Genomic DNA, 127370 nt, shown 5'->3' on the forward strand with positions numbered 1-127370 from the left:
AGAGCTCATAATGTCAAAGCCAACCATCTGAGAAGGGATGTCCATGCCTCTTACCAGAGTTCTGGTGGGTCCCTTGTCACTTCTCTTGATTTATATCTGGGAATCTTTGAGTATTATAGGATAGGGAATTAGGACCCTCTCTCTGTGGCAGTGCATTTTCCTAGGCACTTTGTCTTATCCAGACATTCTTCCTATGGATGCTGTACCCCAGAAACTCAGTGTGAGGTGCCACATTACTGCTACAGTACAGAAACTGTTGATGAACAACAGTACTTGTTTCGCATTTAGTTCTGATGATCAACATAAGACAGTAAATGGCTCTCAGGTGGAAAGGTATTTCTTCTAGCCAGTATCATTTTTACCATGGGCTGGCTTGGTGTTTACCCTAGTACTGGGATTGAATGAAGATCTCTTCTTGGAAGTCATCATTGGTGCACTGGAGCAGAGACAAGGGCTTAAAGCTTTGTTAAAAACCTGAAATGGACTGAATGATAAGGGATGGCATTCTGGTGTGAAATTTGGCTTGGAAGTTTAGTACAGTATGGAAAACAGAGAGAAGGTGGCGAGAACAAGGCAAAGTCAAGCTTGTTGTTGCTAAACTTCTTCCCTTACCATATGCAATCCCACCAAACTGAAGCCTTTGATGCATTACTCTCCTGTTAATTCAAGGGACAACCACTAGCTCTTGATAACTTGGACCCATGAGACCATTTGCTCCTAGCCCCAGGCCTGTCCCTAAACAGAGTCCTCTCCAAGGCTTGTAGGATGGGATGGGATGTTCTCATCGCTCTTCCTTGTGTTACACCTTGCATTTTTATTGCCAGCTATTTCTTCAGACAATATGCACCAGTCGCTCTTCATGTCTGCCCTGTCTGCCCATCCTGACCGCTCTCTGTCACTCTGCTGGGAACAGCATTGCAAACTCCTGCCAGGGGTGGCTGGCATCACAGCAACCACAGTGGCCAAGTGGACCATCGATGAGGTAAGGCAGTTTTGGAGGTTGTGTGCTGGCATCTAAACCACTGGCATGACTGGGAACACTCCAGCTGGCTGTGCAGTGCCATGGTACATGTACCAGGCACAGAAGGGCTTTAGTGGCCTCTTCCCTAGGCTATCAAGAAAGTGCCCCTTGTGGCATACAGTGTGGACAGCTGCCAGTCACCTGCCCTTAAGGCAGCTGCGGGGAGCACATGCACAACTACCAGATTCTAGCTTGACTTGGATGTGACATTAGCAGGGCAGGCAGGTGAAGGTAAACAGTAGTCTCTTCATTTAGCATGATGCAGTTTTACAAAGAAGTCAGTTTCATCTTTTCTAAGTAAAACAGCAACAATGCAAAACTGTAGACTGCAAATAAGGAGTCACTTTCCTGTGTCTCCTCTGAAGAAATCTTTACATCTGATTTTTCCTTGTCACCTTCATTCACTTTCTTTGGCATCTGTAACAGCTGTTCTTGAGGCCTGTGTAGCTGGCCTCTGGCATTGGAGAGGCAGCCCCAGCAGACAGCCCTGCCTGATTTCCATTGTAACCTTCTGTGTGCACCACTCCTTCCCCAGCCCCTCTGTTGGAATCATCTTGCTGTGCTAAAGATGACTTACTGGAGATAAAACGGCTGTAGCATTTGCTACTCTGGGGCTGGAGAAGGCTGACACCCGTGCCTTGCTCCAAGAGGGATCTCTAGGCATGGGAGAGTGCTGCAACTGCAGCACTTTGCCCTAACAGGCACATGTTACCTTACAGGAGCCAAAAATGCTTCTGTGGAAATGAGGATGTGGGCTTGTAGGGTGTCTGCAGCCAGAAACATTGCTTCCATCTTGACATTTCTCTCTGTTTATTCCAGGTTTTTAGCTTTGTTCAGACTCTGACGGGTTGCGAGGACCAAGCCAAACTCTTCAAGGATGAGGTGAGAAGGGCTGGAGGATGAGTGAAGGCAGCCAAGGACAGCTGTTTGCCAACAGGGGAGGGAAGAACTGGCCAGTGCTGTTTCCTTCAGCAGCTCTGCCACTAGATGCTTAGAGCATGTCCCCCACCTGGCAGTGATTCCCATGCTGCGTTCCAGTGTGTAGCTGTCTGCTTGTGCAGAGGGTAACAGGAAGGAGATTCTGACCCCTAACTCATGCTGCCTTGTTCTGTGCTGCATGGGTGAGGAATGAACCCTCTGAGGAGGCTGGGATGGGGTAGTAGGGAGCATGGTGCTGCAGTCTCGGTAGCATCATTGCCTCCTGAGGGAAACTGCTTAATCCACATCCATTCATCTTTCCCCTCCTGCATCCTCTCACCAACACATCAGTTTGGCAACACTGCTGTCCATCAAGGAGGTTCATGATTTTTAGACCCCTCTGTGGACAGACACGCAAAGGGAACGGCTTTCTAGCATGTGCAATACACCCAGGGCAGGCTGATCACAGACACGCTGGGTACAGCAAGTGTCCCAGCCTGTTAAAAAATGGTCCCTGTGCTTTAAGGGTGCTCAGCATGCAAAGCCAAGCTGGGGGCAGCCTCCATCCATGCTGGTGCCTGGAGCAGGGAATGGCTTGGTGTTTGCCCAGAGTGGCTTGCCTGTTGGCTGTCCTGTTCCCAGAGCCTGGGCCAGCTCCAATGGGACCGCCTGGGCCAGCCCCTGGATGGGCCTTTCCCTATCCCTGCCCCGATTCCGGGTGCATGAGTTCCCAGCTCTGGCTTATCTGGGGCAGTGTGGGAGCACCGTGGGTGGCCCCTGCCTTGCTTCATGTGAACAGGAATGCTGCTGTGGCAGCCCACCAAGGGCTGTGAATGTAGCTGTGCATGTCCCCAGAGAGTAACTGAGCTGTCTGTCTCTGGGAGGTCACAGCCTGGGTTGTTGGTGAATGCCTCTGTCCCTGCTCTCCTCTCCAGATGATTGATGGTGAAGCATTCCTCTTGCTGACTCAGGCTGACATCGTCAAGATTATGAGTGTTAAGCTGGGCCCAGCACTCAAGATCTACAATGCCATCCTCATGTTCAAGAACGCTGATGACACCTTAAAGTGACTTTTCTTGGCCCCGTTGGGACCGTCCTTCAGCACTGGTGCTGCCAAACTGTCTGGCCAGGACAGAGATTCCCCCGACCGCCCGCAGCTTGTCGTGTCCTGCAGCATCTCTGCTCTCCCACCAGTCCATCTCCTGTCCTCTCCCTCACTCTCTCTCCATGCTGCCTCTCTGCTCCAGCGCTGGGTACAGGCTGACCACGAGCCTTGGGGGTGGCTACACAGGCAGCAGGTGGATGTGGGACTAGCCTGCCTCAGTGCGAAAGCTGCCCCGATGTCCTGCTATGACTGCACCTATTCGGGTGTGTTCAGGGATGGCGGAGCAGTGCAGAGGTTGTAGCAGCTGGGCACTGGCACCACAGCTTAAGCCACCAAGATAAGGCTACATACTCACAGGCTGGTCTTGCCTTTGCTCAGCAGCTGAGAGAGATTTTTTTTTTTTCTCAGTGTGTTCCTCTCAGAGGGCTTGGATGCTCCCAAGGAGCTTTTGCTCACTTTGCCTTTTCCTATCTGAAATCTTGTGACTCGAGACTAGATGATAACTTTGCTTTGCCCCTTCACCGCACTGGGAACCAGTGGCCCATCTTTCCCCCACTGGGAGCAGTGTTTCCTGGCTGCAGCTCTGCCCATGACCAGCATCTCTGTTTTATTCCTCTTTACTGTAATGCAGCAAATCCATGGGGTCAGAGCTGGGTGGATGCAGAACAAGCTGCATTTCCACTTGCACTTCAGGCTGTCTTCGACAACATGTCTCTGGGAGAAACAATGCTTGGTTAGTTTGTTCCCTCCTGCAGCAATTAAAAAATCTTCTGTGAAGGAGAGTCAGGTCTGCTTTGGCCCACTTGGGGCCTTGGCGAACCTGATCTCGTGGGTGGCAGCCCTGCCTATGGCAGGGAGTATGGAGTTAGATGATCTTTAAAAGTCCCTTCCAACCCGAGCCATTCTGTGATTCTGTGATTAGGAGCAAGGCCCTTTCTAGAGTTGAGACCGCTGCCAAGGGCAAAAATTATCTGTAGGCAGAATCAGGGCTTGGTTCCTAAAGCATTCCTGACTTGACTGACTTGATCCTGTCAAGCTGCCTTCTACCCCTTTTTTGCCCTTGAGAGGCCCCCAGACTTTCCTGTGTGAAGAGCAGGATCCTCTGCTGTCTTCTAGATTCCTTCCCTTCAAACCAAAAGAAAGCCAGCAGCTAACTGTTTTTCCTTCCTTCCTTCCTTCCTTCCTTCCTTCCTTCCTTCCTTCCTTCCGTCCTTTTAGTAACATGCCACCTTTCCAACAAGGGTGCAAGCACTTTGGAAATGCCCACGTAACTCTCCCTTGCAATGGGGGAGGTTCCTGGCGCAGTCAGATATTCCGTGTGTTCCCAGGTACCAGGGATGAGCCCTGTAGCACCCACACTGCACTTGCTGTACTTTGTCATCCTGCGGGTGCTGCTGGAGCAGTGGTATGGCAGTGCAGTGCTGGAGGGCAGCCACCCAACCCAAGGGCTCTCCATAGCGTGCCGTGATGTTATCCAAGTCCCACATCCACTTTCTTTCTCGTTCCCAAGAATGACATGCCAGAGCAAAACATTTTTTTCCCCTTTTCCAGTGTCCAAAGACAGAGATTAAGGGTCTTGGTAAGTGCCCTAGCAATGTCTTTTGGAGCAGAACTGCCTTGGAAGCCACTGTTACACTTGGGTCAATCTGTTCTAGGATTCCCATGGAAATGTAGCATTTTGACTCTTTGTTACTGAATATTTGGGGTCACATTTGACCTGCTCTTGAAATGTCTGCTGCTTGCTCTTTATGCAGGACTTGAAACTAGTCCGTGTATTTATTTTGTCAATGCTTGGGTTTGAGTGAGCTCTCCCTCTCCTTTCCCTATTCACTTTCTTTCACCTTTTCAAGCACTGTGGTGTGGCCAGCTGTGGCGAGAGGGTGAGTAGGAAAGAAAAACTGGGTCCCACAGTTACTCCTAGTCACCTTTGATTCATGGTAAATGGTCCTGAAGGTGGTCTCTTCAGCTAATGGGGAGTGTCTTCCTGGGCCACTGCGTGCTAGGGGAGAGGAGGAGCAGGCCTAGGACCTTCAGCTGTGGGACTCTTCATGCAAGCCCTGCTGAGACATCTTCAGGTGTGATCTGGAATGGTTCCTGCTTGGCTCTTGTTACCCTTGCATAGGGTGTGGTTATTGGGCTCGTAAGGAAACAACTTATGAACGTCCTGTTCTCGTCTACTCCCTTCCCTTATGCAAAGCCATTCCTCCTGCTGGAGAAGGGACTAAGCAGTGTCACTGGGTGCTAGGAGAGGAGTGTCAGATTAGGAACCCGTGTGAGTGATGGAGTGCCTTGTTTCTCACAGGGCTGCCCTGGGAAGCAGAGGTAGTGGTGAGTTCAGAAGATCCCTGCTGAAGGGGAAGAGGAGCCATAAAGCTTTCAAGACCAGGCACATCCAATGCCATCAGCTCTTGCTCTGTTGCATGTAGTTGAGCCATGCTCTGCCTAGGCAGCAGGCAAACAGGCAGAGGTGTGTGCTCTGTACTGTGCCAGCCTTCAGCATCAGCAGGAAGCTATGCCAATGGCATAATGCCACACCTGGGCTCTTCTGACCTCCCTTTAAGCAAGCAGCCCCAAACCGGACAGGACTGCAGAGGTGCTTTCCCTTGGCTGTGAGGTCTGGCTGCAGAGCTGGATCCCAGCCTCTGCAGGATCTGAGCTCTGCCCAGGGAGCAGCTGTGAGGAAAACCAGCCCCACTTGAAAGGGGAGGGTCTCTGCTGCACACACTTGTCTGCTGCTTGAACACCAGTTCTTCAGCCTCTTAGGCTGTCTCTCAGCCCTTTGGGTACAAATCTTCTGGGTTGTTTTAGGTGAAGGAGTTATAGGGTTTGTAGATGGTCAAGGGCTAGTTGCTGTTAAAACTTATAAGGCTTTTTGTTTCCTTTAAAAAGGAAACCAAACCCAAAGTATTGTGTGTACATGTGGATGGGTGTTTGTGGGTACCAGTGTGGAAAAAAAAAAAAAATCACAATATCATGTCCTCCACTGTTGGTGTGATGCTGTTTTATTGTGATGGTCTCTGAAGCCATGGAGGTGGCAGACCCCAGCCCAGGGTCTCAGGCAACACATTCTCCATGAGCAGAAGTTGTCTCTGGTCCCAAGAAGGAAGCCAGGAGAAGGAAGGTTCGCTTGCACCCCTGGCCTTGGCAAGTCCTCTGTCTTCAAAGAGCATTGACCAAGAGGCCCTCTTCAGGGAGCATCAAGGGCAGCTGTGACCAAGGCAGAAGGACCAAAGTTTCCTTTCCTTTTCACCCAATGAGACTCCTTGCAGGAACATCCACTGCCGTGTCACCGAGAAGCTGGAGTCAACACAGGGACTGAATTGGGCCCACAGGTCTGGGGCCTTCCTGAGAGCTGTGACGACAGCGAAAGCTTCTAAGTCAATGAAGGGTTTTTGAAGTCAAATGTATTTGTGAGTAGAGGCTCCCCACGCCTGTGCTCCCGTTGTTCCTGTTCCTGCTGGAGCCATGTGGGATGTCCCACCAAACACTGGCTTCGGGCACAAGGCATCTTCTGGGGTGGCAGTTCCACAGGTGGGTCTGGGTGTGTGGGGACTGTTGGAGTCTCTTGAGAAGGGATTTTTCCTTGTGGAAACACGCAGCGTGATGGTGCGAGGCTGAGGTCTCCATTTCTGAAAGTAGCCAGTCTGAAGCTCAGCAAGGAGGGTGACAGTTTTCTGTCTTGCCAGAGACCAAGTTTGTCTGGGTGTGTTTATGGCTTAGGGCAGGTGCCTCCTGCAGAGGCAGTCGGGGGACTTGAGTGCAATGAAAGGAGTTGGAGAAGAGGAGGGAGCCTTGAGAGAAACACAACTTGGATGCTTCTGCTCTTCTGTTCCTCAGTCCTCAACCTCTTTGGGGTAACCCCTTGGTGTACAGGAGAGGGAAATAGCCAACCGCTGCAGCACAGCTCTGTCCCTCCAATCCACCCCTTCCTTCTTGGGAGGAGAAAAAGAGGGGTATGTTTTGGAAAGATTATGATAAAGCCTTTTTGCACTTTCATTCATTTTGCACTCGTTTTTATTTTTATTTTTATTTTTATTTTTCAGTGTTTTTGATATTTGCACCTCCCCTTTTTGTGTTTTCATAGCAAAAATACTTTTGTTGTAGCCAGTGAAGCTATCCCAAACTTTGTGTCCTGAGTATACAGAAGTTTAAAGGTCTTATATATATAAATTTATAACTGTATAAAAATAAATTTATATATATAGATCACGATGTGATGTGTTTTGTCAGTGTTTTAAAATAATAAATGAATGTGAGCAATGGAAGTCAGCACAGCTGGAGACTGTTTATTAAGACACATCCCAGGACGCCCCCACCTCCTGCCATTGGGGCACCCCGGCCCCTGCCCATCCCACGGGAGGCAGCGGGATGGGGAGGGGCTGATTTATTTACTTCAACATAAAGAACTTGAAGGGAAATCCCAGTATCAATCCTAGTGTTACTGGCCCTAGCTGGGAGGACACCAGTTAAAAGGGTCTCTCTGTGCTGGGTGCACGCTGGCCCCTCCACTCCAGGCGGCCTCTCCTTGAGGTTTGGGGGGAGTGTGTCCCACCCCGGGGTGGGGGCAGCAGTCCTGGGGTGTGCCTGTGGCCCTGCATGGCCTCAGTCACGACCAGCCCCAGCAGGATCAGGACCACATCTCCCAGGGCCAGGTGAGCTGGGTGTAAGCTACAGGGCGCAGGGAGGCACCGGCACTGGGGTCCCAGTATAAAAAGGGGGGGCCTCTGGGAGGAGCCAGGGGAGTTCCCAGAGCAAAGGACTCCCACGGAGGCAACAGGGGACCAAAGAGGACAAAAGGGATATGCAAGGGGCTCCCAGGGCAAACAGATGTGGACAATGGGACGTGCTGGGGAACTCCTGTGCTAAAGAGGGATAAAAAGTTTACAGGGAACAAAGGGAACCCCCAAGGGCTCCTATCTGCCTCCACTTCCCATGCCCCTGCTTGCTGGGAAATCCTCCTACTCACAGTTTCTGACCTGCCACCCAACCCAGTGTGTCCTGGCACTGAGGATGAGGAAGATGCCAGGAATGTGGAACTGACCCTCAGCCAGATGCTGCTGGACTGTGCTGAGGTGTATGACCATGCCAGGGATGGTAGGTGCCTCCATGCTGCCTCATCACATGGGCTGGCACAAACGTGGCCACACTGCCTCCTGGCTCTACAACCCCTACCAGCTCCCAGTCCCTCCAGAAGTAAAACTGAATGCTCTGGATGTGGTGGTTTTACTCAGGTGGGCAGCTGAGCTCCACCACAGCTGCTCTCTCACTCCCCCTCCTCAAAGGAAAAGGGGAAAAAAATACAATGAAAAGGGCTCAAGGGTTGAGATAAGGATGGGGAAATCACTCAACAATTATAATCACAGGCAAAACAGACTCAGTATAGGGAGATTAGAGAAACTTATTGCCTATTGCTAACACACCTCCTGACCTGCTGGGGGTCAGATTTATTCCCATAGCAGCAGGCATAGGCACCCCCATCTTCTTGGGCTACCTGGCTGATGGTGAACATTGCCACATCCACAGCCAGCTGGGCTCTCTGCTTGACACTGATATTCCCAGATGTGGACAGCAGCATGACTGCCCTGTGGCATTGACACTTGCCGTGGTTGTGTCCCAGGATGGCTCCATCGCACGGTGTCACAGAGATGGAGGGGCTGGGGAGCTGTGACACAGGCACAGGTAGCAGCCATCAGAGCTGGATCAGCCCACACAGCCCCTCCGGCCCAACACCAAACCCTTTTCCTGACACCCACCCTGCACCTGGTGGCCCAGCAACATAAGGGCACCCTTGTGGCCCTTGCCACATAAACCTGGGGCAGCTGGGTCGTCACTGGCCCATAAAGTATCAGGGCTTAAATTAACTAATGAAACTCTAAAGGTGACGGGGGTAGCAGGGACTGGAATAACAGTGCTATTCTGTGGGGGCACCATGCTGAGACTAGGGGATTAAACAATCACAGGGCAATTATTGTATGTACCCAAGGCAGGGACTAACTTGTTGGGAAGGGATTTGATGATGAGATTGGGCATTGGAATAGTAAATTTTTAGACTGGAATAACAGTGTTATTAACGGAGCGCTCTCAGACCCTGAGAGCAAAGATATATTTGCCTTTGAGTGGAAAGACCCTGAAATGGGGTGGAGACAACAATACAAATGGACAGTTTTACCTCCAGGGTTTACAGAGTCACTGAACTTATTTGGGCAATTTCTAGAACAGATTTTGGAGCAATTCCAGCCTCTGGAGTGGGTGTATATGTTACAATATGTAGGTAATCTTTTATTGTCAGAACAGGAGAAAACAGTTGTGAAGGAAGCCAATAACAAACCACTACACTTTCTGGGAAAACAGGGCTTGAGAGTATTGAAAAATACATTACAATATGTGGAAAAAGAAGACAAGTATTTAGGGCATCTAAGTGTCTGAGGGAAAACGAAGAATAAATCCAGAGAGGTTTCAGGAAATTGTTGAGCTACCCCTACCCTAAAACTAAGAAAGAACTAAGAAAGTTTTGGGGGTTAATGGGATATTGTCGATTATGGATAGAAGCATATGCTCAGAAAACAAAAGGGTTGTATCTTTAATTATTAGAGGGGGAGCCTTATATACATGAATGGACAGAAGAGGAAAAGGACTTAATAGAAAAATTGAAGCAGAGCTTAATGAGAGCACCAGTCTTAGCTCTTCCCGCATTAAAGAAGCATTTTTATCTCTTCGCTACTGTGGATCGGGGAGCAGCATTGGGAGTATTGACCCAGGAGTGGGGGATAAGCAGCAACCAGGGGCTTATTTGTTTAAACTGCTGGGCCCAGTTTCCAGAGGATGGCCTGAATGCGTTCAAGCTGTAGCAGCAACTGCTAGTCTGGTGGAAGAAAGCAGGAAATTAACCTTTGGGGTTAATTAAGAGTCAAAGGGAATCACAGAATGCCAGTATCACAGAGTTTCATTAGCATCCCAGAGTGTCACAGTGCCATAAAGTTGTGGAGATTGTCATAGAGAGCCTTGGAGAACCCAAAAGAGACATAGAGCGTGACAGTGATATGGGTTGTCATAGATTCTCATAGATGTTCACAGGGTCAGTCATATATGTCTTAGCGTGTCTTAGTGAGTCACAGTGTGATAAAGTGGCAAACCATTGCAGTGTCAGCGATTGTAATAGGCACATAGACAGCCACAGTCACAGTCTCAACATCTGGTAGAGACTCACAGTGTCCTCAAGTGTCTCAGAGTGACATAGTTATCAAGCGTCACAGACACATAGGAGGTTATAGAATGTCACAGAGTCTCACAGAGGAATACTGCCAAAGATTCTTGGATTCAAAGAGTTTCATAGTGTCGTAGTGTCATGTCAGAGATTTTCACAGCGCATCACAGTGTGATAGAAGATTACAGTGTCACACAGTATCATAAGTCACAGTGTCATAGTGTCACAGAATGTCACAGAGCCTTCTAAGGTGTCCTTGGGATTCTTATACTGTCACAGAGAGCCACAGAGAACCACGGAGTGTCACTGAGCGTCCTCAAGAGTTATCAAGTGTCGCAGAGCAACCTAGAGCATCACAGAGTGATTTTCAGTGTCTTTGAAAGTTCAGGAATCATTGAATGTCCTTGTGTCCTGGAGAGTCTTTGAGGGTAACAGAGGGCCAAAGAGGCCCATAGTGGCCCAAAGAGTGCCAAAGAGGTTCATTGACCAGTTAGAGCGAGTCCAGAGGAAGGCTACAAAGATGATCAGAGGGCTGGAGCACCTCTCCTATGGAGAAAGGCTGAGAGAGCTGGGGATGTTCAGCCTGGAGAGGAGAAGTTCTTATAAGAAGGAGGGTTCTTATAAAAAGATGAAAAGATAAAAAGATAAAAAGATGGAGGACTCTCTACTCGTGTAAATAATGATAGGACAAGGGGGAATGGTTTTAAACTAAAAGAGGGGAGATTTAGACTAGAGGTTAGGAGGAAATTCTTCACTCAGAGGGTGGTGAGGCCCTGGCTCAGGCTGCCCAGAGAAGATGTGGATGCCCCATCCCTGGAGGTGTTCAAGGCCAGGTTGGATAAGGCCCTGGGCAACCTGATCTAGCAGGTGGCATCCCTATGGCAAGGGGTTGGAACTAGATGGGATTTGGGGTCCCTTCCAACCCAAACCATGCTGTGATTCTATGACTGAACATATTCTGAGAAATCAGCACTCAGGATGTAAATTCTCTATGACTGAATGCATGTAAATTCTCTGTGACTGAACCATGCTGTGATTCTATGACTGAACTTGTACCCCGGTAAAAGACATGGGGGAAAGTGTTTTAATTGCTTTGTCATCATCCAAATCTGTTTTAATTGACAATAAATTTAAGTTGGTTTTCCCCAGGTTAAGGCTGTGTTGTGTGTCAGGTTAACTGGCATTTATCTCCTTGTCTTTATCTTGACCTGCGATTTTTTCACCTTGTGTTCTCCAAGTGTTTCTGAGGAGGGGGAGTGACAGGTTGGCTGGGTGGGTTTCTGGCAGCTAGCCAAGGCCAACACACCATCTGTGTTATGAGTGCACGTTTGTGAGGCTACCATTGCTGGTAGGGCACCCAAGGAGTGCCTCCCTTAGCTCTCTGCAGGCTTTCTCCTCATCCTTCCTTCGCAACACTGGGGTTTCGTTAGCAATAGGAGCTGCTGTTGTGCAGCTGGGGCTGGCTGTTTCTGAGCTGGTCCATGCATCCTTGGAGCGGGTGGGACAGGTCACAGCAGCAGATACAGATGGGGAGGGGGATGGTGAACATGCTCTCCTAAGTAACGTGATTTAAAAGAACCTCATGAGGTTTTAAGTTATGCACATTTCTCCATTTCTCCTAACTGGAGATTGTCCTTATTTAAACCATTTAGAAAATCAGCCAAGCCATTTTCACTGTGCTTAGGGGAGAAAGAGGAGTTTCTCAGGCTGTTGTCTTCCAGCTCTTCTTCCTTCTCTGCCCCTGTGAGTCAGTGGGCACATAAGACCTGCTGCTGTCAGCATTTTTACAACTTTGGTTCTGGGTGAATGGCTCAGTCTCATGGTGATGGAATCGCTCCAAATGTCCCCGTACCACTCATGCCAGCTTTTATGTTTTCTAGACGTTTTCCCATTTTCAAACTCATGCTCTGGATGTTACATTAACACCTCAGATTTCCACTTTCTAGCCTTTTGTTCTACTCTCACATCTGTAACTCACTCTAGTTGGGCAGAATGCTACTGGTTTAGTGGAGCTTGAGACACCCAGAACTCTACTTGCACGCATTGTTTCCTGTGACTCCTTTGCCTTGTACTCTCACACCTTTTGGCAAAGAAGCATCCCTATTGCACAGTGTCCTGTCTTTTTTTTTTTTTTAAACCATATGGCGGCCACCACTTTCACAGCTTTATGAATTCCTGTCTGAGTTTTCCTATTTTTTAAGCTCATGTGGATTGTATTTTTCCATTACTCGATATGGCCATAGCTCATCAACTCAGGGTATTATTTGTTAAACAAGAACAGGGGTTCCCTGGGTTGTAACTCTCAGCATTATAGGTTGTGATTGTACAAAAAGGCAGTGGGTTGCCTACCAAATCATCAGCTGCAGTCTACATTGTTAGCAGTCACCACATCATCTGTACCAATCCTATGGGTGGGTTTGCTCATGGGTCAAAGGTAACATTCAGAAGATTGCAGCACTGGGGTTTATCTTAAAATGTTGTACTAACGATGGTCTAGTGCAAAGACTCACACCAGCGTGTTAATCTAGAGATGGAACAGACATTAAGACACACATCTGTGATAAGGCAGATGACATAAAAGGGGACTGAAAGCGTCCTCTAAAACTGTCATGATCATCTCTGGGTTTTCACCCCCCTTTTGTATCATGAGCAAACCAACCAGCATTGTATCTTTGCTGGGTGCCTTACCCCAGCCTCACACTGCCTCCAGAGAAAATTCTCCTTCCTCCTACCCTGATGGTTTGCTAATTTGCTGTCAGCCAGCACCTGCAGAGCTCTGTGCTGCAAACTCTGCCTTGGTTCATTGACTCAGCTCTGGGTCAGGCTGGCTGGCTAGGCCTGTTCTGGTCAGCCCTTTAGCCAGTCTCTCATGAGGAACATTATTCACTATTCAAGCAATGCCTAAAGGCATCAGACTATGTAAAGCCCATGCAGTTCCTCATGCACAAGCAGTTGCTTGCATCAAACATGCAGATTTTCCTGAATTTTACTAGTGAAAGGGTTGCAGAAAGGCAAGGCAAGGATCTGCTTTCATGTCCAACATAAGGAGGAGGTTGCCCTGTGGGACATGGGGAAGGCAGTGGCATTTCCAGAGACCTGTGAGAAGCTGAAGTTATTAGAAGCCAGGCCAGCACTGACCCCAGCGGAGTGCATAGGATAACGTCAGTGCGTGAATGAACAGGGCAGTCCTGTGCTCCCAGAGCTATGAGGATGATCTCAAATTGTTACTTACCATTATTTCAGAGTCACAAGGAATTAAGGGCAGTGTGGGGGAAAGAAGAACAGCTAAGAACTGCCTGAAAAAGAGGAGAGACCCTGGAAGTGGTTGAACCTTGAAGGCAATAATATTATGTGGGAGGCAAAAGGGAGAGAGAGTAGTAACAGCTCCAGGCTATCCTAAAGGGGAGCCACCCCAACAGTAACCTTTCTTCCCCTTTTAATACAGTCAAGTGCACTAAAATCATTCAAGACCTGCTGACACCGGCAGTGCTGTTTTATCTCTTCCATAGCTTTGTCTTCTGAAATCATACTTTCCCTGTCACTTGCAGCAGAGAGCCACAGCTGTGAAGGGAATCAGCACATCTCCAGGTGACTGTTCGTGGTGGACACGGTGAGACAGCTGAGCTCCACTGCTCTACCCCACCAAGGGCTCCAGCCCACTGTGTCTAACCATGTCTGCTACTCCTTTACCAGTTCCCAGAGGGAAAAAACCTCACCTGAAACTACTCTGCTGTGGGGATGCTGAAGCAAGGCACAGCCCCCCTCACCTGCAGGAGCGCATCCCACAGGGAAATGGGTGGGAGAGGGCTTCAGCTTTGGCACCAGAGTTTAAAGACCTGAGTTTGACGGTTAACAAGGGGCAAGCTCCCATTGCTGCTCCAGCTGCCAGGAGCAGTGGGCAACTGTTCTCATCTATACTGTGCTGGGTGCAGTGCTTCAAGCTGGCTTCCCACAGTCTGTCTTCAGCATTTACCCACGTGTGTGAGCTCTTCTGAGTCTGTCCCTTACACTGGGACCTTCCCTGGACAGAAAATTCCCTTTAGGCAAAAGACATGAACAAAACAACTGTCAGCTGCAACTCAGGGAAACTCTTCTCTGCTAGGCAGTGCAAAGGAAGGAAAACACACTGAAATGCTAAATGCCCTTCAGTTCCTGCCTTTGGCTGGAAAATGGTTTTGACTGAGTACTCAGGGAGGTTTCCAGCACTGCTCAGCTTCCTTTAAAAGCACAGAGACCATGCAAATCCCTCCATATCCATTTTTTCCCCAGATGAGTAAACTCAGTCACTTACTTAACACTTTGTCACAAACAGGTTAAAGATGTTTCCCGCATCACTATCCAGTGCCCTGTCCTCCAGACCAAGCTTCTACCTTTGCCCTAGTCCACCAACCCAAGCCAGCAACTCTTGCCATAGCTTGGACTGACTAACCAGCTCCAAGGACTGGGCATACAACGCAGTAGCAAACGTGGGGAGCATGCACTCTTACTTGATAGGAGGGACAGATTAACATAGACAAATGAGATGGAAACAGAACATTCCTACAAGACACAACTTGGATTTATATTTATTTTATATATATATATATATTTATATATGTACCTTTGTATAGGTTAAACTGGGTGGAATTTTATCATATACATTTTTTGGTATAATACATGAAAAACAGGAATGGGAAGGTAGCAAATACAAATCATTACATTCCTTGAACAAACTCTTTGCCACACTGAGACTGAAAAATTGCATGCAATGGGGAGACATAGAGAAGGGAAATAAGTTCTATTAAAAAAAAAAAGCAAATACAATCTAGGTACAACTGTCAACAGAGGAGCAGCACTATATATAGCAAACCTGTATAAATTAAAAGTAAATTTCACTCTGACATCTACTATGACTTAAAGTGCAACAAAGCCTGATTTACCTACAGAAAACAGGAAAAATTACCCCCTCTCCCCCTTCCAACCTATCCCTCAAAAAAAAAAAACAAACACCTAAAGAATATACATTATCCACAGTCCTATAGAGACGCCTACATCTACTCAGTAGCACCAAGAATCTGATACGGGTATAATTAAAATCAATTAAAACTCAGGAGCAACGATAACATTTGTTTGCTGCTTTTGCAGACTTCCTGCCCTTTATTAGTGTCTGGGAGAAGGAGGCAGCTCTCCCTGTGCTGAAAGCGAAGGTGACAGTGTCCTCTTCAGTGTCCCAGGACACCTCTCTCCACCACTGGCCAAACCATTCTGGCAGTAGGCTAGAAACACGCACACACACACACAGTGAGAGCAGCAGGGGTTACGCCAAGGGGATGGGATGGGAAGCTGAGGCCCAATTTGTGTGCCTGGGTGTCTGTAGGTCTACATGCACACGTGTGCATGCGCATGGAGGGAACGGAACTATCTACACGGAGGTGAAGGGTTGTGTGAGTCCAATACACGCCACGAGCCTCTTTGGTGAGAGGGTGAAAGGAAGGGGAGGGAGGGAGAGGAAGGGAGTCAGCACAGGTCCCCTCTTGCAAGCCCCTGGTTGTGTGGTTTCCCAAGGCCAGGGGCCTGCGCACCACAGTTCATCCGTCTCCACATGCCGCCTCTCAGCAGGCCTCAGTAGCCAAAGGTCTCCTGGGAAGCATAGACCATGTAGAGGAAGCCATCCTCATCCTTCTCCTGCTCGTAGATCTCTGAGATGGGGGTGGACACGCTCACCATGCTGTGCTGGTTCACCAGCAGGAAGAAAGCCTGGGTGGGATTCAGCTGCAAGCGGCGCCTGGAGGGGCAAGGGCAGGAGGACCTGGGTCAACTCACTGTGAGAGCAAGTTCTGCCTCCCCCCACGACGCCGTTCACATAGGACTGGGCCAGCACAACCAGGACCTCCTCCCATATGCTCAGGACATGCTTCTGGTGAGCCACGCTGAGCTGCTAGGGGCTCTAAGTCCTCAGGAGTTGGGGCTCTGCAAAGCTCCTTTCCCCAAACACTGCTGCCTTGGGCAAAGCAGAGGGGACTCTTCCATCTGAGCTGAAGGATACGGGAAGGGAACTGGAGTACCCCCTGTCAGCTCATGAAGTGTCCTGCGAGGGAGAGGTCATAGTCCTTCATCAGGTGCTGGGCATCCCTCACACAAACAACTGGTCCATACTACAACAAAATGTTGCTGTGGTTTTTCTGTCCTTCATCCTCACCCTCAGCAGCTGCCTTTGCCTCACCCTCGCCCCACCTCTCTGTGTTCACAGCATGTCAGTCAGGGCCACCCTACTCACCGGATTATTTTGACCAATTCACTCATGTTGACATGGTCTGGGACAAGGAACTTGGTCTTGTCCAGCACTGGCAGCTGTTTCTCCCCTTTATAGCGTTCAATGATGACCTGGGGAGAAAGTCAACAGCAGGGTTAGCCTCAGTTTACAGTGCCCCAAGCCATAGCCTCAAGGTCATACAAGTGGAGATGTTGAGGTAAGGCCCCACCTTGTTTGTCCCTGCAGAGAAACAAAAAAGGACACAAGCAGTGACCACCAGGTTGGCTGCAGACAGCTCTTCAGCAAAGAGTCATGCCCGAGCCTGTCTGCCAGAGCCAGACGGTGGAGAGCATCCAAGATAAGTGAACTAAAACATCAACTGCTCTGGCTGACTGAGAAACAGTATGCGCTAGTGGACTGATGCCTCCCCTAACACGCAGGAGATCTGTAATAGCAGCAAAGTGTATTTTAACATCACTTTCAGACTTACCAAAAACTGAGCTAAGGGCCCAACTCCCTGTACACATGGCGGAGAGGACGGGGGGAGAGAAAGAGGAGCTTGCTCAACCTGATCAGTCCTGACCAGACAACCTCTGCATAGCAGGAGACATTTTCCATCCCTTCTGTGCTATGAAGCAGAGCTGCGGCAGCTCAGCATCACTCTGCTTGTTTAGGAAAAGCTGTGCATATTCCCAAACAAGCAAAGTTTTTATAAATAACTGCAAAGTCACCCAAGGCATTCCTTCAGAAAGGCGAGGTTGGATTTTGCCAGTTCCATTCCTCATGGTAACAGTCAGCCACACTGACTCCAAAATGCATCAGAACCCATGGCCACTTCTCCGGTGGCAGGGAGCTTCCATGGCACTTCAGCACAGTGCCACCAAGGGAACAGCCCAGCCTGTCCTCCTTGTCTTTCAAGAGATCTTGCTTGGCAAAGTTCTTACCACACCTACGCTCTGAAAAGACAAAGCAAGGATTTCTATTCAGTTTTCCCACCAATAATTAATGAATTTCTTCTGTTAAGGAGTGTCTGCTGACAGCTACAATTGCTATTCTAAACCAACCTGGAAATGTACTATTTGTATACCAAGAAAGAAGGAGGTAGGTATTTACAGTAATTAATGATATTTCTTATAAAGCTCAATACGTTCCCATTACCGTGACACTGACTCCCACATCTCTCCAGTCCCTAGCTATTTTCTCCACAGAAGGACACTTGTATACTAATCAGTTCATTGTCTTCTCCAAGTTGAGACTGAACATTATTTTTCACTACTGAACATTACTTTTCACTATAAGGTAATTCCCGTGAACCATTTTCCCAGCTCCTTTCCAAAAAAAATAGATGGGAGACCAAAAACGCCTTTGGCAGCAGGGGCACGGAGCAGCATGAGGAGATCATGCTGCCCAGAATATGGCTCCATGGATCCAGAAGGAACAGGGAACACTGGGATTTGCCTTTGGGAACACTGCTTGATTTGCCTTTCTCTTAACCATTTGGTGACACACTGGCTTCTGTCAGCAGTGGCAAGGCAGCTCCTGCTGCCTGACCACAAATAAAAGCACTAAGCATCTCTGGGGTCCCTGCAGACCCAGTCAGAAGTGCAGTGGAAGAACACCCAGATCCCTTCCCAGTGCAGAAGGTCTCCTGCCCACCCCATTCCCACTCCTACTCTCTCCCTCTGCAGCAGAGGCTGTCCTGGAGAAGGGTCCCCTCACCAGCGCTCGTCTTGCTGGGAAGGAGAGCTGTTCCCAGACAGCCAGGAGAGTCCTCAACACCTACAAGACGGGAAGGAATCACAGGACAACACGCCATTTGTGTGGCTGCACCTCCATCAGGAGCAGCCCCGCATATGCAGTGCATGCAATGCCATATGCCCCGTGCAGAGCTGTGGGGAACAGTGGGGCCGAGGACACGGATGCCAACTGGGACTTGCCTGTGGCCCTTCACTGCCCCTCAGCCCCTGCTGTGGCAGAAGGGATTGCAGAGGTGAAGCTAAACACAAGCAGAAGCAGCAAGGGAAAAGTCTGGAGTGAGAACAAGGTGGTGTTCCCAGACACCACCACCGAGCTGCCACCCTGCAAGACAGAGAAAGCTGAGGGCACTGCAGCCTTTATTTACCACTGGCTACTGAGACTCATTTCTCCCTTGGAGAGAGGAATCTCCAAGGGTGTTGGCCTGGAACAGATTGAAGCCCAGCTGGTAACAGTGCTGGAGAGAGGCGCCTTGCCAGTCACAGCAGCCAGCAGAAGGCAGGGGACTGCAGGACATTGCACTCAAGCCAAGCTTGGTCCCCCCAGCAGACAGCACTGAGAGGTGGCTCAGCTCCTTCCACAGCCTGCTCACCACTTGCAGAGCTTCCTCCTCTGGCGTAACAGGACACTCGCCTAGCACAGAGCCTGCACCCCAGGCAGTGCCCAGACATGGGAGTGGTACAAGGCACCTTGGTGGGAGCTCTGCACCTAAACACTGCCTGAAGAGCCCATCCCCAAAGATCACACAAGGGAAACCCAGGAGCCAAAGAAACCGGACAACCAATGTATGAAGGGTCCCTCAATCCACCCACGTACTCACACTGGCCATGTGTCTCCTCTTTTACCAGAGCAAAAGACCATGAAAAAACAGGTATTGCTCCCTTTTGCCATATAGGGTCCTGCTGAAAGAGTGATTTTATGTACTTACCTACCTCCTAACTTCCCTTACTCCCTGCAGGAGGGGAGGCAAGTACAAACAAAGCTATCCTATTCTGTTTAATATGAGTTTCACTTTCACAAATGAGTATTTTGGCTACAGGTAGATGAACAGTCTCAAGGGGCTGGACTCTCGCAACAGCCACAGACAGGGATGCAGCTCTGGCCACTGGGAGATACAGAGGCAACGCCTGGAGCTCAGGATTTTAACAGGAGTGTGCACAAAGGGACAGCTACACAGCAACTGCTTGCACACACACCTTCAGCTGTAGAGGGCCCTGTACACCTGGGCTGTGCCTCATTTCTCACTTGTGTCTAACAAAGACAGAGGTAGCTATCTCTAATTACCGGACAGTTCCATCCCACCAAGAAAAGCCTTTCAATTAATCCAAGAATGGGCTGAGGAGGATGTCCCAGCTGTTAAAGCAACAGCTGCATCGTGCCTTGAGCAGACACAGGGTCTGTCATGTAGAACAGCTCCAAGAGTTTCTATTTCCAGAGCATGAGCTGCTATTTGGGTAACGGCTAAAGGAACAGGTGGCCAATGGATAAGAAGTTCTTGTGTAGCTCTGGAGGTAAATGCACGATCAAATGTTAATATTACATCCCTGAAGCCACTGGGCTTGTATACAGAACTACCTCTCCCAAGCTGCTGCCCCAGCCCAGGGGTTCCTCAGCATGGGACACCCCCTCTCGTGGTGGGAACCCTCTGCAGACATAAAGCGAGCTCGGCACAAGTGGGAAGGCTTAGGGCAGAGCCTGGGGAGACACGGTCCCACTGCAGCAGGGGCCTGGGCAGCATTCACAAACTCAACTCTTGTTGTGGGGCCCAGACTGAAGAGATGGAAGGGATTATGTTAGGGAATGGGACCAGATGTGACAACCTGACATAGGCAAGGCTGCTGTGGCTCCATGTCCCCAGGTCCAATCATCAGCAAGGCTAAGGATGTATTCCCAGGAGGCATGTGCACACACAGCAATGCATGTATGTAACACATATGGACCTCCATACACAGCCAGCCACACAGATCAACACTCCTGTGAATGCTACCATCATCAACAGCCTCCCCCTGTCCAGCTGAGCTGGGTGGAAGTCCCTCAGTGGGAATAGGTACAGTGTCCCCTCAGTCCCAAAGGCGCTCCGGCATTTACTCATATCGATGTCTGTTGGCCTTGGACACTGGAGCTGAGGGTCCCTGGCACAGCCCTGGCAGGAGCCCAGGGAAGGCTGTCCCTTCCTCTGAGTACATAACTCAAGTTTCCACCCACCGCTGTCCTGAGACAGGGTATTATTTTGGGTCCCCTAACTGACACTGCATCTCTGTGTTCCTCTGTGAGTGTGCAGACGTGTTTGTTTGTTTAACCCTGTAACCTGGCAGATATTTCTTTGCACAGCACAAACACAGCCTTGGCTTTCCCTCTGCAGCACCACTGCTCATGAGTCACCAGATCTCATTTAGCTGAGAATTAAAGTGCTCTGGGCTTGCTCCTGTTGCTACCCCCAGTGCAGGCTGGGTTGAACAGAATTGTTCCTCTTTGATTTTAGACCCTTCAACTCAACAGAGTTGATTGGAAGCTTGCAGCTGCTCTTCAAAGGCCCAACTTCAATGGGCTCCAGAAGGAGAGTGCTGGAGCTGATAGCTGGTGAGGGCAATGGGCAGACATAAGCTCAGCCCATCCTAATGGGACAGAAGATGGGTTTCTAAAGCATCTGCTGCAGGCTGTGGCTAGAGCTCCCAGCGAGGAGGCATGAACCTGAGGCACAGTCACCCCTCAGCTGCCTGCCAGCCTCAGCTGGAGGTTCCTTCCCAGCAGAACCAAGTGGAAGCAGCACCCCCCGACACACACCCACAGCCTCCTCAGTAGGAGCTGTGTGTTCCTGCAGTCAGCATTTCTTGCCATGGAAATGTAGCCAGCTTCAGGAAATGCGGAGACAGAAAGCTAGGCCCCGGCATAAGGTGGGTAGGGAAACACAAGACAGCCCCCAGCTTCTGCCTACCTCTTTATGAGATGTGCCAGAAAATCTTAAGCACAGCGAGGCATCATCCTAGGATGTGATTTTCCTTCAAACACAAGCAGAAACTCCTTCTTTCAGGCAGAGTTCAGGTTATCTACTCCTTTGTCTCTAGTGGGCTGAGACAAACACACCAAAAGTGCTCTTCCCAGGCAGTCCCCCACACCTGCACATGGCACAGCCCCTTCCTCACTCCCTCAGGAAGCACTCTCATGTGAGGAGGAGAGATTTGTCTTTCCCTGGGCACAAAGCCAAGCCACGCACTCTGCAAATCCTCCAGGTCCTCTGTCAAAGCAAAAGGGGACTCACCCAAAGGCCTGGAGTAGAAACTGGAGATGCAGGAAGAGGGCAGCAGCTGCAACACAGCTCGCTGCAAGTCCTGCCAGCAGGAAGGGTGTGATGTGAGCCCTCTCCATCTGGGCCATCTTCTCCCAATCTCACAGAGCTGCAGGCTCAAACCCTTTTGCTTATTCCAATGCATAGGAAGCCCCAGCAACACAGGTGAAGTTACTTTAACAGTTGATTACGAGAAGAGCAAGAATCAGCACTTACTGGGATTTTGTTTGGATGCTGCTCTCGGATCTGCTGTACTTCTTTACAACGATCCGCTGGAAGGAGAAAAGTAAAACAAGGAAGTTAGGAACATCTGGCTGTGGTAATTCAAGTCAAAACGAAGCAACCACCCTACAAGCTACAAACTGACAGGAGGGACATGGCAAAAGAAATGCAAATTCTGTACTCTGGGCCAGTGCTTCGTATTTTGCAGCAGTGAGATTGTCAGCTTCAGTGAGCAGACCTCTATGGCTTCTCACCACCCCAGTCACCCCCCAAAGACAGGAAGTGCCACCCTGCCTGGTAAAACTGGCCAAAACACGTGGAAACAAAGTGACTGAAATAAGACTGTAAGGATTATAAAGCTGTATTCCTAAATCCACATGAGCAAACAGAGTTCATAACCATCAGTGCCAGGCAGCAGCAGCAGCTTTAGGGTCTCAACTCTGGAAGCTCAGGCTCCTCGTGTCTCCTGGCTGCTTCCCCAGATGATTCTCCATCTGGGACTGGGTTTTAGCCATTTCCTTCTGCCTGCTGTGCACTTGCAAGCACTACTTGGCAGAGTGCCTCAGTCCTAAAGAGATATGCCTTGTCAAGTAGGACTCCTTCACCATCACAGATCTGCAGCTACAACAGCTCCTGGCCTGAGAGAAAGTATTTCTAGACCTGCTGTGGAAACAGGGAAACAAAGTTAAGCAAGGAGAAGGACCCACACGCTGTAAGATTTTTTTCCTGCAGTTACTCCCAGCCATTCTAACACATCTTCCTCCAGAGTTCACACTCACTGACACATACAGCAGGCAGCACGTAAAAGCGTGCATACTTTTCGAGCTGACAGGAGAATTTCAATTCCCCTCTCCCCCACTGCTCTGCCAGAGGAGCCTCCACTCTCCACCCCAATTCAAAACTGGAGGGTGGGGAAGCCGAGCAGGGTGCCAGCGGGCTGTGCGTCCTGCACAGGGACATGGCGGCCCTCAGCCTCCTCCTGGGACACTGCAGCCCTGGGAGGCACCGCGGAACCTGCAGAGACTTTGTCGGAAATGCACTGGGGAATCAGTGTCACGGATCGCAGTGTGTGAGCCAGGGGTGATGGCCGATAACTACGGGCTGCACAGACATGCAAACATCTCGTAGAAGACCTTGGTACCACAGGACCTGTCCTGGATCACCCTGCCCACAGCACCTGCCCCAAGCCTGGCTGCCTGCCTCAGGCAGCCCAAGTGCCTCCTGACCTGCCAGTGCTGAGGTAAGAGCAAGTGCAGGTGACTGTATTGTATTTTCTCCCCATAAGTTTTGAGCATTTCTCCTCTAACTACTCAATAAAACCTCGTTGCTTATAGATTTGGCTAGATACTCCTTTGGGAACAGCCTGGAACTCTTCAGAGGCCACAAGGCTACAAAATCACTATATCACAGAAGTTTTTGAGCATTATTTTTGCCTCCCCTGAGAGGAAAACATCCCTCTGCTAGGAACAGCTAGACCTTCCTTCTATAGGGCTTCATGGGCTAGCAAGGCAGCAAGATTATTTGGACTGAATGAAAAATTTGCGCATACTCGTTTCGGCTTTCATGATTGGAGGTGTGTTTCCTCATGCTTCCGTTTCACCCTACCCGATGATCCAGGGCATCCAGAGTTATCCCATGAAGGAGCCAACTCTCCCGAGGTCTCAGTCACTGAGGAGTTACACAGAAATCAGCACGGGTGATGCTGGTACGACGGCACCCCATTGGGAGTGCAGGGCACCCAGAGGGAGCAGCCAGCCTGTGGCACAGGCCTGCCTCCCTGCAGAGCCCTGCTCCCACTGCTCGTTGCACTCCACAGCACGTCCCAAAGCCTGCAAGCCCGCAGCAGGAGCGGACAGCACACTGGCACACATACTTAGACAACCTGACTGCTGTTGACTCAGATCTGCTGGGGACTAACATAGCCTGCAGAATGCTTTGTGTTTTTCCAGCTTCAGTATCCACGCTGTCCTGCACCTCTCTGCGTACTACAGGGATGTTGCCATGTGGATGAGCTTCCTCAAAGCCAGCAGGAATTCAGGGCATGAGCCATCAGCTCTGAAGTTCTCGCTAGTCGGAGCTACAGCTGCCTATTCACACCCTCCGAGACCTGCCACACACCCAGGACCTGGTCCTTCTGCTCACAGGGGTTGGAGCTTTTGCAGCCTCTCTCATCCCAGAGGACCCTGCGGGACCCAGCAGATTGGCGTTATCACAATGCAATGGCAGAATGTGCTGCTTTGCTCCAGGGGCCGTCCGTTTCAGAGTCTACCTTCAGGAAAGCAGTTCAGGGCAACCCCACCTAAGCTGTCCAGGTGCCTGAAGATGCAGGCAGAAGTCTCCAGGACACGCAAAGATCTCCTAAGGAGCACATGCAGTCCCCTCTTAGTCTTAGTGCACCAATTACTTCCACGACTATCTCCTGCCCAAGTAGGGCTGGGAATCGGGAGAAGCCATCCTGCACCAAGCCCTGCACAACGGGGTCATTTCTATGTGCACAACAGAGGTGGATGTGGATCCTCTGCCTCAAGAAAGCATCCTCAACATCCTGCAGCAAAGAATAGCTATATACTACTATCTTTAATTTAGCTCACATGTGGTCCAATTAAGTAAATCACAGGAATAAAGAGAAAACAGTAAGAAAGGATGGAGCACGGATCAGGAGCGTGCAGCGGCCATTGACAGGGGACAGCCCAGCCCCAGGCCATGCAGGGCACTGCCAGCGGGCAGCTTCCCTCGCAGCCTCCCTCCCCTTCTGCCAGCAGTGTCTGCAGTCACACTTCACATGCTGCAGGTCTGATCTTACAAGCCTTGTTCTTCTCCTGAATTACAGTCGTGCTAGCTGAGGTTAAGACTTTCCCCTTTGCTGCAGCATCTGGCTACAGTCAAGCCTTGGCTGATAGGTGAACGAGAGTTGTTTACAGGACCCAGCCCATACCCTCATTTCTCCTCTGGTCTCTCCCTGCCACAAGGACAAGCCAAACACCTCCCCGCACTTTGGCAGCTCAGGGACTCCAGCTGGGGGGGGAGCTGGGACGACAAAGGAAATAAGGCCAGTATTTCAAAAGGGCTGAGCAAAGGCGAATAACCTGCAGACACCCACCAAAGGGAGGGAGAAGCACTGCCTCTGCTCCCAGGTGCAGGCACCGTTCATCAGCCACGAGGGGAGCCAGGCTTCTACTGCCAGGATGCAAAAGCTCAAAATGGCAGTAAGATAAAAAACACGCTTTTTATTGGCTGTTCCTGAAAAAAAAAGTTCACTGCTAGGGCCTATTGAAAGACGAGAGTATTTTTGTAGCAGTGCATATGCCAGGAAAATCGCCTCTCTCTCCTCCAACTGCTGTTTCAGCTGTTAAGCACAAACAGCAAAGCTTGCAAGTTGTCCCAAGCACAGGAATCTCTGCTGTTTTCTTGACTGAGGTCCTTCCCAAGCTGTTCTCCCAAAGATGTGGACATACAACATCTCCCATGGCAATACAGGATGAGATCATTATGCCAGTTAAGGACAGCAGTGGAAAATTTTACAACTTTCAGAGCATGAACCTGTTTGCCAGAAGTGCCCAGGAACTCCGGCTACGGGACACGGGGCTCAGCTGTGCCGAACACCATGCAGACACAGGATGAAAGGACAGCCCTGGGTGCGCAAGAGCTTAATCAGACAAAATATACAGATGGTGGAACATAAGGAGAACACATGGCAAATTCTCTAACAGTGCAGTTGCATAAGGGGCAGCATTTTTCAGGGGACAGCAGACGAACGCTGGTCAGGCACTGGTACTGCCCTGGGGAAGCAGACGGACTCGGTGACCAGCTCTGCTGCCTGTGACCAACAGCAACGCTGCGGCTTGCATTTGAAAACACCACCTGCACATGCTATCAACATGCTGCAAGGTCAACAGCACCCAAGCTGAGCAGGAGCACTCAGGAAGCCCCGGGGCTGCCTCTGCCACCTGCGAGGTGCTCTGCCAGCCAGCGTGGGGCTGGATCTGCCTCATATCCGAAGCAGATGCAGAAAACCAGCACGTTTCCCCAAGAAGCTGCTGTGCTCAGTCCCAGGGCAGAGTGTTGCTAGAGCATGGTCGTCCCGCCTAGAGATCTTCTGCAAGGAGGGAGGAATTGGATAGTCTGAAATAAGGATGCATCTGGGATGAGCTGGCAACTGCCAAAGACACGGGCAAGTTATGCAGGTCATTCCAGATGAACGTCAATAAATATTTATGTAACATGCTGCCCTAAGGCCTGACACCTCTACCTACCAGGAAATACACCCGTTTATCTGCACGGCTCACACCACAGCTAACCTGCCCTGTCCCTGCCTGGTGCTGGAGAGCTCAGTCTCAGGCCCATGGCACTGCAGGAGGAACAAGGGGAGACTCCCACATCCAGGACAGGAGGATGAAGCTGGTGAGGCCAGCCCTGCCCGGGGAAGGCAGTCCTCGCTGCTGAGAAAGGGCCATTGTCCTAGGCCATGTGGGACAGCAGCATTACAGCAACTTGGCAACGATTGTGATCACTGTTCCTAGCTTTCTTCTTTTGTCTGCAAAGCTGGGGGCCTCTGGACAGGTGGGAGGACTCCGGACAAAACCCGCTGTTTTGAACTTGCTGTCCAATACAAAGTGCGTCTCTGCGACATGGTGCAGGTAGAGGGTTATGCTCCACTGTCACAGAAAGGTATCAGAGGTAGAGCTTACAAATAGATTAAACAGGAATCACACTCCATTTTCTTAGTGGTTTCACAATGTGAGCATGATTTTGAGCCTACCTCCAGGGAGGAGTATTTGTACCTGACACATCTGTGGTTAAGGGCTCAGCTCGTCGCCAAGCAGAGCCACGCAGCAGCTGCTAAATCTAAACTCCCGCCAAGAGACTTGATCCCTGGTCACACAGCTCTGTGTCCCCCTGCCGTGGAACACACCAGGGGAGCGCCGGGCCTCCATCATTCAGACGGGGCAATTCAGGGCTTCTCCGCTCTGCACCTGCCCGGGGACATCCCCAACGCAGCGGTGCAGGTGCTGTGTGCTCCAGCACACACAGCGAAACGAGGAGAGCCAGAGAAGTCTGGAGTCACATTGTCGTGATGTGATGGGGGCGTTATGAAGAAGATACAGCTCTGCTCCACACACACTGACAGCCTCGTAGCAGGCCTGGCACAGGGGACCAGCGGAAGATGCTCCTGTGGGTTTGTGGAGCCCACCCTTGAGAAGCTACGTGCGGGCCAAGAGAAGGGGCCCTGCTACACTGAACGGCACTGCAGGGGTTTGGGCCCTCGACCTCCCCTCTTCACTTACAGCCCAGGGGCAGCTGGAAGCATCAGCCTGGATGCCACAGAGAGGATGGATGTAGTGTACTCAGACAGGAGAAGAAATCACTGTCTTGTTACATCAGACCAGATGTTTTCTCTTCCCGTCAGATGAAGTTAACCAAGTAAAGGCTGTTGTTTCTCAACAAGCTTTAGTGCACCCTTGCTACAAAATGGCACTGAGGAGCCAACAGCTCTGCTTCCAGGGACAGGGACTGTGTAAAAAGCACGAGAAACAGAGAAGGAGAAAGCAGATGTTGAAGGCTTCTCCCCTGAGCATGGGGGACAAACAAGTCATACCTTCTGTGCCATGTTTGGATTGTACACACGGTGTTTACATCAGTGCTCCAGATAAAGAACTGGCTTTTTCGCTCAGTGTTTAGTCACAGTTTCACTAGCCCTGGAAAAAGAACAACAAGTTCCTTTCTTATGAGCAGCCAGAAGGCTGTCCTCTGCAAGGGCTTCCCTCTGCCTTTTGTTTGTTCTCCGCACTCCCGAGCCTCCAGGATAGCAGGAATGTACTCCCATTTCTCAGAACCACTCAGGACGCTTCAAGTTGCTCAAGCAAAGGACTGGCGCTCCCGACAACCACAAGGCAGAACACATCTGTGCATGTACAGAGAGAGTTAGCAGAGGCCGGGTCATTGCTGTTTGCACACAAGCATGCCTGAACATGCAGAGATTTGCAGGGCCTATTTGGGGAGATTTTGCCAGGCACGAGAGACTCGGATATATTCCTTTGTTTTCCCTCAAAGCCTATTCCCAAACCGCCTTCAAGACAAAAGGCATCAAACACGGCCCCAACCACAGTTAGTGGTGTGTACACACAGCAGGTCGGCTGCAGGTGGTGGCACAAGCAGGGGAATGTCCCGGGAGACCTCCTGCAGGGCTCTGGTGGCAGCGGTCCCCCCACAACTGGCAGCGGAAGGCAGGCTGAGGCCGAGGGCGATGACCAGGCCGTGGCCACAGCTCAGCAGTGGCAGAGGCGAATTCACCGGTCCAGAACTCACTGGAACCTCTGCCCTTCTGGTTCGAGGGGTTATCTTCAGTTTTTGTAGTGAAGAAAGTATGAAGTAAGGACCAAGAGACACACAGGCCTTATTATTCCTGGCTGCCAGTTGGGAGCTTTCATTATATATATATATATATATATATAATATATATATATATATAAGATAAATATTTGCAGTCTGTACATCTCACTGGCATTTGTTTTCAACATGTTAACTCCTCTTGTACGAATATTTTTGTCAATGCTGTTAATCAACCCCACATCAAATCACGTCACAGAACATCCTCAGTGATTAATACAAGCAGGTAGAGGCCACCAGGCATCGAGGTGAAACAGCAAACCTCACTTCAAGGAGCCCCGTCTGTTAAAAGCACAGCTGCGAGAGCGTGAACGCTCAAAGCACAGCGCGTGGGGACAAGCTGACCCTGCAACCAACCTCAGAGCAAGACCAGGATGTTTTTCCAAGTGACCATTACACAAAACAGGTATGACAAGCACAGGATGGCACGTGGCAGAGACAGTTTGTCCACTGGTGGTCTTTCAACTGATACAAGCTTGGCCAGCTTATACTAGGTGAGTCCCCAGAGAAGGCAATGCTTTATTTTTCCCTGGAGCCAAGGAGAGAGGGAATTCGGTTCTACGCGCTACTCTCATCTATGGCTGCCTTTTCTGTAAAGAGAAGTGCGTTCCCAGACCTGAAGGCAAGTCTCCCAGGGAACTGAATCCAGGATGGGAATATTCAGCGTGTAGAGGCTGAGGTCAAACCTCAGTCTGTCACCTTGCCAGGGGCTCCAGGACACACATGTACGTGTCTCCTTGCAAAGCGCCCCAATTTCAACAGGACGCCAGGGCATGAGGCTGGCTCGCTACGAGACCTGAGCTCGGCTGACCGGCCAGTGAGGTGGAAGGTCCACATCCATACTCACACCAGTTACACACCGCAGCGAAAACAAGGCCTGAAGCTTACTGGCAGTCTCTCAACAGCAGGGCAGCCGCTGCGAAACAATCCCTCTGAGAGCAGTGGGAGGCATCATTGCCACCTAACCCGCTGGAGGACTCACGCTCCTCACAGGATGTGCGATGGTGTCATCGGGCAGCGGCACATGCGGCTGCAGCCAGGACACCCTGTTCCTTTGCTACAGACCACAGCTTTATTCTGGAAACTGTTTTAGACTCCTGCAATGGGCCTGACTAAGCAGAACACAGCAGCCTCAGCATCCCCAGAAAGGATTAGCGTGGGGGAGCTGAGGGTCACCACCAGATTTTACCCCCATGCATCTAGACCAAAGATGCCCTGCTGCAGATGTGCCACGGGCTGGAGCAGATCACGGCACCTCACTCTCTCTCTGTGCTTCGGATCACAGGGGAAGCCAGCCTCTGTGCACTCAGCATGCCTCGTCTCCAACCTTTGGTGTTTCTCATCCAGTTCCTTTTTCAAGTCCTCAACCACGATGAGCAGGAATCCGGAAAATTTATTCAGAATAGACGCAAGACAAAGCAGATGAACAAACAGAAGAAACTCAATGGAAAAACAAATCTCGACATCAAAACTACAAGGGGAAAATGGGCACTGAGAAAAGCAGAATCTTCACTAAGAGGTGGTAGACCAAGACCTAAGCAAGCCACTTGCTGTGAAAGCAAGCAAACCAGAGCCTGGGCAGCTTTTGTAAACAGCTATATTCCTGACTCTCCCTTTTCTGTTTTTTTGGAACTGTTCCACTTCTCTAAAGTTTTGAAGCCTTAAAAATTAAGCCATTCTGAGGGTACAGTGTCCCTGGAAATATTTTCCATCAGCCCTTTCCAACTGCATTGTAAACAATCACTTCCTGCTCCTGTTGTGTAATGATTTGAAGATGAAAACAAGCTGTATTTACTTTCTCCAACCGAGCAATTCCAGCCCTAACCCAAAGCAACTGCGTGGGCTGCCAGGCCTCCTCCTCCTTCCCCTCCTCCTGGCCGAGCTCTGCAAAGCAGTCAGCTGAGGGAGCAAAAGGGCAGAGGAAAGTACACAGAAACAAGCGGCACAGGCGGTTGCCAGTACCAAACTCCCTCACCCCCCTCTTTCCCTCCCGGGCTATTTTAATCCTGCTTTCTTTTAACTGCCCTGAGCCTCGGATTTTGTTTTCCTTCGGGTTTGCGCAAAGTCTGAGCAATGTGGAAAGGCAGAAGCCAGACTCCTCCTGACTGTAATAAGCTGATTCTCACCAGTTCGGCAATAGGTAGTTACTAAGGGTTTGATTTAGGACTTTATTGCTTTTAACAAATAGCTTAGGAGAGTAGAGAATAAGACAACAGTGAGCAAAGCAAGCATCCCCCGGGCACCCAGACCTGATTTTTGTTGGTGCACGTTTACTTGGATGGGTCGCTGCAGCCTGAGGAGGCTGGGTAAGCGTTCAAGGCTGGAAGGGTTGCAGCAATAAATTGCCAAACAGTTACAGTTTCCAAGAGGGCAGCGAGGGGCTGGCTCAGCACTGTGGGAGGAAAAAGCTCCAGTTTTAAAGCCTCGCGTAGGAAACATGCCCTAACCAGTGCCTGGCCAGCACCTGACACCCAAGCTCCTGTTTGGCACCAGTAGCCCTCGTTCGGGCATCACCTGGCGGTAACGCCCAGCCGATCCCTCCCTGCTCGGGACGTAACCGCCAGAAACACGCGCGTTCCCCAGCGTCAGCTGGCAGAGGTCAGGAGAAGCAGCAGCTGGCGTTCCGCCCGGTTTCGCCGGCGGTTCGGCAACCAGGCCCGGCGCCTTCCACAGCAGCCGTCGCCTGCCCCTGCACTACGCCGCGCGCTTGAGCCAACAGCGCCCGGGAGGCGAGGGAGGAACCTGCGGGGCTCGGAGCTCCAGGGGGCGCAGCGGGGCCCGCAGCAGGAGCTGCCCCCGCGCCGGCCGGCCGGGGCGAAAAGCGGCTCCCCGGGGGGCAGCGGGGCGCGGTGCGGCGCGGGTCTTCCCCTCCCCACCCTTCCCCTCCCCAGGTCCCGGAGCCCCAGGCCAGCCTCCCCCCGCCCTGCTCGCCCCCCGGGGCCAGCCCGGAGGCCCTGTGGCCGCGGGTCCCCTGAGCTCAGCCCCAGCCCCAGCCCCAGCCCCAGCCCCGCTCCCCAGGCGGCCGCCTCCCACCACCCGTGACCGGGCACCGCGGCCGGCCGCCGCCCGGCCGCCCCCCGCGGAGCCGTCCCCGCGGCTCAGGGCCCGGGCGGGGCTCACCGAAGGCGCGGCGCTGCTTGAAGGGCCGCTCCGAGGGCATGGCGGGGCCGGGCCGGAGCGCGGCTGCCGGCGGCGGCTCCGTGCGGCGGGGGCTGCGGCGGAGCGGGGCGGTGACGTCACCGCGGGGCGGGGCCGGGCGGGGCCTCTGCGCCTGCGGGGGCGGGGCCGAGGCCGGGGCCGGGGCCGGCCGCGTGCGGCGCTGCCGCGAGCGAACGGGAAGCGGAAGGAAACGGAGCGTTTGCCGGGGGAGCGTCGCTCCAGGCACCTCCCAAACGCACGCGGCACCGCCAGCAGTGCTCCGCCCGGAGCGCTTCATTGTCTGCGGTGGGAGACACGGGCGGACGCCGAAGGGTAAAGGAGGGAGCACATCCTCCCTTGAAAAAAAAAAAAAAAAGACACAAAAGCACGGTTTTTTTAGTTTTTTAATGCGGATCGCTGTCACCTATTTAGACAAACATATTTAACTAAAACCTAACAAAGTATTTCCTCCTTGCAGGGTTTACCCAACAAAGGAAACAAATTACTTACAGGGCTAAGATGATGGGTACGTCCTGCTCACACAAAAGTTATTGGATCTTGATGAACAGATGTAAAGCCTTCAGTTTCACTGCTGTAAGTAAGATACAGGTAAAGACGTTCATTTCCAAAATACACCCAATCTAACCAAAAATATATAAGCAGAAGTAGTGATGTTGACTTAGGGCAAGCCGATTAACTTTACATACTGCGTGCTCAGGTGAAGGATTTATTACTATTGTTATAAAGTGCTAACCCCTTCTTGAAGGCACTAGGAACACTTTGTTTTAGTGATTCTATCTCTGATTTTATCCACGCAGACCAGGTTACAGGACTGGGGCCATAATTCCACAAAACATTATTTGTACACCTTGAGTGGGAGAAGACACCGATGCACGGAAGCTCTGGAGCTTCTCAGCACATTATTGCACTTACATAAATGGGACATGGTTGAAGGAGGGTTTTTATTGCCTCCAGCCTCAGCTTTCCTGAAAAATCTTGCACACAACTTGTCTGAAGATCCACAGAAGATTAATTTCTGCAAGTCTAGCTTTTGTGGTCCTAAAGTGTTACCGCCTCCATTCCTCTACTAGAGGCCTCAAGTGCTGCTCTTCACAGCCCAGAGCCATACCTCAGGCTTCCCAAACTTCTTTTCATTGACTTGTTTATGCATTAGTTGTTTTTTTTTTTCTTCTGTCTTCACAGCAGGTGCTTCCTCTGCCTTCAGATAGGGACCCATGAAAACTCACTTCTCAAAGACAGCAAATTAGGCCAGTCTCCAACCGTAACACAAAGCACCTCAAAAGCACAGAGCACAAAAGTTATTCAAGCCCTCCTCTGAATCACCACTTCTGGCTAGGAAAAAAAGACTAGAACTGCTTATTCTTCTGTTCTTCCTCAATTTGCTGTTGTCAGTACTTTTACTGTAAGAATGACTAAGCCCAGACTTAGCAAATACAGGACAAGCAAAACATCACACAATCTCCTTCTCTGACCTCATTAAGGTGACTTAGGAAAAGCGAAGTCCACCTCTAACTTGCATGCAGAGGAACTGCTTCCAGCCAGACCGTTTTGTCTTTGATGCTCCTGATCCAAGTAAGACACTTTTTCTCCATAATAACTATCTAAATGGGGATAGTTGCTGTTCAGCTTGATCCACAACCTCTCATTTAAAAAATGAAATAGAATGAATGAACTTGGAATGCTAGGTGGCACTAGCAAGGCCCTGCCCTCACCAGTTGGATATGACACACCTCCAGAGAGTCCAAAATGAGCTTCAAGACTTTTTACTCAAGTCCCTGAGTATATTTTAGTCAGATTGCTACCAGTCCTTGGAGAGGAAAAAAAAAAATCAGCATATGGCAGGAACTCTGTAATTTCACTGGAAGTTTATTATCTCAATGCAATGCAGAAAGTGTGCATCTTTGTTTTGTAATAGGGTTATTTATTACAGATTGTTAAAAGAAAAGGGGGGGGGGAGCAAAAACCCAACACTCTATCCTTAACTCAGATGTGATATGGAACCATTAGGAGGATAGTTACCCTTAAGGAAGCGTCCAAAAGAATGCAGGACACTGCAGAAATTCTCCCATTTTGAAAAGAGCAACATTGCCACCTGCCAGGGGAAGTCAAAGCACATCAGCAGGTCACTACCTCCAGGGAAACATTTCTCTGGCTATGAACAACAGAAGATAAAGGAGACAACTGAAGTCACATTCTTCTTCTGCATTGCTTCACTATTCAATTATTATCCCAAGATTTCAGCTTGGTGGAGATCATTTTTTGGAGACAACATTCAATTAAATCATAGCAGATAACATGCTTTACACAAGCTGCTGTATATCAGGAACTACTCCAAATGCAGAGTGTGATTTCAGACCCTATTCACCGATTTGATGATACGGCTCAAACCATGATTCAGTAATAGAAGTGCCAGTAAATATGTGCTATGTGAGTTATCTGTCAGATTTCTAGGACTAGGAGATGGTTATTTACATTAGTCACTTCTTGGCATAAAATGTGATTGCAGGGCTACACCAATTTAGTGTGGTCAGACATCTGCTGATGGGAGAAACAGTTCATGAACAGAGCAACAGCCGACACTGAATCACTATGATGACAGCTGAGATGCCCAAAATACTGACAAGTGCCCACAACCAGGTGCTGCAGGACTGACCACTTTACATAATTATAAGTTAAAAACGTGGTTCTCTTCCAAAAAGCATTTCTGGACGTCATGGTCATAAACACTAACTTAAAAAAAATAGAAGCAGTTTATAAATTAATGGCCAAGTCTGAAAACACACAGAAAAATGCAGAACACTCAGGTTACCTTAGCTGTTTGAGTCACCACATACACACCCCATACTTTGTGCTCTGAAATCCAGAAAAACATCCAAGTCAACACCAACATTTTTACTAGTCTCCAAAACCACACTGCAGCCAATCGCCTGGAATATTCCCCAACCTGCTGAGATCAGCCATAAATTCCAAGTTTGTTCCTTTGTGTAGAATTGGACAGTTATCACACATTCCCAAGTACTGTTCACAATTTTCAGAAAGCAGGGGTAAACCCAGGATACACACTTTTGCTAACACAGATACATCAGTCAGGAGTGATCCCTCACCAGCTCAAGCAATAGCATAGGTTCTCTCCCTAATTGTACAGCATGTTTCACACGTGTAGGCTGTCCCTCTTTGCTCAGGTACACCTTAGGAGAAATTACTTTTCACGCTGACAAAACCTCCCATCCCATCACTTCTGGTTGCGGCCACGTGTGCGAGGAGGCTGCTGCCCAAGCAGGCAGAAGAGCTCGCTGAAAGCCCCTCCTGCTCCCATGGGATGAAGGAGCCTCAGGAACGAGGGGGCTGTCTGGGCACTGCTCCCTGCTGAAGCAGTTCCCGGTAATGAGCTACTCGAGGACACAGGAAAAAGAAAAAGCAGCACAATACAATATGCATGATTTTTTAATCTGGGCTATGATGTTCTGCACATCACTAAGACAATTTCAGTACAAGGCGGGGTTGCGTCTGTCACACGTGGCATACATCTTCAATGTACACATTTTGCACAAATCCTTGAGCTCTGCGTGCAAATACAAGACTTTTTCAAGGCTACAAAAAATAACCCCTTTATTATTTTGGAGGAACCAGATGAGCATTTTTGTCCTTAACAGCCATTAACAAAAAAATTACAAAAGCGAGATACCAGATTGAATCAGCTACTGAAATGTGATAGCCCAAGAGCTCCCACAGGCAGCGTTAATGGCCTCACTCAGTCACAGCACATCTCTGTTCTGAGACAAAAAAGGAAGTGACGGGAAAATGCTCCAACATATCAGGCGATTATAAGTACATAGCCCATGTACTTAAAATAAATCACTGCTCAGAGAAAGCAACAGACTGGTAAAAATAGTCCTAGGAAGGTTCTACTTTTTGAAGAAAAATCTCAGTCAATCATGACAATTAAAATCCTTACAAGAAAAGGGAAAAAAGACAAAAACAAATCACTGATGACACTTTTTATTTTAATACGACCAGTAACTTTTCCAAAGTAACTTGCAAAACCAACAGAGAGAACAAGAGGATAGGCAGGTTTCATATTTACAGTAATTCAAAAGTAATAGTGTAAAAGTTTAACTCAAATAGTTGTGACAGGAACATGGAAATGTACAAAGAATAATTTTTAGAACATTATTAGATTTTTTTTTATATTATCTTCTTAACTATTAAAAGAATCTGTTGCATTTTTTACTGCTTAAGTCACCTGATTCTAATTCACCAACTCATTCTCAAAATGACTTGTGATAACAAAAGAAGCCACTTTTTTCTGTTTGTAAACAACGGAAACATTTGCTTTTGCTTTTCCAGATATTACTGAAGTGGCACAGCCAAGTTAACACTAATGCTGTACTCTTTACCATTAAATTAAAAAAAAGTTGGGCAAAGGGGGGAAAAAACAGACCAAGTTAGTGTAATCATTCAGTAGGATTCTGGATGACAATCAGGAAGTAGTCCTTATCTGGAACAGAAAAGAAAAAGAATATTCCTTCATTGTTGATATTTGTTCACAGCCAAAGAAAAACATTCCTGCATTTAGCAAAAGTAACTTTGAGCATTTTTACACATCCCACCGATATGCTGTTGGAACTACTGAGTCCTGACATTTATTCTCAATAAGCAGAACAGGTTTGACATGTCAGAGCACTCATTTCAACTCTTAGCAAGGAGAAGTCTCAACTTCGGAAACTTCATGCTCACAAGCCGTTTCAATGTAACTTAACGTGTGCCTAAGAAATAATCGTAACTGGCAAATAAAATAATTTAGCTAAATTAGGTGGTGCAAGACAATGATTTCCCATACCTCACAGGCAGACTGCTAGGCTGAAGCAGCTATAGATGTATTTGTTCTGGAGCAATGGTTATTCCTCTTCTCTTCTTCCATATGGAAAGCTGCATATTGGAAGCTGCACCAGCATAAACCCCACAGCCTCTCATTCTCAAGCTCTGCCTTCTCCAGTCCCCACGGAGCAGCCTGCTGGAGCTGCAGTCCTCTTCTGTGCCCCCCCATCAGCACAATCCCACGACAGAGCAGATGCAGTATGAAAGGAACAAAGCTGCATTCTTGCCATATTAATGAGCCACACTCGTTTCATTGCTTCCCATTTCATAATCTGATGAAATACTGAGGGCACCTCCTGAAGAGAAGGCGGCTATACTCCACAGCTCAGGAGTACACCTGTCCCACGCTACCTTCCCTCTTTTAAGCCAAAGAGGCGGGATGCGTCCCACAGCCAGCGTGCTGGGATAGGGTGTGCTCGGCTGTTTGGGAGCGACAGGCAGGGCAGGGGTGTTGCACCATACATACAGGAGAGGTGAGACCCAGCCCTTGCTGCTGGGGATAACGCGGCAGAGAACCTCTGGTTGAGGATTAAGAGGATGAACGGCAAAGCAGATGTCATCAGGGGGTTCTACTACTGACTGCCCATCCAGGCATGGATGAGCCCTATAGGCAATAGGGGGAAATCCTGCGATTGACCTTGTCCTTATGGGAGACTTTAACTTCCCACACAAACCGGGAATTACTGCTGCAACAAGCAAGTCTGGGACATTACTAAAGCATGTTAAACATAACTTCCTGCCACAAGTACTGTGTGAGCCAAGTGGGAAAGGACAACAGGGAAGGCCTTATGGGAACTGTGACAGTACGTGGGCTGTCTTTGCCATAGTGTTCATGAATTAGGTGAATCCAAAATTTTTGCTGTAATGAAGTAAAAGGTCGGCAGAGTTGCCACCCTGGACTTTAAGAGAGCAGACCTGAAGTTCCTCCAGGAGCTAGTTAGTAACATCCCCAGGAATGTGCTTCAGTGGGTTTAGGGGTCCATGAGAGCTGGTCACTTTTTAAGAACCACCTTTTAGAAGCCCAGGAGCACACAATCCCATCGTGTCACAAGTCAAGTAAGGGGGGCAGAAGACTTGGCTGAACAGGGAACTCCTCTTGGAAGTTGGGCAGAAAAAGAAAATACATGATCACTGGGAGCATAGTTGGGCTTCACAGGGAGATGACAAAGCTGCAGTTCACAACCACAGGGAGAAAAATGAGAAAAGCCAAAGCTCAACCTGAGTTGATGCTGGACAGCGCGGAGCGAGACAACAAAAAAGGCTTTTTTTAAGAACATCAACAGCAAGAGGAGTCTAAGGAAAACATTGTACTAATACTTGATGATGATGGTCACCTAACTAATAAGAATGATGGAAAAGGCAGAGGCATCTAATGCCTTTTTTGCTTCTGTCTTTGATAGTAATGATACATCTTAGACTTACCAGCTGATACAACTGGTCCCTTACAGTTTCAGTACTCGAGTCCATGGGGCTTGACAGGATTCACCCCACAATGCTGAAGGAATTAGTGGACATCATAGCTGGACCCCTTCCAACAATTTACCAAAGCCTGTGGGAACCTGAGGAGATGCCTGCTGACTGGAAAGTAGCCAACGTCATACACATCTACAAGGGCACAAGAGAAGACCCAGGAAGCAACAGCCCGTCAGTGTAACTGGTGTTCCCCAGGGCTCGTTTCTAGGGCCAGGCCTGTTCAACATCTTTATCAGCGATCTGCCGGCAGGAGTGGGACGGTCCTCAGCAAGTCTGCCGATGGCACTGAACTGGGAGGTGCTGCTGACTCCCTGCAGAGGCCTCGCAGGGGGATCTGGAGAGATGGGAGCACTGGGCAGTCAACAAAGGGAAAGGGCGGGTGCTGCCCCTGGGACGGAGCAGTGCCGGACACGGGCACAGCCTGGGAGACGCGTGGCTGGAGAGCAGCTCAGCTGGATGGGGCCTGGGGGTGCTGGGGACAGCAGCTCAGCACAAGCCAGCAGCGAGTCCTGGCAGCCAAGGGGGAGAAAAAAATGCATTTTGGGGTGCATTAAACACAGCCCAGCCAGCCGGTCAAATGAGGCGATTGTCCCTCTGTTTTCTGCTGGTGGGGCCTCGCCTGGAATACTGTGTGCAGCTCTGGGCCCCACAGTACGAAAAAGATGTTAAGGTCCTTGAAAGAGGAGGGCAACAAAGCTGGAAAAGGGGCTGGAAGGCCTGTCCTGTGAGGAGAGGCTGAGGGCACCTGGGTGGTCCAGTCTGGAGAAAAGGAGGCCAAGAGGCGACCTCGCTGCTCTCTGCGGCTTCCCGAGGAGGTGCCGGTCTCTGTCCCCTGGGGACCGATGGCAGGATGTGCGGGAAGGGCACAAAGCTGTGCCAGGGGAGGGTCAGACCGGGCATCGGGAAAATATTCTGGACTGTGAGGGTGGCCAAAGGTTGGAAGAGGCTTTCTAGCAAGGTGGTTGATGCCCGGTGCCTGTCAGTATTCAAGAGGCATTTGGATAATGTCCTCGATAACTTGCTTTAGTTTTTGGATAGCCCTAAAGAAGTCAGGCAGTTGGACTCAAAGATCTTTGTAGGTTCCTTCCAGCTGAACAATTCTAATTCAGAATTCTTGATCAGAATATCTATTAGGCTGGTTTGTTTTATCGCTTAGTCAACTGCTGAACTGAAATTGCTCTCAAAACATATTCCTTTCTGGTTCTCGTGGTTTCATATTGAAAAACACAAAGCATGAGAAGCTGCAAGCTCTTTTGCATGCCCCCAAATGCTATTTAATCCTTTCTACTGTTATGAAAATGAAATGAAAACTGATTTCCCACATCAAAATATTAAACAGCAAACTTAAGGTCAATGACAAGAGTCTTCAACTGAAGAAAGTAAACAATGACAAACTCTTTGGAACAGAATAGACTATACATTATAAAGAACAGCAGCATGCAGAACTCATTTCTCAGGCTCAGTCTATACACCACAAAACAAGCAACACCCAGCTATGGCAAATCTCACAAGAAAAGCATTCTGCTGGATTCTCTGATGCCTGAGTTCACCCCACTCCCTCTTACCTGGTGCAACCATGATTTCATTTTTCTTGGAGCGGATCCGCAGGAATGTGAGGTCATTTTGGGGATCAATGTCTCGCACAGTGCTCCTTGCCTTCATGATGAAACTGTGCATTAGGCCCGCATATTGGATCGTTGTGGAGTTGTCCATAGTACTTTTGATAGGAATACCTGAAAGAAGCCACCACAGGGACAGCAAGGGTCAGTAACAAAACTCCAGAACTACCTCTCCTTTGGGTATCACCACGTCCAATTGTTGTGGCCATTGAACCTATGCAAGTGTTATAGCTGTAACAAGGGAACGGGATTAAGAGCGTTCTTTTTAAGGCTTAAAAGAAGAATGTGAACAGAAATAAGATGTGCAGAGGCTACATTCTGTAACCACGGCTGCAGATGAAAAGTACGGTTTACCTCTAGTCGTATCAGTGATTTACTTTTGCTTTTTCAGTTATTCACCTGAGGTGTAAAATTAGAAATAAATAAAAACAAACCCAAATATTTTAGGGGGAGAGTGGAAATATCAACATTTCAGGTTTGCTTCCTGATGGGGGACAGCTCATCTTTTCAGACAGATTCCTGAATATCACAGCTAAACAACAGTCACGTAAGCTAGGCTGGGATCGGTGTTGAGTCTAGAGGCCGTCAGTAGCTGCATCCCACAGATACAAAGCTGAAGCTTTTAGGCACAGCCGTAACAGCTCATGCAGTCCTGCAAGGTTCAACTCCTGTGCACCAGCCAAGAATGCAGACACAATGCATGCTGTTTGGCCAGAGCCTTCCCTCCTTTATACTGCTGCCACCCATCAGATGCATTTCCTCATAAAAAGCCAGCCAAAATTCAGCTCACATATCAAAAGGTTGATGCAATAGCCTACTACCAAATACTATCATGGCAGAAAAACCGCAGCAGGTGTATGTTCAAGGAAGCATACTTCAGCCTGGAGAGCACAAACCATTATTAACAATCATGAAAAAGCAGCAAGCAGGAACACAAACTGCATAACCAAGGGCTAAGTATGCACTGATCCAATCTTTGGTATATTCACATATAGCTGCTACTTGTCATTTTTTCTAAGGATTACTTCTAAGAAACATTCATTTTAAATTGATAATCACACAATTTTAACAAGCTGGGCTGCCCACAGTATATTTGGAGTACTCTAAACAAGTCTGCTGCGTTGGACCCTTCAGTGGCTCCAAAGAGAGGCAACTAGCTTATGAGTCCCATGAGGCCATCAGCAGGAGACAGCAGCTGTGCTCCTCATGTCTGCCAAGGCATTCTGGACATGGACAGCAGCAACATTTCAGATGTCATGAGAACTTGCAGTGCTACCCATAAAAGCATCTCAAAAAGGTGAGGCTCTGACAGACCAGTTCCAAACGCTGGCATGGCACGTACAAGCTTTTGTGATTTCAGCTTCGTTGATTTCCTAAAATAATAAAGCGAGCTTGCAGAAAAACAGAAAAGGAAATTCATTTTCTCTTGTAGCCAATTATCTATCTAGTTTGACTACAGTAAAGCGTTTGCTAAGGAGAGACTTTAACTGCAAGTAGTACAACCAGCGGTCCTTAAACTACACGCTCAGAGTAAGTTACAACCTCAGGAAGCACTGACACAATACCTTCAGAATTAACAACGATGATTCCTTGCACTCCTTTTTGGCTCTGAATTCGCTTCAGTGTTTCTTCCACCTCAGCCTGCAAAAACAAAGCACAAATCAAAAGATCACAGCTTATCTTTGGCTTCAACTAATGCTTTGTAATAACGAGTCTGAAAGTAAAACTGCGCGAAGATAATTCAAACAGACACTACCTACACCTCTTTATAAAGCAAGGTGTGCTTTGGTACTACCTTTTCTGCACGACCTTTTCAGTTGCTTTCCATCTGCCTTCACTCATTTGTGATTATGATCGTGTGTTTATAAACTTGGACTCCCTTCTAATCTTTCTCTCCCTCCTCCTCCTCAACCCTCCCACAACCTCAGGCATCAGTTCCTTACTGTAGGCTCGCAGCTGGAAGTCGGCTCAGTCAGTCTGCGACAGTTTAGGTGCCAAGCAAAAACCATGTATGAAAACACACGTGGAATGTATGAACAAATCAGAAAAATACATATCCTAAGTAAAAGACTACCTTCCCTTCTACCATATGAATGCTAAGAGCAATTAAAAATCAGAAAAGTGAAAGGAAAAAGAACCATGCTATGCATTTGTAATTATGATTCGTGCTGGTATAGCTACAAGATTAAAACCACCGATTTACTGCTTTGGAAAACCAACTTAATAAACAAAAAAAAATGAAGGGCAAGGCATTAGTTCCATCGCCTTCTCTACAAAAATCACCATCAACTTCAGGAGAGCTTTCAGCCCCTTCTGCACATCTTTCACTGCCACAAGCCATCAATCCAAACCTGCCTGTGGGCTCTCCAGCACAGCCCTAAGATCTGACCACTGGAGCATTTCACAGCTGGGTGAACCCCCTTCAAAAGGCATTTATTATATCTGATTCCCACTAAAGGAAACAGAGGCATGCAGCATCTTTCAGATCCTGCAAGAAGCAATTCAGATCAGAAGAAAAGGGGAGCTCATCTAAGCTCAGGGGAAAGGTGAGATCCACACAGGACACTTGGCCAAGATGCCACATTTGTTAGGCAGTGCAAGGAACCCTCTCTCCACCTCCACCCTCCGTCAAACCAGAGGTGACTTACCCTATCACAAGACAGCTTCTGCTTCGGAGCTGTTGGCAAACTCTCTGCAGGGTTTGTTAGCATAGGTAGTTAAGAGTAACACAACCCCCTGCTACAACGATGGTACTACTGGAATTTGTCTTCACAAAGAAGTTTTTTTTGTCACATACTTGAGAGAAACGTTTGAGTTTAATCACTCTGCCAAAGCCCTTGGTAATTTTTGAATGCCAGACTGTTTCCAAGTGGAAGACAATGAAAGAGGAAAAAAACCTACAGTGTGCACAAATGTTGAGCAATATATAGCAGCACGCTGCTCAGTTTGAAATAGTTTCCTGATTTCTTCCTAGCTGAATTCCAAGTCCTAATTAATCAAATACTTCATCAGGCCTTAACGTGCCTATCTGGATGCAAACAAGCATCCCGACAGAACCGTACCCATGTTGAAATTCTTCTAACAACCATCAAATAACCTATTTCACTGAGGGGTGAACTGCTCTGGCAGCTCGATGCTGACCAAATGCTCCTGCTGCCCGACACACGGGAGCCTCGGGGCTCACCTAGCACCGCTGCGAGCCAGCTCCACTCACCACAGCAACAGAGGCACTACCCAGGAAAAAAATAAAAAAATAAAAAGGAAATATTGAACTTGTGAACCAAACAAAAACTTCACCTTAATAAAGGGCCGAAAAACTACAAGAGGCTGTACACGGGAAGGCAGAGATGCGCCGGGGGGAAGGAGAATAAAACCCCTTCCTGCCAGCACCCAGCTCGTACAAACGCTCAGCTGCCCGTACGGCGGCAGCCTTCGCCCCCCGGCTCTGCCCAGGAGCCCCCAGCTTCCACTCCCACCTAACAAAGGCGCCTCAACAACCCACGCCAGTTTTCCATCCACCACTCAGGTCAGTACCTGTTCCTCCAAAGACTTCCCAGGCACGCCGTGGGGTGTTACACACGCCAGCTACCCGGCCGCACGTTTCACCGGGAAACAGCCTCCGGTCCCGCTACAGCAAAAAAACACGCCCCGGGTTCTGCGGGACACGGGACCGAAGAAGCCGGCGGCCGTCACGCAGGCCGATTCGCCTTCCCCCGCCGCCCCAGCCTCGGGACCGCGCAGCACTGAGCCCTCAGCCCCGGCCCGGCCCGGCCCAAGCCCCGGGCCGCTCCCCAGGCTCCCCCAGCCCCCAGCCCCGGCCCGCCCTAAGCGCGCCCCCACCGCGGCCTCACCCACCATCGCGAGCCGCCGCTGCCGCCGCCCCGTCGCCAGTCACGGCCCCGCGCGCGTGCGCGCGCCGCTCGGCCAATCCGCGGCACTTCCCCGGCGGCAGGGCCGGGCCACGCGCGTGCGCGGCCCCAGGGCCGTTGCGGCGGTGACGGCACCGCAGGGCGGGGAAGTGGCCTCAGGAAGGCGTCCCCCCCCCACCCCCCGACATACTTTGGGGAAAAAACAACAAAAAACGAAAACAACACGGCGGGGGAGGTGGCGTAGTAGAAGGCCGGCCCTTCTGCAGGCCGGGCGGGAAGCGGCGCGCAGCTCCTCCCGCCGCAGGGCCCCTCGGTGCGACCCCTGCCCCCTGCGCCGGCCTGGAGCCGGCACCAGCGACCCTCAGAGGGTCACGGAGCTGGGAAGTGACCCAACGCCACGACCAAGTTGTGTGGGTGTAGCAACACTGAACGGCGGCTTTGCTCCACTCCAAAAAAAAAAAAAAAATCCTGAAATAGTGAAAATAGCTTCACAGCTGTACTAACAAGCTCTCCCAAAGCACTACCGAAGTTTGGGTTAACACAATTTGTCAGTATGCTTTTAAGCGATCATATCCAGAGCACAAGGCAAACAACTTCAGACTGCCCCGACTGTACAAAAAAGGCACTTCCTATTGTGTACATTTACCAGGCATAGAAAAACATAACTGGGATGTGTTGCTGCTAACAAAGTTGTATTTATTGAGGCTGTATAAAGATGTTGGAAAGCAAGTGAGAGAGGGAGTTAGGAGAATCTTATCAAATAGAGATAGAGCGCTGACACTTAAACTAGTGGATGCTACTCAGTGTCTTTGCTAACTATGGTGCATTGTGCAAATTAATTAAAGTAAGAAGCCCTGGGCCCCTTACCAAGGTCAGTCTCTTGATAAGAGAGTGAGCCTATCTTAAGAAACTGGCAGAAACTGGTCCTGCGGATGGACAAGAGCCAAGGAACAACTGAGTCTGTGCAAACACAAGAGGTCAGCTAGCCGTGACAAGAGTCACCAACCTTCATCCCCACGCAACCACCACCAGGAGACACTGCGCAAATGCAGATGGGAGGAGCTTATAGAAATGACTTCTTGAACTAATTTTAACATGAAGCAGGGACGGGTTATGCATATGTATAGGTGCATTGTGAAACTTTAGGCATATGTAACTCTTTACTGCATATAACAATGGCAAGTTGCCGCATCGTGTGCCTATGATTTTGGTGGGACTACCCCCCATGCTGCCCAACACTGAATAAACATAGCTACTTTACAATCTTACTGACTGTGGAGTCCATTTTCCGCAAGTCAGTTTGGCGAGCCAGCCAGGAGACACTCTGCTTGGCTGTGGGATCGACTGTGGAGCAGAGGCCCCTAGGTGCACCCCAAGTATTTTCCTCGGAGGAGCCTCCACTCTCAGCCACTCACCATGGGAGCAGACAAAGACCTCCTGAAGCCGTGGACAAACGGTATGTTTTACAGTACAGGAAGGGCCTGTAAGTCGTACGTGTGGCCAGGGCAGCTGGTAAATCGCGCAGAGATGTCCGGCGTGCAGCATAGTCCCCGTATGGGAGTAGGGTACCCTACAGGCTGACTGATAGAGCGGTCAAGGGTATTTGCTGACCGACAGAGCAGTCAAGGGGTATTTGCTGACTGACAGAGTGGTCAAGGGGGATTTGCTGACCAACAGAGTGGCCGCTAGCGATCTTGGGAGTAGATCGAGCAAATCCGAGGTTACTGCTGCATCCCAGTTTTGGGAGCCAGGACAGACCTGCTAATGACTGTATAAGAAGCAGAAGAGTAAGCAGGCCTCTCACAGTTGTGACAGGGTTATCTGGGTAATATTTGCAGCTGCTGGAGGGATACTAACTGGAGTGTTAATAATTGTATGTCTTATTTGTAGATGTCTGGGTATCACATGTTAAAAGCATTTGTGTAAGTGTATGTGTTTGAGACAAAGTATTGTTGTGAAGTGAGTTACTCCACAAGGAACACGGCCAGAGATGATACAAACAAGTTTGGTTATTGTTTTAAGTGATATATTCTTGTGGTATGAACAAGAAGTGCAAGGGGCCTCTGTGTGATTGCGTGATTGTGCTGTGTGAGTGAGACACAGCATTGCTGCGAAGCGAGTGCGGAGTTCCGATCCGCGGTTCCGTATTGTCCGCGAGGGGAACGGCCGAAGACAAACGAAGCGCATGACAGACCAAAAAGAAGTGCTGTTTTATGCAAGTGTTGATTGGTGGTGCCCAATATATGGGCCCGGTGGTGTATCTTGTAATACTATTTTTCTTCTTAAATGTTTTGAGTGTGACAAGGAGAAAGGCAGGAGCATTATCTAAGTAACAGTTTAGAAGTTTTGGTATTTTTGCTGTGGTGTTTGGTCAGTTTCTCAAGTGTCACGAGGGGGCTGACTGATTATCAAAGTGGTAGAACGGAGAGGGTCACTTCTTTGGTGGTTCGGGCTTGAGTCCTGGGAATTTGGTAGGAAGGGGGGAGAGCAAATTTATTTAGGAGGAATGTATTTAACACCTGGCCGACAGAAAGTAGCCTTAGATTGGGAACAACCTATCCTCAATACCTTTAAACCGGGATATTGGCGGGTACATAGGAGTGATTCCTTGTTTTGTGTGTGCTTACTAACTCAGTGAATGAGAAAAAGTGGCATTCGGCTTGGGTCCTGTTGAAATGTAAATTTTGTGAAAAAGGTGGTATTGTTTGACTAGAAGACAGAAGGCTGAGTGCTCCAGGTGTTTTCCCGAAGTCCTGTGGATTTATGATTGGAACGGGGCTCATTAAGAATCTGAAATAGTAAAGTTTGTATGTGGAAAGAAAAGTTTAATCCCAGAGAATTGGGACATTTGGGAAGAAGATTAGGAAAAGATAGTAAAAACCTGCAATAAAAAGGTTTGCGTGGAAATTGAAACAGGGGACAGTAACTAATAAGAAATAGTAATAAATACACAAATAAATAAAAGGGAATGTGAAATCAAGGAAATGGGTAATATCAAGAACAAAGACGTTGTAAAGAAAGCCTCCTTGGGTGCATATTGGCACATTGGAAGGATATCGTTGGAACTGGGGGCATAGAAAGCAAGAGGACTCTCATTAAGTATTGCAATAAATGGTGGCCACTATATAAATTAAATGGCCACTTTATGGATCAATCGACTATAACGCTATCTTGCAATTAATGTTGTTTTTGAGGAGAGAAGGGAAATAGGATGAAATGTTGTATACTGATATGTTGTTTCAGCATCTTAGAGGGAAAAGGTATGGAATTAAGTTGGCCCCTGACTGAGCCTGCAGTGTTGGCATTAGAAAAGTACAGGCTGGAGAAAGATAAAGGAAGTGTTAAAAGGGTTGTTGAAGGTGTTAAAGGTGTGGCATGTAGTATTTGACAGAGATGTTTGAAGTTGAATGAGCCGGGAAAGAGGATGTAGGAATATTAGTAGTTCCGCCTCAACCCGAGGCTGAGATCTCTAAATCACAGGTGTGAGCCCTCTGGGGCAGAGGGACCATGATGGGTCCGAGAGAGTTGTCATGGAAACAGAAAAGCAGCTAACTCTTAAAACAACCTGAGTTCATGTGTGAGCTCAGATTGCCAATGGGACCTCTCAGGGAACTGTCAACGATTGCATTCCCCTGACTGACCCCCCACTGAGACCCTAATCATAATCACCCCGGAAATTATGAACGGTTATGTAAATACCAAAATCTACTTAAATTGGGAATTGAGAATCTGTTCCAACAAGGTCCAAAAGAAACCCCTATGGAATTTTTGGACCAACTTTGAAATGCAATGGAAAAGAAAAAAAAAAGAAAAACAAAAAAAACAATTTGAACCTGGCTTTGGAAGACAAACAGAGGCAATTGGCTAGCCTCTTTCTAGGGCAATCGGCCCCTGACATCAAAAAGAAATTGTTTTAGGTTGCGGGATAAACTTGAAATATTCAGAGCAGGAATATCAGGGACCTGGGGCATCTACCCTAGCAGGTCCACTGGCTGAAATAAAGCTAGGGAACGAAGAGAGAGGCTTGAATTTTTTGTTGGTTCTTTCTGTGTTAATTCAAAAATTGATTTTGGAAAAATGCTGAGTCTGTAAATGTAATGGGAGCACCTGGCCTACAGGAAAAGGCATTTTTTGCAATGCTTGAAATTTAAATTGGGAAAAATGATTGGAATTCATCAATTTTTATACTTACCCAATTTGCCAAGGTCCTTATTAGGAAGGGACTTGCTGGAAAAATTGGATGCAAAAATTTCTTTTGAACAAGGAAAAATGGAAATAATCTTTTGACAAAATTAGAAAACAGTCAAGTTTGGTTCATGGTACTAGATTTAAAGGATGCCTTCTTCTGCCTGCCTGTGGCAACTGAAAGCCAGAAACTCTTTGCCTTTGAATGGGAAAATCCTAATAGAGGACGGAAAACTCAGCTAAAAAACTGGCAGAAACTGGTCCTGCGGATGGACAAGAGCCAAGGAACAACTGAGTCTGCGCAAAGACAAGAGGTCAACTAGCGGTGACGAGGAAGAGTCACCAACCTTCATCCCCATGACCCCCGACAACCACCACCAGGAGACACTGCGCAAGTGCAGATGGGAGGAGCTTATGGAAATGACTTCTTGAACTAATTTTAATATGAAGCAGGGACGGGTTATGCATATGTATAGGTGCATTGTGAAACTTTAGGCATATGTAACTCTTTATTGCATATAACAATGGCAAGTTGCCGCATCGTGTGCCTACGATTTTGGTGGGACTACCCCCCATGCTGCCCAGCACTGAATAAACATAGCTACTTTACAATCTTACTGACTGTGGAGTCAGTTTTCCGCAAGTCACAAGCAGAGCGAAAACCCAGTGGAAAAGGCCGCAGCAAGGCAGGTTACCTCCAGTGGGGGAGGATCAGTTGAGGAACATTTGAACAAATTGGACATACAAATTCATGGGACCTGAGGGGATGTATCTAAAAGCACAAGTTGCTGGAAGGCAAATCTCCATTACCTGCCATGCAGATAATCTGCACGGTGATCAGGAAAGGCTCCTGAGGACAGGAAGAATGCAACTGTCACTTCTGCCTTCAAGAGGAGGGATCCAGGGAATGAGAGGCTTGCCTGTCTCAGCACAGTCCCTGGAAGGTCAGGGAACACCTCGTAGAAGTCATTTCCAAAAACATTAAGGAAAACGTGATGATTGGGAACAGTCAGCATGGATTTGCAAAGAGGAAATCACTCCTTACTGATGCGATAGCCTTCGACAATGAGGTGACCAGCTTGGTGGGGGAAGGAAACAGCAGTGAAGGTTGTTTCTCTCTACTTAAGTACGGCTTTCAGCACTGTCTCCCGTAAAAGCCTTGCGGGCAAGCTGATGAAATACCAACTAAATTAGAGAGAGGGCTGTGAGGTGGGCTGAGAAGTGGGCTGGGAAATGCTGTGACCAGTGGCATAGCTGGAAGCCAGTCACTAGTGGGATGCCCCAAGGACAATACCGGTGAGGGACTGTTTAATCCCTTCACCAGTGGGCTGGGAATGCGGCAGAGCATGCCCTCAGCAGCTCTGCAGATGTAAAACCGTGAGGAGTAGCTGATACACCAGGTGACTAGATGACTGTGCAGTCATTCTAAGGGACCTTAAGAGGCTGGAGAAACAGGCAGAAGACAAATCTCTGAACACACAAAGCCAGCCTACACACCCACTCCTGCCCCCCAAGAGCAGACAGACAAGTTTATTTCCACACAGGTGCTTCGTAACACAGAAGGAATAACAAGACTACCAGCTCTTTTAAGTAGTTTATAAAAGTATTTGACTTACTGAGATACTGTTACAGTTACCTGAGTATTTGAAATTACAATGCAAGGAAATTTCAACAATGAATTTCAGTACAGTATTTTACAATCCAGTGCTGCTGATCCCAGTTTATTTACTAGTTCACTAGAGCACATATACACAAACAATGATTCTTGAAGAAAATCAAAAGACACCACAAAAAAAGGAGGCTGGAGATGCCAATACAACAAAGAGCTGAGATTACAAATTCAGTGCAGCATGTAATAAAAACGCAAACCAAAAATTTAGGCTTTTTTTTTTGTTTTACTTTGAGTAAATTTTTTTTTAAACCACAAGCAAACGGATTAAAAAATAAACTTCCATACTAGGTCAGATGAAGACATGACACATTTACTGTGCACACTTTAGTATACTAACATTTCTTGAGCTACCCAGAACAATGAGGCTTTGTTAATTTTTAGATCAGCCGGTCAGCATTTAATTGCTTTTCTCATGTCATTATCATAAGGCAAAATTGTAAACAAACATTATTTTAACACTTGAAAATTGGGATCAATTGGCAGTTGCATATGAATATACATTTGTTATATACTATGAATTTATGCAGCTCGGGCTGCTAAAGCAGTTGGAGTAGTGAGAGACAAATTCATTAATCTCTGCTGAAAGTCCAATTTATAATCATCTGTTATCTGGGATACCAGACACTGTGGGCTTATCCACATGTTTCCACCAAATACCCATAAAGAACAGAGAAGTGCACCAGCAGTTCATATTAACAGCTTTTTATTTCTACACAACATGCTGTGAAAAAAATTAACAGACTTGTTAGCATTTACAATGCTTACAAAGAAAAACGTCTAAGTAGTCTCTACTTCCGACTTCAGAAATACTGCCAATTAAACACAGTAGTAGACTTACTTTAAATTTTGGCTAAATCCAATGTTTCACAGATATTTTTTTCCCTCCAGCTGATTCTTTCTTTGCAGTATTTTAAAAATAATTTCTAGTGCTTGGGATATCCAGCCCCCTTTCCCCCCTCCCTAATACAGCAGAAAAGACATATAAACATGCCATTTAAATTAAAGAAAGAAAAATGGAGTAAGTGGAATCCCGGATTGCAAAAATATATACAAGCATTTACCTTTTTCCTGAACTAAACATTTCAACCATAAAAATATTAAACAGCCATACCCTATAGAACTAGGGCTAAGGCTATTTCAATTATAACTATTCTTTATTTTAAAAATATAGGGCTGAAAGCCTTTTGGGTGATATTTATACATTAACAACATTTCTAGGTTTCCTACATGAATCATGAAGCGTTATGCAGAACACAAACTATTTTTCATAGCTTAATCTTGTATTATCTTGCTTAATTTAATCTCTCTTGTAAATATGTTAGATATCTAGATTTCATTGTAAGAATTAACATAAACAGAATATTTATAAGGCTTTTTTCTCCTTATGAGCTGTATGCTGTAAAATATCCATCAAATGTTTTGAAGTTGGCAGATTTTCCTGCTAGTAAAACCACAAAGCCAGGTTAGTTCTCACCATCAGTGAAAATGTAAAAGAGGGTGATTCCTGTACCATCAGAAACTGTTTTCTGTTGCTTTTGTTAGAATATACATAACAAAATTCACTCTAAGGTCTAATTCTGCTTTCCAAGCAGGCTGTATCACTTTGACCTGAAAAATCTCGAGTCAGTAGTATCTTAGATTTTCTTACGCCTGAATCGTTTTTTCCATCTTTGTAGTTTATACAGAAGGGATAGCAGGAAGGAAATATTCTTTTGAGACTGGAAGTTCAGTTTTATTGTTCCCCATTGTCCTGTTTCAGCTCCAGTATATAGAAGCCTCTTAAAAACAGCTGCTGTCCCAACGCTTTGAGCTACGGTTATGCTTTAACTTGTGCTACATGGTATTTCGAGTGTCATGTTTTTTACTATGGCTAACAGCTTGTCTCACTGAAGTTTGCTTTCCTCACTTCAGATAAGGAAAGAGCCAACCATACCCAAAAAGTGCATTCAGTCTAAAGGAGCAGTAAAATGTTTTTGTAAACCAGAAGAGAACTGAACATTGACAGATTCTAAAAGGAAGAAAAAGATGTTATTAATCCATTAAGAACTTGCTACAAAAGTTACCAGCTATGTAAGCATCTTAGGGTGACCTAGCTTAAAAACCTCCCCCAAAAACTTCAATTCTAATTGAATTGTTTTCTGATGCTCCAACTTTTCAAAAATCTGTAATCCACATATGAGCTTTCTAGTCCTCTTAGTCTTAGCCAATATTGCTTATCAGTTCATCACCAAAAATGATAGGTATTATCATTTTTTAAATCCAGTTACTTTGTACCTCTTCCTGAGAGCCCAATGAAGTCTTCAGAGAAAACTGCTTGCAACATGTAAGAATAACACTGAATATAATGTCCATTAACACTTTTGACAAGAAATATCAGTCTGCAAACAGGAATCTAAATGGAATCAGTGCAATCCCAGGTGGTCTTGTCTTTTGCAAAACAAGTGAAGTACCACAGTGTTAATACAGTTTTAAAAGTTAGATGTGTTACACAGAAAAAAGTCAGAATTCTTCCGAGGACACACAGAAACATTCCAGCAACTTTGGGCAGGCATCTATTTTGCTGAAATTAGCAGGATTGTGAACAAAAAAAAAAAAAAACCAAAGCTATGCCTCAGATCTGTGCCACAGTTTGACATTCCCTTAACAGCAGTCTGAGTCCAACTGGCATGTGAGCAGACTCCAGGCAGGGAAAAAAACAGTCCAGCCACACTTGAGTTACAAAAAAGAGCTTAAGCAATGAATTTGCTCACAGTAGGCAGAGGATGGTTAAGAGTTGGCTCTAGTAACACTGCTGTAAAGAGGTTATGATGCTGCTGCAGCACTGCAGCTACCAATGAACTTCCCAGTGCATCAGTAGCAAAATATGCTACTAAAAAGGAAAGACAAAACTATTTTAAAAAAATCTGTCAGTCATTAAGGACACATTCTAAGGAATGAACGAACGCCCAAAGCTGTATTAAATCTCTACTTCGGTCATAATTAATTTGTAGCCATATCTGATTGCTCTTTTGATCTCTGAAAGTGCTCAGCAGAAATCCAGAGTTAACGTGGATAAAACCTCAGGATAACACCCATTTACTTACACGCTAGTATTGTTAAATAAATCCAAGTCAAGTCTACTTTACAATGAAGTGTGCAACAAGCAGAAGAAGTGAAGAACATACATCAAGTTCACGTTCTTCAAGGTGCAAATCTTAGCTATTCCTGCCCAAATCCTTCTGTTTCTTCAATTGCAAACAACAGCTTTTCCTTCAACTGCTCATAATTCTTATAGGGTGGAAGGTCTAAGCGATTGAAACTGAAAATAAAGAAAAACCTTAAGTACTAGAGAATAATTTAAACATTACCAAAAAAATCCATTATGGATATGTTAACTTTCCTGCGTAGATGGATACCTGGATTTATACCAGTGATAAGCTGACTCCTGACACAAATTTATCTATTTATTAGAGCAAAAGTTAACGTACAAGCACCTGTGTTGAACAGTAATATTTTTCCAGAAATGTACTGTACTTGGTAAGAAGTCTCAATAAGTTTCATATTTGAAATGTGAAGTTTGTATATTTTTACCAAGCACTAATGGAACTGAGTAGGAGCTATGTTTTCTTTAGGGAAGAGGAAGTCTAAATGTGGCTATTTATTTCATTATCAAGATTGAGTGTGGTGATAATAAAAGATCAGTCCAAACTTCTTTAGAAAGTACTGTTTATTACTTTAAGTTTTCAGTAGTATGCAAATCCATGGAATTTACAATGGAATCTAGTCCATGACACAAATCTGTTTTTCAGAAGCTTAACTATTATCCAACAACAAAGCTTATTGGCATAACTTGGTGTTTGCGGTCTCACAGTCCATTTAAGTATATTACCTATTTACTAAAATCTCAAAATAGATTGCCATCAGCAGACACAGAGCCATAGTAGCATTTTGTTTTATGTACTTACCAGGTATGACTTCTAGGTAACCAGTTTTCCTTTCCAACTTTTTCGATACAAAATTTTTGGGGTCCATTGCTCCCTGTAACAAATGCAAATAAAACAGCCATGGGTCTAGCTGCCTTTGTATCATCAGTAGGTAACAGATGACAACTGAGCATGAAAGACTTGAAGACAAGATACCATTATTTAAACCGAACAAAGACATCTGTCTTTCACTATACAACTCTGTCCAGATCAAAGCATGCATGTGGTGAAATGAATAAATTTGAAGTGATGCTGAAAGAGACTCAATCAGAATCACAGAATGGATGAGGTTGGAAGCGACCTGGTTGGAAGTCACCTGGTCCAACTCCCCTGCTCAAGCAGGGATTCCTAGGAGCAGGTTGCCCAGGACCATGTCCAGATCATGTATCATGTCAATCATACAATAGATATTAACTTTCCCTCCATCCGTTTTTCTCTCATAGCTCTAGTATATTCAGGACTTATAAAACAGTATTCAATATAAAATTCATAAAAAATATCCTTAAACATGTAGCTTGATCCTTTTCAAAATTGCATTAGGTGTGTTATTATGCATACCCATGAGGTCAGCAAATCCTCCCACTGGTAATCTGCATGTTCCAGTAACAAACTGCAGGAGTCTCATTCTCTTCTCATTATCTATTTCTTTCACAAACTGAAAAATAATTGAAATAAACATCGATGTATTATTTAATATTCATATTTTCACATCATCCATAGTTTAGCAAATTGCACAAATGTTACAAATACGTAGATTAGCAGTAAATTTATATTTACACACAACAGATCTGTTCAGTAATTCTGACTATTGCTCACTAAGCTGTTGCTGTGCTCTGCTGTGCTTTGTTCTTCTGAAAAAAGTCTACAAACCTGCCAGAACCATAGTATCTGTCTGCTGGTCCTGGTATAATGCCGGTAGATAGTATGCCTCTGCCAGTCATTCAGATCAATTTCTTGCATTCCACATAGAAGCACCTTCAGGGGAGAAAAGGGAAATAAACATTAAACTACAAGCTATCACTTGCTTCTACAGCAAGACAGATCAACTCCATTGTACTTAAAAGCACCTGCAATGACAGTATACTCAATTTTAAACCATTTTTAAACTTCCACAGCACATAATAATGACTGCTCACAAAGAACATTTGAAGAGGCCACAAGATAGAAATCAATACATTCATGAAAAATGGAATAGCTGTTTGCATTTAGACATTCAAACCAGAAACACATACTTGATCATTGCCCAACAATATGATTCTGTGCTAGAAATAGGATATTTTCCTTCAAAAACTATAATAAAGTATAATTTTGAGAGATCAAAAGCATCGAAAACCTGATGCACTCTATCATCCATTATGTATCTGGTTCTATTACCCTTTCTGTCAAGATACTCATTCTTTAAACACAGGCAAATCAAACTGCTGAGGATTACAAAAGCACTTAGTCAAAAAAAATTCTACAGGCAGAATCTTAGCCTTTAGAAGTGTGTAAGAAAGCTGCAAAGATGAAAGTGAAGGAAAACACACTAACCAAATATTATTCCATAAAGTTTCCTTCAAACTACCCTACAGAACTATCAGCCTTAGTGAACCTTGCTCTTCAGACAACGACTGACATTCTACTATTACGTGTAAAACACTAGATCTAGCAATAGCCAAACAATCCTTTACCTCCAGTTCCTTTGCATCAAAATACTGCAAATACTGTTGTGGCAAAATTTCATTGAAGCCTTCAAAGAAAGCCTGTGTTTGTTCTTCAACACCCCGGGAAAGTCGCCATTCTGCTACTAGCCTGTAAAATAGGATACAGAAAGATAACTTGATCTGGCCTATGCTAACCCAAGTTCACATCTTTGTTAGCCTACTGAAATGAACTGTAAGCTATGTTAAAAAAAATATGGAAAGTCTGGAAAGTTCTGGGGACAGAGTATTCTATAATTTTATTTGCAACCTTCACTCTGTGCAAACAGTTTTTTTTTTTTTTTTAAATTAAAACCCTACAATTCCAACCACTCTGCTATGGAAAGTGCTTTAGGCTCAAAGAGGAGGCAGTATCTATTCACTGATTATATTAATGGGAGCACAGCAGTCCCTAGGTATTTGGAGAAAGAAAAAAAATGCAGAGCTGTATTCATCTAATATTCTCCCCAGAAATCTCAGTCATTATCCATGAAAAGGTAAAAACTAGGTCACGTTGTACTGGTGAAGATAAGTAGGGCTGCTAGCTTACCAAGAAACGACTATGTCCATTTGGAAAGTTCCATATTTGTTTCTGTTAATCATGAAACTTTGCTCTGTGGCAGAAACTCCACTCTCCATTAATAAAAGGGTGAAAAGCAGGCAGGAGACCCGAAGAACCTGAACCCAGGGAGAAGCAGATATTATGCTGAATTCAAGCCTAACCTGTCAGGAGAACTGGAACCTAAAGCAGAGATGAAAACTTTGGGGGGACTTAAAGCAGGACCCAGAGTAAGACAGAAGAATATGACTTAAGCTGGAATCTGAGATCTCCCTGGGTTCCTGGAAACTAGAAGAGAATGGTTTTCTGCAGATACTCCCTATTCTCTACCCCAATATTAATATTTTGGGAAACTGCAAAATGCCAGTATGTTTCTTCCGCAAATATTATCATTTCTGTGAAATGCTTTCAGATTACTCATGTGATGAAAACAAATTCTACTGCCTTATTCCTCCCCCCCCCCAAAAAAAAAAGCGTTCACAGAACATATTATAAGAATAGGAAAATTCTACTATGATTCAATTTATTTTGTACCTGCGATGTGAGGTGGTTTGTTGTATTGTATTTGTGTTTTTTTTTTTTTTTGAAGCCTCAAAGCAGAGCTTATATACTGCTACACAATGAGGATATTTTGAGACATGAAAGGGGTATTTTGAGACAAATCAGCTCATTGGTTTTTTTTTTTTTTTTTTTTTTTTTTTTTTTTTTTTTTTACTCTTTTAGGCTCCTCCCCTCTCAATCTATTGCTTTAAAACATTCTGGTACTGCAGTCATAATCCTTCACCAATGCGATGACATGTACTGTCATAATTCATAACAATCTGGTTAGGAATGCCAAGACCTAATTATACTGTAAGGCCAGTTCACATGAAACTAGTAGCAATCCTATGTATCTTTAAAAACTAAGGTTCATCACAAAAGCATCCAAAAAATGTTCTTCTGTTTAAAACAAGCAAACAAATGACTGGGCAGAATTATCAGCAGCCTGTGAAGCCACACAATTCAAATAATAAATGCATGCAGTAATCTGGTAAAATACCCAAGGTTCACATTTGCTGTCATGATGTTCTGCTAAATTTAATCATCTCTAGAAGGAAAAAAAGTAAAGCTTCTACTAAGTGTAACCTTTTTGGAAAAGTGGATTTTTAAAAATTATTTCTACCAGTAATTTTCTTTCAAATATGAAATCCAAACAATTGCCACTTGTTGCCAACATCAGCAATTATTCATAGATAGAATTTCAACAGTGCTTCAGATTACATAGTTTGATGGTATTGCTAGAACTGAAGAAAGAAAATGACATAAGACTATTTTAAAATCTTAATTTATTCTTACCTAATATATTCTTCTTTATTTTCTTCTGTCACTAGAATGTTGCTACCATTTGGCTTCAAATCATGGCTTTTGATTTCACCTAAGATTTCTTTATCAACTGAAAAAAACATTTCCAAGCCACATTCTTCAATATCATTCTCTCTGTATGAAAGAAAATGTAATTTTAAATAACTGGGTAAGAACTATGTACTCAGGAGAGGGGATGGGTACGGAGAACCTTAAGCGTTTTTTTTTTCTTAATTGTTTGGAGCTCGAGAATCAAGCTAAGGAAATGTTACTTACACAATAATTGTGATTTTGCAAGATTTATTGACTTCATTTCACTGATGTGCATACATGAGTTGTACTCTTGATCAGAAACTCTTAGCCAGTAGTACCCTTAAATTTACTTTTCACTATGCTGACAAATGACCTGTTGACTCTAGGATCTGTGGAATGTCTATGGAATACAGAAACTTTTTAAGTAATGACATTTTTGTATGTTTCATTACACAACTGCTTCTTCTAACAGGCAATGTAAGGACTTTAAGATGCAGTTGTCACTTTGTCAGATAATAGTGGATAAGAAAGACTTTGAATGCTTAATGAATTATCTTCAACTCCAATATATTTATGGGACTATCTTGTAAACATATATCAAACATGCCAAGCTTTTAAGTTACCGAAGTAACACACATTACTATTAAAGAGGAATTCTACTATTAGAAATTTCAACATAAGGAAGAATCTGTACCCAATAAACATTACTCAAACTCTTTTCTCTTTATAGGGGGGTTAACAGCCAGAACAACAGGCACAACATTGTAATTTATACGATACGTGCTTCTATAAAGTGCTCAATCATCTACATATGCAGAGATCCTCATGAACATTTTCCTCCAAATAAAGTGCAAAACCAAGACATTCCTCCTGAATCATAACAGAAATGTAAGCCTTGAAAAACTGTGGTTTATCTAGCAATGGTACTTCTGAATTTGAACTCTCCAAAATACATGCTATTGAATGAAATCTCAGATGAGAGAGGGCTTCAGACTGATGGATGGTGAAATAAAATAACCTCTTCCTTTTAAAATGAAAGATACCTGTTCTAGCTGACCTAGCTTGGGCAGAAGGGCTTGACTAAATGATCTCTTGAGATCCCTTCCAAACAAAATGATTCTGTGAAATTTCTGAAACAGTGGGAATGAGAGAAACGGTCACCTGATCAGAGAAGCACCATGCAATTCAATATTACTGCAAAGTTTCCAGGAAAGTTATAAACATTGCTTTTTTGGCAATGAATAAAATGATATCCTCTCTGACAGACATGATTTTTTTTTTCTGCAAGTTTAGCCATTTCCTTCAAAGATAACTTCATTACCATAGCAGATAAGCAGGGTCAACTACGCAAAATCTGAAGTTTTGATCTCTGTACTTAAGAGTTCAGTGTGAGTAGCTTAGAGGTCTGAAAGTTCTCCAGAAACCTTAAGTGTCTTTTCAAATGGGCAAAGCCTTTCATGGATTCCAACCTACAAAACTCCTGTATCACTAGATATTGCTATTGATATATAGGTCGCATTTGCTCTGAAGACAGCTTTCAGAAAAATTCTTGTTACATACAGCCTTAAGCTTCCTCATTGCTTTCTTCAGAGGCAGTCAGCTAACAAAACAAACAAGCAAACCAAACCAACTCAATAAACCCCTCAAATTACTAAGTTCAATTTAATAAAAGCATAGGTAGCCAGCACAAAGAAGTCATCTGAAACCCTGACTTACAGAGTGAGATGTAATGGTTGTTCTTGTCACTAAGTTTTGAGTTTTCTAGTTCTTTACTTCAGATGTAAGCTTCTCCTGTCTTTGACAAAATTCCCTTGTTAGGGACTGCTGGTACCCAAACTTATCCTACTTGGAAAGCTCACAAGAGCAATCAACTGAACGGTATCTGCACACTTTGAAGTAAAGATGAAGGGGGAAAAACTAGTCTGCAGTGTCTGCAAGTGCCCTTATACTGCCATAGAGAAGAAGCCTAATATTAATATTCAGAAGCTTCTGTGCTCTCTTATGGACCACTGTAAGTATAACACATGCACCTAAAGAACCATGTGAAGAACAAATATAACACGCTTCTGCAGTACTGAAAGACCTTTCAAATATCAGGTATAAAAAAACACATTCCTTTGTGATGTACAAAGGATAGCGCTGAATAAGTGCCCAGCTTATGTGCTGTCAAATGCAAAGATGTGTCTATGTCTGCAGATAATGACTTAAAAACAATACCCTTTTACTCTAGACTTTCCACAGAAAGTTAATGGGCTGATAATGTTCAAAAGGTAAATGTTGTTACATATGACTAAATTGTAATGAGTTGCACAAGATCATTCACCAGTAATAGCTTCACCCATGATTAAAGACCAATTAATGCAAATTTCTTTCCTGTAACTTGCTCTTTTCACTATCATATTTACTTGTTTTCTAAAACTCAGTAAGTCACAGGATGACAAAAAACACTCTTCTTTTAAAGACAAAAATAAACATGCACCTTCTGACTACAAAACAGATTACAAGATTCGTGTAATATAACTACAGGAATCTGGCCCTACAACTTTGAGACCTTTTCTTGCCTTTCAAGTCTCAGATTCACAGTATCTTTACTCAGATATCCACTACTGACGTTTCCTACTAGAATTTTTACTACACCTTTAGTAGCAAATCATTCAGTACAGAACATACTACTCATCGAACACTGTACCAAAACGCCTATCTCAAATTGTAAACATCTCAAACCTCTTATCACCTCCTCATTATCCAAGATAACCCTTCCAAGATTCACCACTACAGGAAATGACAGACATTCTTGTCTTTTATATTTATTTCTGCTTTTTAAAAACAAACTATCCCCACTTTATGAAGTCCTCAAGGCTTTTTAAAACTACTTTGTGTATGATTCTTGACTGAAGTGTGTTGTATCTCTCTAGACACATAACGCAGACTAAATTTTCTGCTAAACTTCCTTATAGCAGAAACAAAAAAAAGTTTAAATTGACTATCCATCTCTTCTAAGCAACCCCACACACACCCTTTTTTTTTTTTTTTTTTTAATACTCTCGGGAAAAGAGAGTCACCAGTTACTGAAACAAATGGTGCACAACCACCATGGATTACAATGTCTTGGAATCTTGCTCTTATAAAAGTACCACCAAATTACTTCGAATGGCAAGTTTTTTTTTAAAAATTATATCTAAAAATAGTTTTAATGCTTTTCCAAAATAATGGAATTTCTGGTCTACAAACTCTAGAACCCTTTTACTTGCTGCTCTCTAGAGAGGAACCTGCAAAGGAGTGAAGGAAGACTCAACAGGATTATGAATGTAGACCGTACAGATGATTGACAATGCATACATGGAAGGCCCTACGTAGAAATGGTCTTAAATCATCCAGGTTGTTTTTTTTTTTCTCCAACAGCAGCTATGAAAATGTATGAAAATTAACTTTAAATCTTTGACATTAACTCTTTATACAAATTTCAGGTATGACTGACAGAATAATTATGTGACAGTATGTAAGTTCCATTTGCTAACTCCAAATTATTGTAGCATTAAACTATGTTTTCTAATTAAACCAGATATTTTAAAGCATTATTGAAAGGATTTCTTGCTAATTTTTTTTAATCTGTTATCTAAGAAGTTTCACTGGAACTTACTCAAGCTATTTTATTCCTAACGCTGTGCAAGACCACCACATTTGTATAATGTCTAGCTAGATTTATTCAAAAAAATAGTAAAAATGGAATGCACGATACTGCACAGAATATTCAGTGAACTAAAAATGCAATGAATTTTTGCATTATCAAATTATTTGTGTATCTAATATTGCATTAAAAATTCCAGTACTACTTTGTAATTGATATACTCTACTGGTCAATTTGTTTGTAGTAGTAGTTTCTTTCTGGCAAAAGTGAAAAACAAAAACATTTTATTGCTATTTCAAGAACAAAATCAAGACGAACTCACTTTACCCAGATGAGAGAGTTGTAAAACTCTGGGTCAACAGATTCTAAATCCTTGAGTCCTACTGGCTTGTTTAGGATACGCTTATAGAACGGCAGAGAGAAACCAGTGTCAATGAATTTCCCATGGAATAAAGCCTGAAGAACATGAAAATAGACAAAAAATAATGCAAAGGATGATTGATTACTCAATATGACAACATTCTGTACAGCGTACCAATGGAGTTTGATGGCCAAAGAATTAAAGTAAGCTAGAATATCGTAACTGTAAATATGCTTTATTTATTTATACATAATAAGAACCATGTATGCTGATGAAAATTTCATCTCAAAGATGAATTGTTTACTAATCCATTTGATGGTACGACGGGCTACGCAGATGGTGAAGGGTCTGGAGGGGAATATATATGAGGAGCAGCTGAAGTCAGCAGTTTGTTCAGCCTGGAGAAGAGGAGACTGATGGGAAGCCTCATCACAGTCTACAGCTTCCTCACAAGGGGAGCAGAGGGGCAGGCGCTAATCTCTGCTCTCTGGTAACCAGTGATAGGAACCAATGGAACCGAATGGAGCTGCAACAGGGGAGGTTCAGGCCAGATATCAGGAAACAGTTCTTCACCAAGAGGGTGGTTGGGCAGTGGAACAGGCTCCCCAGGGACATAGTCATGGCACTGAGCCTGCCAGAGTTCAAGAACCATTTAGACAATGCTCTCTGACACATGGTCTGATATATGGGTGGTCCTTTGGGGACCCAGGAGTTGGACTCGATGATCCTTGTGGGTCCCTTCCAACTATGGATATTCTATTATTCTATAGTACTATATTTATTTACATGAAAAATTACAGGAGGTAACTTTTTTTCTATTTCTAACTTACCATGGCAATGAATCTTCCAATAAAACGGAAGTATTTCAGATGATCTGGGTTAATATAGGAGGCTGGATTTATTTGTAAGCAGTAGTTATCTTTCCCTGCATATTCAAACAGGCAATACATTGGGTTCAAAACTTCATGTGACAATAGAAAGAACCATTCCCTGAAATTACACAAACAACAACAACAAAAAACACATTTCAAAACATTAAAAATTACTTCAGCTAACTGATATGCTGAAAATCTACTTAGGAACTTGTTGGCACATAGCTAGTCAACCTGATTTTTTTTTTTTAGAAATTATGGCTACACCAAAGTGAAACTAATGTAAATTAGGATTTAGTAGGCAAGGTTAAAATGTTATACAGATGTCAGTGATTTGGAAAAAGACCCCTTATCTTATGGAGGTAATTAGAAGACTGCCACTGATTTAAACATTAGGCTTTTAGGGAACGCTAACATATGCCCTTCCTAGTTACATTCATGTACAGACTTCTGACATGAAATTACATTTTTGTTCATTTTCAGTAAACCTCTACTTTGGTGGTAATGGTCATGCTGAAGTCAATAAACGGCGCATGTGTTCTCACTAATCATTGAGACAGATTAAAGTAATTCCTAAAGTGAACTGAAAATACTTTTATACAGTTCTAAAACATGCACTGATGTTCTAAGGAAAGATGAGGAATAAGCTTCACTACTATTCTGAAATCATTACAGTTCAATTATCTACCTTAGGGAATTTTTCACAACAAAAAACAGGAAAAAGAAATCATTTGCCATTTTACTGTAGTTTACCTTGCAACACCTCCATAATCTAAGCCTTCTTCACCAGGGAAAATAACCCATAAACGTCTCCGTAGATCCTGAGCACTGAAGCTCATTATCTAAGTGAAAGAAAAACAGCCAATTTATTTCAAGAAAATCATAAGCACTGGTTGGATATATGACTATTTCCTATATCAAGCGATATAGCATTTAATAAATCAGAGCATAAAATGTGCTATAATTACATGAAGTACCCGCTTATGTAACTTTCATGGAATTTGAGGGGTTAGTGGCAACCTATTTCCACAGATTAACAAGTAAAAGATGCAAAAGAAAAATAAATAATAATTTTAAAATGGAAGACCTATAATTATGCCAGCAGCCTATATAAAAATTTATGACAAAAATCAAGCCAATAAATAACAGGGACTCAAAGTAAGTAAATTCAGTATTTGTAAAATACTATAGTGAATGATATCTGAAAGGTACCCAAGTTACAGGCAATGAAGAGACATGACTAAGATCTCAAAGAATTATATTAGAAAAACCACACAATAAAAATCATTATATATATTTATTTTCATTTTACAGTTTCATCTCCTAAAGAGGATAATAAAAATCTAGCTTTTTTAGAAGCTAAGGAATTTTAGTAATGCTGTTTTGTTCAAATATCAGACATTTACTTAGAGAAATTTCACAGAACATGTATGTGTGAGATCATTAAGTTTTTGTCTGTAATAACAGGCACAGAATTTGGATCAAAAATTTTAAAATCTGTGCTAGATGTCTGAAGTTGTCATCACAATAGATTTTGTACCTCCAACATAGATATCTACAAATGACAAAAGAATCAGTATAAAAAAGAAGTCAGGTGTGTGTGATTGAGTTATAGTCTAAATTATTGACAAAGTGCCATGTTTTCCTAAATATACCTCGGTTTGTTGACATTTACATGATTACATAATCTCTCTTGGCTCTTTCTACTATAACATAATATTGTTACCTTTACAATTACTGTAAAAGGACACAGTACAATTTTAGAAATAAGGGTGGAACCAGTTTTCAGTTCCAGGACTTATTTCATCAACTTCTAACCCACTCTATTTGAAGACAAGAGTGTTCCAAAAGAAAAGACTAGCCAGCTGCACTAGCATTTGCTGTTTCTGCTAAGACAGTTTACAGTAACTTGAATAAGTAAGCATTAAACCTTAATTAAGAATATATATTCTTGTCTCAAAACATATTATTCAACATGTTCTAACTTCTTGACTTGACAAATTGATAACTCCTATGAGAAATGAAACCAGAAGACATACAGGATCAAAAAGATCAGCTAGGGACAGAGGAAGATAGAAATTCCTATCTTCTTGAATAAGGTTTGCATCTTAATTTCTTAAAAATCAGAAAAATACAGAAGTGGCCAACAGGAATTTCATATTGTTCCCTGTAGCTCTCACCTTCTATTTAACTGGCAAGGGAGTAATTTATTGCCACAGTGAACATTAAAAAAAAGGTAGAATTCGAAAACACTTAAAAATAGTGTATAGAAACAAATTTAAGCACGATTTAGGTCTCTTAGCATTCTTAAGAATTTTGCTGCTAATAACCTAAGTATAATGATTAGTTTTTGTTTTCTTTTAACCATTTAATTACTTATTTAAAGACCTGTAACATCTACAGTAGAAGTAAGCTCAATATGTTTTGGTACATAACCATGCTTATATAACAAAACTGGTAGGGGAGGACATGGCAACAAACATAGCAAAACATGCTAACTTCCTGTGAATGGGGAGTTGCTCTGCCACTGCTCTCCCCACAATTAATCAGCCAGTAGAGCCAGAACTTGACATTTTACTATGATCTTTTTATAAGCATGACTGTATCCTAACTACTCATTTTTGTTAGTCTCTAGTAAAATTACATTATTAAGTTGTCACAGGATCAAGAAAGACAAGTGACAAATTTCTTTGATCCAACTTTTCATGTCTACTAACATGTTTTAATACAATACCTGTTGAAATGAGTCTTCAAATAATGTTTTTCTGCTCACTGTAATCTTTATGTGTTGTGGCATTGCCAGTTGCTGAAATGAAATTTTTCAGAGGTGAGATCTACAACCACTTAATATTTCTCATATTGTTTTAACTGTTGTTTGTTGAATGTGTTGTTTTAAGAGGTAGAGGTAAATTTCACTAATCCACATAAAACAGTCAGTAATCAAGATGCTTGAATTTTAATTTACTCCAAGAAAAAAAATCGATTCCAATACTGAGATCTGCAGCAAAGGTATACAGGCCTCCATATCCTGCTTTGAACAGGTTCAAATACTGTATTTTTACAAGACATTGGAAAAAAATAAGATAAATAACATATTCTAAATCAGCAAGGCCTTCTACTCCAACATTCAATAATAATAATAAAAAGAGAATTTAGGTTATTCTGTAAACGTGAAAAATTAGGCTATCCTCTGCTATTTTTCAAAGTATAATTCATTGACACTTGAAAACTGGAACATTTGAACCTAATACATTTTCCTAGATACCAAGTTACATAATCTTTTGATATTCATAGAGTTTAAAGGACCAAGAGTGACATTGCAGTATGCTATTATGTTAGGACGTGCTGAAGTACAACACAATATAGTCTTCAATGTTTAGACATGTATGGTCTGTGTCAAATGCCCTGGAATTTCTTCCGGAAGTATTTGTATAGAAACTAGACCTTATATATTAATTATATTTAAAACTACTATGTTTTCATATATTCACTTATTAAGAGCAGAAAAAGAACAACATTCTGAAACCTAGTACTTTCTAAAATAAACTGTAGATAAATTCAGGTTTTCTTTTACTCTAAAAAGTTTTACAGTTACTCTACAACTTACATCAGCTTATACAAACCCGGTATTTGCTCACTCCTGGTTAAAGTCACTTTAAGTGGGTTGATTAATTTTATTTGCAGGGCACTGAATAGTTAATTTACAGAAAGTAAACAGAAAATGAAAATGCAAACAAACGTTCTCAAGAAATAAATTTGTACCTGACACCAGAATCGGAAATAATGGACTTTTGCCTTGAAATCGCGTACATAAGCTATCTGGGGTCCATTGTCTCTGGAACCAAAGGGAGAAAAATTAATTTCCAAAGCGTTTTTGTAATTTAAAAAACAAATAAATTTTCATACTGTTATATAGTTACATAGTTTAGTAGGCTATCTGGCTGGAAGATTCTTATGCACTTCGTCTGGTTTTGGGGTATAATTGTTTTTGTTTTTTTAACTAAAAAAAATCCGTTTTGTAAATTGTGGAGTGCATATGCAGTACTTTTCCCAACAGTATCTAATTCATGGTAATTTAATTAATTATCAGGAAGAGGAGGTAGATGAAACCTTCTTCAGACTGCTCAAAGTAGCCTCTCAGTCACCAGCCCAGGTTCTCATGGGGGACTTCGACCACACTGATTATCTGCCGGGAAGACCACACAGATGGCACAAACAGTCCAGGAGGTTCCTGCAGTGCATTGATAGCACTTTTTTGACACAGGTGGTGGAGAAGCCAACAAGGACAGGTGTGCTGCTGGACCTTGTATTAACGAATGAGGAAGGACTAGCTGGAGATGTGAGGGTAGGGGGCAGCCTTGGCTGCAGTGACCATGATTATGGTGGAGTTCAGGACCTTGCAAAGAGGAAGCAGGGCAAAAAGTAGGATTGCAACCCTGGACTTCAGGAGAGCAAACTTTGGCCTCTTCAGTCGGCCCACTGCTGAATGGGGCAGATGCCCTTGTGACAAACGATATGGAGAAGGCAGAGTTGCTGAATGCCTTTTTTGCTTCAGTCTTTACTGTTAAGATCAGCCCTTGGGAATCTCAGACCCTGAAGACAAGATAGAAAGTCCAGAGAAAGGAGGACTTTCCCTTGGTCGAAAAGGATCGGGTCAGAGATCATCTAAGTGAACTTGACACCCACAAATCCATGGGCCCCAATGGAATGTACCCATGGATGCTGAAGGAGCTGGCTGATGTTATTGCTGTACCACTCTCAATCATCTTTGAAAGGTCATGGAGATTAGGAGAGGTGCCTGAGGGAACTGGAAGTCAGTGTCATGCCAGTCTTCAAAAAGGGCAAGGAGGACGACCCAGAAAACTACAAGCCAGTCAGCCTCACCTCCATCCCTGAACAGGTGATGGAACAGCTCATCCTGGAGGTCATGTCCAAGCATGTGGAGGATAAGAAGGTGATCAGGAGTAGCATGCATGGGTACACCAAGGGGAAATCATGTTTAACCAATCGCATATCCTTCTATGGTAAGATGACTAGCAGGGTAGATGAGGGGAGAGCGTTGGATGTGGTCTGCCTTGACTTCAGCATGGCTTTTGACACTGTCTCCCATAACCTCCTCATAGACAAGCTCAGGAAATGTGACCTAGCTGAGAGGACAGTGAGGTGGATTGAGAACTGGCTAGATGTCAGAGCTCAGAGGGTTGTGCCTCTAGTTGGAGGCCTGTAGCTAGTGGTGTCCCCCAGGGGTCAGTACTGGGTCCAGTGTTGTTCAACATATTTGTCAACAACCCGGACAATGGAACAGAGTGCACCCTCAGCAGGTTTGTGGATGACACAAAGCTGGGAGGAGTGGCTGATACCCCAGGGGGCTGTGCTGCCATTCAGAGGGACCTCGACAGGCTGGAGGGTTGGGCCGAGAGGAACATCATGAAGTTCAACAAGGGCAAGTGCAGGGTCCTGCACCTGGGGAGGAATAACCCCAAGCACCAGTACAGGCTGGGGGCTGACCTGATGGAGAGCAACTCTGCAGAGAGGGACCTGGGAGTCCTGGTGGGCAGCAGGCTGACCATGAGCCAGCAATGTGCCCTTTTGGCCTTCTTGGCCCCAATGGTCTCCTGGGATGCATTCAGAAGAGTGTTACCAGCAGGTCAAGGGAGATGATCCTGCCCCTCTACTCAGCCCTGGTGAGGCCACACCTGAAGCATTGTGTCCAGATCTGGGCTTCCAGTACAGGAGGGACATGGAGCTCCTGGAGCGAGTCCAGAGGAGGGCTGTGAAGATGATTAGAGGACTGGAGCACCTGTTGTATGAAGCCAGGCTGAGAGAGCTGGGCCTGTTTAGCCTGGAAAAGAGAAGACTGAGGGGAGACCTCATCAATGTGTATATAAGTATCTGAGGGGAGGGTGTTGAGAGGATGGAGCCGGTCCCTTTTCAGTTGTGCCCAGCGACAGGACGAGAGGCAACGGGCACAAACTGAAGCACAGGAGGTTCCGGCTCAATATGAGGGGGCACTTCTTTACTGGGAGGGTGACAGAGCACTGGGACAGGTTGCCCAGAGAGGTTGTGGAGTCTCCTTCTCTGGAGATATTCAAACACTGCCTGGATGCCATCCTGTGCAACGTGCTCTAGGTGATCCTGCCTGGCAGCAGGGTTGGACCAGATGATCTTCAGAGGTCCCTTCCAAACTCAGCCATTCTGCAATTCGGTGTAAAGAAGATACTAACAATAAGGTGGGATGACATTCAGGTAATTTAAGCTTGCAGCTAAGTTCTGTTTTTAACTCCATTCTGGTTCCTAAAAATCAAAGGAAGGAGGAGTATACTTGTAAAAATGAAGTCCAGTAAGTGGAAGGAAGGGATCTGGCCATCAGAAGTGTTGATGGTCCCCCTATCTTATCTACTACTTGGTTAGTCAGATTCTTAAGTATTCAGAACAGTCATCTTCAGGGACACTTATCAGTGGATAAAAAAATAAATTCAGAGGCTTTAATACATGTAAAACTTTCTGCACACAAAACAGGCAAAAGAAAAAAACAAATTATGAATGTTAAACTTCACTTTTAGGAGCTCAGAAATAGTTTAAAAAAACACTTACAGAGCAGACTTGCCCGTGCGGGGATCTATGTATGTAGTGGTTCTTCTGTTGTGATCCACAAAATATGGAATACCATCCACAGTAAATCGCATTTCCCAGCCTTCAGGTAAGGGTTTCTCATTTAATTGACTATGGGTACAAGAAAATACATAGTAAATTATGAACTTAATACATGAAGTCAATTGATCAGTACTTGAGACAGTAAAAAATTTAGCAGATCTAGAAAACTACAGACGGAGAAGCTTTCATTTCAACATTTATTCCACGTTTTTTTTCCTCCAATTTTCACATCAGCTCTCAGCTGGACCAAAATGAATGTTTATTTAAATAATAGCACCTTCAGTTGCACTATCAAGAATAACAGCAAATTGGTAAACATTCTCGTATTTTTCTGTAAGTTTCTATGTCTCCTCCACTTAAGCAACAGCAACTAAAATCTAACTTTTGTTAGATTTTTACTCTCATGATGACATTGCCCTAATAAGTAGCTTTTGGTACCTCACATATAATCACAATAGCTAAAAGCTTAAAGAGTTTCAGAATGACAAAAATAAAAATATCAAGAAAATAAAAATACTGATCTTATGCAAGTTTTTTTTTTTTTTGACAACTTCCAACTCAATTTTGGTATCAATATAAGTGTATCTTGATATGTTTGGAAAACCTGAGTATTATCACTCCATCGAAGTGCTCTCAGAGTGACTTCCCTCCATGGAAATATACTTCAGGAAAGTGTTTCCAGCTATGAAATCAGAACTTTTGATTGTTGGGTGGTTATTAAAAATAACAGTGCTTTCTGTACAGTCAACTGCTGCAGGGACTTTCAAGTCACTGAAAGCCGTTGAAAGGCTGTCATCTCTGGCTACGTCTATTAACCCTTCCACTCTCCCTCATTTTATTCCATTTCATTACAGATGAATTTGCTTCACCAAGTGGAAATTTTCATCTCAAACATAGAACACCCTTCACCCTTGATTTCCTGCCTACATTTCCTACCTCAGAGTCAAAGTAACTGGATCCCAAACTAAACAGTAATCTATTAATCCAATACTTGTAGAGTATCCAAGTTCTGTTTCTTTTTTATTGTTTGTTTTAAAGTGGTAAAGTAGAGGTGCTGCAACTTTTGGAGTTTGTCTTTGTCTTCTGTCTCTTAGCTACTGCCAGTCTAATAAATAATCAAATTATGCAGGATCTTCTGCACTAACACATCAGTTGAAACAAACACTTCCCTCCCTCCTGCAATGATACAAGTTTCTCTTATTCTATAAAAAGAGCATGAACCGTTCTGGGAATGAACTTACTGCTGGTGACAAAGACTTTCCTGGTAACTGTATTATTACCAAGTGTTATTTTGACAGTTTCCATTTCATCTGGTACCTTTTACAGGACTGCCTGACAAGCGTGTATAGGACAGCCTATGTTTTAGCTGTAAGCACGATCTCCTAAGTCTCAATCTCACTACTTCGTTATATTTTCATTTCAGATTTACATGAAGCTGCAACTGATTTCTTACCCCTGACTCCTGGGATCTTCCCACTGAGTGATACGTGTGTTGTGATTGACAAAATACACTCTGCCATTGCTGTCAGTTCTCTTTTCTGAAAAGATACAAAATGAAAACAAATTTCAATACCTCCTTACTGTATTGCTGAGACTACAAAATAAATTAATATAACCAGAGCCTGCTACAGTTTCACCTGTCTTCAAGGTTCTCCGTACCTCCTTTGACTCAACATCCTTTCACTTTCATTGGCATTACTCCTTAATAGTCAACTCACCAAAAGGAGTCTATTTTAATACTACTGACTACTAACAATTATATGAAACAGTCCTTCATGCAATTTTTATTTAGACTGTTATAAGCAGCATGCAAAATGTAGAAAATACAAATTACAAGAACAGGCTATATTTTGACTATCACAAGTAAAAAGCTTCAGTTAAGAAGGAAAGTGTAGAAGCAGACACTTGTCTATAGGAGTTATACTGAGAGCAGAATTCAACATGACGTTGAAATTCAGTTTTGTTGCTTCCTGGGCAAAGTCAGCCTCAAAAACATTACTTGAAATGTTACATATGTAGTGCATCAAAGCACAAGTGTGGGCACAATGATCTTATAGCATGACATCACATCAATACCAGAACTAAAAATACTGATGGTTATATTTGAAAAGCAAAAGAGACAAACCCAGCTCTAATTCTGACAAGTATAGTCACTTGCTTTAAGACTAAACAACTCTGAGAACACTGCCTATGTATCATGAACCCTGCATTCTTACAGCAGCTTCATAGTCACCAGAAATAAAGTTTTACACTTATATTTTTGTACATAGACACACACCAAAAAATCTGTTTATTGTAAAAGGTTAGCCCTGTGAATTACAAAACCAAACAAATTCACTCCAGAGAGAGGGAACAAGTCAAGGAATGATTAGTCATCGTAAAAGCTTTTCAGTGCTCCAGAATTCTCCAAGAATTGGCTACATACCCAGGAGGACAGTAAGGGGTAAATCCTGCCTAATGAAAGCAGTGAAAAATGGGATGATAGTGGGAAAGAAGCTATTATGACATGACAATTACTGGGAACAAAACAGAATAGTTTGTAGTTTCCAATCTACTTTGGAACTACACATCCTTGTCAGAACTTGATGCTTTAACAGCACATTTGATTAGATTTAATTCATTTTTAAAATAATCTAGATTTTCTTTTAAATAAAACTAGCCTAGAACAGCTGACAAGATAATTTGGCAGAAGTACGCTTTAATGTCTAATTACACTGCATTACAAAACACTGTTTCAAGTCAGTCTTACCCCATCCAGGTGGCAGAGGGCCAAGAGGATCAAACTCTTTGCTTTGCATGGAAGAAAAGTCCTGGTTCTGCAAGTCACACAAACAAATGGTGCATTAATGACTAGCCTCCATCCATTTGCCTTCCAGATGCTCTAACATAGCCATCATAAATTATTAAAGTAAATGCATTTTTGTTAATTTTACATATAATCAGAGGCCAACATTTTTTTTTATTCCACAGAGATGGCATATGTTGTATTACAAATTCGTCTTTTATTTAAGCTCTCTTGCTTCCTTGTACTAAGGATTCACAGCTCTTCTGTTTGTTAATTTTATAGCCCTTGGCATACTTAATTAACTGCAGTGCCAAGAAAATAATTATTCTTTGTGAAGTGCCCCTGCCTACACAGAAGGGAAATTAGTACCACAGTACCCAAAACAACCCAGAAAGCAAATCACTTCGGTCCTGCATTCAGTACTGTTCTCCCTACCACCATTTATGACGTGTGTTTTTATTCTGTATATATACAGCAAATTTAGAACCTATGCTGTTTTTAATGAACTAGTAGCATTATATGGAGTTATACAAAGTCTATTATTCAGAGGTAAACAATACATTTGAAATTCTGGAAGGGTTATTTTCCTCTGCCTTCATAGCACTTATTTTACCCAGAGCTGAAACATGTCCTGTGAGCCTGCCTTCCTTCTAGGCCATTGCAAGGCACAATTTAAATAAAACAGCTTATTACTACGCTGCAGTTTGCTTTAAACTACTGGCTTTTGTTAATATTATACATATATTTTACCAAAGAACACCACATATATTCAGCTGACAAACAAAATCCATCACACTGCCTGCAGTCATTGCAAGGACATGAACTAAGGTTACTGAACCAAGGCTCATGCCATACTAACAAATGTAAAGATACTATATATCACAAAGAATAAACCATTTTGCTGGGAAAAGTCACCTACAAACATTCTCAAAACACAAATACATATATAGTTTCAATATGTGGAAAAGAGATTAATGGGTTGAGAATTTGGAAAAGATACTTCTCTTATCCTTTAGCAGCATTAGTAAGCATTGTACTCCTTACCCCATATATAAATCTCTGATTAAATTGCTGCATGGCTCCTTGAAGCTGACTGCGTTGAAGCTGCCACTGCTCATAATTTCGGACAGACTCTAATGTTGGCCTCTGCCATGTTGTTGTTCTGGTGAAGTGGTCAACATAATAAATTCTCCCCATGTTGTCAACTCGTCGCTCCCAGCTTTAAAGAAATAAAAAAATAAAATTAGAAGCAACGGTTCTCAATAGTTGACAACTTTAAGGGCTCAGAAGCACATTTAGGAAAACAGGCAGTATGTTTGGAAGTGGATATAAAGCATGGGATCATTAGTAGACAGTTTTTTTTCCTCCTTTTACCCTCCACTAAAACTGTGTGTAAAGAGCTAAAATTGAAGAGAATCACTTATTTTGTTTCCAAGTCAAACTCATTCTATTTACTGTACTTTCACTTTAAACACTGAAAGGTTTAAACATTTTTTTAAATGCTACACGAACCACTGTCAACACTGTACTGTTATGGCATTTATCCCACTCAATTCGCAAGTTTACAGGTTTGTCCTAAAAAGACAACAAAAGCTCAGACAGTTTGGCTGTACAATGCAAGATTTCCTCATTCTCTTTCTGAGGAGATCAGTCGGTTTGAGCAGAAAATGAAGTTTTGGTGTTGGTGTGTGTTTTTATTTATCTTCAGTTCATATAAAATCAATACTATTTACAAAAATAGTAAATCATCTTAGAGTTTAAAACAACTTGAGTACAACAGGTAGGTTCCTTTTCATGAGACAGTCTGCCAGCTTGCTTATTCCTTAAAATCAAGTTCTCTTTAGGGTCCCACGTGTTTTTACTTTGTAATTCTGCATAACATGTGAGCCACCTGAGTATGAATGAAGTGCAATAAAACAGTTGTTTTTCCTTTCACTTCAGGAAAAAATAAAAACAAAGAACAAATAAGAATACTACTTCCATGTAAAGACTAACATCACTGGCTGCTCTAAGACCTGGAAAAGCCTAATAACCAAAGATGATTTTTAAGAGCATAGTAAATTAGCAGCTGGGAACCCTGAGGCAAGATCAAAGGACTGTAAACAGTAACCTCAGGATAAAGAAGTAACCAAGGGCATTCTTGCTCAAGCTAATAGTTACCTTAATCCCAAAATACCTTTCTGTGGTTTCGGTTCTCTTCTACTGTCAGGGATGTCTGCTGTCTTTAGCTTTAACCCATTTTTCAGCATACAGGCACACACTTATTCTTTGACAGGAAATTCCAATTCCGTTATCTTTAACATTCAACTCCTTTCCACAATATATACTATGCATTATTGCAGAACTCTTTGGAGACAACCTGGAGCAATTGTTTGAGCTCAATGCTATTTACAAACCTGCTCTTTAGCTTTAGTAAGGTGTCAGCCAATTTTTGATACAACCAATCCAAACATATCCTAGGCAAGGAGACGATTTTGCATGGCTTACCTTGGAGGAAGAGGCTCTGGCCGATCCCACGTAGTTCGTTTTTCAACATGATCTACATAGTATATTCGACCATGTTGGTCTACTCTTTGCTCCCAACTGAAAATAAAACAATAGTTTTGTTTTTCTCACGATGAATGTACTCTAACCATTCATCTATAGTATGAAGCATACAGTATAAAGAGGAGAAATATTTGTTTTCATAAAATGCTTATTTCTATGTAAAACACCTGACCATTTTGGTACATGGTATGCACCAAAATGCTGTACAATATACAGTGGTACGATGTCCATATTAGCAGTAATTCTATGTTAACTAGAACAAAAAAATAAAAAATGAAAAATATTTTAGAAAAACTTTCTACATGACCACCTCCAGTTTCTGGAAAACTGAAGCTAAAATGCATGTGTATGCATGCAGTCTTATCAAGCAATGAAGCAATATTTTGTATTCAGTATTTAATATGTGTTCAGTTATGTGTTGAACAGTATCATTTAAGGAGCATAATCCCATTAGAATAACATTCATTCAATTTAAATCCCCAAATTATGCAAATTTTGTACAGATCATGTATACACAGAATTCATCATAAGAGCACTGATGTATTTTCTGAATATGCAGCATTTGGGATACTGACTTACTCTTGTATTTGTATCAAATATAACATGGGAAGGAAGCATACTAATTTGTCATTTCTAACAAAATCAAAATGGTTAAGCAAAAACTGATGTTTTCAAGAGTGCTTTTATATTTCACAGTTATCCTGTAAGTAAGGTTATTCAGATTTCACTCACTTACTGCTTATTACCTGACTTAATTTGCAGGCAGTTAAAATCACCAATTGTACAATTCACATCAGGAAGCTTTTGCTTTCCCTCACTCAAAGAGTCCAGAAACTTTTATTTATTTTTTTAAGAAAATATTAAGAATCTACATGAGAGCTTTCAGGCAACAGACCAATCACCTGGAAAATTCCACATGCATGTAAAATACCACATTATGCCTACATTACTCCCAGGAGCTGCGACCTCCAAAATGGAAGACAGCAAATTATGTCCTGCAATAATAGCTTTTCATTTACTTATCCATTCCAGTATTTTACTACCTGACTTCATTTCAATTTGAAGACAGCAAGCTGCCTTGTGATTTAAAACTTCCATGTTTCACTGACTCGGCAGCATATGACAAGCATCAGAAATACTTGAAAGTTCAAATTTTTTCTTGAATAAACTATGCTTCAAGATATACTAGATCAAACAGTTCAGAGAACTTCCACTTCAACCATTTTGGGGGATTTTTGTTACAGAGTAAAAGGTAGACGTTATGAATGTTTCAGTATGCCTACTGCAAGAAAATCAAACGAGAAAAATCAGCACAAAAGATCATTAAACTCATACCCAGGTGGAAGAGGACCTTGACTGACTGTAGTAAGTGCCTGAGCTGGAGGATTTCCTGGCTGGACTTGTCTTGATACTGGAGGCGTGGTGAGTGCAGCAGTTGCAGGAGCTGTTGTTGCAGCTGTTGCCCCCTCAGGGCTCTGTTCTGAAGACGTACTTGCAGCTGTACCTGCCAGTGATCCTGCACTGGCCCCATCATTTTCTGTAGATGTGGATGAAGGACCATTTATACTTGCTATAATGTCAGAGATCAAAAGACATGAAGGGAAAAAAACACTAATTGGTATTTCTCTACTTATCAGCAACCTATTTCAAAAGTTCTGAATCACAGACGTAAACATGCAAAAATGTGTATTTTGAAGAGTCTGCATACAGCCAAATTTCACACTTTACACAAGAACTAAAAATGCAACTTCCTCTCAGTTTGTAAAAATGTTTTAATCCCAGAACAGCCATCAGCTGCACAATTTTGACATTACTGTTAAAATAAATTATGTTTACCAAAGCAAGTTGTCTGCATTCTGTAAACGCGAAATGATTATAAACAAAAAGCTACTTGCTTGCATTGATTAATTTTGCATTTATTATTTGCAATGATATTGTAAGGGATAATAAGCATTAATATTTTCAAGGAAAGATTGACATGATGTGGAAAAATCAAGGGTGTGGGATGGAGAATACATGCATTCTTTAACTGCTTTCAGCTTTTCTTTTTTTTTTTTTTTTTTCTGGATGCCATTTGCTGGGTGATATTAAAAGCTGTATATAAGTCAGGCCTTATTACTGAACTACACTGGATTTAGCTTTTAAAGTAATTACTATAGTCCAGTTTCCAGTCCCGAATAGGTATTTATCATCAACTGTGATAATGGGATCACTGAAACAGATGGCAGTGTATGGGCATGGAACAGTTAACCTGAAAACATCTGTCAACTAACTTCTCAGTACTACATCTCAAAGTTTTGTAGTTTTTAAATGATTGGATAAAATAAAACACATTTATCTGTTTTCATGCAAAAGAGTAATCAATGTTTTAAGTGCTGCTATTTCAAAGAATTTAACTAGAATTGTAAAAACAAGTCACTAGTCTTTCAAAACCCAGTATTATCTACTTGAGGGAGTTCAATGAGTCCTTCAGTAGATTTCTTTCTAAGTCTTATTAAACTTAATGGAATGCAATAGTAGCATTCCTTTGTGTTCTTTTGGCACTGTCTCCGTTACATTTAGCAGCATCACTACAATCATCATTTATCACAAATGGAGGCAAGAAATTTCTAATAATACGAACAATGACTAAACAGTATATATTGAATGCAAGCTGAAAAAAGAATCCTTTAGAACTTCACTGCCAAAAATTTTGCCGTGACAAAATGTAGTAGTTAAAAACATGCCTCAGCAATCGCTGTGTTCATTCTAACACTGCGTGGCTTATCGATAGCTTTGAAATGAATGCCTGCTCCTAGAATACGTACCAGCTACTGAAGTAGGCCTGCGCGGAGTCGGTGGAGGTGGTCTGGAAGGCCTGGGAGGTCTAGAAGGTTTGCAGCTTCCATTTGTGAGTAATGGAGAATCACTGCCATTAACAGTCTTGTTTTCATTGGGAGCAGCATCTTCAGAGTTTTCAAGGCCATTTGAGTTGGTCCTTTGCAGGAAAAGACAGAAAGGAGAATTATACTAAGAGTCTGTGATTACACCAAGCTTTATAAAAGAAATGAGAATGTAGTAGTTACTACTAGGTGAGGTTTTTACACTCATAAGGATTATAAAAGCCTATATATTTGTAGAAACATTGATAGTTTATGTTCTGATGGATACAAGGTATCAACAGATGAAAAAGTAGTGCAACAGATGTATTAACATCTGTTGCTGAAATCTCCTTTTTCATTATCCAGCTCAATACAACTGCCTTTAGGCCTTCTGCATTTTGCTGCTCAGCTATTCCCTCCCGTGAATGTCATTCATCTCTAAGACAGGAAGCTGATTAAGACCAGAGAACAGCCTGTGTGCATTGGCTCCACAGGGTGAGCGCATGCTTAGAATACACAGAATGCTTGATAATTTTAGAAGACTTAACTACGTATACACAGATTTCTTCCTAAACTCAGTTCTGGAAATGGCTAGAGAATTTAGGGCTAAGCATTCACATTCTGACCAGCAGGTGTGAATTAATATAAGCTTCTCAACTTTTCAAGCACTGAACTTTAAATACCAGTCCCCATCCATTCTGTGCTGTTCAGTTATATATTCTGATATATTTGTGCCCCTTTGAGCAGAGTTAAACGTATCCACATCTTTACATCTAAAAGATTTTCAGAATTAATATGTTGAGCAAAATAAAAAAGATCTATTAAAATTCTAGTGGACTGACAAGTCAAATACATCGGCCATTAGTAACAAAAACGCATCTTATGGTTTCAACCCAATACCTCTAAAATCACATACTTTTAAGTACACACAAATATCAATAGGTAGGCCTAATTAAATCACAGAGTCATAGAGGATCAAGCAGAACCATATATATCTGACCTCAGCATCAAACACACTTTTGGTCTATAGCAGGTGTGGCACATATGACAATTTATACCATACCGCAACAACCCTAATGTACATGACTATGAAAGCATGTACAAATTGTTAGAGACATGAAGTTTGCAAGAACTACCACCTAGCTTTTCCTCAGTCCCAGAAAACATACTGCCGCTGTTTGAATAATAAAGTCAAGTATAACCTTTTATTTTTCATGTACCTGGAACAGGCAGCAAATATTGTTATGTATATAGCAATAAGCACTGCTAAACATATTCCAGATCATTTACATGATCCTGAAAATAAACCTTTAATGAACACCAGAAACCCCACTGGTTAGTACTAAAACTATGCACATGTTACTACAATTATTATACTATTATACACTTAGACATTCGGAATACTCAAGCATGAAAACATTCTTCTGGGCATAAAAAATAGAAAATAAAACCGTTACGGAAAGGCTCTAGACTACACAGTTCAGTGAGTTATAATCTATAAAAGAATAGTGGAGTTTAACTTAGCTACTCCAGAGGTCATCCAAGAGTGTTGTGCATTGTACAAATACTTAAAATACTTGTAGTACTGAAAACTAATTAAAGCAGCTTGGTGCTCTCATTGCAGGTTAATCCACTGAGTATGGTCACACTTATCCTACCAACTAGCATGGTACATAATCCCATTATCAACCGTAAAACACTGTAGTTATTAGACAGCTTTTGGTATTGTCTTAAAAAGGCTAAATATAATTCTGATCCCTCCATGTTGTAAAACAAAACTGTGTAAAAAAAACAGTGGTATTTATGCATCTGTGGGATTTTTATTATTATAATTTATTTTGAAACAATTTGGTTAATCACTGGGAGATTAAACAAATCTCAAAGACAACTTTTTACTTTAGTACATAAGAGGGACCCTTGTCTTAAAAATGGAGGCTACACTCAGCACACATTAAAAGTAGAAATAGTCTGTACTTTGGAGTAAGACAACTCCTTTTTAGACTAGTTCTAAACTGCAGCTTGCTAGTTTTCCTTGAAAAAAATGAAGTATACTGTTACTATACTCTCTGAACTAGTTCCTCACAGTGGGGCCAGTCAAGCTCAAACACTCAACCACATGTCCTCAAAACAGAACAGAATTTGCCTGTGATACTGAAAAATTGCACTGAGCTCAAGAACTTTCACAAGAGTTATAAATCCAAGAATAATGTATGTGAAAAGATTCACATTTTTTGAACTACAAATGCAAACTGATGTATGAGAGTCAGTATAACATCAGATGTACTTCAGTCCTCTTTAAGGCAATAATGTACAAAGTAAGCCACTGTGGCAGCTAAAATATCACTGGTCCCATAGCTGTTAGCGCTCTTAACTCCAGGTGCCACACTCCCAAAAGAGACAGCAGGATATGCATGCACCTTACAGCAATAGCTCAAAGTGCCCAGTGAAGAACAATTAAAGCCAGCACGTACCCCTTCCAGCAATTTTGGTGTGGCTCAGGGTAAGCAGAGAATGAACTATTACTGGGATTAATTGTAAAAACAGGGTAGCTAGATTTGCTAGTGGACACAACCAAACCAAAGCATTTGTTCTGATGCCAAAGATGTCCATGCAATTTTACAATATTTTAAATGAAACAGATAAACACAGAAAAGATCTTCAAAGAGTAACTGCCAAACTCAAAGCCAGCATTCTCACAATATATTGTTTTTAAAGATACATATTAACAAAACTAAATAATCCGTAAGGCATTTCTTTTAAGGCCTTTTTAAGACTGAAGAATATGTTATGTCTGTAACATGCTTTTTCATGGAACGAAGCTTTTTGAGGAGATGAGGAACACAAATGGATAAAAACACAAAAGATCAGTCAGGTATGGAGGCAAACTGAAGCTAGATGTGCTTCATACAGAAAAAAACTTAATATTTGAATGTACAATTGTATAGTATTTTTGTTTAAGGATATGCTCAGATCTTAACAGATACTGTTGCAGTCCACGCTCAGAAATTCTTCAGAAATCATGTATGTAAAACAGACAATTCCTCATTCAGAAATGCAAGCACTAAGGCAGTACAAAAAAAAATAGGAAAAAAATCTTACCGTGTATCATTCCTTGCTCTGGAGCTATCATTCTGTATAGGACCTTAAATAACAGAAAGAAAAAGACAAACAGTAGCATGAGCAACACTTTAAATCATTTCCAAGAATACAAAACAAAACAGTCTTTAATGCTCAGATTTCACGTGGAGGTGATGCACTGTAAGTGCTATTTATCTTCTGTCTTATTTCAAGACTATATATTTTTCATCTCTCTCTCTTTATATGATTTTTAATGCACTGCTGCTGTGAAGCACGAAAGCAGCAATATTTCCACTTTTTGGAAGTTAAAACACTACTTCATCCCACTGTATGAATATTGCTAAATGCACACAGGTCACTGTCTTCTGTCTTTGTAACAATATCAAGTAGCGTTCTCCATTTTTCAAGTGGAGCTTCCTTTTCATATTCTCTACCCTGTTTTGCTGATATGCAGAGCAGTTAGGGCAACAACTTCTTCAAGATCTTCTCTCTGACTGGCTAGCAAACAACAGCAGGGACTTTGCTATCCGGGGCTATCCAGCCTGGACCCTTCCCTTTCTCTGTAAATTGTTTAGCATAAAGGCATTCAAGCAGGTACAGAATTTGGCTGCCCTCCTAACAGAATTATAGCAGCTCAGCCTAGATCTGCAAATGTTTTGCAACTGCTTATTCAGCTACCTTGCAAATATTTTCCTTTTGTGCCAGTACTCACAATGCTTGAATATACAATGCTGAACTACTCATTCATACAGACAGCACAAACACTTCATTTCCACAGAATTAAATTAATGTAATTAACAAGAGAATCAGTTATCAGTTCTGATGGGAACTAACTACAGATCTGAGATAAAGACTACGATGTAAAGGCTTATAATGCTGTTAATGTGCTGTACAAGGAGATGATTTTAATTACAGAAACAGAAATCTTAACTTAAAATGCTAGTCAGTAAACAGTGTATCTCCCTATCAGTACCTCTAGTTTTGTACAATAAGAATGTGTTAGACTACATTTTCTTAAGATTTCACTCTTTCCTCATCTGTTCCAGTCACCAGATGACCTGCTAACCCTCTGCTGAGCTTCTGCTTGACATGTCAACATCTGCCTTGTACTGTAGAGCCCAAAACTATACATAGTACACAGTTCCACTAACTGCATCACCTTTTCTACTTAGTAGCATGTTTTTCTCAGTAGATGAATTTACGGAAATGGTTTTCATCCATGCTTTTACTTCTTCCAATATTTCATCTGAGGAAAATTTGTTACTTTCACCAGGTGCTTCTGTCAACATACCTCAGCCCTGCTCTACAAGTCCCACGCAATCCAAGTATTTGGTTTTTCTCTACAGAAAAAAAAAAGCCTTAAGAAATAATGGTTAAAAGCCTAGTGTGCTAACTCAGTGTTCCTGTGATACTTGGATGAAATCAGAAATCAACCTCATTTAGTCCTTTAAAACAAACAAACCTAAGAAAAAAACAGAAGCCCAAAAAACTGCTTTTCTTGAACGAGCCAATCAATTGCCTAGTTTATTTCTCTAGCTTTGGAGAAGCTATCTGCTGTAGCTACAATCACTTTACACGTTTCTAGTCCGCACTGTGCATTTACCCTCAGACATGCTCTTTTGCCTGTTCTGCACCAATGGAACTAAAATCTCTTACTTTTTATTTTAGTCTAATTACACATTTTACTTCAAGATTTTCAGTTATCATACTAGTTATCTGAGACTGAAGATATCAACTTAACAGAAAGAATAGTGAGTCTCCCCCTGCAGCACTCCAGAGGTAACAAAATCTATGAAAGCATTTACTTAAATTAAATGAGATATTTAAAGATAATAAAAAATACTGTTTCCTAGCCATTGGAAAATTTATGAGACTAAACTAACCTGGTTTATATTGATTTTCTGCTTATGATGTTATGAAAAACTGAGAAAAACTAAAGGCTTTCATTAAAGTAAGGCATAAAAGCAGTTGGGAATTGCTAGATAAAGTTAGTGAAGTCCAGAAAAGAAATGTTCTGATCTTATTTGCATTACAGTAATGCTGATAATCTTTGCTGTGGACTATGACTCCACCTCAAAATAAAGCACACAGGAGTTCCGGTCTCTACAAATATGAAGTGAAAAAAAACCACCGTTACTACAACATTGTGTTAAAACATCCAGTAGAAAAAGCTTTGTATACCAGACGCTACGTAGATTGTACATTTGAACTTACTCCTTGTACTTGAGGCATCACCATTGGTTAGGAGCTCAGGATCTACCTGCATCCCATCTAGACAGACAGACAAATCTCCTACCACTTCTGCTGGTTCTCTGTCACCAAGAAGATGCAATGTCACCACTACCTGTTCAACTGAAAAAGTACAGAAAAAAAGTGGGAGTTTATCTTACTATATAATGAAAGAGTACATTTCATTTAAGAAGACAATCACAGACCACAGTAATCATAGCTCACACTCTCCATATTTTTTATGCTTTGTGTGGTAAAGCTAATCATTTCCACGTATCAGTAAAAGGTATTATTTCTATAAAAATGGGAATAGTAGAGCATAAGCTTGTTGCTGCCTAAAGAAAGGGTTAACATTACAACAAATCAAGTCTCCAGGTTCTGCCCACACTACTTAAGCAATTAGTACACCTGTCCTCAAAAACCTATAGTTAGGAAATGTAATTCACCTCATTTTTCATTCAGAGCAGATATCAATTCTATCTTCAGATTACAGCATTTCAAATTTATCTAATGACATGCAGTTTTGCATTTAGAATATTTTTAGAACATTAGAAGACCTTGCATCACATCCCTAGACCAAAGACATTTTTCTGGTACATCACGTTTTTTCGTCGAAACTCAACTGTAAATAACCATGCCCAAAACAAAATTCAGTGATACAGCATGATATCAAGTGTCATACAGAACAATGTAGCTACCCAAGGCAATTTTTACCCATAATCAACAGGACAGTAACAGTCTATCAGGAGAAAAGTTTGTTACATTGTTATCAACATGCCGCATTTACAGTGTCCACATTTGAAATTACAAAAGCAAAGACCTCTTCAAAGCACAGAACACAAGTATGAGAGCACATCGGTGCTATATGCTGTAGCAACACAAATACTGTAATGGATGTGTTGTATTCTGCTTTGAAGCTTCACAGGATGCACGTACTGCCTAAAGGCTAACTTGTTTTAAGATGCGTTTTCATGCAACATGCCCCTACAACACTATTTAGAACAACAATAACAAAGCTTCACATATTTCCTGGTCTAGCACTAGGAATGTATCTGAGTTGTAGTTTTTACACTATGAAAACAGAAATGCTTTAAGTAAGCCTTCACTCCTGTACATAAAAGCAAAGCGAAAAATACCACATTTCCAATAACACCATAGCAGATTGTGTATAACACAGATAACACTGAAAAAGCGTGAGGAAGCTCATAAATGCAATCTGCAGCAACAGAAGGAATTCTTGAGGCCCATGTAGTCTTTAGAGAGTTGCACACAGCACTCGAACTTATACTTACGTTTCATACTGTTTGATTTCAAAGTCTCATGAATATCCAGAGCAGCACTTCCCAGAAGAACATCAGATTTTAATGTTTGATGGCTCCAGACTCGAAAGGTTAATTTACTTACAGGAGTGACAATTCTGAAAAGAGAAGGTTGAATATTATGTAAAGACACTTGTTGGTTGAACTGAATAATCTACAACAACTGTTTTTAAATAACATTTAAGTTTCAAAGAAATCATGGTGATAATATTAAACCCTTTTAAATTATAAAGTTTTAGTACACAGTTACTTTCTCTTTTCATATAGGAGAGAGACATCAATAAAACGTGTTGCAAGACTGTTCAGAGTGAGTACATTTTTTGTTATTGTTTTAAGGGAAATACTTATCGAAAGACTACTAGTTTGTAATTAACAACTGTGTAACCAAGATTAGAAAAAAAAGACTGATTCTTGCGGGTTCACATTTCATGAATATTCAGCGTCTGTATACCTTGTCATGAGAATTTTCTACACATAGGGAATACAGCAAAATTTCCCTTCTGAAAAGGTTATCTGAAAATTTTAGTACATCCTGTAAAAAGGATAGTACTCAAAACTGTTCTAAACTATTTCAAGTATTTTGCAAAGATGAACGTTCTCCTGATAAATTGCTACATACTTGAATCGTGTGGAAAAAAATACAAATTAAAAAAAAATATATATATATAAAATGATCTAACATTTTACTAGTACATTTCTGGCTGTACAACATATATAGAGAGACAAAAAGAACATTACAATTCTTCCACAACTTAACAAGTCACAGAATCACAAAATGGCTGAGGTCGGAAGGGACCTCTGAAGATCATCTGGTCCAACCCTGCTGCCAGGCAGGATCACCTAGAGCACGTTGCACAGAATGGCATCCAGGCAGTGTTTGAATATCTCCAGAGAAGGAGACTCCACAACCTCTCTGGGCAACCTGTCCCAGTGCTCTGTCACCCTCCCAGTAAAGAAGTGCCTCCTCATATTGAGCCGGAACCTCCTGTGCTTCAGTTTGTGCCCGTTGCCTCTCGTCCTGTCGCTGGGCACAACTGAAAAGGGACCGGCTCCATCCTCTCAACACCCTCCCCTCAGATACTTATATACACATTGATGACAAGTCTCCCCTCAGTCTTCTCTTTTCCAGCCTGAACAGGCCCAACTCTCTCAGCCTGGCTTCATACAACAGGTGCTCCAGTCCTCTAATCATCTTCACAGCCCTCCTCTGGACTCGCTCCAGGAGCTCCATGTCCCTCCTGTACTGGGGAGCCCAGATCTGGAAACAATGCTCCAGGTGTGGCCTCACCAGGGCTGAGTAGAGGGGCAGGATCACCTCCCTTGACCTGCTGGTAACACTCTTCTAATGCAGCCCAGCATACACTGGCATTTATGGCCATAAGGGCACGTTGCTGACTCATGTCACAAAGTTCTCTCACCACTTTCAGGAGTGGGATGTATTATTTACACAGTGTGACATTTTTATTGCATTCTTGGAGAATGGGCTCCAGGTTTATTATGAAAACAGATCCCTTATAGATCCAAGTACCACAACAGTTTCTCTCTGTTCCAAATCAAACAATTTGAAGAGTTCAATTTTTTTATTTTTACCTCCATTTCACTTTCCTGAGGCTTGTCTTTTTTTTTTTTTTTTTGTTTAAGAGGACAGTTACTTGGTTTTGTGACACAAAAATCTGGTGCTAATAACCTGAAGCAATGTCTTCCACAGCATAGACACAGTACAAACTGTGGCAATGTAAGCCTCTACATAGTCCAAACAACAAGGTTCTCTCTGAAGAATCTTTTTATCTGACTAGGTGATAGAACCACAACATTGGAACCTCTGCCAAACACATAGGCTGTTCAAATTGGTCAGCCTGTGGCAGAGATGGTGCGGACCTGTTCCTAGAGAAGCTGTCAGCTGAGCTGCTCTCTAAATGTGAAAGCTCTCAATGACCCGTGCTGTGAGGCCCTCCACTCCTAAACCCTTGTCAGCAGTTATGTACTGGGAGAGCGCCTCACTGGAGAAGAAACATAGGATAACAGAAGTAACTTTTACCAAAACAATTGCTCCATTCCCTCTATCCCCAAAACAAGCTGAACCAAACCATGCTCATTTCAAAACTGCTAAATCTTACTAGGTGCAGGAAGATGATTGCACCTGAGATGGTGTATGCAAGCCAGCAAACCTTGGAGAATAAAGCAACTCTCCTGGTACTAAGAAAAACCTAAAAGCCTGGGGATTTTTCTTTTTCTTTCTCAAAAGTATTCTGACAACAGTGGAAAGATGAGCATTATGAAATAGCTGATGATATTACAATTAAGAATATACTCTCAAAACTGCTTCTAGAAAGTCACTTTTAGAGGTAAAATATTCACCTGCCCCTCATATTCCCTCGAGTTTTCAGAAGCCTTATGACAGAGAAACAAATTTATGGGGGAAGACAAAGGTTAGACCACACAGCGCTGCACAAAGAACAGCAACAATTTTCAACCATGAAAAAGTAACCTTAAATGCAGCAACAAAAAATGTGCATGGCACTGCCAGTTTTATCATCAAATGAATCATAGCATTAATTTAGCTCAAACTGGAAAACAAAACCACCAAACATACACTGTAAGATGCTGTTTCCACTTCGGACTACTTGTGTTGTTGCATTTTTCTGTCTTCTTTGACTGTCCATCTACTGAGACTTCCACATAAGGGCTAGGTCCAAACCATTTATTTTTTTCTTTCAGTTTTGCAGAAATAACTGTTAAGAAAGAGAAAAAATATAACTGACTAAGTATTTCAACCGCTAAAAGTATTTTTCAGCTGGGTACTTCAGTATTCAAGTACCAGGTCATTGACACCTGACAGTAATGCTCCAGAGAAAAACACTTTTTTTTTTTTTTTCCAAATATGTTCTTGCATTTCAGACCATTTTGTCCAATGCTATAGTTCAAACAAAAGCCTAAAACATGCAACAGTATTTCTATACCATCAGACACTATCGTTGATAATTATCAGTGTAAGATTCCAAAAGCACTTTGGTGTTGAAAGTGCAAAATATCCTCTAGAACCTCCTCCTCCTTATCGGCAGCCAGAAAAATGCCTGGAATTTATTACAGTTGCTTGTTAAAAAGCTCAAAATACGATCCATCTTCCTCATATCTTGGACAACTGCCACAACTTCTGATGAAAAGATCTTTAACAGAAAGAACTTTGTGTTAAGCTTTCTGTAACAAAGTAAAATTATAGAAAAGCTAACTAAAGGGACAATTCAGAGTTCCAATAACTACCTGCTGTTCTACAACAAAACCTGGACAGGACTTGCAGCTCTAGAGCGTTTCTTGTGTTAGTAAATATACTCTTTGTATTAATGGCTGGGCAGCAACAGAAATCTGGACTTTTTGTAATTATTTTTTTCTAACATTCAACATAACTTACTGCAATGGTCCTGGCTTGCCAAACACTGTGAGTTGCCTCCATTTAGCCAAAGAAACACACGTTACCCCAACATCTATTTGACTCTTTGATGAGGAGCATTCTTAGATTCATTGACAGCACTAAGCTCATAAAACAAAACTTACAACAAATACATGATCATTTCTAATCAGCCAAGTAACTCTGCTCCGTTGCTACAAATGTCAACCTGGTCTCCTGTATTTTCATCACCCATCTCAGCTATTCTACATGCTTAAAAAAAGATAACTAATTCAAGTCCATGTGGCTAATCTACCTAGATTCCTTTTATAGTCTATGCTCCTTCAGAGATTTAGAGAAGTAGCTTAGTATAAACTGCTGTGAACTGCTCCCAAGGGAAACTCTTTCTCTATTTATATGAGCACTCAGAAATTAGCTTCAGTTATCTAGAATTAATTTCATGAATTCCCTTCCCCTGATGCCTCCACTACTTCAGTATTACAGCATTTCATGCCTCAACATAACGATCTACCTCAAAGACATCAAGATCCAGTTTGAGGCAGCACATAGCAGCAGCTGTGTACCTATTTTCAAGGTTTTACTTACAGAGACAATCTGAAAGTTAATTTAAACCTAACAAAGACAGCAGAATAGAGAGATGAGAATAGGGCAGGTGGAGACTGTTGGTTACAGAACTTTCTACAAAAAGATAAAGCCTGCCTGCAAGGGAAATGGTTTTCTAGAAGTGTGGTTGAACTTTTGTAGAAATTAAAAATCAACCATCATAAATGTCTCCATTTGAACATGAGACATTTCTTTAACTCTGCTTTCTTTATGAGAGTTACAGGCCTTTAAAGGAGCAAACCTTAGACAGGCATCACCACTTTAATCCTTAGCTATGCAGAGGATGTACCTCCTTTGAAACCTCTACAAGTCTTCTTGTCAATATCAGTCTGTATAGACAAGGGTTTTCTTAAAGCCTCATGGTCCACTGGGAAAAAAAAAACCACAAGCTTGTGACCTCAGTGTGATAGTTAAGGGCAACATAATTTGTTCATTTCCAAACTTCTGTTTAGACTGAAGTCTCCCCATCTATTTTTGACAATTCTTTTCAAGCCCACAATATCAACTTTGCACCCTCAGTGTGGAAACTGTGGGTATATGCAGAGTTATTGCATAAAGTTTACCCTCAATGCTTCTAAACATAGACCTGCATATATCCACAGATCTTGCATTCTCAGGCTTCAGCTTTGACACTTCAGTAAAATTTGTCAGTTAGAAAGTGAAGAAAACTTGATGAATAAGTTTTAACAGATGCTCTGTTGGTAGGGCACTACAACAAGCAAAAGCATGCCATGTAAATCCATTCATATGCAATCTACAGGTCCCCAATTATAGTAATACTGTCATCAATACTTACTAAAAACACTTTTATAATGGTAGCCATGAAAACATTTAACAAAGAAGTAGCAAGTCAAATTTAATGAACAGTAGTTCAAACTAACTTAGCTTGAGATGTAAAAAGATTATGTGAAATTGTTAAGTTTGATATTATGTGAAGTGTTAGCAACAGAAAGCAGTATTGTATTACATTTTTACATTTCAAAGAAAACTGTTCTGTACAATTGACTTAACAGCATCCAAAAATAATTTCTTCCTTCCTTACATGAAAATGTATAATTTCAAAATGCATTTTAGATAAAATTTTGAATAAAACAGAAGAATTTCTGCCAATTCATGATTGGATTAAACTATTAGTTTTATTTTGCTATTTCTCTTGGTTTTTGAACTACTAAAAACTTGCTGAAATGCAACATACTAGTAATTACTCTTTCATTATGGGAAAAACGCTTCTTACTTTTACATTTTTAACCAGAAAGGATATATAATTTTAAATGACTTACCAGTGATTTGAAGCTGTGATTTCATGGAAAACCCACTAGATGATCCTGATTTGGATCCAGTGCCAGCCATAATATGGGCTGGATCTTGAATCTGGATAAAGAGAATGTAAACATTTCAATCACTGGAAACTCAAAAATGAAATTATCTATTTTTTGACATGTAGATACATTATGCTGCAAACAAAACTGGCACTCTTGTTCTCTCTTTTCTTTCCATTTCCCTGAAGTACCAAATATGGTTCACAAAGGGCTTTGTCTCTGCCATAACATGATCCGTAAACATCCCTGTCCGTGTCATAAAAGGTCTTTTGATCTCGTCCCTTGAATTTGCCCAACTGATTGAGTGTGAACAACATTCTTATCTTACCAAAGTTTACTGTACCTCTTACATCTGAAAATATCTGCCTTTTTAAATGTTGTAAGTCCTGGGTAAGAGGTTTACCTACCCACGTCAAGTATTATTTTATATTAAAACAAACAAACAAACAAACCCTACAAGCATATGAAAAAGGAACTATTAAATTAAAAAGAGAATTTAGAGAAATCTGCTTCTCTAAGTCTTTCACCTCCACTTGTTAAGATCAAAGCTAAAGCCCAGAGTTGTAATTCCACAACGCACTTCACTATGAGGGGAAACATCACTTCTGGAAGAGGACAAGACACCCTTCCTTTACAGCCCAACCTTCCCTCTCACCACACCTGCCTGAGCCTTCCAGCACCCCCTGCACACTGCACTGAGGTGAACAGCATCCTACTGCTCTTCGAACTTGGGTACTCAGTCCAGTATTTGTTTCTTGGCAGCGGGAAGGAAGAAGAAAAAAGGGGACAATATGCATCATATAGTTTGGATGTTAACAGACAGAAATGAAACTGTGTTTCATATTATATTGAAATAGAGATTAGTTTGGAAATATTCATAGGAGACAAATATATCTGGATTTTTAAAACACTTGTTCAGGTCAACCTTGAGGGAGCGAGGGCTGTAAGTCCTTTATAGCTTTACCCACTGCAAAACAAAAAGGGTTACTGAAGATTCCAAATTACCAGCTGAACCTGACTTCCAGACTTCTTCCTGCACCCCCTCCCATGTCGTATCCCCACCGTGCCACATCTTCACTGCCCCCTGCAGTCAGAGCCACCAACCCACGCGTACGGCCTCAGCGCCTGCGAGTCTCCCAAGTGCTGGGCACGTCTCTCGTCCACCACCCAACCTGAATCCCTCGGCCCAGCAAACATCATGGACCAGGTCATTTGCAGCACACAGTGCTGTTGCCAGAAATGAAAGGATCAAGTTACCTTAAGCTGCTGCTGTCTTTATCTGGAGTACAAAGGGCGACATGTGTGGATTTCCCCAACGGGAATGCCACAAGCAGTCTAACCCACAAGTGCGGGCCTTATCACCTGCGTGCCATGCAACACGGAGTTTGAGAAAGGAGACTGGATTTGAATATCGCCAAATCTTTACCAGATTCCAGATGCAAAACACACAAATCTAAACCCAGCTTGAGTGAAAAAGCTTTTAATGTTTTTGAAAGTTATTCAAATGTACAAGCTTTTAGAAGACAATTCTTAAGGCTGATCCTGTTCTACCAAAACTTGTTAGGTAACCTTTACGCTTTAAGAAAGCAGTTGAATAAAGTGTCTAGACCAATACAGACATCCCAGACAGCCTAAAGGAGTTGGCATTTACAAGACAGCTGCTATTTCCACCTGGAGAAATAATACCACACACAGTACAAACATAATTACTGAAGGTGATAATTAATTTACATTTAAAGTCACACAGTAAGCACATACAGCAGAAGAATGTTAAAGCTATTTTCATTTCTAAGCCTGCAGATTACGCTTATTAAAAATATTAATATTTGACCATTGTCATTAAGAAAATACAGAAAAAAATTCATATAGCTTAATCACGTGTGAAATGACCTTCCTGAAAACACATTAATCCATCTGAATTAGCACACAGATGTGCAAGTGCTTACACAATGAGACCTGCAGTTCTTACTAACTAGCCTAAGTCAAATTTCAAGAACCTACTGCCTCCCAATACTTCTAAAATTAAGAAATTATATCACACATTGTTTAGTTCTCTCAGCTACTGTAAAGTTTCTAATTACTGTTCAAACAACAAAATTGAAGAGTCTTACTTTGTTGAACATTTGCTAAAATGTAGAAACTCTTCAGTTATAGCAAGCTTCGCTAGTTAACCAAGGAAGGAGGGGGAAAAAAAAAAGAGGTCTGTAGGACAAAGCATCAAGCAAGCTGGCATGTCCTTGTCCCTTTGTTCACCTTCCCCGTGCCCTGCACATTTTACCAGCCCTGTTTCTCTTTGTGTTTTTGGACACCTTGTTCCCCGCACCCTTTCTGCTCCCCTTCTGCCAGCTGAAAAAGGCTCAGCACACGAAGCACAAGAGCTGGATCCCAGCCATGCGCGCACAATGCCAGGTGTCCAGCAAGGAGCCATCGCTCAGCTCACACTGCAGCTTTTCTCTCAGCTGGACACTAATTTCAGTCTCTTCCTTGCCGTGCATGTACACACACTATCCAGATTTTTCATAACTTTTAGAAATTTTATCATCTTTGATACCTCCAGCTACATAAGTTTGTAGCTGGACTGGATATCAGCAGGTAGCACAGGTCGCAAAGTGGCACACAGAAGAAGGGGAAGAAGAGTACAGCAGAAGTGACAGTGTTAAGTGTATTTACCTCGCTTTCTCAGGAAGCATGCTAAAATACATTAATTACTCAAACAAAAATCCATGATGATTAGTGAACAACACTGAAGGAGCCTGATCAAACTGCAAAAGGTAACAGTACTGTAAGTGACAAAAATCCCATGGATGGCTGTATTTAGATCTAATTTTTAGCATTTAACTCCTCTTTGTTTATGTAACAAAGACACACAAAAATTAAAATCTGGTAAGAAACTGCTGTCTTAGCAGCCATTTTTAAATGGTAACTGCACGTCGTTTCAGCTCAAAAAAACAGCCTAGAGCAATTTATAAGCATAACTGCAAAATAAAGACTACAATCTTGAATAATTATAAAAATATTTCCAGTTTGTTTTATTACAATAGGGACAATACCGAGCATTCTGCAAAAAGCAGACATCTTTCTTAAAGACAAGCAATTCTGTCAGCAGCTAGGTGTGAACAAGCCATTAAGCGTGAAGTTATGAATGCTGACAAGCACGGTAACTGTACTAGACTTTTGGTCCCCTTGCCAATGGAAAGGAACATAATGATTGCTTTCAACCTGTGTTATAAGTCATCACTTTACAAACAAAAATATAATTCAAGATATAGTAATGCAACAAGTACTTCTACAAGTTGAAAATAATTATCGTTCCAGACAATTGAGAATGCCTACTCAAGCTTTTCTTGTGCAGTAGAAAATTATATGCATCTTCAGAAATATTTAGTTGTTTGGATTTTTTTTCTTTAAATTATAGTTAGCTCATATTGACATTTTTTTCTCCTGGATGCCACTACCCATTTCCAAGAAACATGGCAGAATCTGAGATTTGGGAACATTAGTTGAAAGGTTCAAAAGCTGTGATAATACAGAAGAAAGGCAGGGTAACAGACATTTGAGAGATGATCACATAAGCTTAGTTTTCTTAAGAAATGAACACAACCACACAAATTATTTAGCATATTGAAAGACATAATAAAATAGCATAATATAGAATTAATGTTTTTTGTCAGTAGAAATAACCATTGAAACGCTTGCCTGAATTGCTTCGGTGGCTACATACATCCTCCTAGTTAAATTTATTTTTTGTAACATGCTACAGTAATGTGCAGATTATTAGATAAATTATGCTACATTAGTCCGGTACAACTTTCTGCTTTGTAAACTGGGACCATTCAGCAATGTTTGTTGATTTTAAACCATCTGACAGCCTTTAATTTTAAGCCGCCCAGAATTTTCCGCTGTTTTATAAGAGCTGAAAGACTGCTTTCATTATTCTTCCTTTGTGTATGTGCATGCACAATGAACTGGGGACTGTTATTGTTTTACGATGGCTTGCAACAGGGAGCACAGCAGAAGATGCATCAGCCAACATGAGCTTCAGAAGTTTACATTTCACCTTTGGAAATGCAACCTTAGTGGAATATAGGTGGTAACACACAAGAAAAAACAAAAGAAGGATCTGACAAGTGGAATATGTCCCAGGAGATCACAGAGCCATACTTTCCTCCCAGTCCTGACCTGAAACCACGCCAGCCACGAGCTGATCCTGTCTTCTCATTCCTTCACGTGGCCATGTCACGCTGCTCCTCTGCAGAGCTCTGAGCTCCTAATGCAGTCAGTCCACACGCTTCATATCTCACTGAAATTCAATCTAATGCTAATAAGATTCAACCCAGATTTCATTAGGTTCTATCAGGTTAATAACTACTTGATGCTTCTGCTGCTCCATGTAAAAGTGCCTCACCTCTCCTCTTGAAGAGAGCAGTACAAAAGCAGATACACAGAATTCATTAAGCTCACAATATAAAGAAAACAGCGAGGGAAAACACCAATAAATGCCATGGACAGCTGCAATCACGTAAAAGCAGCAACATTTTTTGCTCACTTAACAGCATCTTAGCAAGACAAACTGTGGTTGTGTTCAGTTTCAAAAGTGCATATGCCACTGTTTGTGCTCAGGCAGGTTGGAACAAACACAGCTTAGAATAAGTCCACTTCAGTCACAACCTTGGTCCAAGCATGCTTTTGGGATTCAGTTTTTTGAATTTCCACTCTCACCATAGTGCTTTCTCCAAAACCTCCCCTACAGCATGACATGCAGTTAGGCCAAACTGCATCATCTCCAGTGGCATTTTAATCTACAATGGCAAAGTTCATCACCAAATTTGTCTCTTGCGTTTGTTTGTTGCAGAAGATGAAATTCTGGAGGGCCACAGCCCAGATATTATCAACACTTTCAGAAAATAGATGGCAGGAAGGAAGGGTCTTCATTTACTTTTGCCTTAAAAAATCGTGAGAAAGAGTAGGAAGAAAAGCGGCCTTGAGTGCTTCACGGCTGAAGTGAAGAAAGGCGAAGAGTTTCTTCCACCCAAAAACGGGGAATATAAGTTGCAGAAAAATGCTATCGAAGGCTACAAAGAGGTTCGGAGTGTCATGCCAGTTGAACTTGGGGGAACTTCATTCATTGATGGGATTTGTTTGTTAAAGAACTGACTTACTAAAAAAGGACATTTTATTTCGTATTTATTTGAAACTACGGAAGACACAACAGGGTCACAGAAGGAAATACTGTGACAGTATATTATACTAGCATAGCTTTGAAAGTATGCTGGCATATATTCTTTACAATTCAAAGAATAATGAAGCAATTGCCAAGTCAGTGGCTGAAAAACCTATGTTTGTTTAGTTATTAATTTTAAGAACATAAACTCAGCTGTTGTTTAGAGGTGTACCAATGCGAAGTGAATTTGCTATTTGCAGTAACGAAAATATTTCTTTAACACACTGATTTTAACAATGGTTTTGAAAACCTGATTGTGTGCACAGGAACACAGACTTTTGGAAAAAGCATAAGGTATTTTATAAACAACTCTTCTAATTAAGTTCCTTTTGTGACTTTTTTTTTTTTAAACAATGGGTATGTGAGTTGTGTACCATTAAGAGATTAGACTACGTATTTCAGAGAAAATTCAAACTCACTTGTTGTCTATGTTAATACTGTATTTTTTGTGTGTGCAAGAAGTTAAATACACATTTCCTCTCCCTCCCCTTAAAACTCTGAAGCCTCTTTTTAATTGCAGGCATTCATATTGTGGAAAAGTTCTTCTCTCTCAAATGTTGGATATAATTACCCAGCAAGACTAAGCACAACCAGATAGCTTTCTTGCTTAGCAAATTTGCAGTTACTTTCACTGTTCAAATTTCAAGAAGTGGTTTTAAAAAGCTGCTTTTATTTTTTTAAAATGGTTTTTCCTTAAAATAAGTTATAAAGACACGGTCAGTTCTGCCCAAGCAAGTAAGATGACAAAGAAATTGCTGAGTAATCTACTAGGAAAAAAAGAACAGACACAGATTATAAGAGTGCTGAGTGCAGGTTGGAAAAGGAAGCAATTATGAGGTTTGCATCAAGGGATGCTTACATAAGGAAGGGAAGCAAAGGAACAGCAGAGTGCAGCTTAGCTCCCTTAAGCCGTTATGGCATGTGAGCAGCGCTATACCAATTCACTGAAAATGCAGTAAAATCAGAAGTGTCTCTGCCATAATGCATCAGTTAAAATTCAAAAGCCAGATGCTTAGCAACATCAGGCATCTAAACACAAGAGGAATATTAAAATTGTTACAGATATTCAGAGCAAGCCTGTAGCTCTCTTTACAAAAGAGCATCATTTCATGACAAAACGTAGTATTTAAGCCAAATACTTTCATACGTAGTACCAGCAGTTACAGAGCACACCCACTTACAATTCAAGAAATGAAAATTAAGCAGACCTGAGACTTTTTCAAGGGTTTGAATTTACATGCAGGAGCAGAATCACAAAACAGACTCACACCTCAAATGAAAGCAGCTCCCAAGAGCGGAGCCAGCCAGGCATCCGAGGAGTGCACACGTGCACAGCAGGGCGGGCAAGGCCCTGCTGTCCCATCTCCAGTGCTATCAGCAACTCAGCTCGGCAGAGCACAGCCGGTGCTGATACTGCAGTCAGCAACAACTGCGCACCTCTGTCTTGCTGTGCGTAGCTCCGCTTAGCTATTTACAAAGCTAACACGCAAGCAGCTGTTCTGATAACAATGAGCAAAGTGCAGGCTCAAAGACAATATACTAGCTAAAAATATATTCTTTGGGAAATACAACGTAATCACTTTGGGAAGCAACTCAAGTGACCTGACCTTCAGAGGCTGCAATAAAGCAATAAACCCTGTGCTATGGGAGAAGAGCTGCCCAGCTTCCATCCATCCTTGCCTGCTAAGGACTGATAATAACAAATCCTGGACACTGAAGTAGAAACTTTATCCATTATGTTGTCTTATCTGCATATGCAAATATTTTGTATTTTCCCCATCTCATTAATTTACACAAGACATACAATCTGCTGTATTTTTGGCTCATCACCAGAATCACCTACCTGTTATGTCTGCTTACAGACTATTTGTACTCCCTTTCAAAGCATTGTAGTACATCAGTCAGAAGTCACATCTCCTTTAAATCAACAATTCTAGTTATATTTTGTAAGTGAGATTTTCTAAATCTATTCTAGGCAACTACCTGCCTCAATCTTTTTACTCAATGTGTTCCTGCTACACACAAACATTGTTGAGAAATGTAACACATTAAGATTGGTATGAACAAAGAAAGAATGGAAACACACATATATAAATCAGCAAAAACAGCAGAGCAAAGGTTAGAAGAACAGCTTTCACTGACAAACAAAGGCGCTTCTTGCAGCAATAAAACAGGGGACTGTCTTGCTGTCAAGACCAGGATGCCTTCACTCTGTTAAGACCACAGCAGAGCAGCCAGCATAGAAGCATGTGCTTAGAGGAGAATGACAAGAGGGTGACAGCACAGCACCTCTGTCATTCTTTTACATGTTAACCCAACAGGAAAACACGCTGTAGCTATGGGGAGACAGATGCTCCACACCAGGAAAAAATGAACAAGTAGCATTAACATTCACTTAAGATTTATGGAGGCTGAAGTAAGCCAGAGTCTGATGCAAAGGCGTGCCCTCAAACAACTGTTGACTCCCAAGGTGTTTGAAAGTTCCACCTACGAATTATCTTGTTGTCACTACAGGAACATCAGGGCATGATGAGCAGGGGCCATTAGTGACCCCCATGCTGCACCCAGGAGCCACCTGCGCACAGCAACGTGCTGCTGCTCCTGGGTAGGTGAGGGAGAGACAGCAGGGAAATCCCTGTGAGATCAGCACAAAGGGTTAGATCAACGTCAGATCTGTCAAAGTAAATAGCACGCTCCCCTTCTGTAGGGTCTCACACAGAACTGTGTTAGTTTCCTGCAACCTCACACACAACAGGGAGCAGCAATCAGTGCCACCGTGCCAGTTCCCTACAATAGGAGCAGGAGATGGCTTCACTGTCATGGACATATTAAAAATTACAGTAGAGAAGAAAAAGTAACAGCCTTAAACATCTTTCCTAAACACACTTGGACAATTACTTCTGCAAGGCTAATCCTTAGGTCTGAACCCTTGATTTTCCTAAATATCTACCTTGATACCTACTTCAAAGGGGAGTTGAACATGGGAAACTTCTCTGAATCCAAACTTTTTTTTTTTTTAAGTTGGAACCATTTAACCTGGCTATCAAGACAAAGAGAAAGACAAAAGAATGCTGGAAACGTTGTGGGCAGACATTCGGTGACACTTTCACGCTGTAACTTTTACCCCAATACCAGGGATAACCAGTGCTCCTTATGCAAACGGCACAGATTAGAAAAACTGGTCCATCAGCTTCCACCTGCAGAGAAAAATGCTTTCAACAAAACTGCTTGCAATCCAAATTAAAGCGTCTTCAGGCCTCCCAAACCAAAGACTTGCATCAAAATTACAGAGAATTCATTCATTACCATTTCTGTGCACCAAAGACCTGCTTAGAGAACCTACAGCTTAGAAGATTTTCCTGTGAGCTTTCTATAACACATATAGTATTTGATACTGAAGAAGAGAACTGGAAAAAGGAAAAAAAAAACAAAACATGCGAAGAAACAGCACTGCAATACACCAAATTGAAAGAAAAAGCAATGTAATTCAACAGCTGTTTCCACTTTCAGTAGTACATTTGTAATTCCCCTACCGTAAGCTGTTCTTGGAACAGACTAAAGCTGTGGCAGGCAGGACAAATGGCACAAACTGGTTTTGCTGCCAACTGTCATAACTTGCCAATGAATTTCCTTCCTAACCTAAAAGGACGTCAGCTTTTACTAACTTTTAATACATGTTCATAAAGGGAAAAAAGAAAGGACAAAACTGTAAATGAACATTATATGCCTTTTACTTAATTCTAAAAAGCCTGGCAAGAAAAGCCACTGCAGAGCTGCAGAAGATAATTAAAACCATTTGTGAAAACAAAGATAGCCTATTTTTATTTCAGCTGTTTCCTTGTCATGCTACAATCCATTCCAAGGAAGAACAATAATTCATATATGCAAACCACTAAGCTAAAACTGGTTCACTACTGTAATCTTAGAAAGAGAGATTCTTGAAATGGCTTGTTCCTAAATACCACAGTTAGAAAACAAAATAGATTAAACTTGGCAAGCACATTAACCCACAGTAAAGAATATTAAACTTATTAGGAAGGCAGAAGAGGAGACAATGAAATGGTATCTTTGTAACTACCAAAAATTTAGAAAAACTGACTTTTAAGCTATGCTGGACTCACTGCTATTAACTGGGCATTAACTGGATTAACTCCTGCATTTTACAAACTATGGCTTTTAGTAATTCACATTGTCCTTTTTAACTCTTTAAGAGAAGTACTTGTAATAATGCAGTTTCAACACAATGCCGCATTGACTCAAAACTACGTCTTTTCCTAACACTCCTGTGCTGAGGTTTCAGGAGACAATTTCAGTGGCTGTGCACAACCAGAGCAATGTTCCAGTTTCTGGATGGAAGGTGGACAGCCACCTGGCTGCCTGCAAGGCAAGGCAAATGGCTTTTCATTCCACAAATCCAATATTCCAATTCATTCCTTTTAAGCCTTAAAGTGTTCAAGTGTTATCACAGGCTGGTTCTGTGTGTGCAGAGTAAGAGATTGTTTATAAGGGTTGGCACTCCTTTATCCATTTCACGATGGGCTAAACTATTTTTCTAGGCCCCTTTTTCAGCAAGCCTACTTTGTCAAGCTTTTTAAGTCGCCATTTGTTGACTTCACGTTAGGGAGAAACAAATCCCTAAGCACATGACTACAGAACATTTTTACGTAACTTAACAAAGACGACTAAACAAATTTAGACCCAAACCTGTCTCTACAGCGGCTGGACTACCGTGAGTGCACACAGTTTAGTTGCATCACGTCTTTCAGTACGGTTTAAAGAAAGTTCTGCTTCCAACACACAAACCAAACTCACAATCAGCAGCCCACCAGCTGACGATACTCCGATCAGAGCTGCAGGATCCAGAACTGGGGGTGACCAACTACCCACAGTGAACCAGGCGCTCAGAGCGAGTGATACCCCTCCTTCACAGGAAGGCACCTCCAAATCCATGAATTTCTCTCAACTTTTACAATTCCTTGTTGACTGTTATTGCAGATCTCTGACAAAACAAACAAAAAAAACACCAATTGCATCCTAACAATCAGAACTGTTGTGTCTTGTAGAAATTAATTACAGCTTTTCTTTTTAATTCTTCCACTTCCTTGCACTGCGAACTCTCTCCTCTATGAAGTTTTGTGGAAATACAGCTCTCAAAAATAAATCCATCAGTGCTGTAACGTCAGGGGCATCTCTTCCCTTCCTCTCCGAGGAAGGCAAGATGGTTACAAAGAGTAAAACAGAATATGATCTACAGACATGTATTGACAAAACCCTAATGAGCAAAGTCTTTACTTATTTCTTAATTTAAAAGTAAGCATCATTGTATTTCCAGGTTTCTGACAAGAAAATATCTAGAAAGTATAAACAATGCTTTCCAGTGGCAACTCTGGAAGGGAATTTTCCCAGGGGACAGACAGACAGCGTGCCCAGACAGCAGCACACAGTCACTGATAATCTCTGCGCTACCAGGGGATGACCAGGGGTACTGCTTTGGGGATATGTTTCTTTACAGGGGCTCCTACAGTGCTATGGTTTGGGTTTGTGATTCAGTGTTGATAACACACAGATGTTTTAGCTGTTGCAGAGCAGTGCTTGCACAGAGCCCAGGGCTTCTCAGCTCCTCGTGCTGCCCTGCCAGTGGGGCACTGGGGGGCACAGCCAGGACAGCTGGCCCTAATGGCCAGAGGGACACCACGTGCCATAGGGTGCAAAGCTCAGCAAGAAAATCTGGGGGAAATGAGGAGGAAGGAGGAATGTTTGAAGTTATGGCATTTGTCTTCCCAAGAAACCGTCCTGTGTGGTGAGCCCTGCTCTCCTGAAGTGGCTGAACACCTGCCTGCCAGGGGAAGTGGCGAACGGATTCCTTGTTTGCCTTTGCTGGTGCAAGCGGCTTCTGCTTTACCCGGGGAACTGCTTTTATCACAGCCCCTGAGTTTCCTCACTCTTCCAATTCCCTTCCCCATCCCACTTGGGGTGAGTGGGTGAGCAGCCACGTGGTGCTGAGCTGCCCACTGGGGCGAACCCACAGCACCAGCAGCTGAGAGCATCACTGCTCTCTCTGGATTGCAGTTCTTTCACGTACATAATATACTACAACATACAGCCTTAGTCACAGTTTACCCAAGTAAGACTGTATTCTAACTGTAGAAATACACATATATATTTTGTAGTTCTGAGATTATTTTTCTCAATGCTACTCTAAATAAATGTCATCAAAAAAGACAACCTAGAGCACCAAACAACTACTGAAGAGAACAAGTCCAAGACAGTTACAGAACACAGTTACCAAAGCAGCAGTATCTTTCATTAGCTGCCCTATAAACCTCATTTAGCCCTACAATACATTTATGCTTCAGCTGGCTCTGAGGCTAAGCAGTTCTTCCTACAAAGCAAAAATCCTCATCCTAAGCATCTCAGCTGAGTATTAATGTTTGTATTAGCAGCAGATTGTTTTGGACCTTACCCTGAAAGCATTAAAAACAAATTTTCTGAAGAACTTTTCTTAGTCACCTCTTGCCTTTCGCTATGGGAAGAGGAAGGAAAGAATTTTCTCTGGAGGCCGCTGTTTATCACTGCTTCAGCTACGTGACACAGGAGCAAGAAGAGATGGTCACACAAATCTATAGGCCATAAGCTACTTACTCATGGTAAGCAATTAATTTTTAATTAGGGCAATGAAATAATCTTAATGTGATCACCCAGAGCATAAACATTAACTCAAACTGGAAGCTATTTTTCCCCTTCAAGCAATTTTCTTCCTTGAGGTCTATTAACTCGTGATTGCCTGGAAGAGATTTTCCTCACCTCCCTCTTACCTGTTTTTCAGTAGTTCTAAAAATTTTACTGAAATGCAAGAAGGGAGCATAATAGTCAGGAGAAACAAAAATTAACACTTCTATATTTAAAACAAAGATATTCAAGGATAAAGTGTTAGTCCACATAAAAAGGTCTTAAAAAAACTTAGAATAATACACCATAGGAAATTTTGCCTACTGTGTGCCCAGAACATCAAGGACAAGACAAAATATGTAGAACAGGTAGTGTCTTTAGAGCAGTGATACAAAGCCTTAGGAAAAATTTCACTGGCTGAGAAGACGAGTTTACTTGGTTTTACTCTCAGACATTTCTGAAGGCAGCCTAAACAACTATCAAGCAGCATCTGTATCTCAGAACCTTCCCAGACAGATTTTAATTCTCCACTACACTGCTTTTAAAAAAAGAAGCTTTATCCAAAATGATCTGAAAATAACAAATAAAAATGTGCTACTGGAAGAGCATTTGAGGAAACACAGGTAGCTTAAAATGAGAACATGCTTCTGGGAAGCACTTTCTCATTTCCTCGCAAATGCGTTTCACAGACTCAGAGAACGGTTTAGGCTGGGAAGGACCTCTGGAGGTCACCCACCCCAACACCCTCCCAAAGAGGGCCAGCTTCAAAGTGAGACCCGGCGCTCAGTCAGAGAAAAACAGTTCTGAATCCGTACACTAACCTAGCAGCAAGATACAAGCTGCAATCACTGTATCTCGAGAGAACCAAGTTTCAAAATATCACAACAACAAAGTGAGCGGCTCTGTGGTTTTATACAAACGCATATCTCATTTGCGTAATGCATAACTGGGCACAAGTGCCTTCCACTCCTAACATTTTGGGCCTGTCGTACATTTCTTCCATACTGCTAGTAAAATGCAGTAAGAGAAACTTTCAGGAGACTCCCCAGAAGTTAAAATATGAAGTTGCTTAAAGATGCATTCCTCAGAAATTTTCTTCCTCTTAATATTTATGACATTTTTTTCCCAATATAACTTTGCACATTCGTTTCATCTGGTTCTCAATTGAAAGACTGAGAACAGCTTCCAAGCTAACCCCTTCTAAAGCACTCACTGCTTTCCATAAATAATTTTGGGTTTAATAACTGTAATAACTATTCCCTCTACACATTAGGCTCTGTGTTTCCCTGCATCTTTTATTAATAAAAATACACACAAGTGCTTTCCCTACCAAGCTACCAGTAAGAATTTATTTTCATTTTGTGCCTTCTCTTAAAGGCTTCTATTGCTTCTTAATTTTCTACACTGATCACATTGTACACATTAAAGGCAAACAAAAATAGCTCCTTTCTTAAAGTTGAATTTAAAAATAGGCCAACTGCTTTTTAGCTTAAGTCAGCTTATTGTGTGTTTTGATGGCTTCTAGGCTTCACAGAGCGAAATACTTGCCTAACGTATATCATTTCATTACAGACCTATTTTTCACCTCTCATGCTCTAATCTTTCTAAGAACTTCCTTGCATGCACCTTTCAGAAGTACCAGAGTCAGCCCACCTCCTTGTCCCGGCACGTTTTAGAACTGTAAATCTTTTTCAAGCCAATAACTCATCAATTCTTACTCTGTCTTCCTTGCTCTGCCTTGCTGCAGCTTTGCCCACATCAACACAAAGTGCAATCTCACAGAAGTGAGGCTGGAAAGCAGGGCCAGCCTGTGGACCCGGTACCAGCACCGCATGCATTTCTGGAGCTTTACTTCGCAGCAGCTCTGCCCTGATCCCATGGCCAGACAGCAGCTGGACTGCACATTCCCGCTCCATTTCATCCAAAAGCAACTCAGCTTCTTGGAGCCAAGCTCGTTTCAGAAGTCAAACCCAAGGGCAGCCTGACTGTGCTCAGGACACTTCGAAGTGCACCCCTCGCCCAAATTAAAACACCAATACAGGTGCGTTCCGCTTTCCTCTTCTTCACCTGTTCCTCTCTGGCTACACGGAGTACCTCACCGGGTTTAAGTTATGCCTGCTGACTCAAGCTCATTCTTTGGCATGACTTCTGTTCTCTTTCTTCAATTCTATGAATTGACGGTTAGCATCTTTATGCGCTAGTATGCTTAGTTACTTTGTTTCAAAAGATTTCTACCTTTCACTCTGTTTTGACAGTTTCAGAGGTTCACCCGAGTGCACTGAGAAGTGCCTGTTGCTCCCTTTCAGTTTGGAGATGTTTTCACACAATGTTTGCTTTGTTTTATAAAAATGTGCAAAGGAAGTCCCAAAGTTTCCCATTCTCCATCATTAGGAATAGAGCTGCTTTTCGTGATTCTGTGATATTGCTCTAGCCATCTGACCTATGGACACTAAGGCTCAGAGAGATTAAATTAATTTGCTGTCACCATGCTGGAGACTATTCTGGAGGAACTGTAACCACTGAATTTCAGAATCCTCCCCACCTCTCCTTTCTTCTGCATACTATCAAGGCTAAAAAAAATGTTTCTATGAAACTACTGGAAAGGCATTACCACAGCAGTTAAAATTAAGGAAATGAGGATCTAACCGATTAAGGCCACATTTAAAGCACGTTTCTATTTCACATGAATGAACAATGCTATAGGTGAAAGAAAGCTCTGACGATGAGCAAAGTGCTCATGCCCTGACACAGGCAGGAGACTGGGTTTCTCCTGAGGCCGGAGCTGGGGACTGCGCTCAGCTGGGCCGCAGGACCACCGGCGCCACATGAAGGGCAGCAAGTAACTGAGCGGCACTCCTGGTGGAAATACAAATGCCTTTTCTTTGTAAAGAAGATAAATTCCAAGTACAAAGTACCTACGGAGATGATGAAAAACTGAACTTTCTTTTCCCACTCATTCTACATACAACAGGTAAAAACATGCATCAAAATTTCAATTTCTGCCAGCTCTCTGAAGGGATGTTTGAGCCCGGTGAAGCCCGTGCTGGGCCACACAGCAGCAGAAAGGTCGCTCGGCTCCCTCTGAGTGACTCTGCGGGTTCCTAAAAGGTTCCTGGGGACTGAAAAAAGCAAATGTCACTGCTATCTTCAAAAAGAGCAAGAAGGAGGATGCAGGAAACCACAGGCTGGTTGGCCTAATCTCAGTCCCTGGAAAGGTCAGGAAACAGATGCTCACAGGAGCCATTTCCAAATATTAATGACAAGTTGACTGGGATTAGTCAGCATAGATTTAGGATGGGGAAATCATGTCTGAGCAACCTGACAGGCTATGACTGGCTCTGTGGCTGAGAAGACAGCAGCAGATGCTTGCCTTCAGTGAGGCTTTCAAGGCTGTCTCCTGTAACATACAGACAAGCTGAAGAAGTCTGGGCTAGTTTAGATGTCTGTGAGGGGGGGCTGAACGCTGGCAGCACTGTGATGCTCAAAGGGCTGTGCTGAGCAGTACAAGGTCCAGATGGAGGCTGGCCATCAGTGGTGTACCCTACAGTATATACCCCTTGGTCCACACTGTTTAACTTCTTCATTTATGACCTGGACAACAGGACCAAGCCGACCCTCAGCAAATATGCTGACACAAAGCTGGCTGGAGTGGCTGATACACCAGACAGGTCGCTACCACTCAGAGGGACCGCAGTAGGCTGGAGAAATGGACAGACAGAAGCCTCATGAAGTTCAACAAAGTGAGGAACTCTGCACCTGGGGAGGAATAAACCCATGAACCAGTAAAGGCTGGGGGCCAGCTGGCTAGACAGCAGCTTGCAGAAAACATTGGTCCTGTTGAAGACAAACTAGCAGTGCTTTCTTGCAGCAAAGAAAAAGCATCATCTCCTGGCTGCATTAGGACAAACATCACTAGCATGATCAGGGAGGTGGTCCTTCCCTTCTACTCAGCACTAGTGAGACCACACCACCAGGGAGTGTACTTCTGGGCCACCCAAATCAAGAGACACGCATTTGTACTGGGGTGAGCCCACCAAAGGGGGCAATGAGATGACAAAGAGATGGGAATGTGACATATGACGACAGTCTGAGAGCTGGGATTGTTAAGCCTGGAAAAGAGAAGGCTCAGCAGGATCTTGTCAGTGTGCATAAATAACTGAAGGGGGTGAGGGCAAAGAAGATGAAGTCAGGCTCTTGCCAATGGTGCTCCATCCTCAGAGAAACTCCAAACCTGATTGAACGTGGTCCTGAACAATCTGTGCTCACTGATGTTGCTTTAAGCAGATGGGTTTGGACTAGATGATCTCCAGACCTCTTTTAAAGCCTCAATTTTCTGTGATTCTCTGAATTCCCTAAAATCAATCATTCCTGTTCTACCTGTTCTGTTCTTCCAGCCTGTTCTCTTTAGGTCTCTGTCTTGCAGCTGATTCCTCCTCTACAGAGACATCTATCAAGTTGGGCTTTGTTTTTTTTTTTTTTCCTCCCTCCCCTCAGCTGAGGTTCCTTTTCAGTGACCAGTTATTGATGACAGCTTAAGTGTTACCAGTCTGAACAGAATGGCACAGTCCGCATAAACAGGTAGGCACCTTCTTACGATTCAGTAATCTTCACCTTCAGTGTCAGCTACTTTAGTTTCTCCAGCTCTTCCCAAGGCCTGTATTCAAATTCAGTGCAAAAGCCTACACTAGGTATTTATTCTCACTTTTAAAGACCATCTCCTTTTACCTTTTTGCTGATCACTATGAAAAAAAAAAACACAAAACCATGCAGCTTGAGTCAGCCTTCTACAAAATGTCCAAGACTGAATGTACCAAAGTATTAAGTAGCTTCAGCCAACAACAATAAGGTAAGGTGAGGTTGAAAAACGTGAAAAAAATCAAGCCCAAGTTTAACTGTCCCCACAGAAAGAACGTCATTGTATGCTTCATATGCACAGTGTTCCTGGCTTATTTTACTTTTCTTTTGCACTGATAAGAAACCTCATAAAACATTCACATAAGGCTGTTTTGGAACCTGTGGAATCCCTTCATTATTTACATAACACCAGAGATTAGAAAGTCATTGAATATCATTGCTGAGACTGTTTATTCAAAAAACTGTTTTACTTTGTTATCAGCAAGTGTCCGACTGCTTGTGCCTTTAAGGATTTCCCTCATTTTAACACATATTGGGATAACTTTAGAGAGCCCATCTGGACAGTTAATCCATACCTTGCTCTGCATCGCTTCCATGCACCTACAAAGCCTGCACACCAATTTCTCCAGTAATTTCAATCAAATTAATTACCCTATTTTGCCTAGAAAAAAATCCCATGTGTGACTAATTTGGGTTTCAGAGTCACTCAAGGGTGAGTGTTAGAGTGCTGGTCCTCTAACACTTTCTAAAAGTTCCTCCTAGGTATCCATATAAATTAATCCAAACCTCTGTGGGAAAAATGGCAGTGCAGTTTCACTTCTGATACTAAAAGCACACAAAACTATGCTGCCAAAAGTCTCCATGTTGTACACAGGTAAATTAATTACAGAGGCATGATATAGCTGCATACTAAGCTGACAAATTCACATCAGTGTGCTGTTCTACCAGGCTAGCCTTATGGTTACAACATACCCGCTAACTTTCACTCATTCCACAGTTCCCAGTGCATACATTTAGCTCCCCTAACTCGTTATTACAGAAATACCTACGTAGCATTGCTGTTTAGATTAGTCTTATGATCTTTTTCAATTAAAAGGCTGAAATCACTAACCTTCACGAGCAGACTTCAGAAACACTACTGAATGCAATTTGATGCTCACGGGGATGAAGACAAAGGCTGGCATCAGTAGCTATGCTGAAGCACCACTTGAGCATTAACAATATTGGTTATTTTGTGATTTGGCATCAGAAGAAAACTAATGTTTTTTGTATTACAGCTATTTTAAAATGTATTTCAAAGGCCTTACCCTTCATGTGCCTGTAAGAATCTAAATATTATAAATGATCTCTATATTATAAACTGTTGCAGTAAACCAAAATACAAGACCACCACCTTTTGCAGTTTTAAAGTAAGTTGCTCTAGAAGCAGTTACATATTCAGACATTAATAACAGAGGACAGCATCTACAGAGCATTTTGTAACCTCTGCCCATTAGTTTTTCTTCTTGGTCAGTGCCTGTTTCAATGTATTTTCCCACTCCACTCTCAGCACTACACTTCATTATCAATGGTACATACACATCTTTATTCATACTAACCTACAAACCAAGGTTTTAACTCTTGGGAGAATGAAAAAGAAAAACAAAATTTGACCATTAAATTATGCTCTCACCTTTAATCATTACTAAGTATCACAATTTACTATTACACTTGTTTTAAAAAGTAGTGTTTTTAAAGGCTGTTATATATCAGTAGTCTACACACCTAGAACCAAAACTATATTCTGCTACTTGCAGGACTTAAAAGTAGCAGATATATTTTTCAAAAAGGTAATAAATCTGATACCAAAGATTCATGTTTACATGAATGTAGGTATGATCGGTACAAACCTGTACAGCACACTGCACACCTGCTTTAATAGTTTATCTGTACAATTCCGAGCATTTTCATAAACAGCACTGATGAAGGTGTGCATGTGTACAAAGGCACCTCTCTCTTGGGGTGTAACAGTGAAGAAAGCCCCAGAAACAACTCAGTTTCTTTGCTCTCGTGAATGTGGACAACCTGGGCCATGGAAGCATGAATATACACATACTGGCAAACTGTATCCATCACCTTACAAAAACGACCTTGCAGAACAGATTCCACTGTAGGTCCCTGAGCAATGAAGTGAATCAAACCAGACTGTGCAGATCTGCAATTCAAGTTGGCAAGGATCACCAAAGAAATGAGGAATCGCTCTCTGCCACCAGTGACATAACCACAAATCTGAAATGTGCTGATTATTTGAAATCTCTTGAAAAAGAAAGTTTCGTCACTTGCTGCTTGTAACTGCTCGATCAAATGAGGTGGCACAAGACTTCTCTTAGTAAAGCCAGCTCTAAGAACCAGAGACTGCTACTGTAGCCAATGCACAGAATTTCTTAGAGCTAGCTAACTACGAAGTTAAAACACACATGCATTGTCCCACAAGAAAAATAAGCTTCTTCTGTGAGTACTCTGAAGCATTACAAACGACTGAAGAAACAAGACCTGGAAATCTACTGTATGCAAGAAAATTACATAATATTCCTGTGTGCTAAATTCAGTGCCAGACAGAAATACAGGTTGATTTTTTCCAACCTAAATTATGCATTATTAAGCAAACAAATCAGAAAGCTGTAATGGAAATAATAATTTCCACATTTTTGAGATGATTTAAGCAAACCCTGAGGTAGCGGATATTCTGCTCTGGGCCATTGTCTTTTGTAAGACTATAAACTGCTGCTAGCAAAATCTTGAGTTTAGGAAGAAATATCTTGTTATCTAATTGCAACAGAGGTCTGTCACCTGCTTCCTAGGAACCTTTTGCCAGTGGCAACATGAAAAAATAGCCAGGAGTGGACAACACAATCATCTTAAACTTGCAAAATGCTCCTGTTTACTACGTTCCAGCTCATGCCTCCCTGAAAAATAAAACAAACTATAAAAAAAAGATGGTTTAGAACTGCTCCATTATTTCAATATTCCCAGCCGTCCTGTTTTATCCTGGTGCAGCCCTAAAACAATCGGAAGATAAAGCAGACTTCTCTTTTGAAATCTTGGGTTACCCAGAAGACTGTAGTAATTAACATATTTATGTAATTAATTAATTAATTAATAAAATTCTTCAATGAAAGTTTCAGTCTTTACATCCCAGATCTTTTGTATGCAGAACTGAAAATTACACATTTGAAAAAAGAACAGGACTATCTGCTAACAATGAACATTAATGACATCCTTCAATTTAAAGGAAATCACCACACTACAGGGGTACAACATAAACACAACTGTGAGGAAGCTTAGAAACATCTCCCACACTAAAATTTTAGGGGGAGCTAGAGGTAACCATGCAGTAAGTGTGGTGCCAGGGCAGCTCCTGCAGTTATCGGGGGCGCACACGGGCACTGGGCAGCCTGATACTGCTGGAGGAGCGGTCCTCGGAGTGGCTGTCCCTCACCTTCTCCTCTCCTCCTCCCAGCCACGTTGAAGCTTGCGTCCATCTTTGGGCCAGCTCTTGCACTAGTTTGACACTTAGTGACCTGTCTCAATTCAGCAAACCCTCAGGGAGAAAAAAAAAAGCCTGATTAACTGCAAAACAATAGTTACGTTTTTTTTTGGTGGTGGTAGGTTGTTTTGTTATTTTATTTTAATATTAAATAGTCAAAGGCATTCCCAGGAATAATATTCTACATGGAGAGCGTAATTCAGCATAAACACAATTACTACACCATACAGACATACTACACAACACCCCTTCGCAACTTACTTTTCCCTGCATTATCACGCAAACAAAAAAGCTACTCGCATACTGGAGTACAAGAACAGGCCCAAAGGGTCCTAACGCTATGTAATCACCTAACGCTACGTAATCACCTCTTCAACCATCAAGGCATTCTTCCAGTCACAAACCCTAAGTCACCTGAGGTGCAACAGTCCTACTCTAACAGTTTAAGACGTTTCTTTATTTAGTTGCAATGCACAGGAATTTTACTGCATTTGATTTTAAGGTGTGATGGCAGAAATATAAAATACAAAGTACAGAATTTGCTATTTTAAAAATACGAACTGAAATTCCAAAAAGGAAAGAAATTCCAACTACGACTGAGGCTCTCTCCCCCAACAGACCCTGTCCCCACTGTTACTGGCTGCAGCCTCTCCACCCCCCAGCTCCTGCATCGCCCAGCCCTTAACTGGGAATTCATTCAACATTCAGCAACACAACTCCCTGGGAAGTTCACAGCTTCAAAGGAAACACAGCAGTCTGTGTATTTTCACCTCTAATATCAGCATCAGGAATAGTAATTTTTTTGTTCAGATGTTCACATCCCAGACGAACAGGAAAGCAAGACTTTCCTTACATGTTATCTTCTGCTTTAATAACTCCTGAACTGTCACTAACACCACAAAAGCCTTGTAGTGCTCAGGGCCTCGTGGAGGGGGAAAGGAAAAAGGAATGGCACACCACGCCTTGCAGGACTCTGTTTCAAACCATTAACCATGGAGAATGCCCGAAGAAACCACCGACAATAGCTACAGGTTTCCACAGAGAGCCGACCCACCTGTCCAAACTAGATTTCAGATCAGGGCTTAAGTACATTGATTCTAGGGGTGCACAGCAAGAAGAACAGTGAGAAAACCTGCGCCTTGTGGTAGCTTATTCAGTGATGTGAACTAGATTTGGGTCAGGCAAATGTTTAACAAATGCAGCTCTGCTCTGGAAATTGTCATTGTAATATACAACACATGGCACGTTTGCAAAAAGACAAATAATTCCACTTATTTCACGTGGATAAGTATTCTATTATTTCAGAATACTCCACAGGCTGCCTCTATGTTTTTATACTAACCTGGGGGATTAATAACAAAAGTTGAAGTAGCATCCAAAAAAGATATTCCAATGACTCACCAGTAAACTCAGTTTAACAAGCACAGGAACGAGCACGCCAGTTATCTGCACAAGTACCACCCACTGATCAGAAGGTTTCCTCTGCATCTTTAGGTGATGAACATTTTACCTTCAGCATTTCCCTCCTCGTTCCTGTTACCATGATGCACTTTATTCCCCTTCAAACAGCTGGAATAAGAAGCTTCTTTGAAGACCACATTATTGATGACAGAACATACACTGTAGGAACCACACACATTTAGAAAAAGAACAGCCTTGCTATTCTTCGATGAAAAGGCAAGTAAGAAAATAGAAGATAAAAAAGTAAGTGTGACGTCTTTTTTTTCCCCACTGTTTTACAGAATGAAGTGCCCTTCACATGCAGGATCACCCCAGGAGGTTTGAACTTGAAAAGGGAGGTGTTCAAGTAAAATCCAGTGAAAATAAGGAGCTCATCATTTTCCAATAACAGGAAGCAGGTCAAATAACAGCAGGTCAAATTAAAGATCACGTCAAAGACATTATTCGCCTCGTGAACATGTTTATACATTAACCATTAATTTTCAATCCAGTCTATGGAATGATATAGTCAGAGCAGTACGAGGTACACAGATACCTAAACACACACACTTGTAAAGGTAAGCTAGATGAAGAGAAATTACTCCGTGATACAATGGACAATTCAGGCTGTGACAAGCCAAAGTAAGAAAAAAAACTCATAACAATCTGTATAAAGAAAGAGCTGATTCCATCTAGCTGCATTGCAAATAAAGAGAAGAGCAGCTCATGGCACTGGCAGAGCAAAAATTAGTGTCAGCAAAGCACAAACATAGCATTTGAAGCAACAGGTCTTCATCTATTTAAATGTGTATGAAGCCAACAGTGAAGAAATTAAAATTTGGATATCTGACCACTCTAACTGTCAAGCAAGAGTAATGATTATTAATATATAATTAAAAGACAAGAAGCACTGGGAATAGGAGCAGGCACTGGGGATGGATGCTGACCAAAAGCACGCTGAAAATTAACATAATCCACTCTGTCTCTTTAGCTTGCCCAGCATCTAGTCTTCCTGAGCTTTTTTCACTGTACTGGAAGAAGCAAAGCTCAGGAAGGCAGCAACTGCTCCACTCCGCTCTCAGACGTAATTCTGCAGAGTACATGAATGCCTCGCACAGGCAGAAGTTCCACCACAACCATGGGAAACTGAAATAAAACAGGCTGTTTGATTTCTTAAGTAAATTAATATGCTCCTGGTCACAAATTTATGCTCTTGATGGGTACTCCACTGCAAATGGCTTTCCATTTCATGATGTAAAGAGTAAATCAGAACCAGATTATACACCCATGCCTTTACTTTGTTTTTTCTTTCTATCCAAGCTCTCTTTAAAGCTTAACTGATCTTTCTTTTGCTTCATATTAAACTTCAAAAAGATTTCCAGGTATCTAGGTAACACAGGGAGAAAAAGGTATGTCCTCTTGACAAAAAGCCGGACCTATAAACAAAAGTAAACAGCACAAAGATTTTACAGAGGCCAATATCAACAGCCTCTCCTTGACAGCTCCAGTTTCCCTACCATAATTTGCCTAACCTAAAGCCTGAGATCTGTGCAGCTCAAGAAAAGGTAAGCCACTTACCATTATCTTCTCTTGAAAAGAAACAGGGCTGCACATGGTAATACTTTAGTAATCCACCTGAAGAAAATAGGTCTTTTCTGCTCAATGGCCACACTATTTAAATGCAAACTCTGAACTTCAAAACCAATTATCTAAACGCAAACATGTTAAGCAGTTCTGTGCTGACTGAAACAATAGGCATCTTCTACAAGCACAGTTTAGCATAGCTCAGGCAGGTGGGTGGAAGGCATGCATTATCAATTTCTAAACGGGAGGACCGTTTTTTTTTTTTTTTTTAAAAAAAAGAACAGTGTATTAACATACTGCCAGTTTTTTTAAAAAATAAAAATATTTGAATAACCAGTGCAACAACATCTAGTATCACATTTCCTCAGAGAGGAAAAAAGAAAAAAAACTGTCCTTGATGTTTTATCAGGAAGTTTGTTCTTTGCCCCTCTGTAGTAAAGGGAGTAATTCCAGGCATAACTTAAAAGCTGGTCATAAGAAATGAGGCCTTGGTTTCTTTAAAATGTTCTTTCCCAGTTTGATGCACTATTTTCATTTCATCAAAGTGCAATTTGCAATTCTGATGAAGAAAATGATCAATCTTTCAGCTGCAAGAACTCTGCACAGTAAGTAAAAGCTGAATGCCAGCCACTTGCAGAAAACTCTCCAGTCCTTATTGCTTTACGCTTCACGCAAGAGGGATGAAGAAAAACCACCTTTCCCTCTCCAAAATAAGGGCACAGAATTAGCTCTGGTAACGGGCAAACCACAGCCCAAGAATACAAACAAGCAGGTTGACTGGCTAAAACCTTTAAAAATACTCAGTTTATGAGACAGTAAAAAAGTAACTTTACAAACAGAATGCTCCCAAGCTAGACTGTAATCACTGCTTGTCTACTTCCTCTTCTGAGGTGAGCACACGCTTCAAAGTGCATTGGCAGTTGAGCAAAGTGCAGTTACAGCACGCAACTGAGGCCAGTGCTCTCCTCCAAGTTATGCATGCCCGTTCATTCTCCTTAGCTGTAAGGGCACAAAGCAGTTCCTCCAATTATGTATAAATAGAGCAGACTAACAAAAATTAGAGTATTATATGAACTTAACTGGACAGCCAAACAGAAAGTCTTAAAAATAAATAGCAAATTGGTGATAGCAATCCCAGAATCTTCATAATTATCCTTTCCAAGGTTTTCATTCTGGTCTAACCCTATAGATGCCTTTTCCTTGCTTTTAAGGAGAAATCAAATTGTTTCGGCTGCAGCACAGGAAGCATTTTGCCAGGGTTGAATGTTTACCACTCTGCTTATACAGTCCACATTTACAGATGTTTGTTTAGACGTCGCCATCGACTGATATAAAGTTAAGTGACTTACCTATTGTATGTGCCACAAAATAAAAGAAAAATAATTTTTAAAATCTCATTTAACATTTTTTCAAGCAGTCCAAAGGCAAGCTTTCTTAGAGATAACAACAAATGTAAACTCCACATTAAAAATATAATACTACTTTAACACCTGTCTTCCTATTAGCTTATCTATTCAGTAGTTAACTTTCACAAATCATTCTGAAACTTACAACCAAAGAAACAAGACAACTTCATATTTCAGGCCCGTCTCATCACAGAAGAAACATAACAGAGGGAGAGAAAATTGCCTGAAGAAAATGCTGTTGCTTAACCAATAAATTCATATGAATAATCTTCTCTCAACCTCTCTTAAGACCCGAAATAACTGTTTAATCTGTAAGAAGCTTTCAAAGTTAGCACTCAGAAGTCTCAGTTATTTTCCACTGCAACATCATCTTTCATGTGTACTGTATCAGTTCTTTGTTTAAACACAAGAAAACTCACTTTAGGTCAGAATGGTGCATATTACCCTGATGATCACTTGAGGTGAATGCATTCAGGACAGTGATTAAAACTGTCAGTCAAACCAGAACTAAGAATGCACACTAGATGAAGTTCAGATTTAAACGGCTGTAGCAAAGAGCAATATAATTGTAATTAAATCAGAACTGCTCTGGTCCTTCACTGTAAGAAGAGAGAAGTGATTTTTTTTTTTCCAAACAAGATGCTTTTTAAAGCAATAAAATTCTCAGAGCTGATGACATATTGCAGTTGATTTTTCATTCTTCTATATGCCTTGTTCAGGTCAATTCAAGTAATCAATAGCTGGATCTATTGTCATTCTCTCAATACTGATTGTCGTCATTGGAATTGGTGCAGATTTCTCTGCTTTACTCTGCAAAAAGGACAAGTAGCAAGGTAGCAGAGATGGAACAAAGCAATGAGAAACTCATTTAAAAAAAGAGCAATAATACATTGAGAAAAGATGGTTTTAAACCCCCTGGTTTCTGATTTCTTCAATTCTAACCAAGCTATATAGATTAGTTTAACTGGGAATATTTTCTGAAGCTTCAAGGGTAAAGAACACCACACAAATGACAACAAGTCATAAGTGCTAAGCGCTACGCTCGGTCTTCTCTCTCTGCATTATATGCAGATACAAAGTTCTTTTGTCAATTTAACATCACAAATTACACCTATCAAAACAAGCTGAATGCCCAGATTTCCGAGCCAATTCCATCAAGGCATTCATAATCTCAAACAGCATCTTCTACTTTCACTTGGATATTATCACCACACAAGGTCAAAATCCCCTATCCGGCAGCAGGAGGGTTAACAGCTAGAACTCATCCATGTTTCCAAAATACAGCAGTGGCACCAGCAAGAGATAACACAGTTCAGCATAAACCTCCACCCAAACTCGTGCTTTATCACTGGGTAGCATTACTTTATGGCACGGCTGTATCTTGACAAGACAAAGACAGCAAACCCTTGTAAAGTGGCTGCAGCAGCCTTAGCTGGATAAGACCCCAGAAGAGAGGGAACGAGTTACTCGGAGGAGACTAAAAACAAAGCCTGCAGGAGGGGCTGTGCTACGGAGCGGCTACCGGAAAGCAAAGCCTGTGACGTGAGCAACCCCCAAGGCCCCGAAAGGGCGAAGGTCCACGGGCTGATCTCTGCCACAAGGAGCCCGGAGAGGATGACAGGGGCCGACTGGGGAGGGGAAGCAAACGCTGGAGCCGGGGTGCCCGGCGTCGGGCGGCCCCACCAGCAAAAGCCGATAGGGCCTCGCACACAGCTCGGCAGCCCCGCAGGGGAGCGCCGGGGTCCCGGCACCGCCGCCCCGTGCCCTGGGGAGGCGGAACGATACCCCCGGCCCGGCAGCGGCCGCCCGGCGCAAGGGGGAGGCAGCGCGGCGGGGCCGCCCCTCGGCGAGGCGCTGCGGGGACCCGGAGCCCTTGGAGGAGCCAGGCCCGCGCCCTCCGGGGTCCCCGCGCCCCCCGCCTCTGCCGCCCGGAGCCCAGGGGGGCGGCGGGGCCGCCGCGCCTCCCCCACAGGCCCCCTCCCCGCCGCCTTCACCCCCGCCCTCCTCGGCTGCCCGCGACGCAGAACCCGCTCCCCTCACCGGGCGCGGCGGCTCCTCCGACCCTCGGTCAAGATGGCAGCCGGTCCGGGCCCGACCCGAGGCAGCGACTTTCCGAAGTCGGGCGGGATCCGCGCACGCGCGGAGCCACCGGAGCCGCGGCCGGGGCGCCCGGACTACAAGTCCCGGCGTGCTCCGCGCTCGGCGCTGCGCGCGCGCCCGGCGGCCCGAGGGGCGGGCGGGCGGCGAGGGCCTGAGGGAGCCGAGGGGTGCCGTGGGGGCGCGGCTCTGCCGCTGCCTCGCCTGGGCCCCGCGGCTTGGGGGGAGGGCGCTCGGGGGCCTCGCGGAGTCCCTGCCTCGGCGCTGGGCTCCCGTGGGCGCCTCGCAGGGGCAGCGGGCTGCAGGCTGCGGCTGCCGTTTCCCCGCTCCGGTGAAGCCGCCCGGCGCAGCTGCAGCGCTCGGTCCCGGCCCTGGCTCCCTCCCGCAGCCGAGCGCTCGTGCGTGTGTGTAGGCCCCGCTGCGGTAACGGGCACCGCTCGGCACGGCCGCTCCACGGGACACCTGACCTGGCGCTGACCCCGAGCACCAACCCTGAGCCCCAATCCTGGACCCCCGACCCCGGAGCCCCCGCCCTGGTGCTAACCCCAAGCCCCCAACACCCGGAATGGACCCTGGACCCAGAGCTAACCCCGATTCCCAACCGCAAGCCCGAACCCCAAGCCCCAGCTCCAGACACTCGACCCTGGACCCTCAACCCCGGACCCTCGACCCTGTGCCCCAAACCTGGAGGTGACCCCAACACCTGGAACTGAGCTCTGACCCCAAGCCCAAAACCCTGAGCCCCCGAACCTGGAGCAGACCTTGGACCATCAACCCCGAAGCTGACCCCAGAGCTGACTCTGAGCCCCCACCCCAGAGCTGACCCCGAGCCCCAAACCTGAGGCCCAGACTTTGGAGCTGACCCCAACCCCGGAGCTGACCCTGACAAAATGACCCCCAAAACAGACCACAAACTCCAACCCCTGAAACAGACCCTTGACCCCGGAGCTAACCCCGAGCCCCAACCCCAAGCCCTAACTCCAGACCCTCAACACTGGACCCTCGACCTCGGAGCCACGACCCTGGACCCTTGACCCCAGGCCCTTGAACCTAGACCCTTGACCCCGGAGCCCCCACCATGAAGCTAACCCCGAGCCCTGGACCCGAGCCCCAGAGCTGACCCTGACCTGCGACCCCCGGAACAGAACCCAGACCCGGAGATGACCGCAAGCCCCAACACCAGACCCTGTATCCCAGACCCTGGACCCTTGACCCTGGACTCCGAGCCTCAACCCTGAGTCCCAGCCCTGAGCCCCAACCCAGAGCCCCAAAGCTTAGCTGACCCTGAGCCCCCAAACCTGGAGCTGACCCCGGACCCAGAGCTAAACCGAATCCCCAACATCGAGCCCTAACACTGAGCCCCAAACCTGAGTCCCAACCCCGAGCCCAAACCCTGGACCCTTGACTCCAGACCCTTGACCCCGGAGCACCTGACCTGGACCTGACCACGGAGCCCCTGACCCCAGACCCAACTCCAGAGCCCCTGACCTGGACTCGACCCCCAGGCCCAACCCTGAGCCCCAATAACGAGCCCCCACCCTGAACCCTTGACCCCGGAGCACCCAACCCCAGAGCCCCCACCGTGGACCCGACTCTGGAGCCCCTGACCCAGACCCAACCCCAGAGCCCTGACACTGGAGCTGACCCTGAATCCCAACCCCAGAGCTGAACCCGACCCCTGAAACAGACCCCAGACCCAGACCTGGAGATAACCCTAGGCCCTGACCCCAATACCTGACACTGCAGCTGACCCTGAGCCCCCAGCTCTGGAGCTGACCCTGAGACCCAAATTCCCAGAACCAGACCCGGACCCGGAGCCCCAACACCAGAGCTGACCCCGAGTCCCCGACCCTGGAGCTGACCCCACACCTGTAGCTAACCCCGAACCCCCAGCCCCAAGCTCACACCCGGAGACCCAAACCCAAGCCCCAACCCTGAGCCTATACTCCGAGCCCTCGAACCTGGACCTTAAAACCTGGAGCCCCCAACCTGGACCTGACCCCGGATCATCCACCCTGGACCCGACCCCACACCCCAGACCTGTACCTGACCCAAAGACACGGACCTGGAGCTGACCCTGAGCCCCTGACCTGGACCTCACCTAAGTGCCAACCCTGATCCCCAACCCCGAGCCCCAGCCCTGAGCCCCATTCCCAGACCCTTGACCCCGAGCCCCTGACCTAGACCTGACCCTGAGCCCTGGACTGACCTGGAGGTGACCCCGAGCCTGGACCCCAGAGCTGACCCCGAGCCCTGAAACGGACCTTGGACCCGTACCTGAAGCTAACCCCAAGCGCTAACCCCAAACACCAACCCCAAGCCCCAACCCTGGATCCTCGAACCTATAGCCCCCACCCCAGAGCTGACCCCGAGCCTCCGACACCCAGAATGGATCCTGGACCTGGACCTAACCCCGATTTCCAACCCCAAGCCCGAACCCCGAGCCCCAGCCTCAGCCCCTCAACCCCAGACCCTCGACCCTGGAGCCCCCACCTTGGAGCTGACCCCAAGCCCCCAACCCCAGAGCTAACCCCAAGCCCCAGACCCGAGCTCCGGACTTCGGAGCTGACCCCAACCCTGTAGCTGACCCCAAGAAAAATGACCCTTGAAACAGATGACAACCCCCTGACCCCTGGGACAGACCCCGGACCCCTGAGCTGACCCCGACCCCTGACCCCAGAGCTGACCCCGATGCTGGAGCTGACCCCGACCCCAGAGCTGACCCTGACTCGTGACCCCCAGAACAGAACCTCAAGCCCCCAACACCCGGAATGTATTCTGGACCTGGAGCAAACCCCGATCCCCAACCCTGAGCCTGAACCCTGAGCCTGAGCCCTGGACACTCGAACCCGGACCCTCGACCCCAGACCCTTGACTGTGGAGCACCCACCCTAGACCTGACCCCGAGCCCCTGACTCCCGGAACGGATCCTGGACCCAGAGCTAAGCCTGAGCCCCAACCACGAACCCCAACCCCAGACCCTCAACTCCAGACCCTTGACCTTGGAAACATGACCCCGGAACCCCCAACCCAGACCAACCCCGGACCCTGGAGACGAGCCCTGGAACTGGACCTGACCACGAGGCCCAACCCTGAACCCCAACACCCAGCTCCAATCCCGGACTCTTGACCACAGAGCCCCCACCCTGGAGCTAAATCTGAGCCTCGGACCCGAGCCCCAGACCCCATAGCTAACCCCAAGCCCCAGCTCCGTAGCTGACCCGGAGCCCCACCCCGGAGCTGATCCCGAGCTCTGAACCTGGAGCTGACCCCAAGCCCCCAATCAATAGCTCAGACCGGACCTGGAGCTAACCCCAAGCTCCAACCCCAAGCTCCAACCCCAAGACCCAAACTTGAGCCCCAACCATGACTCCATGAGCTTCAGTTCTGAGCCCCAAAACCAGACCCTCGACACCAGACCTTCAAACCTGGAACCCCTACCCTGGACCTGACCCTGGAGCCCCCACCCCAGACCTAACCCCGAGTTCTGGACCCGGACCTGAGCCAAGGACCCGGACGCGGAGCTGACCCCGAGCACCAACCCCGTGCCCCAACCCTGGGCCCCAGTCCAGAGCCCCAGCCCCGAGCCCCAGCTCCAAACCCCAAGCCCACACCCTCAACCCCAGACCCTCGACCCCGGAGCTGACCGCAAGCCCCAGACCCGGAACTGAGCCCGAGCCTCAGACCAAGCTGGAGCTGACCCAGACCCTGAAACGGACCTCGGACCCGGACCCAGAGCTAATCCTGAGTCCCAACCCTGAGTCCAACCCTGGACCCTTGAGCCTGGAGCCCCCACCCCGAGCTGACCCCAAGCCCCCGCCACCCAGAATGGACCTCAGACTCAGAGCTAACACCGAGGCTGAACCCTGAGCCTGAGCGCCATACACTCAACCTGGGACCATAGACCCCAGACCCTCGACCTTGCAGCCTTGACCCCATAGCCCCCATCCTGGAGCTGACCCCAAGACGCAACCCAGCAGCTGACCCCGAGCCCCGACCCAGGAGCTGACCCCGAACCCCTGACCCCAAGGCTGACCCCAAGTGCCCGACCCCAACGCTGACCCCGAGCCCCCAACCCCAAAAACGGACCCTGGACCCGGAGCCCCAAAGCCAGACCCCAACCCCGAGCCCTTGACCCCGAGCTGCCGACCCTGGAGCTGACCGTGACCCCAGAGATAACCCCGACCCGCCACCCCGGAACAGAACCTGGACCCGGAGCTAACCCTGAGCCCCAACTCCAGACCCATGATCACGGACCCTTGACCCCTGACCCTGGACCCTGAGCCCCAACCCCAAACCCCAGCCCCAAGCCCGAGCCCTGAACCTGACCCTGAGGCACAGACCTGACTCCAAGCGGCTGACCCCGAGCGCTGACTCCGATCCCCAGGCCCCTCAGCTGACCCTGAGCGCCGACTCCTGGGCCCCAGGCCCCGCGGCTGACCCCGAGCAACAACTCCTAGCCCCGGAGCCCGCAGCTGACCCCGAGCACCCACTCCGAGCCTCATACCCCGTGGCTGACCCTGAGCGCCGACTCCCACACCCCAGACCCTGCAGCTGACCCCGAGAGTGACTACAAGCCCCAGGCCCCACGGTGGACCCAGAGCGCCAACTCCGAGCCCCAGTGTGAGAAACACGCTGTAGCCAATAACTTAGGCTCAGGCCAGGATCTCAGTGAAGTAGCAATTTATTCGCGATTGCAGTGGCGGGCATCCCACAAGCAGGAGTGCACCTACTAGTTCCATAACACAGTTTATATACTTTTTTTCTCAAGGACCGGGACCCTCTCCTATTTCCCCATTGACTGGGTAATCCAGGTTCACAATCTATCCAGTGCTTCACAGACAATACATGGCTTTCAGTTGCTGGCCTGTTATAACTCAAATTTCTTTTGACTTTTATACTCTTTGAGGTGGTAATGTTTCTTACACAGTGATTTCCACCTGATTGCTCTAAGGATTCTGGTTGTCTGTGTTTTACAAGGTTGTCTGTCAAGCTTTCTTATCACTGCAAGCATATCTCAATCTCACCAGGGGGGCGCCGGGGATCATCTGGCAGGGTCCATCAGATCGCCTGGGGTCCAGATGGGGGTCGCCGAGGGGGGTCCACTGGGGCGCCCGGGGGCCCAACGGTGGTCGCCGGTCGAGTTCGACTGTGCGCCTGCTGGCCTGCCAGGGGTAACCGGGGGGGGTCTACTGGGGCACCCGGAGGCCCACTGGGGGTCAGCGGGGTGGGTCCTCCAGGGCGCCCGGGGTTCTGCGGGGGGTCACGGGGGTGGGTCCTCCGGGGCGCCCGGGGGCCCGCCGGGGGTCACCTGGGGGCGTCCTCCGGGAAGCCCATAGGCCCCGTGGGGGTCATTGGGGTGGGTCTTCTGGGGCACAAGGGGACCTACCGTGGGTGACCAGGGTGGGTCTTCCGGGTTGCCCGCGGGCCCAGCGGGGTTCACCGGGGTGGGTCCTCCGGGGCGCCTGGGGGCCCGTCTGGGGTGACCGGGGTGCGACCTCCAAGGCGCCCAGGGGTCCGCTGGGGGTCACCGGGATGGGTCCTTGAGCCCGGGGGCCCGCTTGGAGTCACAGGGGTGGGTCCTCCGGGGCGCCCGTGCACCTGCTGAGGGCCACCGGGGTGGGTCCTCCGGGGCGCCCGGGGGCCTGCCGGTGGTTACCGGGCTGGGTCCTCCAGGGCGACCAGGGGCCCGCCGGGGGTCACTGGGGTGGGTCCTCCAGGGCGATCGGGGACCCGCAGGGGGTCACTGGGGTGGGTCCTCCATGACGCCCGGACGTCAGCCGTGGGCCACCTGGATGGGTCCTCCGGGGAGCCCGTGCACCCGCCGGGGGTCACCGGGATGGGTCATTCAGGGCGCCGGGGGACCCGCCGGGGATCACCGGTGTGGGTCATCCGGGGCATCCGGGGGCCCGTCGGGGGTCACCGGGATGGGTCCTCCGGGGTGACCCGGGGCCGTCCGCGGGTCATCGGGTGGGGTCCTTCGGGGCGCCCGGGATACCGCCGGGGGACACTGGGGTGGGTCCTCTGGGGCACCCGGGGTTCCGCCAGGGGTCACCAGGGAGTGTCCTCCGGGGCGCCCGGGGGCCCGTCGGGGGTCACTAGGGTGTGTCCACGGGAGCGCCCGGAGGCCCGTTGGGGCTCACTGGGGTGGGTCCTCCGGGGCGCTCAGGGGCCGCCGGGGTTCACCGGGGCGGGTCCACCGGAGCGCGCGGGGGCCCATCGGGGGCCACCAGGATGGGTCCTCCGGGGAGCCCGTGCACCTGCCAGGGGTCATCGGGGTGCGTCCTCTGGGGTGCCTGAGGGCCCGCCGGGGGTCCCCGAGGTGGGTCCTACAGGGAGCCGGGGGGCCTGCTTGGAGTCACCGGGGTGGGTCCTCCAGGGTGCCCGGGGGCCCGCTGTGGGTCACTGGGGCGGGTCCTCCGGGGCGCCCGTGCACCTGCCGAGGGCCACCGGGGTGGGTCCTCCGGGGCGCCTGGGGGCCTGTCTGGGGTGACCGGGGTGCGACCTCCGAGGCGCCCAGGGGTCCGCTGGGGGTCACCGGGGTGGGTCCTCCAGGGCGATCAGGGGCCCGCCGGGGGTCACCGGGGTGGGTCCTCCAGGGCGACCGGGGACCCGCAGGGGGTCACTGGGGTGGGTCCTCCATGATGCCCGGACGTCAGCCGTGGGCCACCTGGATGGGTCCTCCGGGGAGCCCGTGCACCCGCCGGGGGTCACCGGGATGGGTCATTCAGGGCGCCGGGGGGCCTGCCGGGGGTCACCGGTGTGGGTCATCCGGGGCATCCGGGGGCCCGTCGGGGGTCACCGGGGTGGGTCCTCCGGGGTGACCCGGGGCCGTCCGCGGGTCATCGGGTGGGGTCCTTTGGGGCGCCTGGGATACCGCCGGGGGACACTGGGGTGGGTCCTCTGGGGCGCCCGGGGTTCCGCCAGGGGTCACCAGGGAGTGTCCTCCGGGGCGCCCGGGGGCCCGTTGGGGGTCACTAGGGTGTGTCCACGGGAGCGCCCGGAGGCCCGTTGGGGCTCACTGGGGTGGGTCCTCCGGGGCGCTCAGGGGCCGCCGGGGTTCACCGGGGCGGGTCCACCGGAGCGCGCGGGGGCCCATCGGGGGTCACCAGGGTGGGTCCTCCATGGCGCCCGGACGTCCGCCGGGGGCCACCAGGATGGGTCCTCCGGGGCACCCGGGGTTCCGCCGGGGTTCACCAGGGTGGGTACTCCGGGGCGCCCGGGGGCCCGCCGGGTGTCACCGGAGTGGGTTTTCTGGGGCGCCCGGGGGCCCGCCGGTGGTTACCGGGCTGGGTCCTCCAGGGCGACTGGGGGCCCGCCGGGGGACACCGGGGTGGGTCCTCCGGGGCGCCCGGGGGCCCGCCGGTGGTCATTGGGGTGGGTCTCCGGGGCGACCCGGGGCCCTCCGCGGGTCATCGGGGGGGGTCTCCTGCGGCGCCCTGGGTTCCACCAGGGGTCACCGGGGTGGGTCCTCCAGGGTGCCCGGGGGCCCGCCGGGGGTCACCGGGGTGGGTCCTGCGGGGCACCCGGCGGCCCGCCGGGGGTCACCGGGGTGGGTGCTCTGGGGCGCCCAGGGGCCCACCGGGGGTGACCGGGGTGGGTTCTCCGGGGTGCCTGAGGGCCCGCCAGGGGTCATCGGGGTGGGTCCTCCAGAGCGCCCGGGTGCCTGTCGGGGGTTACTGGGGTGGGTCCTCCGGGGCGCACGGGGGCCCACCGGGGGACACCGGGGTGGGTCTTCCGGGGCGCCCGGATGTCTGCCGGGAGTCACTAGGGTGGGTCCTCTGGGGCGACACTGGGGCCCTCTGCGGGTCACCGGGGTAGGTCCTCCGGGGCGCCCGGGGTACCGCCGGGGGACACCGGGGGGGTCCTCGCCGGCGCCCGGGGTTCCACCAGGTGTCAGCGGGGTGCATCCTCCGGGGCACCCGGGGACCCGCCGGGGGTCACCGGGGTGGGTCCACCACGGAACTCGGGGGCCCGCCAGGGGACACCAGGATGGGTCCTCTGGGGCGCCTGGGGTTCCGCCAGGGGTCACAGGGGTGGGTCCTCCGGGGCGCCCGGGTGCCCACCGGGGGTCACCGGGGTTGGTCCTCCGGGGCGACAGGGGTCCGTTGGGGGTCACCGGGGTGGGTCCTCCGGGGCCGCCGGGGGTCCACCGGGGGTCACCAGGGTGGGTCGTCCGGGGTGCCCGTGGGCCCGCTGGGGGTCACCGGAATGGGTGTTCCAGGGCGCCCAGGGGCCCGCCGGGGGTCACCGGGGTGGGTCCTCTGGGGCGACCCGGGGCCTTCTGCGGGTCACCGGGGTAGGTCCTCCGGGGCGCCCGGGGTACCGCCGGGAGACTCCGGGGGGGGTCCTCGCCGGCACCCGGGGTTCCACCAGGTGTCAGCGGGGTGCATCCTCCGGGGCACCCGGGGGCCCGCCAGGGGTCACCGGCGTGGGTTCTCCGAGACACCCAGGGGCCCGCCGGGGGTCACCGGTGTTGGCCCTCCGGGGCGCCCGGGGTCTGCCGGGCGTCACCTGGGTGGGTACTCCGGGGCGACCGGGAGTCCACCAGGGGTCACCGGAGTGGGTCCTCCGGGGAGACAGCGGCCCGCTGTTGGTCATCTGGGTGGGTCCTCCGGGTGTCACCGGGGAGGGTCCTCCAGGGCGCCCGGTGACTCATCGGGGGTAACCGGGGTGGGTCCTCCGGGGCGCCCGAGGGTCCACCGAGGGTCACCGGGGTGGGTCCTCCGGGGCGACAGTGGTCCGTTGGGGGTCACCGGGGTGGGTCTTCCAGGGCTCCTGTGGGCCCGATTGGAGTCACCGGGGTGGGTCCTCCGGGGCGCCCGGGGGCCAGCCGGGGGTGACCGGGGTGGGTCTACCGGAGCGCCCGAGGGCCCATCAGGGGTCACCAGGGCAGGTCCTACAGGGCGCACGGTGGTCCGCCGGGGCTCACAGCGGTTGGTCCTCCGGGGCGCCGGGGGGCCCGCCGGGGGTCACCGGGGTGGGTGTCCGGGGCGACCGGGGGCCCGCCGGGGGTCACCGGGGTGGGTCCTCCAGGGCGACCGGGGACCCGCAGGGGGTCACCGGGATGGGTCCTCCATGATGCCCGGATGTCAGCCGTGGGCCACCTGGATGGGTCCTCCGGGGAGACCGTGCACCCGCTGGGGGTCACCGGGATGGGTCCTCCAGGGCGTCCGGGGGCCCGTCGGGGGTCACCGGGATGGGTCCTCCGGGGTGTCCCAGGGCCATCCTCGGGTCATCGGGTGGGTTCCTTCGGGGCACCCGGGATACCGCCGGGGGACACCGGGGTGGGTCCTCTGGGGCGCCCGGGGTTCCGCCTGGGGTCACCGGGGTGGGTCCTCCGGGGCGCCCGGGTGCCCACCGGGGGTCACCGGGGTTGGTCCTCCGGGGCGACAGGGGTCCGTTGGGGGTCACCGGGGTGGGTCCTCCGGGGCCGCCGGGGGTCCACCGGGGGTCACCAGGGTGGGTCGTCCGGGGTGCCCGTGGGCCCGCTGGGGGTCACCGGAATGGGTGTTCCAGGGCGCCCAGGGGCCCGCCGGGGGTCACCGGGGTGGGTCCTCTGGGGCGACCCGGGGCCTTCTGCGGGTCACCGGGGTAGGTCCTCCGGGGCGCCCGGGGTACCGCCGGGAGACTCCGGGGGGGGTCCTCGCCGGCACCCGGGGTTCCACCAGGTGTCAGCGGGGTGCATCCTCCGGGGCACCCGGGGGCCCGCCAGGGGTCACCGGCGTGGGTTCTCCGAGACACCCAGGGGCCCGCCGGGGGTCACCGGTGTTGGCCCTCCGGGGCGCCCGGGGTCTGCCGGGCGTCACCTGGGTGGGTACTCCGGGGCGACCGGGAGTCCACCAGGGGTCACCGGAGTGGGTCCTCCGGGGAGACAGCGGCCCGCTGTTGGTCATCTGGGTGGGTCCTCCGGGTGTCACCGGGGAGGGTCCTCCAGGGCGCCCGGTGACTCATCGGGGGTAACCGGGGTGGGTCCTCCGGGGCGCCCGAGGGTCCACCGAGGGTCACCGGGGTGGGTCCTCCGGGGCGACAGTGGTCCGTTGGGGGTCACCGGGGTGGGTCTTCCAGGGCTCCTGTGGGCCCGATTGGAGTCACCGGGGTGGGTCCTCCGGGGCGCCCGGGGGCCAGCCGGGGGTGACCGGGGTGGGTCTACCGGAGCGCCCGAGGGCCCATCAGGGGTCACCAGGGCGGGTCCTACAGGGCGCACGGTGGTCCGCCGGGGCTCACAGCGGTTGGTCCTCCGGGGCGCCGGGGGGCCCGCCGGGGGTCACCGGGGTGGGTGTCCGGGGCGACCGGGGGCCCGCCGGGGGTCACCGGGGTGGGTCCTCCAGGGCGACCGGGGACCCGCAGGGGGTCACCGGGATGGGTCCTCCATGATGCCCGGATGTCAGCCGTGGGCCACCTGGATGGGTCCTCCGGGGAGACCGTGCACCCGCTGGGGGTCACCGGGATGGGTCCTCCAGGGCGTCCGGGGGCCCGTCGGGGGTCACCGGGATGGGTCCTCCGGGGTGTCCCGGGGCCATCCTCGGGTCATCGGGTGGGTTCCTTCGGGGCACCCGGGATACCGCCGGGGGACACCGGGGTGGGTCCTCTGGGGCGCCCGGGGTTCCGCCTGGGGTCACCGGGGTGGGTCCTCCGGGGCGTCCTGGGGCCCGCCGGGGGTCACCGGGGTGGGTCCTGCAGGGCGACCGGGGACCCACCGGGGGTCACCGTGGGGGGTCCTTCGGGGCGCCCGGGGAACCGCCGGGGTAGAGCGGAGGGGGTCCTCTGGGGGGCCCGGGGTTCCGCCGGGGGTCACCGGGGTGGGTCCTCCGGGGCGCCCTGGGGCCCGCCGGGGGTCACCGGGGTGGGTCCTCTCGGGCGCCCGTGGGCACGCCGGGGGTCATCGGGGTGGGTCCTCCGGGGCGCCCGGGGGTCCACCGAGGGTCACCGGGGTGGGTCCACCACGGAACTCGGGGGCCCGCCGGGGGACACCAGGATGGGTCCTCTGGGGCGCCTGGGGTTCCGCCGGGGGTCACCGGATTGGGTCCTCCGTGGCGCCCGGGTGCCCACCGGGGGTCACCAGGGTTGGTCCTCCAGGGCGACAGGGGTCCGTTGGGGGTCACCGGGGTGGGTCCTCTGGGGCCGCCGGGGGTCCACCGGGGGTCACCGTGGTGGGTCATCCGGGGTGCCCCTGGGCACGCTGGGGGTCACCGGGATGGGTGTTCCAGGGCACCCAGGGGCCCGCCGGGGGTCACCGGGGTGGGTCCTCCGGGGCGACCCGGGGCCCTCTGCGGGTCACCGGGGTAGGTCCTCCGGGGCCCCTGGCATACCGCCACGGGACACCGGAGGGGGTCCTCTGGGGTGCCCGGGGTTCCGCCAGGGGTCACTGGGGTTTGTCCTCCGGGGCACCCGGGGGCCCGCCGAGGGTGACCGGGGTGGATCCTCCGGGGTGCCGGGGGGTCCGCCGCGGGTCACCGGGGTGGGTCCTCCGGGGCGCCCGGGTGCCCGCCGGGGGTGACCGGGCTGAGTTCTCCAGGGTGCCTGAGGGCCCGCCGGGGGTCACCGGGGTGGGTCGTCCAGGGCGCCCGTGCACCTGCCGTGGGTCACCGGGGAGGGTCCTCCAGGGCACCCGGGGGCCCGTCGTGGGTCACCGGGTTGAGACTTCCGGGGCGCTCGGGGGCCGCCGGGGGTCACCGGGGTGGGTCCACCGGAGCGCCCGGTGGCCCATCGGGGGTCACCAGCGCGGGACATCCAGGGCGCCCGGGGGTCCACCAGGTGCCACCAGGATGGGTCCTCCAGGGCACGCGGGGGGCCTGTCGCGGGTGACGGGGATGGGTCCTCCAGGGCTCCCGGGGGCCTGCCGGTAGTCACCCGGGGTGGCTCCTCCAGGGCGCCCGTGGGCCCGCTTGGAGTCCCCGGGGTGGGTCCTCCTGGGCGCCCGGGGGTCTGCACGGTGTCACGGGGGTTAGTCCTCTGGACGCCCGGAGGCCCGCTGTGCGTCACTTGGGTGGGTCCTTCGGGGCGCCCGTGCACCTGCCGGGGGTCACCGGGGAGGGTCCCCCAGGCCGCCCGGGGGTCCGCCGGGTGTCACCGGGGAAGGTCCTCTTGGGCTCCCGGGGGCCCTCCGGGGGTCCCCGGGGTGGGTCCTCCACGCCGCGCAGGGGCTTGCTGGGTGTCGCAGGGGTGGATTCTCCGGGGCGCCCGTGCACCTGTAGGGGTTCACCGTGGTGGCTCCTCCAGGGTGCCCGGGGGCTTGTCGGGTGTCACCGGGGTGTGTCCTACGTGGCAACCGACAGGCCGCTGAGGGTCCCCGGGCAGGGTCCTCCTGGGCGCCCTGGGGCCCGCCGGGGGGTCACCGGGTTGGGTCCTCTGGAGCGCCCGTGGGCCCGCCGGGAGTCACTGGGTTGGGTCCTCTGGAGCGCCCGTGGACCCGCCGGGGGTCACCGGGGTGGGTCCTCCACGCCGCGCAGGGGCTTGCTGGGTGTCGCAGGGGTGGATTCTCCGGGGCGCCCGTGCACCTGTAGGAGTTCACCGTGGTGGCTTCTCCAGGGTGCCCGGGGGCTTGTCGGGTGTCACCGGGGTGTGTCCT

General features: G+C 45.8%; 4 protein-coding genes across 5 annotated transcripts in view; 1 reads left to right on the top strand and 3 right to left on the bottom strand.

The window, feature by feature from the left end:
- L3MBTL1 (L3MBTL histone methyl-lysine binding protein 1) overlaps positions 1–7307 on the top strand; it is a 22341-nt gene extending 15034 nt beyond the window's left edge. Inside the window, exons 20-22 of the mRNA XM_050714091.1 lie at positions 825–982; positions 1841–1903; positions 2875–7307. Coding sequence (XP_050570048.1) covers positions 825–982; positions 1841–1903; positions 2875–3009 — 356 coding nt within the window. The 3' untranslated portion in view covers positions 3010–7307. The remainder of the gene's footprint in view (positions 1–824; positions 983–1840; positions 1904–2874) is intronic.
- A 7477-nt stretch (positions 7308–14784) lies between these two features.
- On the bottom strand, positions 14785–31372 carry MAP1LC3A (microtubule associated protein 1 light chain 3 alpha). Its single transcript, XM_035548311.2, has 4 exons — positions 31251–31372; positions 21738–21793; positions 16505–16611; positions 14785–16012 (listed from the first exon to the last, which is right to left on the bottom strand). Exons 1-4 carry the CDS (start codon positions 31288–31290, stop codon positions 15850–15852), a joined length of 366 nt encoding a protein of 121 aa, XP_035404204.1. The 5' UTR covers positions 31291–31372; the 3' UTR covers positions 14785–15849.
- A 3900-nt stretch (positions 31373–35272) lies between these two features.
- On the bottom strand, positions 35273–43235 carry DYNLRB1 (dynein light chain roadblock-type 1). Its single transcript, XM_035548312.2, has 4 exons — positions 43115–43235; positions 40825–40900; positions 39206–39373; positions 35273–35787 (listed from the first exon to the last, which is right to left on the bottom strand). The coding sequence occupies exons 1-4, from the start codon at positions 43115–43117 to the stop codon at positions 35744–35746; spliced, it is 291 nt and encodes a 96-aa protein (XP_035404205.1). The 5' UTR covers positions 43118–43235; the 3' UTR covers positions 35273–35743.
- Positions 43236–48895: 5660 nt separating this feature from the next.
- Positions 48896–114845, bottom strand: ITCH (itchy E3 ubiquitin protein ligase). 2 transcript variants are annotated; one of them, XM_035548198.1, is made up of 24 exons: positions 114743–114845; positions 88183–88273; positions 85487–85625; positions 82867–82991; positions 81560–81697; positions 79367–79409; positions 76214–76383; positions 74742–74943; positions 73347–73442; positions 71904–72078; positions 70824–70890; positions 69528–69612; positions 68015–68143; positions 65183–65255; positions 64155–64226; positions 62174–62262; positions 61379–61538; positions 60510–60643; positions 56521–56661; positions 54618–54738; positions 53818–53922; positions 53506–53602; positions 52930–53002; positions 48896–52283 (listed from the first exon to the last, which is right to left on the bottom strand). In XM_035548198.1, exons 2-24 carry the CDS (start codon positions 88250–88252, stop codon positions 52184–52186), a joined length of 2604 nt encoding a protein of 867 aa, XP_035404091.1. In that variant the 5' UTR covers positions 88253–88273; positions 114743–114845; the 3' UTR covers positions 48896–52183. The 2 variants fall into 2 exon arrangements, with proteins under 2 accessions (XP_035404091.1, XP_035404090.1); XM_035548197.1 differs by having other exon boundaries at positions 74742–74976.
- Positions 114846–127370: the final 12525 nt, after the last annotated feature.

This window comes from Cygnus atratus, chromosome 16 (assembly GCF_013377495.2).
Source record: "Cygnus atratus isolate AKBS03 ecotype Queensland, Australia chromosome 16, CAtr_DNAZoo_HiC_assembly, whole genome shotgun sequence".
NCBI classification, from domain to species: Eukaryota; Metazoa; Chordata; class Aves; order Anseriformes; family Anatidae; genus Cygnus; species Cygnus atratus.

What these genes read in the sequence shown, in the direction of transcription:
- DYNLRB1 (XM_035548312.2), bottom strand. An exon ending in CATCGTTGTTAATTCTGAAG is followed by an intron (nt 39,374 to 40,824) that starts GTATTGTGTCAG and finishes GGCTTCTTTCAG; the next exon opens with GTATTCCTATCAAAAGTACT. An exon ending in TGAAATCATGGTTGCACCAG is followed by an intron (nt 35,788 to 39,205) that starts GTAAGAGGGAGT and finishes TTTCTGTTCCAG; the next exon opens with ATAAGGACTACTTCCTGATT.
- ITCH (XM_035548197.1), bottom strand. Translation starts at nt 88,252, where the DNA reads ATGGCTGGCACTGGATCCAAATCAGGATCATCTAGTGGGTTTTCCATG. An exon ending in TGGAAACAGCATCTTACAGT is followed by an intron (nt 82,992 to 85,486) that starts GTATGTTTGGTG and finishes TTCTCTTTTCAG; the next exon opens with AATTGTCACTCCTGTAAGTA. An exon ending in AACTCTCTCATCTGGGTAAA is followed by an intron (nt 56,662 to 60,509) that starts GTGAGTTCGTCT and finishes TCTTTCATACAG; the next exon opens with AGAGAATGATATTGAAGAAT.
- MAP1LC3A (XM_035548311.2), bottom strand. Translation starts at nt 31,290, where the DNA reads ATGCCCTCGGAGCGGCCCTTCAAGCAGCGCCGCGCCTTCG. An exon ending in CAAGCAGCGCCGCGCCTTCG is followed by an intron (nt 21,794 to 31,250) that starts GTGAGCCCCGCC and finishes TTCTCCTTCCAG; the next exon opens with CGGATCGTTGTAAAGAAGTA. An exon ending in AGCATCCAAACAAAATCCCA is followed by an intron (nt 16,612 to 21,737) that starts GTAAGTGCTGAT and finishes CTTTCTCCCCAG; the next exon opens with GTCATCATTGAACGCTATAA.